The sequence below is a fragment of the Nuphar pumila genome, chromosome 10 (assembly GCF_984573655.1).
Source record: "Nuphar pumila chromosome 10, dmNupPumi1.hap1.1, whole genome shotgun sequence".
NCBI lineage: Eukaryota > Viridiplantae > Streptophyta > Magnoliopsida > Nymphaeales > Nymphaeaceae > Nuphar > Nuphar pumila.
The window spans coordinates 87,365,128-87,487,023 of record NC_143258.1 but is presented as its reverse complement, the minus strand read 5'-3'; the positions used below and the strand labels follow the sequence as shown (position 1 = coordinate 87,487,023).

Sequence of the window (121,896 nt, the reverse complement as noted above, 5' to 3'; positions counted from 1 at the left end):
AATTGCAATCCTTCAATATTCATTTGACTAAAGAAGAGTCAATTTCTTGAAGCTTCGTTTCAACAATAACAAGAACATCAAAATTTTCTTTCTTTCACCAATTACCAAGGAATAATTGCAAATCCTTGGAATTGAGTCCCCTAATATTCGAAGCCCCAAGTTTAATTTTAATTTTGAAGAGATTCTCATGGACTGTTGATTAGGTCCAATGTTCGTAGCTTCATGTTTTGCAAGAAGGGGTAGGCTTCTAAGCTTTCGCTTAAGTTTTCTAAGGCAAGTGCTCATATTAGCTTTGAAGGTAGAATCCTACGCTTGAATCTTAGAGTTTATGAGCTTTGAAATAGCTGATATGTCATACTCATCGAGGTAGACATCAAGCTTGTTTACAACCTCAAGAATTGAAATCCCCATGCTATTGGATTCCAAAAAAAAGTTAGGAGCATAAGGCCGAACAATGTCTCTTGACAAAGAAGTGGGAAATTGGGGTGAAGCAGTATATAGGGTTCAAATGGGATAAGAAAGACGGATGGACATGGCATGCTTGATGTTGAGGAAGAGGATGAAAGCAAGAGGGAAAGAGCAAAGAAGAGAGGACCTTGTTGAAATGGAACAAGGGAAGAGTGGAAGGGAGGGGGCAAGGGCATGCTTGAAATTTGCAAAGAAATAAAGAAAAAGGATGGTCAGAGGGACCGTTAGTGGAAATAAGGATGCAAAATGATGGGTGATATAATGGTCTAAAAGAGAGCATCGATGTTAGAAACGATGCAAGCCAATTAATGCCATCAAGGAAAAAGAGAGAGTTTTAAAAGAAAGGGATGATTGCATTAGGAACCATTAACTGCACAGGGTGAAACCGTAGGAGAAAGCAGTAATTGGGAACCAAAGATGACATTGTTTTGCAATGTTGTATGTGCATTGAGAGCTGAACTGATCTCTTGGTGAGAGACATTAAAAATTGAGCCATTCACTAGAGAGGGATGACCAAATTTCAACCATTGTTCAACTTGCCAACATTACATAGATTTAGAGAAGGAAGATGGGTCGAATGGAACTCCTACAGACTACAATGATGAATTGGAAGCCACCAAGAACCAACTTTGACGTGACTCAATTGTAACGACCCCGACTCATAACCCTTAAAATATGAGATTTTTTTTATAAAATCAATTGCAGAAATATTTTCAGAGTCCCAGAGCCTTTATAGTTTCACTTCCAATTGGATAAAAAAATCGACCACAAGAGATCTTACATTTATCATCCATACCAAACCAAATCAAACGTTATTGAATAATTAATGATAGTCTCGATACAATTTGCATAAGGAAATTCAGAGTGCATGAATAATTAAATATAAATTAAAAGTAAGGAAAAGCAGAGCCACAATGTCTATCTGTGAAGCTGTCTAGCAAACGTGTAGCACACGTAGTTCTCCTAGAAGCAAGTCGCTTCACTGATCCTCTGCGGCTGCAAAAACCATAAAAGTAGGGGTGTGAGAAATCTGAAGAATTCTGCGTACAAATCCCTTTAATGAAATAAATAAACATAAAGAATACAGATAAGAATTAATACAATAACTTAGAGGTATGCAATAATGATAAATTCATAATTCGATTAAGCATTCATGCATTAGATACAATTATTAAGCATGAGGAGATATTTAATAAATAAGAGGAATCACAATTTAAGCAATACAATCATTTAACATGTATTAGGGGACAACATTATGCATTCATCAACATTTAACAGTTAAGGGAACAAGTAAACATGCATGATCTAATGCATAGCAGGAATACGCATGGTTTTAGTGCAATGCATAAGTAAATTATTACCTCTTATTAGAATTTTCTTTTCGTATGCATGTCCTTATTAAATGTACACAATTTAAGTTTCTTTTTTTAATTACTGTTGTCCGTGGATACACCAAACGAGTAAAAATCTTCGAGGTCAAGGTAGGTTTTCAAGGTAGTTTAGCACATAATTTGTATTTTATTACTGAGTTTCAAACTTAGCCCTCGACCGAAACAACCTTCAGAACATTAGACCACGTATCTAATGTCGGGGACATCAGAGACCACCCATCTACAAGTGCCATTTTTTTTGGTATACCAAAATAACAACTGTGTCTACACACCACCGCTAGGCAAAGTGACAGACTCTTCCTAAAACTATAGCCATGAGAAAGAACTTCAATGTCAGGTTCAGGGGTAACAATAGCGTACACAAAGTTTTTGTATCCTTGTGGTCCCCCAAAACTAAAACTCTAAGATTCGCATTCTTTCGACAAGAGATCTCAGAACGTATATTACACTGTTCTTTTATTTTTATTAGATTATTATTATTATCTCATTTCTTTAATCTGCAATTAAGCATGCAAACAAAGACAATAACTCGCATATTCCTCTACGAAAACCATCACAGGACCACCGCCCTTGAAAAAGAATAGAACAATGCAATAAAGTACAAAATACTAATGTAATTTTTTTGTGATGCATTTAAAATAAATAAAGAGAGAGCAAATCAAAGCTTGAGGCCCACCAGACCCACGATGATTAATTTCAATCATCGATGCACCATATGCAAAAACCAAAACAACATGCCATATGTGGAATAAAACATATGCTTTCTAAATGCACATTTATATATGCAAATTTCAACTATGCGCAAGAAACAAAAACATTTAGAAGCATGTCTATATTCAATTCATATGATAGTGCAACGCTTTCATTTAATGCACATATTCAAGCCAACCGCACGCTCCCATTTATGAATCACTCATATGACCATTCATACAACTACATTCATGCAAAACACATTTATTTAATTAGGTACATGAACATGAGTCATCAATACATTACTTTGATTAGGCCAATCACATCGATTCAAACACCCAAAACTTTTCATTCATAGCATGTGTTAAAATCAACACACATGTACCTAAAAAAAGACTGAAAATTTAACATGTATACCAAAAGTCTAATTCCAAATTTAAATGACATTAAGAGTTATATAAATTTTTTTTCTTGAATTTGGCTTATCAAGACAAGCCAACCTCATTGACTAGGGTTCAACGCTGATCCAGCTGAACCCAAACATGTCATCCAGCTGTCAAAACATGTCTTCTTTTTTCTTTTCTTTTTTTATTTTATTTTTTAACTTTTTTTTCCAAAGGTTATGTTTCATACATCAAACTTTTCTTGTATGAAGAAACAGGCCAGCACCTATGATATAGAAATCTTTTTTTTTGTAACACACCCAGGCCAACACCCAGCCGACCCAGTCGGTTGGGCCTGACACGGTACTGCAAGGCCCAGGCTGGGCCTGTGCACCACTCGTCACAGGCTGCCAAGGACTGGCAGTCAGCCGAGGTCCACTAGACTGGCTGCCAGCCAGCCCAAACAACTTTTATATTTTTTTCAAAGTTGTATTTTAAACGTCACTTTGTTTTTTTTCTTTTTTCTTTTTAGCCTCTTCCACCTCATATTACATACACGGCTGGGTTTAGTATGGGGTTTCAAAATTTGATTTTGTTAAATGTTCATATTGTATAAATGATCTCAATCTTCGATCATTGTACATGAGATTTCTTAGGGTGTTGTCAGCAAATTTGGTTAGATGTGTTCCTACATGGTCCTGATTGCAAACTGACTCTAGGTATATGAGTTTTTTAAGTTATGTTGTTATTTATGTTATACTTACATTTTCTTGGCATAATATGTATTCCTATAGGTCAATAGAGAAAGTGATGTTCCTTGACAAATGAAGAAACAAAGAGAGATTATATCTTCAGAATTTTATGTTGTTTAAAATTCTTATAAAGGAAAACAAATTCCCACAAGAATAACTCCACTAAACTCTAACCAATGCTAGAAATACAAGCAACCAACTTCTCAAGCAAACCACATCTATCTGATAATCTGAATAATGTCTGAATATTCATAAATAAGAACTCAATAAATTGGAAATATTGGGCATTCAGCAGGTGGACCAAGGTGGTAGTGGCAAAGTTGCAAATTTCTAATTCCCCCAGTCCCCAAAACAAGTTGAGAAATAGATCGGGGGAAATCTAATCCTTCTCTGCCCTAACAAAAAATAATTATGTATTTATATTCTTTATTATATATATTCTTAAAAAAAAAAAGAAACAAACCCTGCATTCAGACAGGCTCCAAAATCTCAACATAACCATATTGATAGTTCTTATTTCTCTCTCTTTTTTTTAAAATACATTGGTCCAAAGCCCCAGCCAAGTTCGCTCGGCTGGGGTCGAGTTGAACCTGCACACAGACCTTGCATAGGTCAGGCCTGTGCAGGGCCCTCTCCAGCCCACTTTAAGGGACTGTCAGGCCAGACCCAGGCCTAACAATTAGTGTACATGCCTTGCTAGGGACTGTACATTATACTGCCCAGGCCTGCCAGTCATCCCACCCAACTTTTTTTTAATACTATTTAGTACATAACACACACACACACACACATATATATATATACATACATATATATATATATATATATATATATATATATATATATATATATATATATATATATGCATTTTTTTTAAATGAACACCATAAATAAACAGAAGTAAACCATGCAGGATGTTCATAATAGGCTTGGACAAATTTTAAATTAAACCTTTTATATCATACAAATTTCATATGCATTCTTGGAAGAAACTCATGTAATCAATCCCATATTCATCCTTAGTATGTCTACTTCCAACGTTACCTAACATGCATCTCTTGTGAAGATCTACATCTACTAAAAGCAATATCGAGATAAGCATGCCCGCTGCCCATAAAAGCTCTGTTTTTGCATAGAAGGAAGTATGCACAAAAATTTAAATTCAGCAAGGAAGTAAATAAACAGAAAATCTCATCCATGGAAGAAGATCCATGGATCCTCTTTCATATTTGTTGAAGTAGACTTATAGATCTACACTTTGCTCATGAGTTTCCATCAAACCATGCATGGAAACCCATCTACACTCAATATCCCATTTGATTCAGAAGAGAAGACTTGTACCTTTGTAAGAATCAAGGAAAAGGAGCTGAGGTGCAAAACGTGGGTGGAGAAGGTGCCTTCTTCTCCCACTCTTCTTCCTCCTTCCTTTTCTTCTCCCTTTTTCCCTTTTCCTCTCTTCTTCTATTTTTCTCACTTTCTTTCTTTCTTTTTTTGTAGAGGATGCCAAAGAGAGGGTGACGCCCCCCCTTCTCCAGCTCTCTTTAGATGAGCTCGAGAGGGTGGGTTTCCCTCTTGGACCCTCTCCTTTCTTGTCATTTTCTAAGGTTTTCCATTTCCTAAAACTTGACTTCTTTGAAAGTTTCTATATATTTTTTTTCAAATTTCCTTTCTTAAAACTCTCAAACCCTCTTAGGTAAGCATGATGACCCATTTTTGGAAGCCCTAATCAGTCCTAATTATCAACTCAAAATTAATAAAAAATAAATTAAATAAATAAATAATTATTAAGTATTTATTAATTATTTAAAAGATCCCAAAAATAGTCGAATTGACTAGAAAGACTTTTTATACTTAATTAACTCCAATTTAAAGCTCTTAACTGAATTTAAAGCTGTAAAAATATTGAGCATGGATTTGGATCTAGATCTGGATTCAATATTCAAATCTAACTCCACAAATCCCAGTAGATTTTGGATTGTACCAAATCTAGATTAATATAGGTCTTGGATACAGTCGTGATCAATATTAATTTGGGTCAAACCCATTAGATTTGATTTGATCCAAATCTGGATTCAGTTTAACAAACTGCTCCCTTTTTATTAAAATGCAATTTTTGGGCCAACCAAAACTTGAATTCAGCAAAGTAACATACCGTTGTGCTCGACATTTCGAGATGAATCCAATGACATATTACACTACTATCAAATCATGAACTTTATCAAAAAATAACTTGAATTTTCCTTGAATTTAAAAGTCGAATTTAAAACTCTTTCCTACGCTTCGATTGGCTCGTCTCAACCTTGAAAATGAGACCTGAGCCAGACTCAAACTCAAAAACATTGGTCTAAATGACGGAGTCCAACTGATTTTTCAATCAAACTTGGCCAAATTTTTGAAAAATCATAATTTAGCTAAGTGTGAAAAAACACAATATTATACCAATGCACGGGGATTCAAATCCACAACCTGCACAGGATGGGAGACAACTGAAGAATGTGCAGGATGGGCTTTTTTCCTCTAATGCTTAGGCATAATCATATTTTAATTTGGGTTATTTTTTTCCTTGAACATCTGCAAACAAAGCAAATGATCCTTCATTTGAAATTGAGGCCATGCATTTTTCATACCACCAACCAATGTTTCTACTATTGGTGTTAACAAACTTTCTTAATGAGATGAGCTCAAAAGGTCACCTTGTCAAGGAGGTTAAAGGATCATGCTCACCTTGTCAAGCAGCGAAAAAATCAAGCCAAGGAACCTGCTGTGGAAGGAAACCACAACTGGCTCATCTGAGAAAACAAAAAGTGCAAATAAGAAAACAGAGTGAAAATGTCAATACTATCATGCCTTCAAAAAATCCTCAAGATAAGGAAATGAAGGACACAACTAAGGCAACCTCAAATGGCGTCAATGCTGGCAGGGATAAGGAGGATAATGTGGCCATTTAGAGAATGTTGATAAACAAGGATTTTCATTCCTTTATGTAAAATTTTTTACGTTATTTTTTTCATGGCATAAGTTGTATAAGAGTTCTGAATGTTTTGTTAAATAAGAGAGAGAGAGAGAGAGAGAGAGAGAGAGAGAGAGAGAGAGAGAGAGTTTTATTGGTCATGGACTTAGCTCACAAGGATTGAACCACTTAAAGGCTTCCTGTGTTCATTTTTTCTTCCTCCTTGCTTTATTTATGGCATATGAGCTCAGCTATGTGTGAGGATTAGCCATTCTTTTTCACCTCTCATGTTCTATTATTGTGGCTTCTTCTACCACCGCCCCCAAGCATCTCACTATTCTCTTATCCAACAACCCTAAATGTTTCACATTTTGTGATACTAAAATTTAACCATTACAACTTCTTGTTATGAAAAACACATGTACTAGCACTCGTGGAAAGCCAGGACTTACAAGGATTCCTCACTAGAGACACACCCAAGCCTAAAGTCTCCATTAAGCAGTTTGCTCAAGGCAATGTCGAAGTTTTAGAGGCACTGAATCTCTCTTACCAAGAATGGCGCAGATCTGACCATCTCCTCAAAGGTTGGATCACATGGACTCTTTGAGAGTGTCCTCAACTTAGAGATATCAATGGAGATTTGGATAGCTCTCATTGACGCTTTTTCTCAAGACTACTAGGAGAGCGAATTTCACTTAGTGCAACAAATAACCTCTCTAGAAAAAGGTAATGATTAGGGGTTATGTTATGATCTTGTGGCCATCAGAAAGCCTATCAAGGACAAAGCAAAAGTCTTTTGGCTGCTTGATGGACTTGAGCTAGGATACAAATCCTTTGTCAAATATATATTTAAGCCTCTTGTACCTTCATATACGAAAGTAGTATTGCTTCTCTAAACAAATATGCCTAGGAACAAGATCCAAGAACACTATAATCCTCAACAAGTGGCCTTCTATGCTCAACAAAATGTCCCTAAAAAAAGAGAATATTAGACAATTAATAACAAGGAATGTGAAATTGAACCAAAAGACAATACCCATGACAATAACAAAGGGTCAAGATGCAAACCAACAATGTCCTAATGTCCCAATGTCCAAACCCAAGGGAATTCTAGCGGTACTAAATAAAAAAACAAGTATGAGATGTTGTATACCAATTTCGTAACAAGAAGAATCATTTGACCATAAATTATTTCAACCTCTTCAACCACACCTTTTAGTCCGAAGATGTTCTTCAAGCTCTCGTTGCCTTAACCATAGCCAATAGCCAAGACTCATAGTGGTTCCTTGACATTGATAGGTAACATTGGTAAGTTATTTAATCTCAAAGAATATATTGTTCATAACTCATTATGGTAGAGAATGGAGAAAAAATTAGCATTTCTCATGTTGGTGGCACCAAATTCAATTCCAAACCGTCATCTATCACTCTAAGAAATGTTATATATGTCCCAAAAATAACAAAATCCATGGTTGTGTTATAAAAGATAGGTCGATCGAACCAAGTAGTGGTGACAAGGAGTAGAAAGGGACTATACACCTTGGAGCAAGGACATTCAACATTTTTTGCAAATCACTTCAAGAAGGACACAAAAAGAAGATGGCACAAGTGTCTTGGCCATCCCAACATTGATATTGTTCAATTTTTGGGATAATATAATTTTATTGACATTTCCAAGTATGATAATAAAGAGTCTTTTTTGTTCAAGTTTCCAAATTTGAAAGTCATCTAAACTTTCTTTCGAAACATCAGCGAGTGAAAGTATTGAATCTTTTGCCAAAATTCATTCAAACTTATCGGGACTTGCACTGGTTTTATCAAGGGTGGACTATTAGTACTATGCTATTTTTGTTGATGATTTCCCATGGTTTACCTGGTTTTACCCTATGAAAAAAGACAGATTTGTTCTATTGTTTGAAGCATTTTCATAAGCACGTTGAACATCAGTTTGAGAAGAAAATAAAAGTGTTTCAATCCAACGAAGGTGATGAATATGCTAGTAGTGTTTTTATCAAGTACTTAGATGGTCTTGGGAAAAAGAAAAAGTTTACGTCCTAATACTTCCAAACAAAGCAAGGACTCATAATGGAAACATAAAAGTATTAAAAAAATATTACTTACTATGCTATTTCATGCTAATTTACCTAAGAGGTTTTGGGTTGACGTGTTTTTCACCTACTCATCTATGAAAAGAGCTTTCATTTTAAACTTCATATCAGTCACCAAGATTATTCTTTCTTATGGGTTTCTGGAAGTCGGTGTTTTTCTTGCACTATTATTGCAAAAATAAGTTTGATACAAAAAACCTGCATTTTCTTGAAGTATAGTGTTCATTACAAGGGCTATAAGTGCTTTTACCCACCAATTGGGAGAATATATATTTCTCGTCATGTCATCTTTGATGAGCCTAAACTACCATTCAAAAAATCTACTTTTCTATACAAAAAAATGACAGGGTTGAGGGGGAGCTTAGCACCTATCCAATTGGGATGTTGATGCCTTTAAAACCAATGCCAATAATGAGGAAAATATTCATCGGGTTAGCAACAACTCTCATGAAAATCATGACGGCATTAATATGCTTCTATGTTCGGGAGATTGAGATCGTGAAGATTAGTCTCATGACACTCAAGAAACTGTGGTCATGATCAAAATGAAGTTTCTGAAAATCGTGCTGAAAATAAATTACAACAACAAGAAAATTCTCAAGAACCATACACGCGATCAGAATGAGGATCTAGATATTTTACAAGATAACAACAAAATGTTGGTTTCTCAGGAGGAACCCGACAATGATCATAACATCCAAGCAAATATCAGCAATGAGAACCGTGTTATCACCCGGTCCATGCATGGGATTTTCAAACCAAATCTCAAGTATCTTGATCTGCATGATGTTGTCAATTATGTTCCTAAGAAACCTCGAAACATTAGGGTATTCATCCGAGGTGGAAGGCAACCATGCATGAAGAAATGAAGGCTCTTCTTGTCAATGCCACTTGGGACCTCATTTCCAACAGACCCAATGATAATGATGTAGGGTTGAAACGAGTGTAGTTGATGAGATACTTGAAAATCTCATTAGTTCTGCAAAAATGACTTTGAATTCTCCAAACGTTAAAAAAAAATCAATATAAAAACTCCGACTAAGAGGGGTCCCAAACCCAGTATAAAAAATCAATAATATAAGACAAATATTTAGCTGCCACTGGTAATTATAAAACAAATGCCCATCTTAACAACCTCAAAACCCGAGTGTTCCAATTTACACAGAGAACCTAAGATCAAAAACAAATGTCAGCATGCCAATTAGGTTAATGATTCCTTCAAATATATTAGGTAGCTCTTTTAGATCCTGATAATTTCTGATGCACAAGAGTTTCAATGTTTTGAAAATCTGCAAAACATTCTGAATGCATGAATAAATGAGAAGGTGCCCTTTCATGGTTATGGTTTTTGTTGTTTTCTGCCTATGATGTCTAACAGTGTTAATTGATCGCAAGACCCTTGTCAACTCCTGGCAGCCATGTAGTTAGAGGATAACAAGTTCCTCGAGATTGCATTCATCATCACACAAGATTGATCGAACATTCCTCAATTTTCAGCCACCATAGATCCCCCCAGTTATTTGTGCAAGAGCAAAAGATTCATTCCACAGGGCAAAGAGAAGTCACCAAAAAACAAGCAAAACATATGGGGTTAGAGGGGTATTCAGAATTAACATTTACAAGAGAAAATTTAAATGAAAAATGGTCATACTACCCTTGTAAAATAGTGCATTTCTCGAAATGCCTCACAATTTGCTGAAATCCTCTCTATGTCTAAAATTTTGATTCTCAACTTTTTTAAAATGTTTTTGCCTTTCTACAACAACGTTCACAAATCATTTTTGCGAATGTCCCAAAAATGTGCAAACTTTCTTTTACTAAAAAAAAACAATCACATAAGGGGCACAAACAAGAGGACATTCGCATGCAAAAATCATGACATTCTCAGATACGACCTTCGCAAATCATGTTAGTGAATGTCCTCAAAATATGTTAACCTACTTTTACTAAAATTGCATAAAGGAGACAGGGAGGAGGACGTTCGCAAATGTGTGATGACATTGAAAAAGCAAGTGTCTAGTTTCTTTTCTCTTGTATTCTCTTTTGATCACCTTAGTGAACTTTGATTGTTTACTCTTGGGATCCCTTGTTTCATCTCTCTATGAACATTGTCAGGTGTACTCCATAAGGAGTGATGGACAAGACAAAATGTTGGTTAACAACTAATTTATTGCTTCTGCAGTATAAAAAGAAATAAAAACGATCAAAACAACTGATTTGGATCAATCATTAACTGGATTAATATAAACTCTTCTTGAGGGAGAGGTAAGCATTTTTCAGATTATAGGCTCCTGTTGGAACCCGAATTACCCTATATCCATCCCTTAAATACCTCACCACTTTGTCATCACCTTTTAAATCAATTATACCCGAACGACGAACATAAGAACCGACAATGATGCTTATCCTTGCCCGCCTTACCTTCCCAGCGACTATCTCGTTGTCATCTGACATGATATTGATGGCAACCTCAAAACCACTATGGATTGCGCCCAAAAACTCATGTTCGAAGAAGAAGGAAGCTTCACAGTCGGACAGATTATTTGGAGAAATCTTGGGAAGCACAAATAGCAAGTAGCGACCCTCGTAGCTTCCAGGAATGCTACAATCCACCAATTTTTCTACAGTGGCCTGTTCGTTACAGGGAAGGAAAAAAGATGAAAAAAAAGCATGCATCCTTTAGTCAATAAGCACAATAACGATATGTTGAATAATTAGTTAATAAAAAAATGGCATGCTGAAAACCAACTAACCAACCAAATAATTTAAATGTAAGACCAGATTATCAGAAACTCTAGTTACATGTGAGAAACACATTTCCTTGGGAATTTGTTATAGAAACCACAAATCTAACGCTTTTAAAACTTGTGGGAAAATTCTAAGACACAGGAAACCTATTTTTCATTGAATGAACCTGGAGGGAAGGGGATCTAGGTGGCAGCTTATTTGGAGATGTTGGTTACTGCTGGCCTGGAAAATGGTGTGGCTTGAAAGAAATAGAAGAATTTTGAGGGATGAGAAGTCAGAAATCGCAGTAATTTATTTGAAGAATAGATGGGAAATGAGGAACTGGGCCATGTTGGGATGGCCTGACAAGGATATTAGCTGGAAGGGGTCCCCTAGGATTGGCTCTTGACAGTTCTTTCTTTGAGTGGATCTCTCCTTGGTCTCCGGTGTAGGGAATGACATCTCATCGTTCCTCACTTGCTGGTGGTCTTTTGCACCACTATTTGTATATTTTTTATATTTTAAAATGCAATTGTTGAAATAGTCTTTCCTTCAACAAGATGTAACCACATTCATACTCTTTTTTTTGTGTGTGTTTTGGTCCAAATGACTTCATAGATGTGAACTACATTTTCCTTTTGCAAACCGGTTGTAAAACCACCTGAGGAGATTAAAAAAAAAATCAGGGGAAGACGTTTTCCCCATTTGTGGAAACCGCCTTCCCCATTATCGACACGAGGGAGGTTGAGGATAAAACCTCACCCCCCCCCCCCCCCACCACCACCATGATCGTCGGGTGGGGTGAGAACCTTTCACCCCTCGATACATAGAGTGAGAGAGCGTGAGGAGAGAAAAAAATAACGAGAAAGAGGAAAAGAGAGGGGGAGAGGCTTATCGAAATCTGCCGCCAGCAATAGGTACATCGTCCTCTTCCCCTTCTTTCTTTTTTCGGTTGATCAGAGGGCTGGCAGCCAATCCAGCCGATAAGTAGTAGAGAAAAAAAAACAGAATGATACCGGCCTTGTTGCCGAGAGAGAGAGAGAGAGAGAGGGTCGGCTCTGGTTGTTGGCCCCTCTACTTCAAAAGAGGAAAAAAAAATCGAGAAGGGGCCGTGCCCCATCTGCCCCTTTTTTTTACTTAGAAAATCGACTTGGGTCAGTCTGGGTGCGACCCAGACCGAACCATGTAATATATATATATATATATATATATATATATATATATATATATATATATATATATATATATATATATATATATATATATATATATATATATATATATTCGGTCATACCAGACCGAACCAAACAGGTCCAGTTTGGATCTGGTCTAATCTAAACCAAATCAAATTTGAGTCCAGTTAGATCCACTCAGTCTGGACCAATCAAAATTGAACTGAATCTAGATAAATTTAGGTCTGAATCTATTCTAACAAATATAGATCCAGATCAGAACTAGATCTGGTTCGGATTAGTGTTGGATCCATATTAGAACTGAATTTGGTTTGAATCAGTGTTGGATTCAGATCAAAGTTAGATCTGGATCCAACTAGATGAATTAGTTTTGGATGCAGATCAAAACTGGGTCTGAATCTAGTTTAATATTTTTGGATCCAGATCAGAACTGGATCTGGATTCAGTTTGTGATTAGTTATGAATTTTGATAATTTAATTGAGTTTTTAAACCAAACCCAATTGGGTCGAGACTAGGTTCAGTAAACCTAGTACTCTAAATTCAAACCAAACATATTTTGACCTAGGATAAGTCATGTTAAATCATAAGAGTTGAAATAACCAAATTACCCCTAGGTATACCCAATATCCGGTTAAGTAAAATGGGTATAGCTTTGCATTCCAAATTCAGAATTGAGTGAGGTTTAGTGCATTGGAATTGTATCGTAGAGAAAAATCTCTTTGTCCTATGTTTTTGGACAAATCAGAGGCACAAAAGTCGAGGTCTGACGAGTCAACTCATGAGAGATATTTTGGTCATTTTGTCAAAATATAAAAGTATGTGTATTAATATGAACATGCTTGTATGATAATCAAATTATGTTTTAGAGCCTCTTAAGACTCGATTGTGACTAGAGTACAACATTCATATTCGAGGTAAGAGATATTATAAGTAATCTTAGTTGTGAACATATTGCGCTGCATGTTATAATTGATGTTGCATATTAGCATGAGTAGAAATGTAGCTCTTGAGTGTGAACATGATATGCATAAAATGATCATGCATGAAATTATTGCAATGAGATAATTATATGCACATGTTAGTCGAGATATGTCATGTATATTAGAAAAAAAATTGTGATAGCATATCTATATTATAATCTGCAAATAACATGCATTGTAATGAAATTGTGATTAGACTTGAGTCTTTTTAATCTAGTAATGCCACGTGAATTCTATATTGAGATTAACATGCATAACCCCTTAACTCTCAAAAATGACGAATTGTGTAAAAGGCTACCTGGTTCACGGCCAGAGTACAACCACCATGGAGAGTAGTTCGTCGGTGATTTAATTTAATAGAGACTCTACCTCATCGCATGCTTAGTATAATACAATGTGTGTGCCCTAATGTCATTTTGAAATTGAGAATGAGATCCATCGTAATTATTTCATGATATCACTCGTGGAAGAACGAGCGAAACACGAGCTTAAAAGTAAGGTTCAAAGTAATGTACTTAAAATATAACTTAGGCTTATATTCACATAGTATCTAGGACTCTAGACAACCATGGATAGTTGAAAATCATTATGATTAGGATGTAGTATGAATCATGTTGAGTTTGAGTTTGAGCCTGACCTCCTGACTAGCTACAGGTGGGGTTTCTCTTGTTGTTTCACTACAGTATCTAATGATCCGAGGATCACTGAGTGTATGATTCATAGTTTAGTTAACATTGTAGAATTGATGTGTTCTATGCAGGTTGCTACACCCATAGACGGATATGACCGGTATAGCCAACCTAGTGTTATTGTTTGGTGTATTTTATTGAGAGAGTTAAAGAGGAAAAATTAAAACATACAAACCTTGTGTGATGTGTCAAAAACTAAACTCATACCAAGGGCTTATAACACACGACAGTTTTAAGTTAAAGTTATTATTTGTTTATAAATATTCTTTATTGAGTTGTAGACTCATCAATGTATAATTACAATTATAGGTTTCAGACACACTAACGCAGGAAAGACTGTAATCGACTACTCCTACTTTGCAGTACTTATTTAATCATTATTTTCATATGTTATGAATAATGAACTTTATGAAGAAAATTGAATTATTAAAAAAAAAATTAACCATAGTTTTTCTATGTGAAGTTTGTATGCTTTCCCTCTACAAAGTAATAACAACTAGACTTGAACTCTTAAGGTCCCAGATCAAAGTGTTACATTGGTTTTCATCAGCTAAAATTCAACTTGTGCACAAGTTTTTTGGGTGGTGCAAAAAATGCATGGCTCTAAATGTATTGATTTTTTTAATAAAAATTATTTTTTTTATCGAAAAATATGAACGACTTTACAACTAAATTGAGCATGCCGAACTGATTTACAAGTTCAGATCCAGTCAAAACAACTTGCGCTGTGAGATATCAACTAGATTGTACCTACAATCGCCTGTATTATGTGTGTGTTTCATCTTGAATGGGCTTGAGAAAATCTCATTTTCGTTTACGTTTCTCTTTCTAACAAACTTTGTATAAAACATTAGGCAAGACAAGAATGTACCTCAAAGAGTCTCTTCCCCAAACTTTGACCAAGGCTTTGGCAACCGGCCAGCTCCAAGACTTGCAATGATCTCAAACTTTCAAGACCAGGAACGTCCACGAGACTTAGGCAGTCATTCATAGACAATTTCTTCAGATCTTGCAGGCTCGAAACATCTGAAATCGTCCGCATGGCATCACAACCTGAGGCCTCAAGGGTGATGACAGTGGAGGGAAGTTGGGGGAGAGATTGAAGACGCCAGCATTTCTTGACATTGAGGATCCTTAATTGGTTGAGGCCGCCTATGGAATTGGGAATCTCGATTAACGAACCACAACTGTCAAGGATGAGCTCTATCAGTGCTGTCAAATCCCCCAATCCTTCCGGCAAAGCAAAAAGTTGATAGCATCCTCCTAAGATGAGGGTTTCAAGGCAACTCAACTGACAAATGTTGTTGGGTAGTTCTTTAAGAGAGTCGCAACGTCTCATGTCCAAGAATTTCAGCTGCTTAAGAATCCCGATTGATTCATCAAGTTTTTCCAATTTCTCGCATCGAGTAAGCACCAACTTCACTAGGCATGGCATACGAGTGAAATCAGGAGATGCGGTCAGACCCAAACACCGAAAGAGATCCAGGACCTTCAATTTCTTGAAAACCTGCACAACATTTCATACGGTAAGAGAAGGTTGAATGCATGAACGAATGACGAGAAGAAGGGGCACTCCATGGTAATTGCTTTCGTTGTTTTGTGCTATTATGACTGACCGTGTTAGTCGATTGTAAGATTCTTTTCAACCGTTCGCAACCATTCAGCTGGACGACAGGAAGTTCCTCAGCAGGGCATTTATCATCACATAGCATTGACTCCATCCCACATCCTTCCGTTTGCAGCCATCTCAGATCCATTGGCAGTTGTACTGGTTCATTTTTGAAGTGGTAGTGGTCAATATGGAGCACCCTGAGCTTGTGCATTTCTGCAAATGCATCCCATTCGATCAATTGTCTTTCACGTTCTGACAGTCGGAGAACGATGCCTTGGATCTCGTCCTTCCCCCTTCCCTGTCAAAGAGACGGAGAAACACAATATTAGAATGATGTTAAAAGCAGCAACATGGAATGGGTTTCTCTCCAAGTCTCCAAATGTTAAATCAAATCAAGAAATAGCCAAAGTTACCCTTGACACAAGGAATAACTAAAAAGTGTTGAATATGGACTTGGTGCGACCATGACCTAAAACTACATTTGTATTCTTGAAAATCTGTCACAAAAATTGAGCATTCAACATTACCAATGCTGAATTTTAAATTGACTAAAATGTCATTTTGCTTAGATCGCACTATCTAACAAATAAAGAAAAAATCCGAAAGGTCTATTTTGCTTGCTGACAAAATTGAGGTGAAAGGTACATTTTCAGTTCAAGTAAAATGAAGTGGCAACACCATAGAATAAACAAAAATATCCTTGTTTTTAGACAGAGAATAGACAAAATATCCAAATTCCCTTGTACATCATGTGGTAACACAAAAGTTATAAAATCTCATAGCAATTCACACACATACAAAAAATGCAATTTCTTATTTAGATTCCAATCCAAGCATAGGGAGGTTCACTATATTTATAAGCAGTAGTCAAAACAAGGCTCGAAATGCATATATGCAGGACAATTTTTTTTTGTGAATTAATTAAACAACAGTTTGAATAAGTTGAAAAAACTCAACTAAACAAGAGCTTTAAGCCAGTTAATTGTGATTTCGTGTCCAAGACCTGCTGTTCCGCTTTGACAATGGCCAAGCTTAAAACCAGATTTGTTTCAAGATGCTAAGCTGATTCATTTATTGGCTTATGAGTCGGTTTATGGTTAACACTAGGGACGATCTTATAATAGTGATCAATATCTAAATACCATGACAGAAATTTGATGAAAAAAAAAATTAGAATATTACCTTAACATGCTTCAACACCTTTGACATATCATCCCTCTCCCATAGTCTGTTGTACATTCGAGGATCGTGTTTGCCTTCTTCTTGAACTATCCATCTTCCCATATCTCGAATTTGATCATGCATTCTGAACCTATCTTCGCCATCAATATTTACAAGACACCTGTCTTGGAGAGCTTTAATTGCATTGCCTGGAGAATACCCACAATCCTCCCACATGTAAGTTGCATACTCCATTTTTGATCCAATAAGAAAACATGCTATATCCAAAAATACACACTTTTGCTTAGGATCTAATCCTTCATAGCTTATTTTTAGCCTTTTGTGAATGTCCTCATGTTGATCCCTTTTCAATTTCTTCAACTCATTTTCCCATTCACTTTCAGTGCTTATATCAGCAAAGTGCTTCCCAAAAACCTTAAGAACTAATGGAAGTCCCCTTGAAACTTCTACTGTTTCGTTCGTCAACTCACGAAACTCTGTTCTCGGTGCGTCACTCCCGAATGCGTGGAAACAGAATAGTTGCAGTGACTGCTTCTCGTCCAATTCTTGGGGGTAATAAATTTCATTTTCCTTCAATCCATGCCTGAGTAGTACTGCCTTGTCTCTTGTAGTGACAATGATCTTGCTTCCTGGACCGAACCATTCCTCTCGCTTTGTTAATTTCCGGTCGGCTGTGAAAGCGTCAAGTTGGTCTATGTGATCAATGTCATCCAGAACTATGACGACTTTCCTCTGTCTCAATGTTCGTTTGATCATGTTAATTCCATCGACAACCATGTCAATTCGTACATCTTCCTTTTTTGAAACATCACGAATGAGCTGCTCTTGTAGTGACTGAAGACCGCTGGGCTGCTGTGTCCTTTCCCTAACATTTTGGATGAAGCTGAAGCCTTCAAATTCACTAAATAACTTGTCACAGACGGCCTTGGCAATGGTAGTTTTTCCAATTCCACCTAGCCCACAGATTCCGATCATAGAAACACCATCTGATTCTCTCTCCAACATCCTCATCACCTTGTTTATGCGACGATCAATCCCAATAAGCTGCATACTAAATGGAACCCTATTTACTAACTCAGAGACCCGTTTGTAAATGAGGGTGACAAGTTCTGCCTCGTTCCTGCAGTACCAGTCATTATTTTTCGGAGAGCATGTATGTAACTTCCTTTTTCTATTTCTTTTTCGAAGGAATGGAAAAGCATATGTAACAACTCGATGACAATAAAATAAATGGCACTGCTAATTACAAAATTAAGCTATATGAACCCAATTGTAATGCTATGAAATCTTTGTCAAGGGCTTATTTGATAACCTTGACCTCGACCGAAAGTAAGAAACAAGATCATGAGGCTTCTTTCTCTTAAAGAGAGAGAGAGAGAGACTGTTACTTTGCATCAGTCTTCAGGGAAAACCCAGAAATGCGGCCTATTGTTTCCAGGGCAGCTCTGCACTCCTCTGCCTTCTCCTCCAATTTGCCATTCTTCTGGTGCTTTGTCAGAGCAGCTTGAAACTTTCCGTTCTCCCTTTTAACATCATCAGGAGAGACATCGTAGAACACAGGAATGATCCACCTCTTCTCCTTATCGGTATTGTGAATCTCCACCATCTTGGCAGCCTCCAGTAGGCACCATTTTGACTCTGCATAATTCTCCGAGAAAACGGGCACAAAAATCTGGGATGCCTCCATGTATCTGAACAATTCGTCGATTCTTTCACCCTTTCGAAGGTCCTCACTATCTATGAAGGTATCTACGTCCAGCCGTTTCAGCTCTTTGTACAGATGGTTTGTGAAGCCATCGCGGGTGTCTGTGCCCCTAAAGCTCAAGAATACATCGAACTCAAAACCACTATGATTTGATGACGGTTTAGACGGCCCTACCTCTTCCTCCCCATCCTTCATCATTTTTGTGAAAAACGACTCATACAGGAGAGGACCAGGAATATAAAAATTGAATATATTAATGAAAGAGGAGAGAACTTGGCACACGCGTCTTCTACACACAAGTATTTATAACAAAATTACAAAGCCCCCACACGGTTTCTTTTCTAATAAGGATAGCTACAACTTATGATAGCACTTCCTGGATAAAGATGAAAAACGATTTCTTATAATATAATGATAAAAATAACCAACCAGTCAAATTTTAGAATTCTTAACAAGTTAAACTTCTGATAACAAATTTGAACTTGTGAATTAGAATTTTAAATAAGTCATTGCTCTTAACACTCTCCCTCAAACAACTCTCCCTCAAACAGATGCAAGAAGATTGCATACACTTAGTTTGTCCAGAAAATGAACAAAAGCTTCATTTTCTAACGCCTTGATGAAAATGTCTCTTATTTGATCTTGACTAGGAATATAACAAGTTTGAATAATGCCTTGTGCCAACTTTTCGTGCACCACAATATCAATATGTTTGGTGCGTTCATGATATATCATTATTTGCGACAATATGTAGAGCCACTTGATTATCACAAAATATAGTGACTGGCTGTGTGTGCACAACACATAGATCTTTCAATAATAATTTAAGTGAGACCACCTCACACACAACATTTGCCATGGCACGGTGTTCTGACTCAGCGAACGAATGAGAAATCATGGTTTATTTTTTCATTTTTCAAGAGATAGGAGTAGGACCCAATAATATGCAATACCCGCTTATGGAGCGTCATGTTTGTGGGTAGGCTGCCCAATCTGAGTCACAAAATACAGTAAAATAAAGAGAATTATTGCTTTGCAATAAAATATCTTGTTCAAGTTGTGACTTCAAGTACCGAACCACTCAAAGGGCAGCTTGAAAGTGTGGGAGTCTTGGTTGTTGCATGAACAAACTCAGTACTACAAATTGTATGTCCAATCGTGTGATACATAAATATATCAATCATCCAACTAGACAATGATAAGAAAGAAGATAATGTATAAGGTCCCCTTGTTCAAGACTTAGTCTTTGTTTTTGCTCCATGGGAAAAGAGGCGGGTTTGACACCATGAAGGCCCATCTCGCTTATAATATCCAAGGCATACTTATGTTGAGACAAATAGATTCACTTATCTGAGCGAGCAACCTCAATGCCCAAAAAATACTTTAAAGCTCTTAAGTCTTTCATGTGAAATAGTTGAGAGAGATGCAACTTCAACTTATCAATTTCTTCTGAATTGTTACCTGTGATGACTAGATCATCCACATATATTAAAACTGCCACAAAGACATGACATTTATCATAAGTAAAGAGTGAATGGTATGCATGAGACTGTTTAAACCTAAAGCTTTCAAGAGCATTAGAGAGTTTGTGATACCAATTTCGTGGTGACTGTTTCAAGCCGTACAGAGATTTCTATAACTCACACAAGATTCTCCCCCTGTGGAGCATATCCCAGAGAGATTTCCATATATACAATATCATGTAAGTCTCCATGCAAAAACACATTTTGAACATCCATTTGGCAAAGCACCCATTTGTGAGCAACTACAACTGTTAGTAAGGTTTTTACCGTGACTATTTTTGCAACGGGAGCAAAAGTCTCATTATAGTCAAGACCCACTTGTTGTGAGTATCCTTTAGCAACCAACCATGCCTTATACCGTTTGATCGACCCATCAGAATTATGTTTTGCTTTATATACCCACTTACAACTAATAAGTTCCACGTTATTTGGTAAAGTAGTGATGGTCCAAGTATTATTCTCTTGCAAAACACATATTTTTGAGTGCATACTTTATATTGAACCGCTTCTTCAAAAGTGTCACGTTCATGAGTAGAAGCAAGAGAGGCTAGGAAGGATGAATGTTTACTTGAAAATTTTTTGAACGAGACAAACATTGATAATGGAAAGCGAGTACTTAACTTGGACCATTGTGTTAAAGACGTGTTCAGGCTTGGTGAAAAAAACAATGAGCAATAGAATTCCTGTAGATTGGGTTTTCTTGGTCGAGATGACCTTCTAAGACCACTCTCAAAAGAAGGTATGGGGGACACAGGTTCAATGCTATTAGGATTTTCATGTATGGTTTCAGGTTGAGGCTCTATAGAAGGGCTTGGAGTTTCATAGGTAGACTCTTCAGGTACTGTATCCGGTAACGAATGTGACATGGTAATGGTTTTTGGCATGATCTATAGGCTTAGGCAATACAGTTTCATCCTCCTTTTCTTCAAAAGATTTATAAGGAAATATGTTCTCATAAAAAATCACATCTCGACTGGTAAAACTTTGATAAATTTCTAAGTTATACACTTTATATGCCTTTTGCACTTCTGAGTATCCAAGAAACACACAACGTCAGTCTCTTGAGTCAAATTTACTTTTATGTTGGTCGGTGTTAGTGGCAAAGCATAAAGAACCAAAAACATGAAGATGTTTATAATTTGGTCTTTTATTTTATTTTTTTTCATAAGGTCTTTTTCCCTTAAGTTTAGGTGTCAGTGTTCGATTGATTAGATAGGCTACAGTGAGAACACACTCACCCCAAAAATGTATAGGCAAATTTGACTGAAACCGAAGAGCCCGGGCCACTTCAAGAAGATGTCGATGTTTACGTTCAACTACCCCATTCTGTTGTGGAGTGTAAACACAACTATGTTGGTGTACTACACCATTATTTTTGAAAAAACCTTGAATCTTATTAAAAAAAATCAGACCCATTATCAAAATGAAGGACCTTAATTTGTTTACAAAATTGGGTCTTGATATGGCTACAAAAATCTTTGATAAGAGCAAAAGTTTCATACTTGTGTCTCATAAGAAAAACCCAGGTGGTTATGGTGAAATCGTCCATTATGCTTAAAAAATAGTGTGCACCAGATATGGCAGACTTCAAATAGGGTCTCCATATGTCACAATGAATCATGTCAAAAGTAGTTTCTGTATTAATCTCACTTAAGAAAAACTTCAATCTGGTTTGTTTAGCTTTATGATAGCTTAAAACATTTTTCTTTGAAGTGACTGACTCCATTGAAATAGCTACACACGAGTCAGTTTTGACAGTTATTTCTGAACTTCTAAAATCGGTTTGTTGATTCTTGTCTGACTCCATTTGATGGTTCACAGTTGGTGGTATTGCCCTATGGCACGGCTAAGGCTGAACTCGACTGACTATTAATCGACATCGAGATCCTTGCTCCACGTTGTTTTTCCTCTTGGAGCACCAGTGCATATACTTTAGTCACATTGGGTAGGGGTTCAAGCAGGAGGATTTGTCCTCTAATAGCATTATAGGAATCGTTTAACGCCATCAGGAATTGAATAACCCTTTTCCTTTGTTTTTTATCAGAAAACATTTTCATTGAGCCATATTTGCACGTTGGTACTTGAGAATATGAACTGAGTTTGTCCCATAAAGATTTTATTTTGGTAAAATAAGTGGCAACTGACATTGTTTCTTGTTACGGGCGACAAATAAAACTTTGGATCTGATAGATCTGCAGTGCCAGGCTTTGAGTGTATCTTTTCTGTAGATCCCTCCACACCTCATGGGCAGTGGAGAAATAAATAATATTGTAAGCCATATCCTTACTTACCAAATTTAAAATCCAGGATAATATCATGTTATTGCAACGAAACCAACACAGGTGATCAATCGTTCCTACTTCAAGTTCGGTGATAGAACCATAAAAAAAATGAGTTTATTTTTTACACTAAGAGCCATCACCATGGCTCTGCTCCAAGTACCATAGTTATCTCCGGTCAACTGTTGTAAAACCAAGACGTTGTCGTGATTATCAGAATGATGAATAAAGAAGGGATTAGAAGTATCCTAACTTGATTTTGTCTTGAGGGACATATCCTTCAAACTTCCTTCTTCTTGCGTCATTGATGCGATGACAACCTCAGCCTTAGTGATGTCGCTCTGATACCATGTGAAAAATGACTCACATAGGGAAGAGGAGTAGGAATATAGAAATTGAATCAAAGAGTGCATCTCATCCTTTGTAGCATCTAATCACTTTGTATTATCTTTTGCTTCAATGAGCTCTTAATAAGTGTATAAATCTTCAAAACTAACTTAAAGTGCACAAGCAACTACATCATTTTCTCTATAGAGAATAGGTGATTGAATTTTAAATTTTGATCTATCTTTTGCAATCGAATATGAAGGCACCTCTTGATGTAAAACATCATCTTGTGAGTTTTATTGTGAAGGTTCTTCCCTAGAGGGATTTAAAATCTCCCATGATACACCAAGATTCATGAGACAAAGAACCAATCTTATTTAATTCAATCTAGAAATCTTTCTTCCGATAGTTTCTTACCAGCCTATATACAATTATGAACGTCAACTAAAATTGATTATGCTAAGTAGTGAAAAGGATGGTGATGGAATGGTTCCAATCTCATTAATGTCACCTATTTAATCTGAGTTCTAACAAAGCATAATGCCATCAGAGGATCCTAGTGACAATTTGTAACAAAAATTGCAATCCTTCTATATCCAATTGACTAAAGAAGATTCAATTTCTTGAAGCTTCGTTTCAACAATAAAAAGAACATCAAAATTTTCTTTCTTTCACAAATTACCAAGGAATAATTGACGATCCTTGGAAATGAGTCCTCCAATATTTGAAACCCCAAGTTTAATTTTGATTTTGAAGAGATTCTCATGGACCGTTGATTAGGTCCAATATGAGTAGCTTCATGTTTTGTAAGAAGGGATAGGCTTATAAGCTTTCGCTTAAGTTTGCTAAGGCAAGTGCTCATATTAGCTTTGAAGGTAGAATCCCACGCTTGAATCTTAGAGTGCATGAGCTCTAAAATAACTAATATGTCCTACTCATTGAGGTAGACATCAAGCTTGTTTACAGCCTCAAGAATTGAAATCCCCATGGTATTGGATTCCAAAGAAGAGTTAGGAGCAGAAGGTCGAACAATGTCTCTCGACAAAGAAGGGGGAAATTGGGGTGAAGCAGCTATACAGAGTTCAAATGGGATAGGAAAAAGGGATGGACAAGGCATGCTTGATGTTGAGGAAGAGGATGAAAGCAAGAGGAAAGGGGAGGAGAAGATAGGACCTTGTTGAGATGGAACAGGAGAAGAGTGGAATGGAGGGGGCAAGGGCATGCTTGAAATTTGAAAAGAAATAAAGAAAAAGGATGGCCAAAGGGACTGTTAGTGGAAATAAGTATGCAAAATGATGGGTGATATAATGGTCCAAAAGAGAGCATCGATGTTAGAAATGATGCAAGCTAATTAACGCCAGCAGGGAAAAAGAGAGAGTTTTAAAAGAAAGGGATGATTGCATTAGGAACCATTAATCGCATAGGGTGAAACCATAGGAGAAAGCAGTAATTGGGAACCAAAGATGACATTGTTTTGCAATGTTGTATGTGCATTGAGAGCTAAACTGATCTCTTGGTGAGACAGCCATTCACTAAAGAGGGATGACCAAATTTCAACCATTGTTTAACTTGCCAACATTGCATAGATTTATAGAAGGAAGATGGGTTGAATGGAACTTCTGCAGACTACAATGATAAATTGGAAGCCACCAAGAACCAACTTTGACTTGACCTAATGCATGAGGATTCAAATCCACAACCTGCTCAGGATGGGAGACAACTGAAGAATGTGTAGGACATGCTTTTTTCCTCTAATGCTTAGGCATAATCACATTTTAATTTGGGTTATTTTTTCCCTTGAACATCTACAAAGCAAAAGATCCTTCATTTAAAATTGAGGCCAAGCATTTTTCATACCAGCAACCAATGTTTCTACTATTGGTGTTAACAAACTTTCTTAATAAGATGAGTTCAAAAGGTCACCTTGTCAAGGAGGTTAAAGGATTATGCCCACCTTGTCAATCAAGGAAAGAATCAATCCAAGGAACCTGTTATGGAAGGAAACTAGAGCTTCATAGCTAAAGGAAAGAATGAATCTGCTAAGCAAACTAAGGTAGAAAATTAGAGTCTACTTGAGTAGTCATCTAAGGTAAAAAATTAGAGCTCATCTGAGAAAACAAAAAGTGCAAATAAGAAAATAGAGTGAAAATGTCAATACTATCACGCCTTCAAAAAATGCTCAAGATAAGGAAATGAAGGACACAACTAAGGCAACATCAGATAGCGTCAATGCTGGCAGGGATAAGGAGGATAATATGGCCATTTAGAGAATGTCGATAAATAGGGATTTTTATTCCTTTATGTAAAATTCTTAATGATTGTTTTTTTATGACATAAGTTGTATAAGAGTTCTGAATATCTTGTTAAATAACAGACTCGGAGAGAGAGAGAGAGAAAGAGAGAGAGAGAGAGTTTATTGGTCATGAACTTAGGTCACAAGGACTGAACCACTTCAAGGCTTCATGCATTCATTTTTTTTTCTTCCTTGCTTTATTTATGGTATCTGAGCTCAACTATGTGTGAGGATTAGCCATTTTTTTTCACCTCTCATGTTCTATTATCATGGCTTCTTCTTCCACCGCCCCAAGCACCTCACTATTCTCTTATCCAACAACCCTAAATGTTTCACATTTTGTGATACTAAAATTTAACCATTACAACTTCTTGTTATGAAAAACACATGTACTAGCACTTGTGGAAAGCCAGGACTTACAAGGATTCCTCACTAGAGACACACCCAAGCCTAAAGTCTCCATTAAGCAGTTTGCTCAAGGCAATGTCAAAGTTTTAGAGGCACTGAATCTCTCTTACCAAGAATGGCGCAAATCTGACCATCTCCTCAAAGGTTGGATCACATGGACTCTTTGAGAGTGTCCTCGACTTAGAGATATCAATGGAGATTTGGATAGCTCTCATTGACGCTTTCTCTCAAGACTACTAGGAGAGAGAATTTCACTTAGTGCAACAAATAACCTCTCTAGAAAAAGGTAATGATTAGGGGTTATGTTATGACCTTGTGGCCATCAAAAAGCCTATCAAGGACAAAGCCAAAGTCTTTTGGTTGCTTGATGGACTCAAGCAAGGATACAAATCCTTTGTCACATATATATTTAAGCCTCTTGCACCTTCATATACAAAAATAGTGTTGCTTCTCTAAAAACATGAGCCTAAGAACAATATCCAAGAAAACTATAATCCTCAACAAGTGGCCTTCTATGCTCAACAAAATGTCCCTAAAAAAGAGAATATTAGACAATTAATAACAAGGAATGTGAAATTGAACCAAAAGACAATACCCATGACAATAAAAAAGGGTCAAGATGCAAACCAACAATGTCCTAATGTCCCAATGTCCAAACCCAAGGGAACTCTAGAGGTACTAAATAAAAAAACAAGTATGAGATGTTGTATACCAAATTCGTAACAAGAAGAATCATTTGACCATAAATTATTTCAACCTCTTCAACTACACCTTTTAGTCCGAAGATGTTCCTCAAGCTCTTGTTGCCTTAACCATAGCCAATAGCCAAGACTCAGAGTGGTTCCTTCACATTGATAGGTAACATTGGTAAGTTATTTAATCTCAAAGAATATATTGGTCATAACTCATTATGGTAGAGAATGGAGAAAAAATTAACATTTCTCATATTGGTGGAGCCAAATTCAATTCCAAAATGTCATCCATCACTCTAAGAAATGTTATATATGTCCCAAAAAATAAAAAAATATTTAGTATGTTACCGTCCCAAACCTGAATTCTTTTTATTGCAGCCTCCATTTTCAAACCAAATCTCAGGTATCTTGATCTGCATGATGTTGTCAATTATGTTACTAAAGAACCTCAAAACATTAGGGTATTCATCCAAGGTGGAAGTCAGCCATGCATGAAGAAATGGAGGCTCTTCTTGCCAATGCCACTTGAGACCTCATTCTGAAGAGACTCAATGATAATGATGTAGGGTTGAAATGAGTGTTTAAAGTCAAGTTGAGGAGTGATAAAGATCACAAACAAGAAGTGTAGGCATGTTATTTTGGAAGAGCCTAAAGAGTCCGACCCAAACACGGTATTCTCAAAGTTGTAGACGTGAAACAGAACTCTATTTTATCATAAAAACTCTGTGATACAGGACCTATTGGAAATCTGGACAGCAAATTGGCAGAATCTAGCAGAACAGGTCAAAGGATAGCCAGACCAGAGTGAATGATTAGAGCAAGCAAAGTTAGGGGCATTCAGGTATTGGCAGGGTTAAGAGGTAATTGGATCATCAGAGTTAGTCCAAGCATAGACAGGTCAGCTAAGCAGTACAGTTGGTATCCATTAGCTCAGTAATGGACAGGCAGTTTCAGCAAACGTCTAAAGAATGACACCAGTGAAGTTTGATTCAAGAGCCGCCCGAACAGCTGGAAGGCACTTTAAGTCAAGCTATAAATAGTGGACGTCTTTTGTAATTCATCATCGAGATATTTTTCTGGAAGTCAGTTTGAAAGTTGTAATATGAAGTTTTTTAAATAAAAATTGTTTTTGGCTCCACTTGTGGAGAAGGCCTCGCAAGAGGATTCGGCTTCCTAAGTTCGTCAGTGAGCTAGGAAGACTTCACGTCATCATTCTCTTTTCAATCCAGTTCTTCTTCTCATGGACTTCAGCACAACTCTGTTATGAGCATCAGAATAAAGACGTTGAGCGGAATCTCGGTTCAGCAATCCGCCGATTTACTAAAAACGCTTTCGATGAAATAAGAGCTTTAACTAGTTCTTAATCATCGCGTCGCCTAATTCAGCTAAGTGCATTTACTTGAATTGAATCAGTGAAATCTGTTGCAATGGCAAATCAAGTTCCCTCTTTCAGATTAGCTCATAAGGAGATACATAGGCCAGAAGTAGCTCGTTGACGCAGCGTGCAGCTGGAGTACCTAGGCGAAGTCTGCAAAATGTTGCCAGTGTTTAAGAGCCAACGCTCTCACACTGAACTCCAGATTTCAGTTAAGTGCATAGACATTCTTGTTGTCTTTAATTCTTAATCCTCTGGATTTTCAGCACTGCGACTTGCACAAATCAGAAGGACAATCCAATTAGCTCAGCGTTTGGCCAATTTGTGTGCAACAGTGGAGCATTCAGCCTCTCCAGAAGCAACACAATTATTAGATCATTGTCCGACCTGCGTGTGCATCACTGAGCCAAAGGCGCCTGCGTGCGCTGACACTGTGACTCTTGCGTGTGGCCTTTCAGCCTGCGCCTGTGTGCACCGAGCAATAAAATGTTTTTTTGTGCCTGCGTGCACACTGGAATCTTGTTAGGCGGTAGAAATCCTGGACATGCCCTATCATTTGAGATTATAAAAAACAATAATCTGGATAGATCTTTCTAAAACTCTCACCTCTCTAGAATTCTCTGTATATTATCGGTAATCCATGTGCTGTGTAACTCTAGAATTCTCTTTGAATTATCAGTTTATATGATCATCATTATCATAAACGATAGTCCATGTGTTGTTAGCATTATCAAATTTTATGTACTCTTACATTAAGCTATATATATCATTGCTCGGTCTCTCAGAAATCATGAGAGAGAAATTTGAGCTTTTCAATCTTCTGCATCTCTTTATGGTATCAAAGACATCCATCTCTAATGAGCTTTCAATGGCCATTCCATCATCTCTCTCATCCTCCATGACCCAATGGAATGCCATCGCCAGCCTAGTCTAGGTAAAGTTAAACCGAGACAACTATCTATTGTGGAGATCATAACTTGAATATGTTATGATAAGTCAGGATCTCCTCAAGTTTGTTGATGGATCCTGTCCCCCAACCAGTTCCCTTCACTGCCGAAGGAGGTAAGATCGAAAATCCGAATTATCCTATTTGGATTTGTTCTGACCAGTTGGCTCTAAGTTAGATCAAAGAAACTGTCTCTGAAGTTGTTCTCGAGCAAATCATAAGAACAAAAATGGCCCGTGAAGCCTGACTTCTCTTGGAAAAGTCATATGGGTCTCAATCACCTTTGAGACTCATGCTTCTGAAGAAAGACCTCACTTTTATCAAAAAGGAAAGTATGAACATGTTATCCTATCTGGACCGTATTAAGTTTTTAGCAAATTCTCTGGCCACTGCCTGCCATCCTGTAGAGAACGAAAAATTAGTGCAAATAACCTTAAACGACCTTCCTTTTGAATATGAAAGTTTTGTAACTTCAATCACCACCAATTCAGCCACATACATGTTCACAGATTTGTATGATTTGCTCCTTAATCACCTCACTCATGCCAAGCCCCTTGAACCTCAAGAACGACAACAAACTGCTTTTACTTTATTCAAGGGCAGAGGATGAGGTCGAGGCTTCTATCAAGGCCGTGATAGAGGACAAGGGAGAAGTTCATCTCCACACTTGTCCAAGGTCAATATTGTGCCTCAACCGCAGGGTGGTCGTGGAGTAGTTACTTGTCAGTATTGTGGCAAATGTAGACATGTGGCTAAAACATGTCGGGACATCCCCAAAGCCTTTTCGGCTATGTCTCTCGAATAAAATACTAATGATTTTTGGTATCCCGACACCGGTGCTACGAATCATCTAACTATAGATGATCATTAGTTCTCTCAGAAATCTCAGTATCAAGGGGGTAAGCAAATTATGATTGGTAATGGTAAGATGTTTCTCATCTCACATACCATTAATCTTACTCTTAAAGCCCACATCTTTTCATTTGATTTAAAGAATGTTCTTCATGTTCTTGCTATCACGAAGAGCTTGTTATCTGTGGGTTAGTTTACTGAGGATAATAATTATATTTTTGAATTTACTCATCTTGAATTTCATGTTAAGGACCAACAGACAGTCAAGATTCACCTCAGGGGACCGAAATCCAGTACGGGACTTTATCCAATCAAGTTTGATGGTTAGTTGCAGCTGGCGGCATATGCAGGCAAAGCAACATCCTTTGATATATGGCACCTATGCCTTGGTCATGTAAATAAAAAGATTGTTTCCTTTTTAAACTCCAATCATTCTATTTCTGTTAATAAGCACAATAAAATAAAAGAGTGTGAGAGTTGTTTCATTGGGAAAGCTCACAAGCTTCCTTTTGGTAAATCTAGCTCTTCTATAACAACTCCTCTGGAACTTTTACATGTTGATGTCTGGGGTCAGCTCTGATATCTTCGAGATGATTTTTGTTTTTATTTTCTTGTAGTAGACAACTTTTCTTGATTTACATGGCTTTTTTTGTTACAAACCAAGTCTCGGGTTTTTGAATGTTTTAAGTCTTTTAAGCACATTATTGAAAAGCAACTTCAACTCTCCATTCATACCTTCCAAACTTATAATGGAGGATTGTTCACTGGTTGTGAGTTTGAACAATTTTTGCGAGACGATGGTATTCTTCATTGGTTCTCCCGTCCTCACACCCAGAGCAAAACGGTCTGGTTGAGCGCAAACATCAACATGTTGTTGAAATCGGTCTCAGCCTATTACACACTTCCTCTTTGTTTGACTCTTTCTAGGATGATGCCTTTTGCATCATAGTCTACATTATTAACCACCTACCAACTCTTGTTCTTAATTGCAAAAGCCCGTATGAGCTTTTTTTTCAAAAACCGCTCGACTTTAGCCATCTTTGTGTCTTTGGGGCTCGATGTTATCCCTTGTTAACACCCTACCACACCTCTAAACTTCAACCCAAGACTCTCTCATGTATTTTTCTTGGATATCCCTCTCGTCATAAAGGCTATATTTGTTTTGATCCTATCCAGCATCGTGTTTACACCTCTCGACATGTCTACTTTGATAATTCTGTCTTTGGATCTCCCTCTTCTTTCTGTTATTCTTCCTCTACTTCTCCAGCACAGGTTCTTCCCTCTCCTGTTCCTCTACCGCCTCCTGACCCTCTTCCACTTCCCTCCTCACCCTCAATCGTTCCCCATGTCTCTTCTCTTCCTCCTTCCTCACCTGCCCCTTCTTCTCCTCAGAGCCCCATCCCAACCCTGCCTGACCCTTCTTCTCCCTTATCGTCCCCTTCTCCTCCTTCTGAACTTGTTGTCACTCGCCCACTTGATCACACTCACCCAATGGTCACTCGTTCTATGACTAACTCCCTTAAACCATGTGCCTTGATCACTACCCACTATCCCTTACTTGCTTTAACTCTGTTCTTAATCCTGAACCGACTACCTTCAAATAAGCCAACCTTGATCCCAAGTGGCGCACGAGTATGTAGAAGGAACTTCATGCTCTTCATCTTAACAGCACTTGGCACCTTGTTCCTCCTCATCCCCATTATAATGTTGTTGGTTCCAAGTGGGTTTTTCGTATCAAACGACATGTTGATGGTTTTGTGGCTCGTTATAAGGCTCGTCTTGTTGCCAAGGGCTTTCATCAAGATGAAGGTATTAACTTTTTTGAGACATCCAGTCCCGTCATAAAGCTCACTATCGTTTGTGTTGTTCTTACTCTTGTTGTTTTGTCAGGATGGCCCATACATCAGCTGGACTTCAACAACATTTTTTTAAACGATCTTCTTTCTGAAGAAGTCTATATGGCATAACCTCCTTGCTTTGAAGACCTTGCTTTTCCACGGCATGTATGCAAGCTGAACAAAGCCCTGTATGGCCTTAAGGAAGCTCCTTTTGCCTAGTACCAATAACTCAACTCTTATCTTTAGTCTCGTGGATTTCACATCTCCCTATTTGATGCCTCGTTGTTTATCCTACAAGATCATGGATTGGTTCTCTCTCTCTCTCTCTCTCTCTCTCTCTCTCTCTCTCTATATATATATATATATATATATATATATATATATATATATATGTATGTATGTATATATATATATATATTGGTCTATGTTGATGATATTATCATCACTAGCAACTCCACTGTCGCTATCCAGGAACTCATATTGACAACTCAGTCTAGCATTTTCCATTAAAGATTCGGGTCATCTCAATTATTTTCTTGGTATTAAAGTACTTTATGGTTCCTCAAGTCTTCTTCTCTCTCAACATGCCTATGCACTCAGTTTACTTCATGACACTACTATGGTTGATGCAAAGCCCATCTTCACTCTTTTGAGTGACACCACTCGACTGTCTAAAGATGATGCCCCACTCCTCCAAGATTTCACCTTACATCATAGCATTGTGGGCGAGCTTTAGTACCTTACCATCATGTGGCCTGATATTGCTTTTGTGGTCAATAAAGTTTGGCAGTTCATGCACCAACCCAAAGTTGCTCATTGATCCACCATTAAGTGTATTTTGCGCTACATCAAAGTGACTATTCATCATGGCTTGCACCTCTCATGGTCCTCCTCATGACAGCTTAGTGCCTTTTCATATGCTAATTGGGCTGGTAGTCTTGATGATTGCAAGTCCATGAGTAGTTTCATCTTGTTCTTAGGGTCCAATTTAATCTCGTGGTCTTCCCACAAACAATAGACGGTGGCTTGTTCCAACACTGAAGTCGAGTATAAGTCTCTTTCTTGTGCTGCATCTGATCTCCTGTGACTCAAATCTCTTTTCCACGAGCTAGGTTGTGGGCCCACTCCTCCTCCCATTCTGTGGTGTGACAACCTTGGTGCTCTATATCTTGCAACAAATCTAGTTTTTCATGCTCGCACAAAACATGTTGAAATTGATTTTCACTTTGTCTGAGATCATGTACAAAAAGGTCATCTCCAAGTTCAGTTCATGCATTCCTTTGATCAGCTTGTGGACAACTTGACTAAACCTATTTCATCTTCACGGTTCACCTTTCTCAGAGACAAGCTCAATGTTGTGGACCCCACGTTGAGCTTGCAAGGGCATGATAAAGATCACGTAAACAAGAAGTGCAAGCGTGTTATTTTGGAAGCGCCTAGAGAGTCCAACCAAAACACGGTATACTCAAAGTTGTAGACGTGAAACAAAACTCTGTGCTATCAAAAGAACTCTGAGGTTATCAAAAACGATAATCTGGATAGATCTCTCTAGAATTCTCTCTATATTATTGGTAATCCATATGCTGTGTAACTCTAGAATTCTCTTTGTATTATCAGTTTATGATAATCATTATCATAAACGATAGTCCATGTACTATTAGCATTATCGAATTGTATGTGCTCTTACATTAAGCTATATATACCATTGCTCGATCTCTTAGAAATTGTGTGAGAGAAATTTGAGCTTTTCAATCTTCTGCATCTCTTTTAAGGAGATACTTGAAAATCTCATAAGTGCAGCAAAAAGGACTTTGCATTCTCCAAACATTAAAAAAAAATCAATATAAAAACTCCGACTAAGAGGGGTCCCAAACCCAGTATAAAAAATCAATAATATAAGACAACTATTTAGTCATCACTGGTAATTAGAAAACAAATGCCCATTTTAACAACCTCAAAACCCGAGTATTCCAATTTACCCATAGAACCTAAGATAAAAAACAAATGTCAGCATGTCAATTAGGTTAATGATTCCTTCAAATGTATTAGGTAGCTCTTTTAGATCCTCATAATTTCTCATGCACAAGACTTTCAATGTTTTGAAAATCTACAAAACCTTTCATATGGTAAGAGGACTGAATGCATGAATAAATGAGAAGGTGCCCTTTCATGGTTATGGTTCTTGTTGTTTTCTGCCTATGATGTCTAACAGTGTTAATTGATCGCAAGACCCTTGTCAACTCCGGGCAGCCATGTAGTTGGAGGATAACAAGTTCCTCAAGATTGCATTCATCATCACACAAGATTGATCGAACATTCCTCCATTTGCAGCCACCTTAGATCCCCACAGTTATTTGAGCAAGAGAAAAAGATTCATTCCACAGGGCGAAGAGAAGTCGCCAAAAAACAAGCAAAAACATATAGGGGTTAAGAGGGGTAGAAGATACAAAATTAACATTTACAAGAGAAAATTTAAACAAAAAATGGTTGTATTGTTCTTGTAAGATAATGCATTTCTCAAAATGCCTCGCAATTTGCTGAAATCCTCTCTATGTCCAAATTTTTTATTCTCAATTTTTTAAAGATATTTTTGCCCTGATATAAATATATCATGATGTTCGCAAATCATTTTTGTGAATGTCCTAAAAATGTGCAAACCTTCTTTTTATTAAAAAAATTAATCACATAAGGGGCACAAACAGGAAGACATTTGCAAATGTGTTAGGACATTCTTATGCGAAAATCATGACATTAGTAAATATCAGAGTATTTGGTGAAAGGAGGGGTTCATACATATAGTATGACCTTAAATCATGTTAGTGAATGTCCCACCTCCATTTACTAAAATGGCATAAAGGAGACAGGCTGGAGGATGTTCTCAAATGTGTGATGACATTGAAAATGCACGTCTCTTTTCTCTTTGGGGGGGGGGGGGGGGGCTGCCTGCAGCAAATAGTTTGATTTGTCCATATGAAATAGATTTTTGGATTTTTTATTAATTATTGTAGCCATTTTTTATTTTATCTCAAAAAAAATTTGTGTGTGTGTGTGTGGGGGGGGGAGAGAGAGAACCCCAGACTATCACACCAAATGTTTGTTAACAACTAATTTATTGCTTCTGCAGTATAAAAAGGAATAAAAACGATCAAAACAACCCATTTGGATCAATCATTAACTGGATTAATATACACTGTTCCTGAGGGAGAGGTAAGCATTTTTCAGATTATAGGCTCCCGTTGGAACCCGAATTACCCTATATCCATCCCTTAAATAGCTCAGCACTTTGTCATCACCTTTTAAATCAATTATACCCAAACGGCGAACATAAGGACCGGCAATGATGCGTGTCCTTGCCAGCCTAACCTTCCCAGCGACTATCTCGTTGTCATCTGACATGATATGGATGGCAACCTCAAAACCACTACTATGAATTGGGCCCGAAAACTAATGTTCGAAGAAGAAGCAAGCTTCACAGTCGGACAGATTATTTGGAGAAATCTTCGGAAGCACAAATAGCAAGTAGCCACCCTCGTAGCTTCCAGGAATGCTACAATCCACCAAATTTTCTACAGTGGCCTGTTCGTTACAGGGAAGCAAAAAGGATGAAAAAAAGCATGCATCCTTTAGTCAATAAGCACAATAACGATATGTTGAATAATTAGTTAATAAAAAAATGGCATGCTGAAAACCAACTAACCAACCAAATAATTTAAATGTAACACCAGATTATCAGAAACTCTAGTTACATGTGAGAATCACATTTCCTTGGGAATTTGTTATAGAAACCACAAATCTAACGCTTTTAAAACTTGTGGGAAAATTCTAAGACACGGGAAACCTATTTTTCATTGTACGAACCTGGAGGGAAGGGGATGTAGGTGGCAACTTATTTGGAGATGTTGGTTGCTGCTGGCCTGGAAAATGGTGTGGCTTGAAAGAAATAGAAGAATTTTCAGGGATGAGAAGTCGGAAATCTTAGTAATTCATTTGAAGAATAGATGGGAAATGATGAACTGGGCCATGTTGGGATGGCCTGACAAGGATATTAGCTGGAACGGGTCCATGTTGGGATGGCCTGACAAGGATCGCAGTAATCTCTCTCCTGAATTTGCTATTACCACTAATGTAATATATATATATATATATATATATATATATATATATATATATATATATATATATATATATATATATATAGAGAGAGAGAGAGAGAGAGAGAGAGAGAGAGAGAGAGAGCACTTTCTCTATCATTTGCTACTGATGGTTATTTTTACATTTTTGTTTCTCATGAAAATATTTTGATTGTAAAAAAAAACAATGTTTTTACTGTTGCAAAAATTGCACTTGTAAAAATATAAAATTTTTTTTAAAAAGAGACTTTTCGGCTATTTCAAAGTCAATGGTGACTATATATATTGTCAATTTTTAATACATAGTCGACGATAAATATCAACATTGATATTAAATATAGTTAACGATATTTATCATCAAATTTAATTACTATAATGACTATATTTTTTGCTGGCTATTTCAACATATATGAACTTTTAATACATATATGACCATAATTATCGTCAACTTTAATATATAATCGGTGATTTTTCAATATAAATACAATGATAATTATCATCACATTTTAATATATAACCGATGATATTTATCGTCAACTTTAAATAATATAGGCGATGATATTTATCGTTGGTTTTAACTAGTATAGACGATGATAATTATCGTCGCCTTTAATTACTATAAATTATGATATTCTAGAGCCGACCGTTTTATACCAACTATATCAAATCGTCAAATTTATTTTTATAAAAATAATGATATATAAATATCATTGAAAATAGTAATATAAATGACCATAAAAAGCCAACACCTAAGGCGATCATATTTATTGTCGTTTATGTTATTGTTCACCATAAATCATATATTACCGATGATATTTATGGTGAACATCAGATAATTACTCTCTCTCTCTCTCTCTCTCTCTCTCTCTCTCTATATATATATATATATATATATATATATATATATATATATATATATATATAAGAAAACCCTCTCAAACCTCCCCAATGGACATTTTATTGATAATTTTTTTTAATCTGAGAAACAGTTCTAGGCACAGAAACTTGGCCGTGCTGGCTCAGCCTGCCGTACTTAGGTCATTGTCCTGTCAGCATAAAACTCCGAGGGCTTACTCCTCGACCCCAAAGAGTCGCCAAGGCTTACACCAGGAGGTGAGGCCCCATGGGATTTGAACCTAGACTGCTCGTCAAATGACCATTTGTTGCCTGGGCTTTCTCTACTTGGAGAAACTTATCCAGGAAAAAAGTAGCATGGTCAAACAGCCATTTGTTGTCTGTACACCGATGTGATGCCTCTAGAATTCCTGTTGGATTGAGCAAATGCTCAGCCCAACCACAAATGACGGATCTTGCGCCAATCGACTTGTCGATTCTGTTGAACAAAAGCCAACAAGTGGAAGATGATGAGTGCCAAACACAGTAACTCCAGAAACATCAAAACCACATTCAAGAGGAAGCCCAGAGAAACCTACACAAATAGCCGGCAATTAGTAATGACAGACAAACACATGCCCCACATAATGCATTAGCTCTATCAGAAATTATCATGGTCATATTGCGAAGACACGGAAAAAAGCTGACCTTGGATGTCACTGTTAGTTTCTTCCCTTGCTTGAAAGGTAGATTGTTCTCGGCATGTTCTAGCGAATCCGTTAACATATTAAGTATTGACAATCTGGTAGCAAGATTCCACTTATCTGCTGGTTAAGTGACAAGATTTAATCCATGTTCAATAACAAGAAAATTAGTCTAAACAACTTGATGATTGTTACCAGGGATGTCATAAATGTTTAGTGGCGAAATGCCTAGCACTTCTCCCAGTTGCATACAGACATTTGCACGATCAGAGATCTCAAGTAGGTCACCATGCGTGACGACCAGCACTGGTTTGTCATCTGAGCTCATAACAAAGAAAGTCAAGACACATTAAACATAACCTTTTCGTATATTATAGGCCTCTTCTGAATCAAGCGTGCAAAGAAAAAAAAACTGGTTTCATCTCATATGTACAAAATCAGTTTGATATAATAAATCAATGTCTACAAGCTAGCTGACTGCTGTTGCCTTATAAGAAATGTTTCAAAGGTTATCAAGGATCTAGAATGTATGCAAATACCATCAACAATAAAAAAGAGCATCTCGATCCATTGATAGAGGGTCAAGATAAGCCTAAATTATTGCAAGAGTTTTGGCCAGCCGATACTGCGTAGATGTACCCTGCTTCATTATTTAAAGAAACAACAGTAATTTATTTAAACAAAAATTCAGTACTACCTATGCCTGCAAATTCTTTCATTAAATAAATTAATAACAATAAATATATTCATTTTCCATGTCATTGTGGAAATATTGCACTAAATCTATGGAAAAAATGACGGGCTAATAATCCTTCTTTACAACAAACAACGAAGTACAAACAGAAATAACCTACAAGTCATTCCTTGCAAAGTACACAAGACTGTTTTTTCCTTGTTTCTCATCATACAAGAGGACAGCAGACCTCAAACACTAAAATACTTTAACAACAAATAAGTCAACTTGAACGAACATAGATCTTGGCAATTCATCTTCTTTCCTACAAACACAAAGAGACATCAAGAGCCCAGTGCATCAACAACTAACCTAGAAGACATCCCTTTCGAAGACGGTCCACTAGAGACATTATGTTATTGCCTTTTGATAAGCTACAATAAGTCAACTGAACATCCTTGGGTATCTACTCTTGGACAATCCACAGCTTGAGGATGTTGTCATCATTGAATGCCATCTCTCTCTATATATATATGATTATTCCACTCAACTTCTCAAATATTTCCAGCTGCTCCACTCTACTTAAAAGGTAATCCTTTCAAGGATGGAAAGATTCTTAATCCCAATGTATTTTGGTAGATATGCATTGGAACTTACAGCATACTTGACAATTATCTTTAGATCTTTTACATCATATACTTACTAACTCTCCTGTGGTATTTCTCATAACAGAAGGCAATCTTCTAGATATACAAAACGCTTCAATTAGATATGTAGCATTGTGAATGACATAATAATATCTTTGTTCACAATAATCAGCCAATCAGTTCTGGAAATTCAACCAATGAATTTAGCAAGGAACAGATACATGAAATCCTTTTTGCACAGCCGATGGGTGCTCTATATTCACTCATAACTTCTAGGAACCGCATGCACTGATGCATGATAATGAGTGGCATACAGAATTTAGTTACAGATGAAAAATAACATATAATATTGCATGATAAATGAGAAAAGCTTTTAGTTAGCAGTCATATCATATACTATCTGCAGAGGAGATATAGTCTTATCCACCATGAGAAGCCAGTGAGTTCTCAGGGATACATTCGTCATGGCTAGAAAGCAATGCCATATCTGAGAATCACAAATTCTATGCTGGAACACATGATCATGAGTAGCACAAAGAATATACAGTGCCTGCATGTGCACGTGCCAGACAGACCTTGACAGTTCCTCCCTTCCCAGACTCTCTCTGGCTTTCCCCTGGGAGGGGCCATCCCATCTGAGTTTGCATGCATGGGTGCAATTTAATGGGCCACTTTGACTCAATTCAGTTCGGTTAAGAAAAGATGTTTGGCCTAATCTTGTCAACTTGTAAGATGGATCATCTCAATCAGATCAGACTCAGGAGTAACTGCCGCTTTTGCCTAGTGCTGATCAGCATTGCAGTTGCAAATTTGGTTGACTAACCCAGTTCTATAACTGCACAGATGGAGAATATATACTTGTCTAGGAAGCCAAGCATTAGTGGAAAGGATAAGTTATATTAGAGTACACATCCGCTACATCAAAGTGGGAGAATAGTGTCAACTGCCATTTTGGTAGTCAGGCAAACCCAGTTGACATGAATGACCAGAGGTGAAAACTTAACCAAGAAGATGTTAATGAACAAAAATAGATGACAAAAGAACAGCTTTATCACTTTAATGGCAGGAAGAAAACACAGGAAAGTTACGCACAAAAGTTTTCACAAGTTAAAGGAGGAACTTATGCACATAGAACAAAGTTGGTTTACTTGTTAGTATCCTTCTCAAATGAACAAAGGAGCAGAAAAATGATGCATAATCCAAAAGCTTTGCTGACGTAAACATGAATAAGGGATAGATGCACTGGAGAAAAGAAAAAGACTGGCAACTAAGATTTCGTAGTGTCAGAGATTTTTCCTCTGACACCCAGACTTCCAGCACTAATCAAATATCCTAATTCACATATTGGATTATCAAAAAGTCACTTTTGCCATTGGTTCACATCACTGATAATCCATTAAGCTATATGACTATCATAAACACAATGATTAAATACCACAATTTTGAATAGTATAATCATGTAGCAATGAAATATTAAACCCAAACAACAACAGAAGCAACAACAGATCTAATGACAACACCAGCAGCAGGCAAGCGGTGTATGATAAATTGCACAGACATACCTTTAAATGACAGATAGGGGCAGTTGAAGTTTTCAGCAAGATTGTCAAAATATTCCTTGTCACCACTTCTCATTGCTTGGAATACTGAAAGTCCATTCACGACAAATATGACAAAATTGACTGCCTTTCCCCTATTGAACAAATAATCAAGTTGTCGCCCTCTACATAATATAGCTTTGCGCATAGCTAAAGTGTCAGATTTTCTGTTCAGAGCATATATTGTTAATAGGTAGTCATCATCACATAGAAATGAAAATATAATAGCACGAAAAGCATACCTCAAGACTGGTCCTCCATGATGAACACCTGCTGTCATCCATTCTTTAATGTTTTCTAAATTTTCATTTATATCATCTGATAGGCTTCGGCTATCATAGATACAAAATGAAGGAGAATTCAAGGGAATATCATACTCCTGGAGAAAAAGGGTACCATCCCCAGCTGAATTATCTGCAAAACAGCACATTGCAATCAGCACTAGTTAGTCATTGTGCCTATATATAAGATCATCCAGAATATCGTCATTTCCATATGATGGTGGTATAACTGTATTATTTAAGATAACGGCAGCATTTCCATTAAATGAAAGGATCAGAGCTCAAAGCTAGCCTTTAGTCCATAAAAGGTATCTTTTCTTTATATACAGCATTGCAAAAAAAAAATAACCAAAGAGTAACATAACCTGAAAAGCTGGAAGGATACAAACTAGGTTAAGATAAATATATATATATATATGAGCACCCGGGTTTTCATTTAATTATATGAGTTCTTTTTGAATTTTAATGTGTGGATATAATTAGGAAAGGACAAGCACCTTTTTCAACTTTTAAGAGACAGGGAACATAAGGAAAATTCTAGATCACTAATAACTCAAATAATGTACTATCTAAATATAATAGAATAAACATTCCAAATTAATGTCTTTGTAGACATAAATGAGCAGGGTGTCTACAAATCACCAAAAAGAAAAACACAAAAAAAAGTTATCTACCGGCACAGTATCTTCTTCAGGATATTTTCTGCAAGATAAACTTCTCAACAGGGATTTTGAAGAAATTGAGCTTGAAGAATCTAATTTATAATTAATTCCTGATAAGTTGTCAGATCAATTTGCCAATGTTATCAGCAGGAAATGGTTATCCATTTGGTGTCAAATTCGACTTTATTTTTCTTAAGAGTTAAAACAGGATTTGATAAAAATACTGTTCAAACTTTGGTATTAGGTTAGAGATGATCAAATAGCATGTACCATTTTACAATTAAAAAACAGAATAACTCAAAAAATATTACAAAGTTCTAATAAATTTATTAGATGTGGATTAAGTAAAATGACAAGAATAAAAAAAAGACTACAATATGGCTTGACTTTGTCCTCAGAAAACTAAACTTCCAAGCTTAAATGCATAGAAATTATCACAGTTCCAGGTACTTGCAAATCACTGCAGTTTTCAACTCAAAAGAGATAAACCATACATACTGAATTATAAGCATGACACTAGAGATTTCTCACAAAAACTTCACAAAGTAAATTCATCATTTTCTGCTAAAGCAACACAATCAGAGAAAGAGAACTGTGTTTTGTTTATCTTAGTTTCTTATTTTTTCTGCAGCAGTGACCTTGGCTGCAAACACGTTAATGAAGAAAAAAGAATTTCACAAAAAATTGAACATATACCAGATAAACCTCGAGTAAAATTATTCCAATTTTGACACATACAAACAAGTCTAGAACTCTTTCATCAGACAGGAACTTACAAGTAACAGAAGCCCCCTCATTGAAATAGCACTCCCTTTCAAACACCCTCAAAATACTATTAACAAGTTTGCTCTTTCCTGATCCCCTGGGACCGACCAACAATAGTGTGGTGATTTGTGGAATCTGACGATCGTACCAGTTCATGCCATCCCTCTCAGTTATATAATCTCCAGGCTTATATCTACACAAATTACACTTGAATCAATATCCATATCATGCATAACGTTCCAAAAACAGAAAAGGGCTCGCATACAAATTTGGTACATAATGAAAGCAAAATTAAGGATAACAACCAGAAGGTTGACATTGGTACCTCAGTATATCTTTCTTCAAACTTCTGTATTCATCATAATCCGTGGAAGTTTGGTAACTCTTCATCAAGCACTTGTACATTCTAGATATCTTCTTATCAACTCCAAAATACAATGGTGCCTCTGTTCCGATATATCGAGACCCACTAGAAACAATACCATAATCACTCACTTCTGTTTGCTCCTCATGATCTTCACCCTCATCGTCACTACACTCTTCTTCTTCTTCATCTTCTTCATCTTCTTCATCTTCTTCATCTTCTTCTTCTTCTTCTTCTTCTTCTTCTTCTTCTTCTTCTTCTTCTTCTTCTTCTTCTTCTTCTTCTTCTTCATTATCATCATCATCTGCCTCTTCTTCTTCACCGTCATCATCATCATCTTCTTCTTCTTCTTCACTTACTACGCCCTCTTCCTCCTCTTCATCCATAACTTCTTTTCCTTCTTCTTCAACACTTACTACGGCCTCTCTCTCCTCGTCATCCATTACTTCTTCTTTAGCGTCACCAACAGCACTACCAAAAACACCATGACAACCACCATGAGTTTCTCTACGATGGTATTCATCCACTGAGTTCTCTGCACTCACAGAACCATCGTCGTTCCCAACGAGACTCCAGTGAGAGCCCCTTAAATAGCGACATGGGTCGATGGGGAAGTCAACGACCGTGAAGTTGTCGTCGAAATCTTCTTCGATCATCTCCTCCCCAACAACACCTGAGAGAGGTAGAAATCGTGTATTCAGAGAAACAGAACCACATAGAACAGAACAAAAGAGCTAAACGTCGGTTGCGAACTGCCTTACCTTCATCACCACCACCCATGATGCTTTGCTCCAACTCTCAAGACTATATGCAGTGGGATTCTCGAGGGAAGACGAAAAACAATACTGCCTCGTGGTTCCCCTCTGCTTCTTCAACTGTATCGCTCTCCCTGTTATATACACAACAGACAGAGAGAGAGAGAGAGAGAGAGAGAGAGAGTCAACTTCTTTAAGAAAACCATACAAAATTGAATCCCAAACGACGTAAAACTTTTTTCTTTCAACTCAGTTTTATAATGATTTCTTGAAGATATGATAGTGTTGCGAACCAGGCCTTAAGTCGCTTCTGTCACGTTTCAGTATTAGTTGAAATTTCATTAAATAACCAGTATGATAGGAAAAAATCACATTTGACAGCTGGCAAATGGAACAATTGAACTTGACTTTTAGGTGCTACCAAGGAAATCTTCTCATCAGTGTAGGAGAGAGAGAGAGAGAGAGAGAGAGAGAGAGAGAGAGAGAGGGGGGAGGATCAACATTATCACTCATGAAGATCAACAAAATGTTGAACCCATGAACCGAACAAAATAGAAAAACAAAAGCAAAAGAAAAAAAAGGAAAAAGGGAAAAAAAAAGAAAGAAAAAAGAAAAAAAAAGATAAAAAAAGGAAAAAAAAAGAAAAAAAAGGAAAAACAAAAAAAAAAGATAAAAAAAAAAAAAGATAAAAAAAAAAAAAGAAAAAAGAGAAAAGAGAGAGAGAGAGAGGAAGTAGAATTGGTTAACTCAGTAAAATGAAATCCTGAAGATGGCAACCACCCACTATCATTTGGCAATTAGGAGATGAGCCATTGGGCACGTCGCCTTTAACTTCGGGATTTGGGCGGTGATTTACTTTGCTGATTTAGATGAGTAGTGATTTGTAAGGTATGGTTATGACTCTGTGTGGCTCGAGTCAAAGGCTCTGTGTTTGAGTCTATGTCCAGGATGACTTGGACCAAGCTCGACTGGACTCTTCCTCTTCGACTTTGTTTGGTGTAACCTAGCATAAGCTCGGTCTAGTCCTTACGTGGTATGGACCTTCAAGTTGTGCAGGTTGTACAATTTCAAATTTGAATGTCTTAATTGCTTGATAAGTGCCAAATTGTGACTGGGTTGGAGAAAGTGAATGCAGCGATGCAACTGACTAACTCGGCTAAGACTCAAACTGAATTGAGGTTGACCCAGCTGATTCTACTAAGGTTTGGACCAAATTGACCGAGTCATAACCAATGCTCAGTGGCTTCAATTCTGGTGAGGTAGCTTATGTAACGATGCTTAACCAACTGAGCTAGGCTTTCAGCGTAGGCTGCAAAATAAGGCAGGCCATATTCAAATTTGCAAGGCTCGAGAGGGATTTAGGTCACGCACAATAATGGACCAAAAGAATGGGAATATATTGGCTGTACTAGATTGTACTGTACTCTCTAGCAGACCTCACATGTGTGATCTTTATATGACTAATTCTACTTTTCAAGTGTACAGTCAACATGATCTTTATTAAGAATTAGACTTTAATTTGTGGTTTCAGGTGGATTTTGGCTCAAAACTATTCCAATGATTTTTTCTCTATTTTTCTAATTTTTTTCTTAAGTTTGTGGTGTTAGATTCTCTGCAAAACTTTAGTCCAACATTAAAAGATTTTTGAGAAACCTTTATCCTTAAAGGGCAAGGGCATTAGATCAAAGTCATTAGATTTTGGGCTTGTTCTTGGATCTTTAATCTATCTTTTTTTATCTTATTTAGATTTGTTTGAACTTTGCCCAACAGTTTTGCATGGGGATTAATAGTCTATAGCCATCCAGCCTCGTTGACTTTTGACTCAATCAAGGTCAGTTTTTGACCTTCCAAGATCATTTTGAACCACATTTAGCGCTCCTCTTTGGCCAACCATAGTCTTTATGATGGCTAGGGGACTAGGCCTATATAAACACCAGCATTTCTCTTATCTCATTTTCTCCTCTTTTCTCTCTCTCACGAGTGCTCTTTCCCTTTTCTCATGAACTTTGCTCTTTCTTCTTTTTTGATTTTCAAAGTTTTAGTTTGGATTCAAATTTAATTTCAGATTGGCTTATAGTTTTAGATCCAAATCTAGTTTGGATTTTATCTTGAGATCTAAATCCAGTTGCAATTCAAATCCTATCTTGAGATCTAAATCCGATAGTTATTCGAATCTATTACTAAGATCCATATCTAATTACTATTCAAATACTGATTCAATTGCTATTTAGATCGGGTTGTTATTTAGTTCTATACCCACTTACAGTTTGAATTCATACCTTTATCCAAACTCAAGATCCATACCAATTCAAACCTAAATCTTTCTATCTAATGAAGAAGGTTATTCATGGTGATTCGTGTCAGGTTATTGGTTTCATTCAGTGTAGGGCGTTACCAATTTTTTGGCGAAAGCTCGGTCGTATTCTAAGAGCATAGTTGCATGAGTACCCATTGCACTGAAGACTTGATCCTAAGTAAGACAACTATCGCTTGAAAGATAGTGCATGCATGCCTTACCCACTAAATTAAAGCAATATTTTCAACAGTTTTGACATAAAGTCATGATTTTTTCAATTATATCTCTCTTGAAAATCTGATTATGCAACACAATCACAATAAAATAAAAAGTATGTTGTTAAGTAAAACAAACCTTGTGGAACATATTCATTGGGTCTGATCGATAAAAAAGCCAAAAACATAAAAAATATAAGTAGTTTTTCCTCTAGTACGGGAGCCAATATTCCCCCCAACTAATTACACAGTTAAAAAACGAAGATATGGGATTTTTTTTATTGAATTTAAGATATGGTACTTGGGAGCATCAATTTTATTATAAATACTTTTTAGTTTCCTTTGGTATTAAGGAAAGATGGTCCCATGGGAGAGCAGATCCTGTCAAACGCTCGTCCCATGGGGAGTGACAACAGGGCATACTCTCTCTCTCTCTCTCTCTCTCTCTCTCTCTCTCTCTCATATTCATGCAAAATCCATCATATGCGCATCTCAAAAGACTGATTTATGTTAAAGACCTGCCACAAAATGAAAATATCATGATTGCAACGTGGCAAGTTCATTAGCCAACATTTCGAGGAAAATAACTTGATATTTTGGAAACAAACGTCTGTGTTGAAAATGTTGCATTTTTAGCATGACAAGTTTTCGCAATACTTTTCATATTATCTATATATTTTTCATTGTACCAGATTCATAATGAATTCATTGAATTCTGAAGAACCCTCTTATATAAAACATTAAAAAAAAAAACTTATTATTTGTTTTGGGTCTGTACTACACCAACATCCAGTCCAGTTGTTTAATTAGAATTAGACGCCTCGAAAACGTCACTCCATTTCTGAATGCTAGTTATGACTGTACAACAAAATAATAGGTGGCAAAGTTTGCAATTTAGATGATAGGAGATAAGCTTCATTATTGAAAGGGGAATAGCCCTAATCACCAACTAAATCCCCTAAATGACTGTTCAGATGTAATGAGGTAGGAGCCCAGAGATAGCAAGTATGTCAGCGTAAATGCAGCTCACTCTTAAATGAGTACATCACAGCTAGGGGTGGCAATCGTGTCGGGTTGGCGGGTCGACCCGACGGGTTGGCGGGTCGACCCGACGGGTTGGCGGGTCGACCCGACGGGTTGGCGGGTCAGCATACCTCAACCCGAACCCAACCCGTTTATTAAACGGGTCGGCTGTGGCAAACACGAACCCGACCCGACAACCCATTTAATAAATGGGTTGGGTCGGGTAAACGGGTTCTCAGGTTCGCGGGTCAGGTTGACGGGTTGACGGGTCGGGTTGTCGGTCGACGGGTTGTCGGGTTGGCAGGTCGGGTTGGCGGGTCGGGTTGGCAGGTTGGCGGGTTGGCGGGTTGACCCACCCGCCTAACCCGTTTATTAAACGGGTCAGCCGGGTTGGCATACCCCCAACCCGAACCCGACCTGTTTAATAAACGGGTTACGCGGGTCGACCCGTTTATTAAACGGGTTGGCTTAAGCCCAACCCGAACCCTCCTAAGAGGCGGGTTGGCGGGTCGTGTCAGAAATTGCCACCCCTAATCACAGCTCACTAATCGAGTGCAAGACACTAAAACTAAACGGAGCTAAGACGATCTGCTGAAGCTGTGGGATGTAAAAATGCGTCGGTAGGAGAATGTCCAGCCTTAGACTGAGGTACCCGAGGCATAGATTTGAACGAAGCAAAAGCGACAGTGTCAAAATCCTACAGTAACGTTAACATCTGAGTTCACTCATTTCTTTTACCGATCCTGTTAGTGATGGTCAAACAACTAGGTGTGTGCGCAACAGGGCAGTCTGACCCATTCTTGAACAGGCAGAAAAACAGAAGAAAACTAGCTCATTTTAGCAGACTTAGTGCCGTATAGATCTGAATCAAATTCAAATACGAGGCTTCATTGTGAGTTTCAAATTGAATATCCATTTTGCAAAGTTCAGATTAGTGTCAGACCAAGCATAACCATACCAAAGCCAACCCAATGGCATAATGTCATGGCAACTGTGCTGACAATAACGATTGGTGATATTAATGTGGACCAGAGATGGTCACAACCATGTTCATTGTCTTCTTTCTTATGTCAAAGAACCCTTGTCGAGTCGAGGAAAATGCCGGGTGGCCCAACTCTGAAAGCTGCGGACACACCCGTCCTCCAGCGGGGTTTGATCCGACATCATCTCAACACCCTCACAACCACCCGCTGGCCACACGGGCGACCCCCATGGTGGTACAACAATGTTCATTGGCATGCTACCAAGTGAGCAGCGTTAAAGACTGATATTAACCTAAAACTAGAAGGTTATTGGAGAAAATCCACAGAGCACCCCTGTTTAGCAACACAAAGGAGATTAGTTGGGGATGTTGCATGCTACTGTAACATGGATTTCCCAGTTTTTTCCCAGTTACATTTAAAAGATGCAATCAGATAAAATTTTGATCTGAATCCAAATTAGATTAATATAGAATAATGATATGAATCTGATACAAATCCGATAATAACCAAATAAATAAAATCATATCTGAATATGTAATTGGATCGTTTTTTGAGGATCCAAATCAGAAATAACTTGTCGGGTTCAGATCAGATATCAAACTATATCCAATCTATTGCAACCCTAATTTGTGGTGCATTATGCATAACTAATTTGCTTAATATGTCTGGTCAATGAATGAAACAGATTACAAGCATATTGTCCTCAATATCTAACACCAACGATGGTTGCTTTTGCGAATGGACCAGGTGATATGCAAAATCATTATCAATGTTTTGGCATCACATTCTGTGGCATCCATCTCAACCATTCATCACACAAACAGCAGGGCCCACTATAATAGCACTTGTGGTATCATCATCATTGGCCCCACTGGTTGTTGTTAATCGCCATGATGGACAGTCACGATACCAATCACCAACAGGTGGTGATTTGGCAGATCACCTTATCTGCTTCTGCTATTTTCATGCAGTGGTCCAATATACAACAGCGACATAGAATTGGCCATCTGTGACTGTCATGGCCATCCAATCTAAAGATAGATGGCTCACTATAATGTTGTTAAGGCATCACTCTTAGAGAATGAGATAACAAACCAAAAAAAAAATCAATTTGCTGAAGTAATTAACAATGCATGCATAAAGTTCATTTAGTTATTTCCAACAGATGAGGACCAGTGATCTGTAGTAAATTTCATCCAAACTTGAGTGCATCAACTGAGGCATGTTGATAGGAATTCACAAAATCAGTTAATGATTTATTCAGTAATAGAATCTTGCAGTGAAGCACAGTAATCTAACAAATAACTCAACTTGGAAAATATGCACACACACACAAGCCTCAGACTGAGGAGTTTATGCCAAAATATACAAGGGATTCAATAATGTTACAAGAAAAAACCAGGAAAAGAGAAAAGCAGAAACAAAAGAAAGAGTTCACCTTCTACCAGTTTCAATATCAAGAGTAGGTCCGATGTCATTCATGCTACATCCCATTTCCTCCTGTCCTGCAGAATCAGTCCCGGCATCTGTTACTTGTAAATTAAGGTGATTATTATTTGGTTGTTCTTGGTTCCTGTGTAATTCTGCCAACATCTCGAAATATGCATATGGTCCCGAACCTGCAATAGAAAAACCAACCCCTGAATACATGATAAAATCCTCCTTAGATTATTTGTCACTTTTGCAATGAGCCGGGGCACATAAAGTTGGTTTGCCAAAAGTTAAAAAAGATGGTTTCAGTTGGAGATCCCTCCAAAATAAGCAATGATGTCAAAAAAAATGTGATGAACTTAAAGATCGTTCAATTGCACAATTGGCAGAGGCTCTACAACAATCCTTGAAAACAAATATTCCTATTTCGGATGTCGCGGTCCCATCTTCTTCTCCTTCGTGTATGTCATCTTGGATCCTTGAGTTAGGGGCTTTTTTTCACATGAAAACTAATGGATCTCTATTATCTAATTGTCGCACCAATAAAAAAAATCATAGTGTTTATACCGTCGATGATATTTCATTAAAAATCACAAGCATTGGAGATTTTAAAAATGATTCTAAAAATTTCTTTGTTCCAAAAGTTAGAGTTATTCTTAAATTAAATTTGAATTTACTTTTTGTTTCTCAAATATCTGATCATGGGTAGGAAATCTTCTTTTTATTAAGAGTTATTTGGTGCAGGATCGTCAATTAAGGAAGCTGATTGGGGAAGACCATAAAAGAGGAGATTTAAACATGGACTTTTTGTATATTTCAAGAAACTCTTTTTGTAACTATGCCCAAGAAAAAATATTGAAACTTGGCATAGAAGACTACTGTAATGAAAAAGAGGGGCAGCGGAAGCACCAATAAAACAAATCACTCTTTAAGAGTGATTCCAAGAGCCAAGAACACAAACACTAAAAGTGTATACAAAAACCCACTAAAGGGAAAAATGACCAAAAGTCATAAGTTGGATATTATTGAAGAAGGAAAGAAGAGGGTGAACAACCCTTACAATACAAGAGGAAACCTCCTCTATTTATAGAGGAGGAAGCAAAGAAGAAGGGACCACAAGGGGCTCCCATGTAGTCGTTGGGAGCCCCAACGGTCATAAATATGACCGTTGGGGCCCTAACTACTACATGAGTGGGGCCCTTGTGGTCTTACAAAAAGGTAAAAAGAAAAAAGAAAAAAAAGAAAATGAGAAGAAAAGAAAAATAAAAAAGGAAAAAGGGTTTACATGGAGATTTACCAAAATACCCCTATCGGGTATTTTCTCATATTGGTTCATTTTCATAGGGTATGACTAAGTTTTTATGCTGGCTGTCACAGGCCTACCGCAACCCTCCTCCTTTATCCGGGCTTGGGACCGGCAGTTATACACAGGCGGAGTTTCATGTGGAAGACCCAAAATGAATTTCTTTTTTTGGTTCATATCGCTGACCCCAATTGTTTTGAGATGAAGGCGTAGTTGTTGTTGTACCCCTATCGGGTATTTTGAGAACAAAAAGAAAAACTGTATATATATACATATATGTATATATATATACTTATATATATATACGTATGTATATATATATATATAAGTATATGTATATATATATATATATATATTTATATATACATAATTTAACACGCCCCCTCAAACTTTACGGGGAGAAGACCGAAAGTTTGCTAAGAAGAAACATAAATCGTGGAGTTGGGAGCGCTTTGGTGAAGAAGTCAGCCAGTTGATATTCTGAAGTGACGTATGGTAATGTGATAGTTCCTCTGAGGTATTCATCTCGAACGTAGTGACAATCCATCTCGATATGCTTGGTCCGTTCGTGAAACGTATGATTGCTTGCAATGTAGATCGCACTTTTGTTATCACAGCAGAACTTGGTGGGAGAGGAAATGAGGACACCCATGTCACCAAGGAGCCCTCTGAGCCATACGATTTCCATTGTTGTCATTGTCATAGCCCGATATTCAGCTTCAGTAAATGAAAGTGAGACCTTTTGCTGCTTCTTGCATCTCCACGAGATGAGAGATTCACCTAAAAAAATGCAAAGACCAGTAGTTGAGATACGATCATTGGGATTTCCTCCCCAGTCAGCATCAGTAAAAGCAGTTAATTCAAGAGATGAGGAAGAGGATAAGAAGAGTCCCTTGGAGATGGTATTTTTGATGTATCACACAATTCTCATTACAGCCGCCATATGAACTGTAGTAGGTGTATGCTGAAACTGGCTTGTAGCATGAACTGCATGAGCTATGTCTGGACGGGTGATGGATAAATAGGTGAGAGACCCAATTAATTGACGATAGGGGGTTGGATCCTCAAGAAGAACACCATCCTCAAGTCTCAGTTTTGCATTGATAACTTCGGGAGTCTCAACTTTCTTTTCATAAAATATTCCTGATTTGGTACAAATGTTTGTTGCCAATTTCATTTGAGATAAAATGTATCCACGCGGGGAGTAAGCCACTTCAATTCCTAAAAAATATCTCAAGAATCAAAGGTCAGACATATCAAAAGTTTCTTTTAACATAGACTTCACATCATTTACCCCCTTTTTGTCATCCCCAGTAATGATCATATCATCAACATATAACAGAAGAATAACAATGAGATTACCTGTTTTCTTAACAAAAAGAGCAGTATCAGTATAGCAAGAAGTAAATCCTAAATTGATTAATACATTATTAAACTTATCATACCAAGCTTTAGGAGCTTGCTTAAGTCCATATAAGGCCTTTTTTAATTTCAAAATTTTACCATTTAAATTCATACCCGGAGGTGGTTCCATGTAAACTTCTTCATTTAAATTTCCATTTAAAAAGGCATTTTTGACATCTAGTTGAAAAATTGGCCATTTTTTAGTAGAGGCTATTGCAATAAGAGCTCGAACACTAATCATTCGAGCAACAGGGGCAAAGGTTTCATCATAATCTACCCCATACTCTTGGGCATATCCCTTGGCCACTAACCTGGCCTTATATCTTTCTAAAGATCCATCGCTCTTAGTTTTTACTTTAAAAACCCATCGACATCCAATGGGTTTCTTGCCATTGGGTAGATCAATGATTTCCCAAGTTTGAGCCCTCTTAAGTTCATTAAGTTCCAGTTCCATACTTCATTCCAATGAGCATATTGTTTAGCATCATTATAATGAGTTGGTTCATGAATTGAATGAAGAGCAAGCAGACATGCCCGAAAATTTGGAGAAAAAAAATCATAAGATACAAATCTATTTGGTATTTTTGAAATTCGATTTGATCTTCTTTGAGAGGATTCTTCAGTTGACTCATTTTGAGAGAATTTTTCAAGGGCACAAGGAGGATTACTTTCATTTCTTCTAGAGTAGACTTGTATTTGCCTTTGTACATTTTCTTGTAAATTTTGGTCATCATTTGGAGTTTCAAAAAAATCGTCTATGAGTGATTCGCTAGATTCAACATTATCATCAATGACCTTTTCTTGAGGTAATAAGTCAAATAAAAAGAAATAATCAATATTTTCACTTGGTTTATGTGAAAAACCATTTTCTTCTTCTAAGAATGTGACATCTTTTGAGATATAGAGTTTATTATTGAATATGTCAAAGCATCGATAACCTTTTTGTTTTTCGCCATATCCTAAGAAAATGCATTCAATAGCTCTAGAAGAAAGTTTATCATTTTTGTGAGTTAAAACAAAGCATTTACATCCGAAAACTCTTAGTCTTTTATAATCGGAAGACATTGTAAAGCTTCTCAAATGGAGAAAGATTTTTTAAAGAAGATGAAGGAGTTCTATTGATAAGATATGTTGAGGTTAGAACCGTTTCGGCCCAAAAGGATTTTAGAATATTTTTTGAGATTAATAAGGTTCTTGTGGTTTCTATTATGTGTCTATGCTTTCTTTCTGCAAGACCATTTTGTTGCAGAGTGTTTGGATAAGAACGTTGATGGCAAATTCTGTTTTCTTTTAAATAGTTTTGAAATTCATTGGACATGTATTCACCTCCCGAGTCGGACCTAAGAATTGATAAATTTCCCAAAAATTGATTTTTAACCATCGCATGAAATTCTTTAAAGAAGGAAAAAACTTCAGATTTGCGACTTAAGAAGTAAATCCATATAAATCGAGTGAAGTCATCAATAAAGACCACATAGTATGAAAATCCTCCTTTGGACAAAATAGGGGAAGGTCCCCATAGATCGAAATGAACAAGTTCAAAAGGCCGAGTGATGAAATAATTTCTTTGAGGAAATAGAGTAGCTTTAGATTTCCCAAAAATGCAATCTTTACAAGTCATGTGATTGTCTTTACAAGTATTGTTCAAAAAAAGAAAAAGAGACATTTTTACAAAATTTGGATGACCAAGTCTCTCATGCCAAATTCCAATACTTTTGTCCTCTACAAGATTGCAAGATGACTTAGATGGAAGAGTCAAAAAATCAATAAAATAGAGATCACTCCTTCTATGGCCTTGCCCAATCAGCTTCCCTGACTAGAGATCCTGCACGGTGCAATCTTTATGTGAGAAAGAGACTTGGCATCCATGATCGGTGATTTGGGAAACGGAAAAAAGATTTAGATTAATTTTTGGAACGACCCTTACTTTGGGAACAAAGAAGGTTTGAGAAGTTTTAAAATCAAGTGTTCCAATACTTTCAATTTTTAAAGATGTCCCATCGGCCGTTGAAACATAAGAAGATATGGGTTCGGAAAAAACATTAGAAAGCGAGTTTTTATGGGATGTCATGTGAAAAGAAGCACCAGAGTCTAATATCCACGTACCTGGAGGTGATGAAGAGTAGGCGATGGTGGCTCCGGATGTTGAAGATGAAGTCTTGAGAAGATGAAGGAGAACTTCAGAGATATGATTAAGAGTTTATTTGATATCTCCCTCTTTGGCACTTTCTTCTTCCTTCTTTGGAGAATTTTCTCCAACCGCGGCCACTTTTCCTTTAAGCTTTGGGCAAACCGGTTTAATGTGACCCGGTTCATTACAATAGTGACAAATCACTTCCTTTCTATATCCATTATTTTTGTTAAAGTGGGGAGGTCTATATGCTTTTACATTTGATCCGGGCCTAGAAACGGCCAAAACTTCATCACTCTTGATACTTAGGCCAAGTCGAGTTTCTTCTTGGCATACTTCGGCAAGGGCGTCTTCAATAGATAAGGCTTTACTTCTATGGAGAAGGGATGCCCTAACTTGTTCATATTCCGGTCATAGCCCATGAAGAAATTGAAAAAAGTGCTTCTTTTCAATTTGTTCTGTTCTTAACTCAATATCTTCTGGAGCCACCCATTTAGGCTCAAGAAGAACGAGCTCATCCCAAAGAGGGGTTAAAGAGCTAAAGTAGTCACGGACACTCATATCCGCTTGTCTAGTGGATCAAATTTTCTCTTAACAAAAAAATTGTCTAGCAAGGTCCTTTTGGGTATACATACCCTTAAGAAAGAACCATGCTTCATTGGCTCTTCTAAATTTTGCAATATTTGCACAATTTTTGAGGTCCACATTGTTCATAAACCATGCCAAAATTTTGGCATGATTACTTTCCCAATCCTCAATTTTGGATTGATGATCATTGATAGCTTTGATGCGTTCATCGCCATCCAAAGTTTTTTCTACCTCATTTTCAATTTTAGTGAGAACAAGAGAGGGTTCGGGAGTAGTTCCCATAACAAAACCCCAAAGTTTCTTACCTCTTAGATGATTTTCCATAGCGAAGGCCCACATAAGATAATTGGATCCATTGAGCTTGAAAGAAAGCTCAACTTTAGAATCACGCTCCATGAGAGCCGAATGGTCTTCTTTCTTTCTTCAAAAGCTTGAGAGGCACGCGTCCCAAGACAACAAAAAGGTAGAAGCCGGATCACCAACCTTGCTCTGATACCATGTAATGAAAAAGGGGGGCAGCGGAAGCACCAATAAAACAAATCACTCTTTAAGAGTGATTCCAAGAGCCAAGAACACAAACACTAAAAGTGTATACAAAAACCCACTAAAGGGAAAAATGACCAAAAGTCATAAGTTGGATATTATTGAAGAAGGAAAGAAGAGGGTGAACAACCCTTACAATACAAGAGGAAACCTCCTCTATTTATAGAGGAAGAAGCAAAGAAGAAGGGACCACAAGGGGCTCCCATGTAGTCGTTGGGAGCCCCAACGGTCATAAATATGACCGTTGGGGCCCCAACGACTACATGAGTGGGGCCCTTGTGGTCTTACAAAAAGGTAAAAAGAAAAAAAAGAAAAGGAGAAGAAAAGAAAAATAAAAAAGGAAAAAGGGTTTACATGGGGATTTACCAAAATACCCCTATCAGGTATTTTGAGAACAAAAAGAAAAATTGTATATATATACATATATGTATATATATACTTATATATATACGTATGTATATATATAAGTATATGTATATATATATATATATATTTATATATACATAATTTAACAGACTACGTCATCAAGTGTATTTAAACTATTTCATTTTTTTTTTTGAAAAAATTTTGCAATGAGAAAGAATCTGTGTGCAAAGATTATACTTGAAAAAATGAAAACTCTTTTTTTTTCTAGATCTTATGAAACTAAGAGGTCTTTTGAATTGATGCACTCGGATGTATGGGGACCCGCTCCGGTCATGTCTAAAGGAGGATTATTCTATTATGTTACATTTATTGATGATTATATTATATATACTTAGATTTGTTTTCTTAAGAAAAAATCGAAAACATTATCTTGTTTTAAATAATTTTATAATTTAATTAAAAATCGATTTCAAACTAATATTTATATTTTTTGTTCGGATTCAAGAGGCAAATTTTTATCAAATGAATTCAAGTGTTATTTGAAGGAAAACAGTATTTTACATCAAAGATCTTTACCAAGAACCTCACAACAAAATTGCCTCACCGAAAGGAAACAGACACATTATAGAGACTATTAGAACATTCCTTATTTCGAAAAATGTTCCTAAAAATTTTTATGTTGAAGTCGCTCTTACACTTTTAGTAAATAGAATGTCATCTTCCACTTTAAAAAAAATCTCTTCCTTAGAAAAGATTTTCAATATTAAATGGATTTTAAAAGATTAAGAGTTTTTGTTGTAAATGTTTCGTGCTTTGTGAAAGAAATGATAAATTATCTCCTAAGGCCATAGAATGTGCTTTTTTTGGTTATCGAGAAAATCAAAAGAGTTATAGAGGTTATGACTTAAAAAATGAAAAACTTTATATTTCGAGAAATGTTACTTTTCTTAAAGATGAGAATGGTTTTTAGAAAGAGATAACTAAGGAAGATATTAATTATTCCTTCTTGTTTGATTTATTGCCAAAAGAAATGAATGAATCATCTAACATTGATGAAATTTGTGTGAATGATGTTGATAATGATTGCATCATTAATGAACCTAGTAATAACGATGATCATTAATATGATAATGTGAATGATGGCCCTCTAAACATTTTTAGTAATAAAGTATTGACGAAGCCAATGATGTTCAAAAAAAAGTTCAATAAGGAACATCCATGTGCACTTGATAAGTATATGCAAAATCAACCCATAGATGAGACAAATCTTAAGAGATCAAATCATATATATAAGGCCCCTAGTAGATTTTTCGATTAGCCATTCACGCCTTTCATAAACCATTTACATACAAAGAAGCCAAAAAATATCCTCATTGGGTAAAAGCTACGAAGGTTGAGTTAGATGCCCTCCATAAAACCAAAACTTAACAAACTGTGAACCTTCCCTTAGAAAAGAAAACCACAGGATATAGATGAGTATTCAAAGTTAAAACCAAGAGTGATGGAACTTTAAAAATGTATAAGGTTAGGTTAGTAACCAAGGGATATGCTTCAGAATATAAGTTCGACTATGAAGAAATCTTTGTGTAGCTAGAATGACAAGTGTTAGAACTCCCATAGATGTAGCCTCTATTAAAAAATGGCTGATTTACCAATTTGATGTCAAGAATGTATTTCTTAATAAAGATCTTAATGAAAAAGTGTATATGGAACCTCCACTAGGGTTTGATGTTGAGGAAGGTAAAGTTTGACTTAAAAAAGCTTTATATGGTCTTAAAAATTGCTTCTAAGGCATGGTATAACTAGGGGTGGCAAAATCTGACCCAACCCGCTTCTTAGCCGGGTTAGGGTTTGGCTTAAACAGGTTCGTGTCGTAAACGGGTCAACCCGCCTAACCCGTTTATTAAACAAGTCGGGTTCGTGTTAGGGGTATGCCCACCCGCCAACCCGTTTAATAAACAGGTTAGGCGGGAGGGTCAACTCGTTTACAGGAACCCTGGTGTGGGCTGTGGGCAAGGTGAAGAGGGAGGCGGACCGAATCAAGAGCGAGCTCCAAACGCAGAAGACGGTGGACAGGGTTCGGATCCAGCCGAGAGAGCAGCTCCGCCTGAACGAGGAGCTGATGTGGTTGTTGCTCTGCCTCAACATCGTATCGGGGACTATCCTATTTGAAAAGGAGCTGAGGCGCCTCCTCAGTCAGAAGATCGTTAGCTTGCTATTGCATCACCACTGAGAAGGAGGTGGTGGTGGACGTCGAACGGTCACGAAACCCAACATTCTGCTTCTACAGAGGTTTTCGCTGGAGCGTGCAAGCATCATTGTCGGAGTCAAGGTCTCTATGGGATAGTTGCTGTCGGCGTCAATGGAGGCAGCTTCAGGGGCGATGGTGGTGGTTTTCGAAGGTGGGAGCGGCAGAGGCAGCTGGTGGTGGAATCCCCTCCATCGGACGGGCGGGCCTGTTAGAACCCGTGATGAAGGTGACGGCAGCCACCCCACTTCTTCTTCTGGTTTTTTACCCATTCGTAAAAGGGATTTACGGAAGAGGGTGAGAAAGAAAGGAAAAGCAAAAAGAAAGAAAAGGAAAAGAAAAAAAAAAAGGAGAAAAAGGGGCTTTAGGGTTCTAAAGGTTGGAATCCATTAAGATAAACGGGTCGCCGTGTTTAGGGTCTATGTTATCGGGTCGACCTCTTAATAAACGGGTCGTCGTGTAGTGTAATCGGGTCGTGTCGACCCGACCCGTTTATTAAATGGGTTACCCGTGTCGGGTTACCCGTTTAATAAACGAGTCGTGTTCGTGTTTGCCACATCCAATCCGTTTAATAAACGGGTTGTGTTCGGGTTGAGGTATTCTGACCCGCCAACCCGACCCGATTGCCACCCCTAGGTATAACCATTTTAGAAAAGTTATGATTGATCTTGGTTTTATATCTTGTTATATTGACACTGCTATTTTTATAAAAAATACAAGAACAAGAATCATTATTTTACAATTATATGTAGATGACATGATTATTATTGGTATTGATAGAAAATGAATTGAAGTTATTAAAAATATTCTTAAAAAAAAATTGATATGTCTAATCTTGGTTTTCTGAGGTATTTCTTAGGTATCGAGGTTCCCTACTCCCTCAAGAGCATATATTGTCTCAAATGAAATTGACATCTAACAATGTTGTTAGGTTAGGATTGTCAGATGAAAAAGTTGTGGATACTCTCAAAGTCATCAATGCTAAAATGAGGGTCAACAATGGAATTCCTTTAAAGGATTTCATGCCTTACCAATAGCTAATTGAATTTCTTACATACTTGTCTATTACTCGACCTAACATAGCACATGTTGTACATAGCATCAGCCAGTTTCAATATGCACCCACTTCAGTTCACATGAGTGCAGTCATGCAGATCATTCGATATAACAATATCAAGGGCACTTTAACTAAAGAATTATTCCTCTCATCTTCTTTTTGTTTAAATTTAATTGCTTATATTGATTCAGATTGTGAAGGCAACCCTAATGATCATATTTCTACTACAAGTTATTGTATTTTTCTCGATAACTCACTTATATCTTGAAAGTGTAAGAAACAACAAAAGGTGTCGCTCTCTTCCAACGAAGTTGAGTACCGGGCAATGACAACTACCGCTTCAGAGATTGTTTGACTAAGAAGTCTATTAAAGGATATGGATCTTACCATCTCTACTCCATCGAAAATGTGTTGCAACAACAAGAGTATTATCTACATTACTAGCAATCACACATTCCACGAGCATACAAATCATATAGAGATGGATTACCACTATGTTTAGGAAGAGTTTCACAGAGGCACTATTGAACTTCCCTATGTGATATCTGAATACCAAATTGCAGGCTTCTTTACCAAAGCATTGTCGACGACTCGTTTTTCCTTTCTTCCTAGCAAACTTTTGGTGATTTCACATCAGTTTGAAGGGGGTGTTATATATATATATATATATATATATACATACATACTTGTAGATTGTATTTTAGGAATTTATGTACTTTTATTTTTATTTTTACTTTGTTTTTTATTTTTTGTATTTTGCCTTTTTTTAGGAGCTTTTTGGTCTTTGTGAGCTAGCTGTTGGGACTAGGCCAATGTAATGCAGCGATTTTTCGCTATTTCGTTGCCTCGGATCGTGTGGCAGAATCGGATCCATTTGAAGATCCAATTTTTTAAGATGTTTTTTTTTTTAATTTCTGTAATTTTTATTTTAGCTCCAATGGCCCGTTAGGATCTGTTTGGGTCATTGGCGGGTGTATGCAGGGTTAGATTATTTGTTGCACACTGATATAACATCTGGTGAGAAAAACATATTTTTTGCAGTGTGGTGGAGGCGTGAATCAAGAAGTCAGATTCAGGAGTGGGTGTATGAGTTCCTGTTTCCCAACAGCTAACGTCAAAATGAACCCTCTTGGATTCAGTTTTGGATGTCCTGTTGAGGAAATTAAATCTGAACTATTCTGACTTCTTCCAATCTGAAAAACGATGTTTTGAGACTTAATTTGCATGCCTCTTATGTTAACACTGTTAAACTGAACCTCTATTGTTGTTTAGAAAACAGGTCCCTTCCAATCGTGAGGAAACAATTTGTGAATTTATTTTACTGAGTCATCTGCTAGGCGTGTTAATATCGAATCCAGGCTACAGTATTTTGTTTACAGAAATTCAGTTTAAAAAAATTAAAATATTGGATGTGTTGAATGTAGTTGTTGGTAAAAAAAACAATTTTTAAGAAACTATTTTGAGGTGTTAACGTGTTTCATTCAGGCTTGAATTTGACATCATGTGGGTTCCGATTGAGACTAAAGGCCTGATAACAAGGGAGACCAACTGTGTTTGGACGTCCTTAGGCCCTGGTCTGAATACTGAGGTTCATTTGTTCTGATTTATCTGCAGTTAATTATAAACTCAATTTCAATTTATAGAGGATATGACTCTTAGATTAGACGTTTTTAAATTCAGGTTTGATTTGTGATGGTGCTGAACTGAGTGACATCTTAGCTGAATTTAGTCAGCCTATTCATTGTGCTTTAAAGAAGTAATTCGTGAATCTGAAATGCGTGTCGTGAATGCATATTTTAGAAATGTTTAGGACAGGGTATATATATATATATAATCACTAGAATATGAGAACTGTAAATATGAGAACTAATCTGTGAATCACGATTTTCATGGATTTTTGTTCTTTTCACTTGAATCTAACAGTACAGTTGTGATCTGCATGCTTGGTTTTATAAAAACCTACTCTTGAATTGTCCGATTTGATGCATAAACGAGATTTTTTTAAGTCTTTAAAATCAATGACTCATAATCTTCATAAATATTCAAGCATTCAAAAATCACATTTTTTCATCGAAAATACACTTATCCAATGGCTGATTCCTAGCAAATTCACCATGCCGAGCACATCCACATCGTTGGATTTGCAAAAAAAGTGTTGGAAATGCCCACATTTCTAGTTCTCATATTCTAGTTCTCATATTTCAGTTCTCATATTCTAGTTACTATATATATATATATATATATATATATATATATATATATATATATATATATATATATATATATATATATATATATATATATATATGTTTGCTGATATTTATTTTGCTTTCTACATTATTGCTCGATCCCGTAATATTCTAGAAATTAGTGTTCAGAGTTGCTGATCGGGTGCTCCTCTGGCATCACACCTCCATTAATCTTTTGTGTCACAATGGCTAGTCCTCTTTTTTTGTATATATATGGGGTTAAACCGTCTTGTAATGGTATGCTTCTCTTGAGCATTTTATGGTCAATAAATAATATTTTTTATATTGTGCTTAAGCCCATTAGTGGCTTGTGTGTGTGTTCTTGAGTTCTTTTTCTTGCCCTTAGTGGTTTATGTGTATTTCCCAGTGGACTTGAGTTTGTGCACTTCTGTGCTATTTTCATTTCACAGTGGTTACTGGTCCCTAGAGAAAGAGAAAGAGAAAGAGAAAGGAAGAAGGAAGCTGTCAGAGAGAGAAAGAGAGATGAAATTCAATATTTTCTTATAAAAAAAATTTCCCACAGCAATTATATGACCTTTCAGAATTGAACAAAGACAGATTACTAAATTAGTTATCTTCAAAACTATAAAATTAAAGGTCCCACAGCATATAAGCATGCCACTAAAAACAAAAAGAAAAGGCAACTAAGACAAACCTTCTGAATGATATGGAGCTGGGAAGAACTGCAAATAACAAAATGTGGCAACTGTCAAACCTGTGGAAGACAACAAAGAGTCCGTAAGAAACAAGATTAAATATTCACATCTAAAGAATCATTAAAACCAGATCTCTTGGTTTAATGGCAATATTAATGGTTCACAAACCTAGAAGGCCACCAGCAAATACATCTTGCCAATGATGCCAATAGTCATCTACTCGAGAAGTTCCAACAAGAGCTGCAAGAAGTAAGGGCAGGAAGACAATGCACAGTTTTGCAACATGACCTCTTTGATTGAATGCTTTAATTTTTCCAGACAGATACAGTGAAAGAAATCCCAACCCAGCAAATGACCCTGCATATAATTTCAACTTTGAGTATGTCTTAGTATCTTAGCAATGGACATAGAACTAGCCATGCGTATGTCCATGCATTTGTGCTAGAAAACCAACATGCTTGTGAGAATGCTATGCATGTAATGGAATAAAAAGAATAATAAAAGGCCTTATAGAAGTTGAAATTACAGGATTAGGTATAACAGATTATCAACCAGAAAGATCTATGCACAAGCACAAAAAAAATTGTTGCTATGCAAATAAGCCAAATCTATAAGAACATTGTTGCTCGGAAAATGATGCTGACTAAATCTAAATGCCTACTAGGATCTTGAACCTAAAATTCTAAAACAATGTTTCCATAACTTCATCAAAAAAGGCAAGTTCATATGTTGTATGTAAAAAATCAAAATCCTTTGAGCTCTGCATACATCTACTGTGGTTGTTAAACCTTAGAATTTGCATTATTATCATCATCTTCATAACCTAAAATTTCTAGAACCTCTCTCTCTCTCTCTCATACGTCTGTTGTGTGTGTGTGTTTAGTTATATTTCAGTAGGATAGCTACCAAGTATGCACTCACTTATTTTATTTCTCTTTAATCAAAATTTTGCAGGATTCCCCACAAATGTGTGTGTGTGTGTGGCTATATTTCAGCAGCACAGCCACCAAGTATCCACTCACTTATTTTACTTCTCTTTAATAAAAAAAAATTCAGGATTCCCCACAAACTGAAATAGTGTTTCATAATGCTAACAGCAGTATCATTCAAACTTTAAACTGTCATATATTTAACTCAAGTTTCACAAAGACAGTATTACGAAAAAAAAAACATAGCAGGGAATATCTGATGGAAAGGAGAAGGGAAAAAAATTACAAGAAGTATGGCCACTAGGGAAACTCTTATGGCCCTCTTTTATAACACTAGCAACTCCATGACAAATGACACCACCTGTAACAGGATCATACACCTGAAAGATTCTATGTTAACAATTAGTTGCATAAGCACAAAAATGTCATACAAATAAATTAACATAAAATAATCAATTGAAAGAGTACACAAAAACACTGAAATAATTGAAGAAACGAAAACCCTACATCCTTTCCATCTGGGAAGCACCGCCAGAAAAAGTCAGGTCGAGGTCGACCAACAGCATCTTTAATAGCATCAGTTATAACTGCCGTTAACAATACAGCATACAAAATTCCTATTTAACCATGCAAAACAATATCAGAGGACAGCAGGAAATTTGATCTTGTAAATTACTGGTGCTTCCAATTCAAAGGAAAAAAAAAAGAAAAGGCAAGTGTAAGAAGACAATTACCTAGTATGGCATGGTGAAAATCATACACGTCTCTTCTGACTTTGTAGAATACAAGGATGATGATGAATGGCACCAAAATTGCAACTACCTAGAAATAATAAATTAATGAGCAACAAAATTAGGCCATAGTAGAGCAACATGACATAAAATTGTCATATGAAAGGCAATGCAATTGCGGATCAAAAGAACATACAGGGACAGCCCAAAATGGCACTGTATTGTCCTTCAGTGGATACTTCAAGTCTGACATCATATCCTTCCCGACAAACCGGTAAAATGGGGAAATAACTACTGCCAGAATAAGCTCCAGCACCATAAGAAGTGCAAGTATTAACCAGTCATGCTTATGAAACTTTGCTACTTTAACTCCATGAGATTTAATTGTGTGGCCACCCAACTGAACCGTCGGCATGTTTACCTGTCATACGACAGATAGACAAAAGGATAATGAGTGCAGCTTGTTTTTAAGAGAAATGGAGTTTGATCAACAAGACTCATTTCTGAAACTTTAGACATGCTTATACTGCTGAACCTTAGCCCCATACTAAGAAGAAATCTGCTTATCATAATGTGAATTTCATTTTCATAGGATGCATTTACAGGGAAAAGCCGTCAGTAATATAAGCAAAAATAAAAAAGAAATGGAAAATGTGTTAGATCTGTTTATGGGTGCATTTGCATTCTGAGGAAGAGGGCTTCCTTTCTGCAAGGAAAAGGAAGCTCACATGTTCATTGCCATGGTGAGGCCCGCAGAAACACATGGGTTGCCGTGTGTTTCCTCGCAAAGTCACCATATATCTTCAAGCCAAACCAGGTATATCCCAACTTTCCTGTTCTATCGACTTACTTAGCTTGACATGGATTGTATTGTAATCTAAATCAATTGTGCATTTTCCGAATTCAATTGTTAACAAAATTGTGAGCAATGTCTATTTATTTTAGTATCAACAAAAATTTTTCAGTGACAAAAACAAAAAAATGATTCCTCTTGCCTCACTGGAACTGCCTTAGTTTTTTGCTGTTAGCTACATTTGGGGTTCTTTAACAAAATTCTCATTCTCAAGAGGAGCCCAAATGCATATTTGTATATGGATATGCTACAATGGATTAGTAACATGTATTTTTGTAATTTTGATACTTGTCAAAAAAAAAGTATAAAAATAACAAAAACACATGCCATTCAGCTAAAACACTTGCACAAACAAAAGTAACAGCAACAAATCCAAAAAAAAAAACTATGATGGAACACGCACAACCCTAATTTACATTAGAGAATCGTCAAAAAGAAAATCACCAAAAGGAATTTAAACTAGACATTGAAAACAACCACCCCCAAAAACAAATGTTACAGCATCCAACCGAAACACCACCACTGAAGAAAAAGAACCCAAAATTTTGCATTAAATTCTCATCCCATTAGGCCATGAAACAGAAGCTCATACAGCCCATCAAACCCGAAAAATATACAGAATACCAAAATCCCAACAAAACCATATAATCTCTCTAAAAATAAAGAAACAAACAGAAACTTTAGAGAGAAACTTAAAGAAGGAATTAAGGAGAGTTTGAAGGGTCAAATGACTCAAATCCTACCTGATTAGCAGAATACCCAGAAGGGAATAGAATGGGAGAACCCCAATTCGGAGAAGAGCACACTGAGAACTCTCTCTCTCTCTCTCTCTCTCTCTCTCTCTCTCTCTCTCCTTTCATCATTCTGTGGTATGGAATTAATAAAGGGAAATGTGGTCCCAGCCATCAAAGACGGAAAAAACGGATTAGATGATTTGCTTTTTCTCACATCAGACATGAACCAAACACCATTTTTTTTTTAAGTAGCTCTTTGTATATTTTCAAAAGTTGTGTACTCAGACGTGCAAAAATATCGGTTGGAGAATCACAATCAGTGTAGGCTATATCCGGTGCAATCATATCCAGGCCGCATCCTTCAAAGTAAATCTCGTTAAATGTTTCGACTTTTTGACCACCTGCCCACTGCGTTCTCGTAAAGTGTTTTTACTTCTCGTGACAAAACAAAAGATATTTTTAAAATAAGCTGTATTTTGAAATTACCATATTTTCAAAGAATAAAATTATGATATTTTCTAAATAACAATAATGCTTGTTGTCCGTTTTGCTCACTCTGTTTTCATGAGAGTCGCCGGTTGGATTTTGGTTCATGATTTCTGGACCTACTAAATATGGTTGGTTTTAGTTAGGGCCTTGTTCAGTATGTCTTTAAGTGCTGCAGATCATCCAATAAAGAGGCATTTAGATTCAGTTAGGCTCAATAAACAAGCCAAACGAAGTGAATCACAAATTGTTTGGAGACAATTCGTCCACAGCCAGTAAGAGTAAGATGCAAACGATGCATGTAACACCCTTATCCATGACCTTTAGAGTCCAAGCCCGATTAATATTACTTTTCAATGTGAAAAACTAGAGGGTTCACATAGAAAAAGAGTGGTTACATTTTTTTTCTTTAATAAACTAAAATTCTTTAACAAGGTTCATTATTCATAACATAAGAGAAATAAACATTACATCAATGTTCAATGACAAAGAATTAAATTAATAAATGTTATGATCGACGGTCACATTCTGCCTCCGCTAATGTACTTAGAACCTACAATTGTAATTATTCAAGAGGTGAGACTACAACTCAGTAACACATATTTATAAGCAATAAAAGATTTTGACTCATAACTCTAAGTTCTTAGTTTGAGTTTCATTTTCAGCACACCACACAAGTTTTGTATTTTTTTTAAAAAATTCTTAACTCTCTCAATCTAAGACTCACTCATGGCTAATTATAATACTAGGTAGGTTATACCGATCATAGTTGTATATGAGCATAACAACTTAAGTAGAACCCTTCAATTCTACATTGTTGGTTAGACTATAAACCATATACACTCAGTGATCCTCGGATCACCATGCACTATAGTTAAATAAAAAGAGAACCCTACCGATGGTTATCTGGAATGTCAGGATCAGACTCGGCATAGCTCATGACACATCTTAACCATAAATGACTTTTTACCATTTATGGTTGTATAGAGTCTTAGATATTGTGTGAATTTTAAACCCTAGATCATATCTTAAGTTCATTACCCTAAACCTTACTCTCAAGCTCGGATTTCATTTGTTCTTCCACAAATGTCATCATGAAATCATCACGACAGATCTCATTCTCAATCTCAGAATCTTCCTGGGGTTCACATCTTATATCATAATAAGAATGCAACAAGGTAGTATCTCTAGATCATCAAATCACCCATGACCCACTATTCATAGTAGATTTACTCTAATCGTGAAACAAGTAGCGAATTTCACAGGTCGCTACTTCCAAGATTTAAAGGGTTAAGCATATTAATCTCAATTGAAGTTCAGAGAAGATATAACTAAACTGAAGAGACTCAAGGCTAATCACAATTCTTATAACAATGCATGTTATTCAAAGAACATAATATAAATATGTTATAAAAAAAAACTATTTTTTTCTTTCTATCGTGCATGTCATATCACAATCGGGATACACATACATTTATCTCACTACAACTAACTCATACATGATCATTCTATGTGTATCATACTCACACTCAAGCGATACATTTCTAAACATGCTGACTTACGAAAGACAATGATAACATGCAACACAAACATGATTTATTCACAACTAAAGTTACTTATAATATCTCTTACCTGATCGTAGAAAATATCCTCTCTCAGCAGTCTAATCTCTCGTATGACCACTTGGATCTGTAATTTAAATCAAGTCCATCGAGTTAGCTCAACTCTCTCTCTATATATATATACGATTACTAAATTACCCCTACAGGGGTTAATTAGATTTCTCTCTTGACTCTCTGGGTTTGGTTGCGGATACAGAACCAACTGCTGCTTTCTGCATTCTATTTTCAATGAGCCAAACTTTGCTCCAATCCGAGTTTAGAGTATGGAGTTATGCTAGTTTAAACGATCGAGGTTGGGGCATGTTTTAGGGTATTTTGGTATTTTCACCCAAATTTGGTTCAAGGCCAATCCATATACTTAGCCTTATGGTTTCCTTAAACTTGCTAAATTAATCTTGGTCTGAGTTTGGATTCATAGGACCCGAATTGGAGTGTATGAACTGAACCTCTCTTTGATTGTTCATCTCAGACCCAGATCCAAATTGATCTGAACTAAAACAGGAGTTGACACTCCCTATCTCATTCCATTTGCAAAGCCGAATCTGGATCCGAGTTCACACTGTACCTCTACGGCACCACCAAGACGGAGGGAGAGGGTTCTCCTTCTCCCCCTTAAGGGATGGCAGTGGACCGGGGGAAAGCGGGGCTCCGCCTCGCCTCGCCCCGTTTGGACCGGGGATGAAGGGTATAAAACGGGGATGGAGGCAGGGACAAAGGTTAAAATCCATCCCCGGGACTTACACTTTTCAACTCGCCTTTCCCACCCGACACAGTCGGGTGGATTTTACAATTTAGATCTGAAACTAAATACATGAAGATTTGAATCGAGATTGAATTTGAAACAGCCAAAATTTGCAAAACCTCCATCCTGGATCCAACCCACTTGCATCCATAACAGTTAACGGTCAGATATTGGATCTGGGTCCTGTACCAGTACTGACACCTCTTAGTCAGATCCGAGTTCAGACCTAGTCATTTCTGCTAAGGGTCCAACCGTTAATTATCTCCCCTGATTGGATAGAGGCTCTAACCACCAGGTTAAGGGTTCCATTCTTACTGTGGTTCCTATGAAAGAAAAAAAAAAAACAAGAAAAGGAGTTCGGCTCAGCTCACCTGTCATAGGAAAACCAGACCTGGGTCGGATTAAGATTAGATAAACCAGACCCAGCTCTACCTGAAAAAATTATATTGTTTATATTTTTACATTGAATAATTGCAGAATTCAATCAGAACTTTGGTAAAACTCTTTTCTGATATGAAATTTCATAAACCAGACCCGGTCCGTATATTAATGGGACTTCATAAGTCAGCTCGCTAAACTCAATTGACGAGGCCGAATGAGCTTCCTGCATGCCAAACAGAGCCGAGCCCTGATCTGCTTAGTCATTTATTAACCTGGATTTATTGTCAGATTCTTAACTGGTCAAGCACTGTTTGACCAAACTCGATCCAAACTAAATATATTAGGTGAACGCCAAGTTACATGATGCACCTTCACAGCCAAATTTTTTTGGACAGTTGTCACGATTTGGATGTTGCAAGTTGGACATAAATTTTTTTTAAGTGGAGGTAGGTGAACTGGACCCAACGAGATTGAATCAGGTTGAGGTGGTATCCCATGTGGTAAGCGGGGTCCTATGTCAAGGATCCAATCCCTCTGCCACATGGTAGGGGTCCGCCTAACCCCAGCTTGCCTTTAAAAACAAAAAAAGGTGTCTGTGTCAGGTTGAATTGGTCAATTGTCAGAACCGCAATCAGAACAGGTTTGATCACTCTTAGGACACGTTTTGAAGAGAAAAAGAAAGTTGAGTAGGAGAGTTTTTTATATGAAAAGTTTTTCAAAAGAAAGTTTTTTCTTGTTTGTGTAGTATGAGAAAAACAGAGTAGAAAAATATGAAAAAAGCAAGAGAGAAGGAGGAGGGTGGTGGTGGTGAAAAAATATGAAGAAAGTTTTTTCTTGTTATATTGAGAAGAAAAGGCATCCTTACCTCTGTGGATCCAATTTTTTTATGTAAAGTTGAGTTTGGGACTAGATGCAGATTTGTTGAGAAGAAAGCGGAACCCCTGTTTACAAGACGAGTGTTTTTCCTTCTCTGTAAGAAGGGATCAACCTGGCCAGGAACTTTGGTTCCCGGATCTTGGATTTAGCATGAAAACTGACCTACATTGAACGTGTTCCTATAAAAAAAGTTGAGCTTTATGGTGTAGAGACACCATAAAAACTTGAAAACACCCAAAAGACAAGCATACAATCCGTTAGAAAAATCCATATTTAGATAAAATAAAATAAAAATAAGCACGGGAATTGTGTCTCACCTGCTCTTTCTACGTTGATGATGAGGCTAGTGACCAGAGCTTCGGTTAGGAAGAGGCTAAGTGAGGCAAGGATCTAGATCTAAGGATAGGGTCCACGCTCCATCAAAGCATGTGTATATGTGTGAACTAAGCTAAGATAAATCCGGTAGAGTCAGGGTGTAGAGGTACTTAGATCATAGATGTACTAGGGGTTTAGGTCACTTATTTACAAGTGTTAGATCGAGTCCTGGGCTTCAAGGGATTTTGGGCCAAAAAATCTAGATTCAGGTGCAATGTAGGAGCTTGGATCTAATTGGCCAAAATTTTGAAGTGTCAAGCTCCAATTGACTAGGGGTTTAACATAGTGGCTAAGAAAAACATATTTGGTACGCTGAAAGGGCCAAGTTTGGATTTTTAGAAGGTTGGAACTCAAAAATTTGGATTTTTGAAATGTTTTGGTGTCCAAAACACCTTTTCTAGTGTAAAAACGGATCTAGAATGGTAAAATTGGGTCTGGACCACAGTTGGGGTCTGGACGACTGTCTACAATGTCATTCTAAAGTTTGGATCTAAATCCTTTAGCCTAGACAACAGCTAGACTATATATAGTCCAGACAATTGGATCTGGATCTGCTCCCATGCATGAACGACAATCTAGCTTGGATTCAGTACACAAAATTGAATTAAATCTTGACCCTCTTGTCTGGACAACAATCTATGTTGTCGTCCAGAGATTTGGATCCATATCCACTCATGTGGATGACAATCTAGCTTTAATCCAATCTAAAAACTTGAATCAAATCTGGATCATTTACTATGGATGGCAATGTTGGGAATTTGGGTCGGGATCCAAATTAGATTCAATATTTAAATGACAATTGAGAAAACTGGGTCTGGATCCAAATCTATGTCCAAATGATGGGGTAATAGTCTACATTGTCATCCAAGCAAGTGGGTTTTGATCCAAATAAAATCGAATTTGGGTCAGATCTAATTTGACAAAAAATCTTGTTTTGGCCATAACTTGGATGTTCTTTTGAGGTGTTTTTTAGTTCGTTGTAAAGCTTATGATGTCTAATTTCATTTTTATTTTAGGTGAAAAGCTTGAAAATATCATTTTCTAGGCCAAAAGTTTACTTAAAATGGATTCAGTCATTTTAAACTTAAAACATCAGTGTTTGGAAAATAATCATTTGGATAAAATCCATGAAATAATTAGTTGTTGAGGGAGAGAAACTTGCTTAATAACAAATAATTAGACACATCAATTTTGAAATACGAGACAACTTTTGAAAAAGCTTAACAATCTTGAGACTTCTCTAAATGACTTTTTGGGTGAAATGTCTGTGTTCCATACCTCAAGGCACATGCACGACTTTACACGAAGGTCTTATAGGCTTTGTGCCCTAATGTTTGGTGGTCTTGCTGAGCAAGGTCATATTAAACAAGATAAAGCCAATATTTTTTCCTATGCGAGGGTCTTTTAGGCGATATGCCTAATGTTTGGAAGTCTTACCAAGCAATGGCAAATTTACAAGATGAGACAAGTGCCAATGGGCATAGGAATTATTGAAAAACTAGATAATTTTATGAAAAAAGGCAACATGAGTGACATACTATAGGCACCCCAATTTTGAATCAAGTTCTTTTAAGTCAAGAGTCACTCACTAGAGATCCAGTATCTTTAGCTCCTCGCTTAGAGTCTTTTCAGATTCAATTGTATTCTTGACCTTCAAAATGACATCTTCAAGTTTTTTTTTTAAATAAAATAAATTAAAGGATCTTAGTTTTCAAACAAGACAAAAATCAGGTCAATTTGATATCAGAATAGAGAGTTATGACAAAAAGAAGGTGACTTGTTCAATAAAAATTCTGTTTTCAGGTAGGGCTCACTTTGAATGCATTTTGACTCTAAAAATTATTAAATTTGACTTTGCATTTAATAGATACATTAAGGTTGAGGATGTTAGTTTTTAATTCATTAAATCTTATATCAATATGACATCTAGATGTTAACAACCCGATATGAAACGTGGAGATCTGAAATTCCTAAATCCAATCCAAGGAAAGCTTTTGGAAGCCCTATCCATAACCCTGAATTGTTACTCTTAGAAACCCTAAAAGTCACATAAAAATTTTCTCCCTCTATCTTAGAGCTAAGCCTTCCTAAATCTTAGGTTCAATAATCAGTTTTAAGTTGTTTAGCTTCTAAGAAAGGTAACTCTAACCGATAGAAATTAGCCTTGTAGACTTAACCAATAGAATAGTGCCATTAGAGATTCTCAACCAATAGAATTCAAGCTACTGCACAATAGTTGGATCTGACCTTTGGACACAAAATCTCATGTATTAGGATCCAAACCTACTTAAAAAACTATAAATAGGGCTCTCCTCTCCTTAATTCAACATCTAGATCCTAAGCAAAGAAGCCTTGTTGAACTAAAAACCCAAGCTGTCAATGTTTTTATGTGCTCATTATTGCCATAGAAAATGACTACCTAAGCCTGAGGTGAGATTTAGTTTCGTTTAGCAATTTTATTATCTTTATTCTTTTATTTTATTATCAAAAGTGCAGATTTTTCGAAGTCATCATATTTGCTTATTTTTGTGTTTTTTCAAACATTGATGGTGTCTTACACCATCAATCTCATATTCTTTTAGGATCTGGCGTTCGAGATACATGACCATTGCAAGATAAAACCCAAAAGTTGAAGATTTCAAAGTTCTTATAGTGGCTGATCTTTGCTCACTGGAGGAGGAAAGGCGTGTGCTTTGAAGAGTGAAAACCCCACAACTCTTTGTTTTTAAAATTGGATCCATTCTAAATCTAAATCCGTCTTGAAAATCTGCCCTTATTTTCTCTCAAAAGTTCGAGGATCCACACAGACAACAAAAAGACTTTTTAACTCTTTTTACCAAATCATTTTTTAAGAAAATTGACTATTCTACTCATGACAACACAGGTTTTGCTTGGTGAATGTGTTTTGATTTGACTACACCCTTCTTTAGCATTTAGACTATTTTATCAGCACTTAGGACAATCTATGGACCTAATGTCCAACTATCAAATAGGATGATTCAAACATAGAACTAATAAGTTTCTCTTAATGAATCAATCGGGTTTTGCTACAAAACACAAAGTTTAGCAAAAGAATGCAAAATTGCATAGAAATACATGAAATTCATGAAAAAATGCTAAGATGTATGCTATGCGATTTCAATGATATCATGTATGAATGAATGCATTGCATATGCATGTATGCATGCTAGACGGATATGCATGACTCATCTTATGTGTCAAAATGTGCATACATGTTTCTACATAAGACCATGACAACTCATATAAAAAACTTTATAAGATATAGATCATAAATGCAAGTAATGCAAGACAATGGACTTCAAGAGGATCCAAATCGACAATTTATTGGGGTCCAAATCTAGACTCAACACACATGATAAAACCTTCCAATATAGCAAATGAATCATGCTAAACACATCTATATGGTTGGATTTATCGTTTGATGGCTGGGTCTATGTAACAAGAGCGTATACTACCTTATGGTATCACAGTATAGAACCACCATGTATATATATATAATTTATTTTCTTACTCATTAATCTATTAAACCTTGGAGACACAACAATCTTTCATTAGTCCTAGGATATGCAAAATCCCATTGAATTCGATCCAGTTCAAAAGCTTGGTAATTCATTATAGGTTATCCCCCAGGTAGCCTAGGAAACCCCAAATGTCTATCCTTATTCAGTCAAAATTGCATCAAAATGAGCTTGCTCAAATTCGGATTGTATATTTCCCAATAGTGTAGTCTGGAATCACTATTCTAAACTACCCATTTGGTCGCCATTTGGAATTAGACTGCACATTTCTTATTTGTGTAGTCTGGAATCACTATTCCAAACCACACATTTGGCTGGTGTCTGAATTCGGATGGGACTTCACCCGAATCGACTCAAAGTTGCTAGAATTGGAGATAAATCTATCTTGAGCTCTATCCTATCCCTTTTGCCTTCCTACCCTATCTAAAACTCTTTTTTTTACAGAGAAAGTTGGGGTTAGCCCGACCCCTACCGGTTATACAACCATACCATTTGGGGTTTGAACTTGCAATGTCCCAACACAAGGTTGTTAAGATAGACACCTAATTAGAAGGATTCCTTTTTTGGAAAGATGATCTCCTCCTAACGGTCATCGTCTATCTCTATCGTGTTATCCTATTCTCTTGGAAAGTTTTTTTTTATGCCTCTGCCTCATGTATTATAAATGTCTTGTACCTCTCATTAGTTTGTAAGCGAATATATCAAAACTGCTTTCCGTGGATGTAGGATGTATCGCCGAACCACGTAAAACCCTGTGTTGATTGTGTCTGCCTTTTCTGTGGGCGTCTACAAATCGTAACAACTCCGACATGTATGCCAGGTAAATCGTAACCCAATGTTGCATGGAAATTGTGACATAGCGAGTCCAAAAATTGCTACATGGCTTTGCCTATGAATCGTGACATAGCGATTCCTATAAATCGTAACAAGGGCAACAATTGCAACACATAAATCGCTACATGAGATTGCGTACAAATCGTGACATCGTATCAGAGCGTGCGATCTGGGCAGAGTAATTGTTGTTCTTCAATCTCAAATCAGTAGCCCTTATTCTGCATCTATGGCCAGTGATGAGAGCAGCTCAACAAAAACTGGGACTCGCTTTCTAAGCGGCAAAAGAAAGTTTGGCCATATCACAGGTAAAACTCTCAAACCTGATATGACTGATGCCACATATGATGATTGACAATCTGTCGACCATCTTGTTATGGCTTGGCTTCTAAATTCTATGGAAACAAACATAGTAGAAGGCTATTTATTTATTGAATCTGCTATGGACCTATGGAGTGCCCTGAAAGATCTTTATGGACAACAAAATAATGTTGCTAGAATCTATCAACTCTGACAACAAATAGCCCAACTCTAAAAAGGAGATAAGTCATTCCATAGTTATTTGAACACCCTAAGAGGAATGTGGGATGAACTTAGTCGTTATTGCCTCATCACCAATGATGTCAACATGTTGAAACAAAGAGAGGAGGAAGATAAAGTGTTTAAAATTCTTATTGGATTAAGTCAAGAGTATGAGAGCATTCATAGTCAAATCTTGATGACTAAAACATCTTTTTCATTAAACACCATCTGCTCTATAATTCAAAGGGAAGAAACTCACAAAAATGTTATGGGGTCTCAACAAAAGACTGAAGATGAGACCCATGATAGAATTGCTTATACAACCTCAAATTTGTGCGGTCCTAAATCTAAAAGCACCAATTATCAAAATCGGAGCAAACCAAAGTTTAAGTGCAGTCACTGTAAGAAGACTGGTCACACCAGAGATCGATGCTGGAAGATTCATGGAAAACCCATAAGAGAAAAAAATGAAAAAGAAGGACGTCTAGCCGCCAATATGGATGACCTTACCAAGCTTATTCAGCAACTTACTCGATCAAATATGGCCATATCAGCTTCAAACCATCAACAAGAAAATAAAGAAGAAACTCTAGGTACTCCTCTAGCCTATAATGCTATGTCATACTCCAGCAAATGGATTCTTGATTCTGGAGCCATAGACCACATGACTGGTCAAAATACATTGATTGATGATATTACCCTGGGAGCCAATAATTTGTCCGCATTGCTAATGATGCACTTGTGTTAGTTCAAGGGATCTGTCATGCCTCCTTATTTGAAGGAAAGGCTAAGGAAGATGTGCTTCTATTGTCCAACTTCCCTGCCGATCTTATTTCTATCAGCAAAATAACCAAGTCATGTAATTGCTTGGCTATTTTTTTGGCTAATCAAGTTGTGTTTCAGGATATCTAGAGCAAGAGGGTGATTGGTAGAGGACAAGATCAGAATGAACTATATGTCCTAGAAAACAACCCTATGAGTTTTAATGTGCAAAAATCAAGTAACTCCCACAGACTATGGCATTAAAGACTTGGTCATCCCTCGAAAAAAATCTTGAATATTATGTTTCCATCATTAGTTAGCGATAATACTTCCTGCGATGCATGTCAATATGCAAAGCAAACAAGAAACCCCTTTAACATGTTTGAAAGTCGATGTAATAAAAATTTTGAGCTTGCTCACTCAGATGTTTGGGGGCCAGCCCCCGCCACTTCTTACTTAGGATTTAAATATTTCACTACCTTTATTGATGATCACTCTCGTGCCATGTGGATTTATTTTCTGAAAAATAAAAGTGAAGTCTTAAAAGCATTTAAAAATTTTTGCTCTATGGTTCAGACTCAATTCAATGTCAAAGTTAGCAGGTTAAGATCTGATAATGATGGGGAGTATATAAGTGAGGCCTTTAAAGAGTATATGGCTCAAGAAGGTCTCCTTCCTCAGAACACCTGCACTGGCACACCATAACAGAACGACATTGCCGAAAGGAAAAATCAACAACTCCTCAATGTTGCTCGTGCTCTCATGTTTCAAAGCAATGTTGCCAAAGAATTTTGGAAGGGTCACATGAAGAAGGACTATACAAAGTATGATGTCTGGTGTGAGAAGAAAGGTACACTCCTTACTTTGATTTGTTCTGAAGTTAATTTGATTTCTGTGTTCGAAGACACTTGGTGGATGGATTCTAGTGTTACCACTCATATAAGTGTGTCTATGCAGGGTTGTCTAAGTTGCTGACTGCCAATTGATGTTGAAAGATTCATCTATGTGTGTGATGACAAAATAATTAAAGTTGAGGTAATACAAATATTTAGGTTGATTTTAAAGACTGAAAATTATTTAGATTTGAAAGAAACATTTATTGTGCCATCTTTTATGCAAAATTTGGTTTCTATTTTTATTTTGGATAAATACAGTTATTTTTATTTTGTTTAGAAATAATGAATTTAAATTATTTTTTGATTCAAATTTTATTAGAACTGGTTCTTTATCAATGATTGATAACCTTTATTTGCTTAATATTATTGCCTCATTTAATAAAATCTTGCATTTAAGTTCTCATGGTACAAAACAAAAACTAACAAATGAGAATTCTGCTCTATTATGGCATACACACTTAGGTCACATTTCTAAATAAAGAATTGAAAGGCTTGTGTCAAGTAAGATTCTTGATTTTCTTGATTTCACTAACCTTGAGGTTTGTGTTGAGTATATAAAAGAGAAACAAACAAACATAAGAAAATTAGGTACCGAAAGGATAACAAATGTCTTAGAACTAATCCATACAGATATTTGTGGACCCTTTCCTATGGCTTCATGAAATGGTCAATAATATTTTATTATATTTATAAATGACTATTTTCGTTATGGGTACCTATACTTAATTCATGAAAAGTCTTAGTCTCTGAATGTTTTTAAGTCTTTTAAGGCCGAAATTGAAAACCAACTTAGCAAAAGAATTAAGGTCATCACATCTGACCGTGGTGGTGAGTACTATATATGGTAGATCAGGTTAAAAACGTTCAGGACTCTTTGCTAAATTTTTAGAAAAATATGGGATCGTCCCTCAGTATACCATGTCAGGCACTCCTAGCATGAATGGTGTTGCTGATAGACAAAACATGACTCTTAAGAATATAGTAAAGAGTATGATTTCTCATTTTATCTTACGCATTGAACATGGTACCCTCTAAAGCAGTAACCAAGACCCCATATGAATTGTGGACAAGCCGAAAGAGTAGTATAAAAAAATTTCATATTTGGGGATGTCTAGCTGAGGCTAGGCCCTACATGTCATATGAAAAGAAACTAAATTCTAGAATGGTTAACTACTATTTCATTGGAAATTCTGAAAGATCTAGGGGCTATAAGTTTTATGACCCTGTGAATAAGTCATTTTTTGAAACAAAAAACCCTTGTTTCTTTAAGGGTGCTGAGTTTGGGGGGAGTGATAAAGTAAAAACATTGCTTTTGAAGAAGAGATTATTTCTCTTCCTATAATTATGGATCATAATGATCAAATTTTTATTCTTGACATTGTTTCCACAAATTCAGATCAAGGTAATGCTTTAGATCTCCCTATCCAAAATCAAGCTTTTACTTTTGGAGTTCAAACTCAACAACCTCAAGAAACACCTCCTGAACCAGTGCCATTAAGGAAATCCAGTAGAAAGAGAGAGAAGAAGGGTAATTTTAGATGATTATATTGTCGTTCTCCAAGAACATGAGAATGATATTGGCCTAAGAGAAGATGATCCAATAAACTTCTATCAAGCCACACAAAGTTCTAACTCTCAAAAGTGGATTGAAGCAATGCATGAGAAGATTAAATCCATTATGGACAATGACGTGTGAGATCTTGTCCCATTACCTGAAGGTGTAAAATCCATTAGTTGCAAATGGATATTTAAAACCAAAAGAGATTCAAAGAGTAATGTGGAAAGATATAAAGCTCATCTTTTTGCAAAAGAATTTACTCAAAGAAAAGGCATTGACTACACAAATACTTTCTCTCCGGTTTCTACGAAATACTCTTTTAGGATCATGATGGCACTTGTAGCTCATTATGATTTAGAGTTGCATCAGATGGATGTTAAGACTGCATTCCTTAATGAGGATATCGATGAGACAATATATATGGTCCAACCAAAATATTTTATCCTATGCGATGCCAAGAAAATAATTTTTAAACTAAAGAAATCTATCTATGGACTTAAGCAGGCTTCCCGTCAGTGGTATTGTAAATTTTATCAAGTTGTCCTCTTATTTAGTTTTAAGATAAATGTGGTAGATGAATGCAATCGAGTCAGTATTGGAAATCCAAAACGACCTGAGCATGAATGAGAAACCCATAGAAATCTTAGATGCAAAAATGCATAAGCTACGAAACAAAGATATATCACTGGTATTGGTCAGATGTGGTCATTATAACAAAAAAGAGGTCACATGAGAGCGCAAATCAGACATCCATGTATGATCTTCATAATTGTTTGTAGGTAAGATTCAAGGCGAATCTTCTTTTAAGAGGGGTAGAATTATAAAACCACCTGACAAAATCATTGAGCGAGGAAAGTAAAAAAAAAAATTAGAAGACGATTCTCCCATTTACGACAAGCTCCTTCTCCATAATCACATGGGGGATGAGGATAAACCTCACCCCCCACGATCGACAGGTGGGGTGAAATTTATCCTCACCCACCATGAAAGCCCTATAAAGAGCACTCATGATGAGCCCTCCACCCCTCGATACACAAAGAGTGAGAGAGAGGGTAAGAAGAAAAAAAAATGAGAAAGGGTTGCAAAGAGAGGGGGAGAGACTTACCAAAAATGTCGTCGACGACCAACATATATGTTTTGTTTTCTCCTTCTTTCTTTCTCGGTCGTTTAGAGGGCCGACGACCATGGTTGCCGATGAGCTGCAGAGAAAAGAAAAGAAAAGAAAATAAAAGAAAAAAACCCAGACAAGCCCGCAGCCATGACTGTCGACCTTGTTGCTGAGAGAGAGGGAGAGGGCCGACTCAAGTTGCTTGCCTCTCTACTTCAGAAAAGGGAAAAAATGCCCTCGTCCGCCTCTTTTTACCCTAATGACCAACTTGGGTCGGTCTTGGTGAAACCTAAACCGAACCAATTTAAAAAAAACAAAAAAGGTTGTACTAAACCGAATTGGTTCGAACCAAACCAGTCTGACTCGGTTATACTAAATTAGAATGAACCGGTCTAGGTGTGAACCATACCAAGTTAGGGCTGACTGGGTCTCTGTTCTCTATTTCGATATGGTATGATCTGAACCAGATTAAATCTGGGTTCAGTTTGATCCAGTCAGTCTGGACCAATCCAAATTGAACTGAATCATCAAATTTGGGTTTGGATTCTGTTTGATAAACTTGGATCCAGATCAAAACTAGATCTGATTTAGATCAAGGTTGGATCCATATCAGAACTGGATCTAGTTTGAATCATTGGTAGATCCATATTAGAGCTGAATTTGTTTTCAATTGGATGGATTAGTTCTGGATCCAAATCAAAACTGGGTCTAGATCTAATCTGACAATTCTGGATCTAAATTAGAGCTAGATTAAGATCTAACTCATAATTGTATGGATCAATTCTGGATATAAATTAGAACTTAGTATGGATTCAGTCTTATAGTTTTGGATTCATATCAGAACTGGGTCTGGATCTAGTCTGACAATTTTGGATCCAAAGCAGAAATGGATCTAGATCTAGTTTGTAATTAGTTATGAATTTTGAGAATTCAATTGAGTTCTTATACCAAACCCATATGAGTTAAGACTAGGTTCAGTAAACCTAGTATTTTTAAACTCAGACTGAACCCTATTTTGACCTAGGATGAGTCAGGTTAAATCGTAAGAGTTAAAATGACCAAATTATCCCTGTGTACCTAATATCTGATTAAGTAAAATATTCATAACTTTGTACTCCAAACTCAGAATTGAGTGAAGTTTGGTACGTTGGACTTGTATCAAAGAAAAAATATTTTTATCCGCTCATTCTAGTCAAATCAAGAGCACAAAAACCAAAGTCTGACGAGTCAACACGAGAGGGATATTTTAGTAATATTTTGAAATTTTAAAGAAGGTATGTGTATTAATATGAATATGCTTGTGTGATGATCAAATTCTATTGTTAAAGTCTCTTGAGACTCAATTACGACTAGAGTACAACATTCGTATTCGAGGTAAGAGACATTATAAGTAAGCTTAGTTATAAACAAACCATATTACATTGCATGTTATTATTAATGTTGTATATTAGCATGTTTAGAAATGTAGCGCTTGAGTATTAACATAATATGCATAAAATGACTATGCATGAGACTATTGTAATGAGATGATTATATGTACATGTTAGTTGTGATATGTCATGCATATTAAAAAAATTATTTTTATGATATTATATCTATGTTATAATTTATAAATATCATGCATTATGATGGAATTATGATTAGACTTGAGTCACTTTATTCTAGTCACGTTATGCGAATTTTACATTAAGATTAACATGCATAACCCCTTAAATATCTAAAGTAGCTATGTGTGGAAAGGCTACCAAGTTCGCGGTCAGAGTGCAACCAACATGAATAGTGGGCCATCAGTGATTTAACGATGTAAAGACTCTACTTCATTGCATGCATAATATGATATATAATGTGAACCCTAATGCCATTCTAATTTTTTTTCCTTTCTTAAAAATCAAATGTTCATATGTGCTTCACCCAGTGCAGCCATTCTTGGCGGATTCATCGACTAAATCGTCAATGAATCGTGCCTCATCCAAAACAATTTGGCGACCACATAGATCTTAATTGAAAATCATCGGGTCACCAAGTCGCCGATTCAACCGGCCGTGCAAATGGCTATATATCCTTGAGATAGAGAGACAGAGAGAGGTAACAGATGTAGAGGGAGAGAGAGAGAGAGACCCCATCTTTTGTGGATGGTAATTGCTCATTTAGGATAAAATTCAAAATTATTTATAATTTGTTAACAAATAATATAAAATAAATTTTTTTAAAGTAAAAGTAAAAATAAAAACAAGAACCTTGAAAATATTTCATGCATATTCAATTGTTTTATGAAGTAATCTTAATTTAACAAATTTAATAATATAAATTTAAAATTATTTAATAAATCAATAAGCTTTTTTTTATTTATATGGTTTAAAATTTAATTAGCGGAATATAGTTACTAATGTGTATGCGAGATTTTGTCGATTAATCACGATTTGGCAAGGAGTTTACAGTTTTTTATCCCGATTAATCACGATTCGCCCTAGTGAATCTGAGTTTCGTCTTATGGGTATGGAATTCACTGTGTAGCCAATACTTTTCCTTTTAAAATTACTCAACATTAAAAAAAAATTAATGTAAGATTATCATATCCTTAATAGGGTGCTGGCTGGATGTCTAATGTGACATTTCCTTCGCATCAAGAACAAGGGAAAAGAGTTTCCAAAAAACATATGTTTTTCATTAAAACAACTGCCTATTCCAACTTCTCCTTCCTAACCATCTCTATTCAAGTCAACTAATACATAATATATTAAATAAAATTTCCAACTTTCTAACCTATCATTTAACACCTAATAAATTTAACAAAACTAAGCTAAGCTAACCCTACTTACCACCTACTTCTTTTAAGCAGGAAAGGTCTCTCTTCTTGGAATACAAGTTGCCGCCCGTGTGGCCAATGGGGTGGCCCTCTCTAACGATTGGGTAAGTTTCAAAAGCTGGACTCGAACCCGATCCAATTGAGGCTGATTATAAAAAAATAAAAAGTAAAAATAACGAAAACTAAACCAGAAATTTTAAAAAATCTATCTTCAAAAACAAGATATTCAAATGGGTCGGCTCTAGCACACAAGCTGAGGCAACAAATAAGTGAAAACTCTCTGCATCAGACTCTCAAGATTTGTTTCGCTTCATCCTGGAAGCATGCAAACCATGTTGCACTTTTGGGGTTGCACGCAAACCATAGAGGTAGTTTCACATCCATCTTAGCTCTAGGACATAGATTATGACAAACTAAGAAGCTTAACGACATAGCTCTCATACCAAATGATGGTGGCAGCCGACAATATTAGAGCACGCATCATTTTTTGGTAATATAATATTTAAGCTACAAGTCTTACAATATAATCAAATATCCATCTAAGTTTGTCAAACTTTATACGTAATCGATTTTTTGTTGAATATTTCAATGTTTGTCTTAAGTCGTGCCCTAGTTTATTAATTAATATTAATTTGTGTATTCTACAGCTTATGAGCACCGGTCTTGTTCAACTCATTCCCTATTATGATACGCCTAAAGCAGGGGCGTAGCTAGGATTCATGTGAGGTGGGGGCAAACAAGGGTGTAGCAAAAAAAAATTTATTTGTGCCATAGTCGGGGGTTTGGGGGCAGCGCCCCCGAAAAAAATTTTTTTGAGATAAAATAAAAAATGGCTACAATTATTAATAAAAATCTATTTCACATGGACAAATCAAACTATTTGCTGCAGTCAGGGCTGGGCTAGGACTTTGCTGGGCTACAAAAATGGATAAAAATCTATTTCATATGGAATCGGGGCTGGGCAAGGACTGGGCTTTTAAAAAAATTTTTTTTTTTTTAACTGTTTCGGGAGTCAGTTGCCCCCCCCTAGCTACGCCCCTGGCCTAAAGGCATTGCTTTTGATTTTCCAAGGCCATTTTTATGTTGACAGAGCATTTTTTACCACCGAGGTGGTATCCCATGTCGTAAGCGGGCTCCTGTGCCAAGCTGAAGGCACAGGATCGAATCCCGGCGGCTGTTGTTCATGTAGGGGTCCCCTTAACCCCAGCTTGCCTTTACAAAAAAATAAATAAAAAGGCTGTTTTTTTAGTTATACAGTATTTTCTTGCATAAGTGCCTCTCCATAATCACTCCAACTTTTGTCAAACTATATATATAATAATTAATGTCAACCTCTAAGGTGTTTGGCCAACCACTAAGAAACTGGCTGCCCCAAGGCCCACGCCTCACCCTCGCCTCTCCCCTTATTAAAAAAAGGCAATCACACAACCACGTCTCTCCAGATGTTTGACCCGATCAAAGTTGGATATCGGCATTTCCATCTCATCCCAGCCAAGATTAACCACATGGACGGTGAGAAAATAGTTGTCTCCCATGACTACTTTATCCAACAGATACAATCAAAGTCGTTCTCCTGGATGTGCGATGACGAATGAACATAACGGAGAATTTGGTCATATAAGATATGACCTTATCTACTCTCAATTATGTTGACATGCTTGAGTTACATTCTGATCAAGCAAGTTGTTCTCTGATCAAGGCATCATTTTCCTTATTGATTCTATGTTTGACAACTAAAAAAAATAAGGATAAATGAGTAATGGTGTGTTTGATTGCTTGTTCAAGATTGGATAACATATGTTTTGTCTATTCTGTAACAACTGTACTACTATAGGTTGGATAACTTCTATATAGGTTGGATAACTTCATTTTGTAATGTTGGGTCATATAGTGTTTTAACATGTTTATTATAGATTTTAGCTTTAGATATGGATCTCGGATTAGATCTAATAACTAAAAAATGTTTAACATTTTGGTAATTTAGGAAAAAATAAGAATTAATAGTTTTTTTATGTGTAAATTCGGTGTCATATTTGATTTAATTATGAAAGTTTATCAAAAACTTATGGATTTTAACTTCGATTGTGAATCTTAAACTGGATTCAAGTATGCAAAAGTATTTTAGATTTTTGGATAATTTCAAAAAAAAATAAAAATTCAATTCTTTTGTATACAAATGTAAAAACCATATGCAAACGACCCCCAGCATCCCCTTATATATAAGAAGGTTGTATGTTCTCATTCTAAGTCCCATCTTTTTCTCTCTCTGATACTCAAAGAAATGATTGCACCCGTCATCGCCATCATCGTTATCATCATTTGTGTAATGTTTAGGCAATTGAATCGAAGCACAGGAGACTCAACGAGTATCCCTTTAAAAGAATAAGAGCAGCACCCATCATCATCATTATCAAAGGGACAAAATGATGGTTATGATTTCGATGTATTTTTGAGTTTTAGAGGACCAGACACCCGAAAGGGTTTTACTAGTCATCTTTATAAGCAGTTAGAACAGCGAGGTGTTCGGGCATTTATCGACAGCAAGAGATTGAAGAAAGGGAGTAAGATTTCAGAGCTGCTTAATATCATTGAGAGGTCACAGATTGTGATTCCCATCTTCTCAAAACGCTATGCGGAATCAAAGTGGTGCCTCATGGAAATCGCCATGATGGTAAAGTGCGAGAGGTTGGTTATTCCCATATTCTTTGATGTCACTCCCTCCGATGTTCGCCATCAGATGGGGCCCTTTCAAAGTGGCTTCTATGACCATGAAAGGAAGCAGAAACCAGAAATAGTGCAAGAATGGAGGCAAGCTTTAAACCAAGTAGGAGACGTTTCCGGCTTTGATCTCAAGACTGAAACTGATGGGTATGCGCTTGTCTCAAATCTCCTTCAGAAGAATAATTGACATTTGTTGCCATAATTATAAGTTTATGTACAACAATCTCTCTCTCTTTCAAACAATTGCTTCGTCTGGTCTTCATCACTTTGGTAAGTGCATCTCTGTTAGCCGTGTATTGCAGGGCTCCGCCTGCATTGAACAACACATCTTTCATCTGGGAGGGCGACTTCGAAGGCATGGGGGGTTACCCAAACTCGGTGTATTCGTCGCTTGCGGGTTCGTCATCTATGAGTGGTCATCTTTCATCCATTATGGGTCTGTCTGTGGACGATGCAGCTCGGCGTCTCGAACTCGTGCTTACCCAAACCCAGTTACTCAGCATCGATTCTGTTATGCGTGAGTCCCTGGCTGCGATCGCAGATCGTTTACCGACCTTGGTCACGGATGATGGGCGTTTCACAAACGTCAGCTCCCTATCTCCTTCGATCGGGGGGTTATCTCAACCTGAGCGGGGTGGTCTCCCAATAAGGAGACGTCGTCGGCCTTCACTTTCTCCATCCGGCGAGTCTGGGGTCTCTCCTAGGCGGTCTGTGAGGATCTGCACTCCTCGGGGATTTCTGGACTTTCAATTATGAAGATCTTGTGTTGGAATATTCGGGGACTGAATTGCCCCTCCAAACGTCTTTTCCTGGCGAGTTGGATCCGTCAATAAAAGCTTGATTTGATTGCTCTTTGTGAAACGAAGATGGCAGATATCTCGAGCTCCGTCGTCTCTGAAATCTGGTGTGGCGCAGATTTCTTCTTCAAGCCTGCGATTCAATATGCGGGAGGCATCCTCATCCTCGGGAAGCATTCTCTAGCCTTATAACAGGTGGATGAAGTTACATTTTCTATATCCATCACTCTTCCACTTCCTCCAAACGCAAATCCAGTTGTGGTCACTATGGTGTATGGTCCCCACCGTCAAAGCCGGCGGGAGGAGTTTTGGTTGGACTTGAATATGGTCATTGCTTCATTTGGGGACCAACATATTATCATGGGAGATTTCAACTGCCTTCTGTCTCCTATCGACTCAAGTATTCCGGTGCCCTACTCGGCTTCAATAAGGATTTTTCAAAACTTTATTTAGATGAACCAGTTGTACTACGTTCCCCATGTAGATGAAGCTTTCTCGTGGACCAATCGGCGATCTAGACCATGCTTTCGTCTGCTAGACAGGGTGCTTGTTTTGTCAGATCTGCTGAGTTACATTAATGACATTTCATGTTACCTACTTCCACCATCTATCTCGGACCATAGTCAGATTGTTATCTGATGGGGACAAGGCTTCACCAGCGATAGATCCTTTAGATTTGAGCAATGGTGGCTTAAGGAGGCGGGTTTCAAGTCATTAGTCCAACAATCTTGGAGTAGACCTTGCTATGCGGTTCGGGCGGCTACTAGATGCATGGTTAAGCTTTTTCGCCTATCCCACAATATCAAATCTTGACTTATCTCTAATAAAATAAGCAAATTCCAAAATATGGAGGATTGGGAGCGTGAGCTGTCTTCTATCAATCAGCCTCGCTTGGATACGACCTATATGAATGCATCAGATATTGAAAGCATCAATGCTAGATCGGCTGAGCTGACTCTTCTAGTGCAATCTTGGCGTCTAAAGGATGAGATTCGTTGAAAGCAGCGGTCAAGGGTGACTTGGCTTAAAGCAAGTGACGAGAATACAAGGTTCTTTCATTCTTTAACGTCGCACAGACATCGAAGACATGCGATTCATTCTATGTATATCAACGGTGTCTCCTTTTCGGGCGATCAGGTAATTAATGTTGTCACCAACTATTTCTCTAACCTGTATTCCTGCAACCAAGCTGCAAGTGGCAATATGGGTACGACTTTATTTTTGTCCTTGGATCAAGCGCTCTCCAACTCGATTCAGGGGTTATTCACCGAAGAAGAAATCGTCTCGGCGGTGCAGGATTCGTCTGGGTGGAAAGCTTCAGGTTTCGATGGGTATCCACTGGATTTCTTTAGCATATTTTGGCAATGTGTTGAGTGACATTCTTAGTGTCTTCGCTGAGTTTCATCGCAATGGCAGATTGCCGGTTCATTCTCACATAGCAATTGTGTCACTTATTCCTAAGGAGGAAGCCAAATCGGATATCTCGCAGTTTCGCCCTATATCAGTGTTAGGGAGCTTATATCGCATTATCGCCAAGGTCTTGGCTAATAGGATGCGGTCAGTCGCTCCTAGGATTTTTTCAGAGGCTCGGTTTACCTTCATTTCTAACAAAAGACTTCAACATTCCTTCATTTTGGCCACAGAAGTGTTGCACTCTCTCAAGATCAGCGGGGGGGGGGGGCTTTCTTCACTCTTAAGCTTGACTTTCATAAAGCCTACGACTCGGTTCATTGGTTGTTCCTCTTCAACATGTTGGCGAACCTGGGCTTCGGTAGACGTTTCTCTAGCTGGGTGCATGAGCTGGTAACCAATGCCAAGTCACAGATTCAGATCAATGGGGTCAAGGGAAATCAGTTCAAACTTGGTCGTGGTCTTCGGCAAGGATGTCCTTTGTCTTCGTTACTCTTTAACATCGTCTCTGAAGGCCTTGTGGTTTTGGTTAAGAGGGCAGTGGAGGATGGTCTAATTGAGTCTCTCGGTATACAGGAGTGTCGTCGTCAGATTCTGACCTTTGCTGATGACATAATTATCTTCGGAAGGGCTTCCATCCAACAAATGTTAAGATTCAAACTTGTCCTTCTTTTTATCCTATCGATGTCAGGGCTATCCATGAACTACGATAAGTGTTGTCTATCCATGGTCAATGCCCCTCCGTCAATGTTGGACATGGGTCAGCGGATATTCGGGTGCTCGGTATCAGAAAATTTCTTTTCTTACCTGGGTCTGCCGCTTCAAATCAGTCGTGTAACAACGACAGCCTGGAGCGATACTATTCAAAGGGTTCAGAACAAAATATCGGCCTGGCAAGCTTCCTACCTTTCTATCACGGGTAGACTGACTCTCATCAAGCACGTTCTTTCTGCTATGCCAGAATTTTTTATGTCTATGTTCTTTCTTCAGCACAAGTCTCTCATCAAGATCGATGAGAAAAATCAGTTCAGAATACATGATCAAATTCGAGATATGGGACGAGAGGTCGTTCGTCGGGAAGGAATTTCAGAGCTTGCAATGCGTAGCAGACTCTGGGACTGTGATGAAGTACTTAAAGTTGCGATGAATATTGAGGTAAGATTTTATTTGCAGAACTTTTATTCCGTAACCTTTTGACCTTCAACCATTTGGAGCATGGTACCTGGATCATAGAATGGGGCTAGTCAAATCAACTTTCTTTTTTGTTTATAGAGAAGAAACCCCACCGGATCAAAGGGTGGGCCCAGAAAAGATTGACGTTCTCTTATGGGCCACCTGCAAACAGTTAAAAACTAGGGATGGTACGTGACTCCGATCGTCATCGGTTCGTATAGTTCGCAAGCTGAGCCATGAGCAGCTCGTTTAGCTTAAACGAATCAAGCCCGAACACAAGGTGTTCAGCTTGGCTCGACACGGATAAATAAAATATATATAGTTTTATGAATAATATATATTTTATGTAATATATATAAGGAAGAATGAATAATATCTATATATATATATATATATATATATATATATATAAAAGAAGGATGAATGAAAATATATACATAAAATATGAACTATTGAGTAATTTATAAAAAGTTAAATATATTTTCAAGTATAATATATAAAAATATTGTGTTCGGCTCGTCTCGGCTAAAAATGAACACGAGTGGAGCCACGATCGAGCTCAATCCACTAGTAAACGAGCCGAGCCTGAACATGCCTTATTTGGGTCGTTCATCTCGTTTAACAGCCCTAGTTAAGACCCCTCAGCTGCCCCTCTTGCCCACCATGGAGCCTATTGCTTTAGCCATACAAGGTGTCGATCTCATGACATCCTTCAAGTTGAATGTCTTAAGTTTACCCACCTAACCTAGCCATATGTGTAAAGCCTGTGGGCTAGTCAAATCAAGCTTAAACTCAATTATTCGAGCCCCAAAAGTGTGACAAATTGGTAACTCAGACCTAATTTGGGTTTAGACTCCATGGTCTCATCAATATCTAGTTTTGGAAGATAAAGGTCCATCGATTAATGGACTCAGAACCAACAACAGGTCTATTTATTTATTAGCCTATATTTTTTTAAATAGCACAATGGTTGAGGCCCTGAGGGTATGTTTGGTTTTGTTTTTAAAAAGTGAAAATATTGTTTAAATGAGATTTACTTTCAAAATTTTATGAGATTTAAACATTTATTTTATAAAATCTTATTTTTGGGTTATGTGTCAACTCATTTTTTATTAAGTTTGTTTTTAAGGTTTTTTTAGAATACCATTCAAATGAAATGTGAATCTCATGTGATCGAACCAAACCTACCTTAAGTGAGTAAACGTTGAAGGTTTATTGTCTTTGACTCTTGGGAACCCACATTGAGTCTGTCTTTAAAGTCTGGATTGAATGCAAATGCTTGAATTGAATTCCAGAAAAAATTTCTAGACTTTTGAAGAGTACACATATTTAGGGTTGCATAGGGGTCGATGTGTCATGATGCTGCATCAAGCCCGAAGCTATAATTGTGTTATCCTGCAGTCAAGGATTCAATGTTTCTTTTTTTTTTTTCTCATTTTTGTGGGTCTCTACTGAGTCCTCGTTGTACTCGGTCCGAACTGATTAGAACCAAGGACTCAGTGTGTGTGTGTGGGGGTGGGGGCTCACAGGCTGGCTCTATTGGACAGGTATCACAGTCGGATGGGTCTGACCATATCTTAGACATGGAATAGCCTTCTCATTAAGTCTTTTCTTATTGGTAGGGGTGGCAATTTCTGACACGACCCGCCAACCCGCCTCTTAGGCGGGTTTGGGTTGGGCTTAAGCCAACCCGTTTAATAAACGGGTCGACCCGCGTAACCCTAAACAGGTCGGGTTCGGGTTGGGGGTATGCCAACCCGCCAACCCAACCCGCGAACCTGAAAACCCGTTTACTCGACTCAACCCATTTATTAAATGGGTTGGCCGGTTGTGTCGGGTTACCCGTTTATTAAACGGGTCGGGTTCAAGTTTGCCACAGCCGACCCGTTTAATAAACGGGTCGGGTTCGGGTTGAGGTATGCTGACACGCCAACCCGCCAACCCGACCCGATTGCCACCCCTACTTATTGGTGAGAAAGAAAGAAACGACGAGAAAAGTAACTGTTGAGGGTAATGGTAAAATTTTTGGATGTTTTTTTTTTTTAAACAACTAATAATTGGGCATGTCTTTTCACTTCTTCTTTTCCCCCTTTTTAACGTTTTGGTCCTTGGTTATATTTGAACCATATTAAAAGCTAAAAGTGATTGAATTTGAATTTACCCATTCATCACATACTAATAGGGGTGTCAACGGGCCGGGTTTGGTTCGGTAGAACCATACCCAAACCTGATTTGAGATGATGGTACTGGGTCTAGACCCGGATCTAATCAGACCCACCATAAGAGAAACCATACCCAAATCCTATAAGAATTACATGAACCAGACCCATACCATACACGGTAAAATAATAATTTTTATCATTTTTATATTAGAAATTTGCAGATTTTAATCGGAACTCGGGTCATTCCGGAGTCTGGTATGAAATTTTACAAACCATACCCAGATTCATATATTAATCAGACCCCTTGGGTCTGATCCGGATTCTAATCGGACGTTCTTATATATTGCCAAACCCTGGCCGGGGTTCGGTATGGGTTGGTTCCTGTCAAAACCGAGCCATTGACAACCCTACATACTAGAAGGCTTTGTTTGGAAAGTGATCTTCCCCAAATGACTGATATGGACTGCCATGCAACTTGTTTGAAGAGGAAAAACTAACTGATTCGTGATATGGACTGCCCACGTCTGCCATTTCTTTTCTTTTTTTATAGATATATAGTATATTCAGAAATCTTTGGTGAAGGTTGTTTCCAAGTTCAGTACTCGTTTTTTATAACGCCAATTTGATTTTTGTTGTCCATCTTTTAAGGGAAGCGACAAGGACAAGATCCAAGGCATATCGCTCTGCGCATCGACGAGGAAACACAACATTTTAGTGGAAAGGCTTTTGCAGCAATGAGCAATCTCAGGATGCTCTTTATTACAATCGGGCTTGGCGTTTCTATGCACGAACCTGCATGGGTGGCCTAGTAACCTAAGGTGGCTCCAAATGAAAGGCTGTTCAATGAAGTCGATACTATGTGATGATGATGAAAGCAACCCCGAGGAAGTTGCGGTGATCCAACTACGCGGCTGTCACAATCTCGAAAGGGCCTTAGGGTCGACTGAAACGGTTAGTCATTCATGGTATTTAATTAGCTGAAAAGCTAAGGGTTACATCATATCTGGTGCTTGAGGGTCCGTCCTTTTATTCTGTGAAGCTTTGAGGGTCCTAATTAATTAATTAAATGTTTCATCTCCGTGCTGATTGACAGTCTACAGAGAATTGAAGAGGGTGGTGTATGTTCCGCGTCTGTGTTGGGGGCTTTGAATAAGCACCACGTATACAAGCATATGGGACTCGTATTTTGTATGGTTGCAAAGACTTCAGTACCTTTTTTTGCTAGTCTTTTCATAAAGTGATGGTTTGAGAAAATGACAAAAATGCCTTTTATTCAAAAAAGAAAAAACAAAAAGTTTAAAAAAGGATAAACATGTCCTCCATCAAGAAAGTCGAGGATGATGTTGACTCTTCAAAGTCTTCTTCTTTTTCCGTAAAACATTGTAAAATCATCTCTCTCTAGAGAAGAAATCAAGGGAGGCAAAGAGTTCTTCCTGGAGAAGGCCATGAACATCAACCCTCTCACACTCTCTCCCTTCTCTCTCTACTTCTGTGCACATCCAACAGACGATCCTATATTGCTCCATCAAACACCGACTGACTTGTACACTGACTGTAGCATCGTTCAACTTGATGAGTTGTGAAACTTGATTCATAGTTTTTGCCCTTATAGGAGGAGGGTTTGAGGGCTCCTCCCAACGTGGATAACATCGTTCAACTTGATTCGTTGTATAACCTGATTCAGAGTTTTGCCCTTACAGGAGAAGGGTTTGGGGGCTCCTCTCAGCGTGAGTAACATTATTCAACTTGATGAGTTGTGGAGTCTGATTTGGAGCTTTTGCCCTTACAGGAGGGGGGTCCGGGGGCTCTTCAACGAGCCCGCAAATTGCTATAGCGATTTATAGTGTTTTTGGATCTCACTATAGCGATTTATAGTGTTTTTCGCAAATCGCTATAGCGATTTATAGTGCTTTTGGATCTCACTGTAGCAATTTGTAGTGTTTTCCGCAAATCGCTATAGCGATTTATAGTGTTTTTGAATCTCACTATAGTGATTTGTAGTGTCTTTCACAAATCACTATAGCGATTTGTAGTGTTATTCAGTAAGCAAATCGCTGTAAATCGCTACCCGAATTAAGACCAACTTGTCAAGACCATATCTCCCTAACCGGAGGTCATATTTCAAATCCGTAAAAAGTGGTATCTTCGTTATTGAGTCTAGTTTATTTATGTAAATTTTTAGCGATTTCTATTGTCATTTCATTCCCCATTTTAACTAAAAACCAGACCCCTATTATTCTGTGTTATTTGAGGGGGAGCCCCCGGACCCCACTCCTGTAAGAGCAAAAACTCTAAATCAGGTTCCACAACGAATCAAGTTGAACGATGCTACCCACGCTGAGAGGAGCCCCCAAACCCTCTTCCTATAAAGGCAAAAAATCTAAATCAAGTTCCACAATGAATCAAATTGAACGATGTTATGCACGCTGGGAGGAGCCCTCAAACCCTCCTCCTATAAGAGCAAAAACTCTGAATTAGACTCCACAATTTATCAAGTTGAATGATGCTACCCACGCTGGGAGGAGCCTTCAGACCCTCTTCTGTAAGGGTAAAAACTCTAAATCAGACTCCACAACTCTTCAAGTTGAATAATGCTACCCACGCTGGGAGGAAGCCTCAGACCCCCCTTTTTGTAAGGGTAAAAACTCTGAATCAGACTCCACAACTCTTCAAGTTGAATGATGCTACCCACGTTGGGAGGAGCTCCCAGACCCTTCTCCTGTAAGGGTAAAAACTCTGAATCAGGATCTACAACTCATTTAGTTGAATGATGCTACCCACGCTGGGAGAAGCCCCCAAACCCTCTTCCTGTAAGGGTAAAAACTCTGAATCAGGCTCCACAACAGTCAATGTGCAGGTCAGTCGGTGCTTGATGGAACAATGTATGATCTTCTGCTGGATGTGCACAGAAGCAGAAAGAGAAGAGAGAGAGAGAGAGAGAGAGAGAGAGAGAGAGAGAGAGAGAGAGAGAGAGAGAGAGAGAGAGAGAGATGATGTTCATGGCCTCCTCCAGGACAAATTTCTTTCTCGGATAATCCTGCAGTGCAGAGACTGAGTCTTAAATAATCATCTTCGGGGCACTTAAGTCTTTACAACCACTCCTTTTCAAGAATCGTCATTTTTTTTTACACCAATGGAGGAGAGAGTACTTAAGTCTTTGCAATCGCATCAAACTCCAATGCTAATTAATGCTGACAAACATGGGGATACGAGTCACACATGCTTACATACGTGGTGCTCTTTGGGACCCCCCGAACATGAGATGTAGCTAAAGGAAATGACCCTCGATCGCAACATGAAACACAAAAGCAGTAACCATAACCTCATGCACCATTTGCACGCACATTTATCCTCCTTTTAAATGCAATATTCGTTAATCCTTCTCTTACCATATGATCAAACGGCGTACAGGTTTTCAAGAAACTCAAGGTCCTGCATATCTGCTATTGTTGGAATCTAAGCGCATCCCCTGATTTTGCTCGTATGCCATGTCTAGCGGAGCTGGTGATTGTAGGCTGTTGGGGATTGGCAAAACTTGATGAATCGATCGGGAATCTTTCCCAATTGCAGAAACTCATCGTCAATCACATTGTTCTTCACTCTCTCCCCCAACTGCCCTCCTCTCTAGTTACTCTCGATGCCAGGCATTGTTCAAACATGATAACAATTTCAGACCTTTCAAACCTAAAGGATTTAAAGGAGCTGCATCTGGAGGATTTGAGAAATCTTGTGGACGTTGCTGGCATTCAAAGCTTGAAATCTTTAAACGTGTTAGAGATACTTGACTGCGATAGTGTAACAGAGAGTCTGTCCCAGGTAGTACCTCCTCCTCCTTCCTTATTTAATTTCTTGCTGCTTTTGTGCAAATGATGTTTTTCTTTCTTCCCGCATGCTGCGGCAGGCCACGTTCGAGCATTTGGTGAGGTACATCATTTCAGGACGCCCTGAGGGGAGGCACTGGCTGTTTAATCTTCCTAAAGTTTCACCAGATCGTCCTCTTAAATGGAAAGCTTCCTTCTTCTCCGGAGGGCGTCCTTATCCAAAAGTGCTCTGCGCTGTCATCCAAGTCATGGCAAACAACCACGAGGTAGTCTTAGAGACAATGGTGCCCTGCCGTCTTCTCGACTTCGCTACTACTTTGGTCTGTGACTTGGATGATAAGAAGGTGCAGAGGTACTTGAGGGAAGGATATACCAAGATTCGGGTTCTAATAATAGCCGATGGTTGTCAGTGGCATTCGGCTGTCCTTAAGGCATACTAGGCAAAAAAAGGGGTGCGGAGGAAATGGCTTAGTGCTTTGAAATCACCACCTTCCTTCCTTCCGTAGTGTAGTATGTTGGGGCATCAGCAGTCAGCACTTTTGGTGCCCCCCACCGTTTGCACAACGAACGGTGGGTAAGATTTATGAAGGCCGTGGACGCTGATGCAGATGATGCCCTTGTCTCTTATTATAGTGTTTTCCCGTTTCATTATGTGCCTCTCCTGTTTCAGGCTTCTTCGTTAAAGTTTTTATTCCCATGCTCTCTCTTCATGTAATTCAGTTTCGTGCTACTTCTGTGAAGTTGCAGAGCTTGAGCTGCAAGGGAAGTTGCAGACACACGAGAAATGCAACACACGAAAAACAGAGAAAGAAAAAAAATAATTTTTGCCTGTTTCAATGAGAGGTCTGCGACTCTTTTATAGTTACAATCCCATATTTTATAGAATGAGAAGAATAAAACAGATTACACTGAAATCCCACGATTTACGGAATGAGAACAAAAAACATAATATTTCAGAGATCTACAATATAACCAGAAACCAAATGAGACTTCTAAATGTGTCTCTCTTGCACAAGTGTGATCACGATAACGATGAGACTTCCAAATGCATCTCTCCTGCCCAAGTGTGATCGCGATAACGATGAGACTTCCAAATGCATCTCTCCTGCCCAAGTGTGATCGCGATAACGGTGAGACTAAGATAACGTGAACACAGTAACGGATAATGTTTCACGTTAACGTAACAACTTGCCTAATGTGTTCACGTTAACGTAACTTGCCAAATGTGTTCACAATAACATGAACAATTTAACACATCGTAACACTCCCACAAACGCCCAATCTAGATAGATTCAAAAATTGATCCTTGCCCAGAGATTTAGTGAATAGATCAGCTATCGGATCTTTGGAAGTCACATATGCGGTCCGAAGAACTCTGCTGCACTTTTTTTTCAAATCAGATGACAGTCGATGTCAATATGCTTTGTTCGCTCATGATAAACTGGGTTTGCAGTTATATGCATTGCAACTTGGTTATCACAATATAAAATTACTGGTTATGATAGTTTAACTTGCAAGTCTGATATTTCAACCACATTATCTCACTAGCTGCATTCGACATTGCACGATATTCTGCTTCAGTAGATGATGTGAATACTATAGTTTGCTTCTTAGACTTCCATGAAATAGGACTATCACCCAAAAACATGCAATATCCAGACATGGACTACCGAGTATTCAAACAACCTACCCAATCTGAGTCACAAAATGCTTTTAGTTGTCGTGATAAGGACGATGTCATGAGAATATCTTGACCCAGATTTTTCTTAAGATAAGGCACCACTCCTCCATGTGAGGACATCTAGGTGTTTGCACAAATTGACTTAAAGTATGGACTGCAAATAATGTATCCGGTTTCGTGATGGTTAAATATATCAGTAATCCAACAAGACGTCGATACATAGTTGGATTTTCTATAAGATCACCATCTGAGGCACTTAGATTTAATCTTTGTTCTATGGAAAATTCAGCTGGTTTGGCACCCATAAGTTTTATTTCATCAATAATTTCTAGTGTATTTCCTTTGAGACAAACAAATGCCATCTTTGGAGCTAGCAACTTCAATTCCAAGAAAGTATTTGAGAACTCCCAAATCCTTTAAATGAAATTTGAGCCTCAAGTAGTTCTTGAAATAAGCAATAATGTCCTCATCAGTCCCAACGATAATGAGATAATCAATGTGTATTAAGATGACTATAAACTTGCTTGTTAATAAAAAATTTTGAGACTTACCTTTTAAATCACAAAAATTCCTTTTTAAAATATATGGGGACACCCTTCAAACTTCGACCGTCCTTTGCCAAAGGAAAAGTAAAGCCGAAGCACGCCTTTTGATTTCATAGCACAACTCACACAACAGATGATGTAGATAAAAAAAAACCATGTAAATATCTATTGTAAACTAATAAAATTAACTAAATAAATAAAATAAACAAATAAAAGGAAGGAAATAGAGTAAGCACATCTTTTTCGGACTTGGGGTCAATTTTTAAGCTTTAGAGTTCTTTCCATCCATTTAGCAGCACTTCCACGAGAAAGTGAAGGTTTTCTGTAGTTGTTTTGGCAGAATCTTCGTGCAAGTGAGGAAGATCGAAGAGGCGGGTGGCGATGGTCATGCGTTCATTCTTCTTAGTGTCAGAGCTCGAACATCTTCCCATTCTCCCCTTGATCATAGGGGTGTGCCCATATTTATAGGTGTTCAGAATAGATCCAAATCAAGATACTTTTTAGGTTCAGATATGATCCAAATAGATCCATACTCCTCCTGGATAAGAGATTAAGAGGAGTCCTTCTTGGGAGAAAGTTTATCCAAGAAGAATATTCCCTCAAATGTGCAAAAGTGATTGAAGATAAGGCAAATGTATTTAATTTGCTTGAACTGATTGGACAACTAATCTGGTTTGTTCGTCCCAAGATGGATTGCTAAACTAGTTTGTCTATCTCGAGATGGATGGCTAAACAGGTTTTACCATTCTTTGTAGATAGGATAAGCCAAATATCGAATAAACTGATATAGTCGACCAGGGTTGGACTGCTAAACTGAGATAGTTGTCTAGTGTTAGACTACTAAACTGAGATAGTTGTCCAGTATCGGATCACCAAATTGAGATAGCCGTCTTCTGTCGAACTGCTAAACTAAGATAGTCGTCCAGTGTCAGAATGCTAAACTAAGATAGCCGTCCAGGGTCAGACGTCTGAACTGAAATGGTTGTTTAAATGTGGTGGACGGCTAAACTACTTTAGTCATTCGATAGATTTTCTCAGTTTTCTCGCATTATCCTTTTTGTAAACTCCAACTTGCATCTTGATTCTTCCAAAAATGTTAGTATTTTGGGCATCTTGAGAAAATTGGGTTTCGATAGATGCCCCTTTTTATCATTAATCGATGTGATTTGGTTTATGACAAAGAAGTAGACACTCAAGGTTTGAAAGACTAGGTTGTCGAGACTGAATTCAGTTCTATCGAATGAGGTCGGGCTAGTGTCTGAAGAAAAACTAGATTGTTGAGACCGTGATTGGCCTCATAGAACAAGGTTGATGCCAGCATCCGAAAGAAGAGTTGGACTCTTTGAGATTGTTATGGGTCTCACCGATCGAGGCCGGATCGGGTTGAGGACAACTGGATAGCCAAGACCATTTTGTGGTCTTACCGAGCGAGGTCGAAGCCAGTGTCGAGATGTGAGCTGGGTTTTCAAGACCATGCTTAGTCTCGTCGAGCGAGGCTGGGCCGATCCTGGATGACTGGATTGCCAAGACCATTTGATGGTTTTGACAAGTGAGGTCGGTGCCAGTATTCGTAAACACTTTGTTTATAGTAAAGGGAGAAAGTGTTGGGCTTCAGGCAAATATAGCACAAGAGGAATGTGGCTCTCTTTTGTGCCTTTTTGGCTCGTTTTGATTTTTTGATGCCTTTGTTGATGATTTTTATTTTGAAAATTTATGGGGGAGAGTGCTAAGAATCCTATACCTCTTGTGGGTTCATAGATAGGGTGGAGATGACCCAATAAGGTGATTGATTGATGATTTCTTGCCCCATTGAGGAGAGTCAGGCATACTCTGGTCAGATAGCACAGAACCAAGCTTTCTGGGTATTCTTCAAACTCAGGATCCCTATGGCTAGAATCTTTTGTGCATTGTGATGCATGCAATGATATGCAGTGATACTCATGCATTTGTGATAGAGTGGGTAGCCTATGGCAACTATGATTAATTGATCATATACGGTCACAAATTTTTGTAAGATTCTTATACTTTAGACATTTCTCTTCTCAGGTTGGTATAAGGCAGTGACACTTGGCTTCACCAGGATTTTTCTCCTTTAATTCTGCCTTGGTTTCAAGAGACTAGCTATATGAATGCGAGATTAAGTCTCAAGCATTTTTGCTAGGTCCAAAGGTTCTCATTAAGGCTTAAACTTTGAATGACTAGAGTTCAGGTGAGAATATGCTCATGTACGGATTCTGCCCCTAGGTAAGTTTCTTTTTAGCCTTGACTTTTATCTCGCAAGGGGTTTATTCATTAATTTTGTCATCTCTAGAACTAAGATCCGGCAATCATAGGTTTTCTGACTACCCAATCTAGGTGGGATGCCCCTATCTATCCAACCTCTGTCTCCAAGAATACCTGACTGGAGTATGCCTCCTTGTCATAAGTTCTAAAGGTAAGTATTGTCTTTCTCATAGCACACACTTTTGTTTTCAATCTTTACCCCAAAGGCCATTTTATAACCGGAGTCTGCCAACATTCCATGGTCCTAGTGGTAAGTATTAACTTAAATGCACTACTTTTTTTTTATTCATGTATTTTCAATGTTTCTCTATTGAGATAGAAGAAAAGGCCTCTCTAGGGGCTGACCTATAAGCAAATTAGCATCAAAAGTATTCACCACCTTACTCTTTTCCTGAAGAGTTGGTCACCTAGGTGAGCTTCCAAAGGGTTTACATTTATGCATTGATAATAATCTCGTGACCCTATAATTCATCATTATAGACTCATGAGCTGAAATTATTGGATTAAAATCCCTTAGCCTTGCTATGTCACTTCCTTATCTTCTCCTTAGAATTTGATGTCCTATGTGATAAACTCATGTGTAGGGATACACTTGAGTGAAGGACTATTTTGATGAGAGCTGGATCCATTTTGCAAGAAGATCCCTGACCTTTAACGATTAATGCAATGATATGCCTAGTATCATGATGGAGTTCTATCATTTTCCTATGACTGTTAGAGTCAAGGTGAACTGGACTGCTAAGATCGTTGTGGGTCTTGTCGAACGAGGTTGTGTTAGTCACTGGGACAACTGGGATGTGGAGATCGTTTGAGTCTCACATAAGGAAGTCAGGCCAATGTTAAGAGGTAAAACAAGCTTTCAAGACCGTCTGGGTCTCGTCGAACGGGGTCAAGCCAGTTTGAGATGTGATGCTTGGCTGCTAGCGGTTCCTTCTTGTCTGAGAGGCTTGAACTTTAGATGGCTTTGAAATATCCTATTTTTGGGTTCTTGATAGGTTTATACTCCTTTGACTTGCCCCTACATGATTTTTACAGAAAGACATCATTGAGAAATGGTCCACCAAAAGCTTGCTTAGTCTCGTCAATAGGAATAACATGCTCCTGCAATGAAGAGGATATCTTGGACCCCAAGAGAGAAAAATATTTTTGGATTTTCTTGTCTTTTCTCATTTTTTTGAATTTTTAAAATATTTCATTTGTTTGGGTTTTAAAATTTTCTATTTTTTTGATTTTTTTTTATTTTTTTAGTTTTTCAAAATACTGTTTTACATAATTCAAGTTTTTGAGGGCTTATCTGGGGCCGTGGGATGACGATCCATGCAAGAGGTTGTTTTTCCTCCATACCATTATAGTCCTGCCTTGACTTGCAGTCGCATTTTTCTGAGTATGCTGGCCTTTTTCAGAAGGAGAAGAACAAGAGCTCGAGTGGCTACTTGACTTCTGTGAGCCCAAACTGGGTTGATGCAAAGGAAGTGCCAACCCTGTATTCTCTGAAGCAACTGAACTCTCTACTGAGGTGATGATAGTTAAGACATTTCTGAAGTGATTCTTCAAGACCCATGAGAGCTTTTTCTTTTTACCTCTTTTTTGTTCAGGTTTTTTGTAGCTTAGACCTTGGGTCCTTGCCTTTGGCACTATTGGGAGAGGCTCTCTTATATCCTGTTGGCTTTTTCTCAATCCTTGAAATAGTTGGTACCCCATGTGCAAAGCAATTTTTCATCCATTGCCACATTTTTGCACATGTAGGTACAAGGGGCGACTCTTGAGGTGAGAATAATCTATCTTCTCTCTGTGCTTGAAATTTTTGTGCCTTTTAGGGGGATCCACAATTGACGCTTGGCTCGAACTAAATGATGCCCCATTCACCACTAAGCTTGGGGATGGGGTCACCTTCTTCTTACTAGATTTGGGCTGAAAAGCGATCTGATGAGGCATTAAAGACCATACTCACTTCAGGACTTTTGGCTGATAAGTCTTCCCTGGACGTGCAGTTTGACTCACATCATTTTTCAGTTGACTCTTCTTAAGAGAGAGTACATGTTGACTATCCCTTTTTGTGCTAGTGTCTTTGTGATAGGACATTGGGGGAAGAACCCTGGTATAATTATTGTCTGGAGGGTCCAAACGAATTGCACTTATTTGAGGGAATTATCATGATATTTCTTGGTTCTTTCCTAGAATCTGCCTTTCTTGTACTCCCACCCCTCCTTGGTAACATATTTTTGGAGTTACAGGCAGTTGTTGAGGACTAATGTTGCATGTAAGGACCCCAGTAATGCAAATTACTGAGTTGGTAGGTGGCTTTTGCTTTATAGCTTTTTCCATAAGCCAATTCTTCGTTTGTTCACAAGCCTAGACTTTCTTTTCTGAATTATGATTTGGAAAGGGTTCTTCGAAAATGCTTATCATTGTTGCTCTGGTTCTATGGTTCCTTATCAACCAATAACTCACCACTCTCAATATTGTTATGAATGATGTACTTGAGAACATAACACTCTTCAGTGTCATGGCCCACCACCCTGTGAAACCGACAATACTTAGATAGGTCCTTACCCTTCATCTGTGGGAGGATTGATATTTCAGGCAATTTAATCAGACCATCCTATAACAACAAATCAATACCCTATGATCAGGTTGGTTTTAACCTTGTGAACCTCTTATACCTGATCCACTTCAGATTTTCACCGTACCCACCTTTCTTCTCATTTTATTTGTTAGTGGCACCTTTTTGGTTACCTCCCCTCTAGCTCTGGTGGCCTTGCCTCTGGTCTTGGTGACCCTAATTCCGGCCTTGACGACCTTATTTCTGACCTTGTTTGGAGGTTCGGACGACATTAACTTGGGCTTTGGACAAGTCTATTTTTTTATAGACATTGTTATCTTTATTGATTTTCATGAACCCGTTATACACTCCCCTTTTAATGCCTATCTCAAAGGCGATAGCTTTCTTTATGAGTTCGACATAAGTCTCCACCCAAGCCATGATGATCAAGCTCCTTAGGAGTTGAGAGAAATTGTCCATTATAATGACTAGCACATGCGAGTTTGAGATCGACTCCTTCATCTTACTGACCATAGACCTCCACCAATTTATAAATTCGTGAGCATCCTCCTCCTTCTTCTTCTTGAGGTCATACAATTGGCTGATGGTGGGCAGGGCCTCCACGTTAAAATGGAACTGCTCCATGAACATGTTGATAATTTGCTTAAATTCTCAAATTCTCGGATGTTCTAAAGATTTAGGATGATGAATTGGTCCAATGCCTCTCCTTTAAGGCTTCGAGGGAACCAATTGATTAGACTTTTATCATTGTTTTGATATTTGGACATATTGCTTATGAACAATGATAAGTGAGTCCTTGGGTCCCCCTTCCTAATGAACTTTAGGAACTTGGGAGGCATATCATTGTCATCCTCATACCAATTGAGCAAAAAGTCATCGATGAAATATTCTTTCTTCTCTATGTTCATATATCTCATTCTGAACATTAAGTTCTGAACCATGTCTTCCAGAGATTTGATTTTTTTGTCTGATTCAGACGACATGGTTTGGGTTGGACGTATAAACCTGGATATGTGAACTCTCTCTATATCAGACACTTAGGACTCTCCCCACTGACCATACTCTTATTGTGACTCTGGAGTCTGTTTGTTCCTCCTGGCCTCTCTATCTGATTGTGCCTGTTCTTGTTCTGATTCCTGGGCTCTCCTCTCAGCTCGTGTATGCTCCCATCCCAACTGTTCCTATATCTTTCTTATCTTCTCCATATTCCTTCTAGCTTGTGCTAGCACATCGTCTTCCTTGAACTGGAATATAAAATGTGAGGTCCTATAGGGTTAATCTCCTTGTAGGCTCACCTATGCTAGAGAGTTATCTGTCTCGTAACCCGTGTGAGGGACTTTACGAGACCGATGGGGGTGTCCTTCAGATCTAGCTTTGAAATGTGAGGTCTTGTGAACTCATCTTTTGGTAGACTCATTTGTGCCAGAACTACCAATCTCGTAACTTGTGTGATGGACTTTATGAGACCGATGAGGGCACTGACGTGAGCTGGACTCAGGAAGCATCGGGGCCTTTCCCCTTTTCTGTTCATCCATAGACTCATCAGGAATATTTGTGTGGGTCCTTTCGTTCGGATCCTCATCGAATATTATGTTTTACATTATGTGGGGTGGCATGTCATATATAGGATTATCTAAAAGTGGTTCCTCTAGGATTGATTGGATTTTTAGTTCGTGGGCTTTGGATCGGTGTTGTCATCGCAAAATTTTTACTACTTTTTGCGATTCAAACTTACCATTGAAAAAGATTTTGAAAATAACTCACCTCCGTTTTAAAATGCGGGATAATTCCGAAGAATGGGACTCGCCTGTCGGTACGAGGTTCAACCGTTCCTGGCGCCTTTACCAGGGGTAATTGAACCAAGGATCAATTGTGTGCTTAGCTTTGCTCAACTTGTCTAAATCATGTTCTATTTCCTAAATGCACAAAGAATTAGGCATGTGCTATGAATTTCTGAAAATGCATATTTGAAAACATGATGTTTGCTTTGAGAATTAAAATACTTAGAGAATTCTTGGAAAAGATAACACTTGGAAAATCATGAACTTAGTGAGAATATTTCTAAGGAAAGTGAAAATTGATTTCTGAAGAATCTAGAGGTTTTTGTGAAAACCGATTTTGAGAAATGTGAGATAGCTTTGAAAAACTTGATTTCTTTGAATTCAAACTTTGAAATTGAAAATATAACTTAGAAAATCGAATTTGGAACTTGGGAAATGCTTGAAATATCATTGGAAAATCAATGTTTTGAGAAAATCGATTTTTGAATAAGACTTAGAAAATTTTTGAGAAAATTGATTTTCTGATTTGGAATTTGAACTTGCAAATTGAATGAAATGAATGAATATGGATTTGAAAGACTTGATTTTGAGAAATTGAGAAAATCTTTTTGTATTTTTCAGAAATGCAGTGCATTTTGAAGTTAGCCTAAGAGTGTAAGCTGAATGTGGCTAATACGGAGATTACAAATCTGGGTCTTATTCGTATTCTGACTATGGCCATAAATATAAATTCCACCAAGTTTGTCAACTCCATAAGAGCTAGTGCACGTGCCATTCGTGTAGACCACAGTGAATTGGTAAAAATATGCATGAATTGGCATACATAGCAGTTATATATCAAAGTTTAAAATTATATGCAATGCATCCTATTCTATGCAGGAATTGAAATTCTTATTCCAAAATTAATTACAATTTACATCACTAATCAAATTTAAATACAGGAATTTAAAAGAAAGTAAAGTCTTCAATGTTCCTGCAAAACTAGAAAACTTTGTTAGTGAAGATATGTTGGCTTTTCTAGATTTATCCAACAATATCTGGAAATTACTGGATTTTGCTAGACATAAGCCTTTTTGCCATGATTCACTTAAATCAAAATGATGAAATATGAAATAAGATTGAATAAATAAGGAAGATAAGATATGAAATTTCGAAATTAGGGTCAAAATGACCAAAATACCCCTCATAGCAAGACTATGGCCTTGAAATCAGGGGTTTCAGAAAGATATTTTATAAAATGCAAGTTTTGAAATTCAAATGAAGATAAATCAAACTAAATATGATATGACATGATTAAAAATATGAAAATTAGGGTTTAGAATTTCAAAATTTAGGTCAAATGACCAAAATGCCCCTGATAGCAAGACTATGGCCTTGAAATCAGGGTTTTCTGAAATAGATTTTGGGATTTATGATTGAAATAAACATAAAATCAAACATGAAACATACTAATATGATTATAAACATGAACAAACCCTAAAAACATGAAATTACATACAAAAATCCAAAAATATCCCAGATATCATGATTTTGGCAGTGTTTTTGGATCTTTCAAGGACCCTGTTTTGCAATTTGATTAATTCAGGCATCAAACAAATTCCAAATTTCATAAAAATTGGTACCTGAACTTGTTATGTCTTTAAAGTCAGATTGAAATCATAAAAAAAAATTGACATTATTTTAATTCGAAAATTGCATTAAAACCCTAAAATACGCTATTTTTAACCTAAGTCACAAACCGGTTTCAGAGTTAGACCCGAATTAGGGGTCAATCCTCTATGAAAATATTTGAATTTTTTTAGAGATAAACTAGGAAGAAAAAGAGATTTCCCAATTTACAGATCGGAAAAAGCATCTTCGGTTAGGGAGAAACCTGCTTCAGATTGAAAAATACAGAAATAAATAGAAAACCTAATAAAAAACTTCTGAAATTTTAGAAGTGAATAGTAGACAGAAAATAACAATATTCATTTTTTACAGATCATGAATCGGATCTGTGGTTTGGGATCTATGAATAACACAAGTCTGATTAGGGTTTTGGTAAACCCTAACGAGTTTTAAATTTAAAATCAGATTCTCTGACAGAGGAAAAATATTAAACAGAGATAAAAAATCTCCAAAATTCCACAGTAAATAGATCTCATCAATATGAATCCATGAAACTTTACAGATCTTGAATCGAACATCGGATGAGAAAAATATCATAACAGCAAGTTACCCTTTTGATTTTAACAATGATTTTAAAGTTTTAAAAACCTGATTTGATGTCTGATTTTTCTGACAGAGTTCCCGAATCACAAAACCTCTGATTTTTTTACAGTAGCTCAATTACACATGCACGTATCACATATAAAAAAATCAGACATTAACAATAAATATTTCAATCTGAAACAGCATGTTCTTTTCTGTTCTAAACTAAAAACACACAGAAATCTAATAAACTTAAGAAATCATGCTTTATCTAATGAAAAATAATAAAATAAACACTAAAACAGTAAAATAAAAATTATTTCTATGCTGAAAAACGTATAATAAACATAAACAAATACATAAATAAATAAAACTTAGAGAATCAATGGCTGGAATTTGATGTTACCTTTAAAAACATGGATTTAACCCATTAAAAGGGTAAATCACATGTTTTATTGGTTAATAATGCAAAAACCAATATTAAAATTGATTCTAATGGATTAGAATCCCTGTAAAACACAAAAAAACTGAGTTAGATCATCTTCTTGGACCGTTCTTGATGGTTCTTGAGGTTGAATCATGGTTGAATCTTCATAAGGAGGGGCGCCCAAGGCTAAATTCATGTTTTAAATCATGAAAAGCATTAAATAAAAACCAAAGTTAGGGAAGATGATTACCTTGGAGTTGCAGCAATGGAGGAAGGGCTGAAGAGGAGAGAGAAGCTCCAAGAATTGCCAAAGAGAGAGATGGGAAAATTGTCCCCCCTTATGCCTCTTTTTATAATAAAAAATTAGGTTTTAAAATTCACACTTTTGAAAATTTTGGACTCTCTAAGGGGGGGGGGGGATTTTTGGGTGGAGTTACCTAACTACCCCTAGCCTAGATTATCCTAAATAATGCCTAATTAACCCCTAGCTAAACCTAAAAAATCCCCAAATGTGATGCCACTTGGCATTTTCCACATTTGGGGTTTTAAAGTTCTTTAAAAACCTTTAAAAACACTAGTTTTAAAATCCAAACTTCAAAATGAGTTTTTAAAATGGCCTTTGACTCTTCTAAACCTCTAACACTCACCAAGACACTGACTAACCCTAGTCTAGCCCTGACTTACTCGAATATGGCGCCACCCCAAGTGGGCCCTACTTGAGTTTAAAAAAAAAATGATTTTAAAACTTGAAATTGAGAGAGTTTTCAAAAAAATTTCAAAAGTAAACTTTGAAATTAAATTTTTTGAAATGGCATAGGGTCCTAACTGGGTCAGAACTCCTCTAGATATGGTGCCAACTGAGTGGGCCCACATCGATTTTTGAAAACTTTGAAACAAACACTGAAAACGACTTTGATAAGGGGTTAAAATCAATAATTGGATTTCAAGATTTTTGAAAATAGAGTCTCAAGCGAATTGAAACTCCGAGTTAGAGTCCTGAACTCTTAGGACTCTGAGATTTTGGATTTTAAAATCCAAATAAAAGAGTTTTTGAAAGAATTTATCTGAAATTGGTAAAACAAGTCGAAAAATACAGTCAGGGTTAGACTCCTAACTCGACCGAAACTCTGAACTAGAGTCCTGAATTAACAGGACTCTGTAAAATGACCTAAATTTTAAAAACGAATGGAAGAGATTGAAAATGGAATTAAAATAGAACTTCAAAACAAACTCCTGACTGGATTAGGACTCTGAGACAGAGTCCTGATCGGACTGAAACTCTAGAATTTTGAGAAATTTGATAAATAAAGGAATTCAGAAGCGACACCACTTAAATGGGTCTCATCTGAGAATTGAAATCAATTGAAATTTGAATTTAAAATGAATCCAGATTGTTTTCTGAGAAAATATTTCGAAATATAAAGTCTTGGGGTTGAAAAATGACAGAACATTGAATAAAAACCCAGGTTTTAAAAATTGATTATGAAAGAAAAGCTTTAAAATAGAATCTGGATTAAATGTTTTGAAAATAAAAGCGCTGGATCTTGATAATGAGATGTGATGACATGCAATGTTATCTAATGCGATGAAATGATATACCGAATGCATGCAATGATATGCAATGACACATGAAATGTAAGCACTGGATGAGGGTGAAAATTTGGGGTGTTTGCAGATGCCCCTCTTTGCTGCTATGCCGATTGAAAGCCGAGCTTAGTGGCAAATAAAACACACCAAATTTGGATTATAAAAATGCCCCAGTTAGAAAATTTTTGGCTGGGTATGAAAGAATTAACTCTGACGGTGATCATGATAGGTGTGAAATGGAGAGTAAAGAAGATTTACTTCAAAAGAAGTGAGATTTAGGTTTTGCCCTTAACCTGGATGGGACAGAAAATACCTCGTGTAGAAACGAAGCTCAGGTTTAACCCTTAACCTGACCGGGAAATGAAATACCTCATCAAAATGAAGCTCAGATTTATACCCTTATCCTGATCGGGAAATGAAATACCTCATCAAAGTGAAGCTCAGGTTTAACCCCTTATCCTGATCGGAAAATGAAATACTTATCAAAGTGGAGCTCAGGTTTGTACCCTTATCCTGATCGGGCGGAAAATAAAATACCTCATCAAAGTGAAGCTCAGGTTTAACCCCTTATCCTGATTGGGCGGAAAAATGGAATACTTCATCAAAGGAGGCCCAGGTTTATACCCTTAACCTGATTGGGCAGAAAAATGGAATACCTCATCAAAGGAGGCCCAGGTTTATACCCTTAACCTGATTGGGTAGGAAAATGGACGGAATCCTCGAAAGAAGAGACCGTGATGGAACCTTCGGATTTTGCACAATAAATCTGACAGGGGTTTTGCAAAAGGATGGAATTGAGGTCCCTAAAGTTTGAAAAGGGATTATATTTTGGGCGCCTCATGGCTGAGACTAAATAACTTTTGAAATTGCCTTTTGCTGGAATTGGTGGCTTAACCTCAAGCCGAAATTGGACTGCCTATTGTGGGACAGTGGGGACACAAGAAAGTGTGTAAATCTGAGAGCCCAGGCGCTCAGATTATACCAAAGAAGGGAAGGAATCTTGAAAACTCCCGTTATCAAGTCCTAAAAGAGATAACCACTGATGTCAAGATGCGCCAAAGATGAACCTCAAGCTCTCGCTTCACGTCAGGATAGCTAGAAAATATTGTCAAAATGTTGAAAATTATTGTTGATTCAAAATAATTGAAAATGATGCATATTGTTTTGAAAATATTCCCTCTTATCTACCTGAAGTATTACCTTTGACTGGGCTTAACTCCGTAGAATCAAGATTCGAATTCAAATTGCTTGCGATTGGATTTCTTCCAAGGAAGTTATCAATTTCCTTGATATGAATAGAAAAGAAAGTATTCTTGATATTGCGAAAATCATTGGTGAAGGAATATTGCTAATAAAATTTCACAAAATTAAAGAAGATTCTTGATAGATTCAGCAGTCTGATATCTTGGGATTCTTTTCTCACGATGATCTTTTTGCACTCTTTTTTTAACAGAATTGGAGCTCTCTTGGGTTTTTCAGGAATTACATCATCCTTCATTTTGGAGATGTTCTGACTTTTCTCTCTTCTTTTGGAAGTGTACGTCACAAACTCTTTCATCTCAGAGATATTGCGATCCTTCTTTTCTCTCAGGGATTATCTTGATAGTTATTGGCTCTTTGGCGGGAAATCTCTTGGTGATAGCAGAAATTAACTATCTTTTAGGGTTTGTCGAGAGGCTCATCACACTCGCCTTCATCTCGACGATGATTTAAACTTTCCCTAGAAGGATCCGTCACAAACTCCGTCATCTTGGAGATGATTCAAATCTTCTTTGGCCCTGGGGGTCTACTCGCTTAATTCACTTTCATCTTGACGACAATTGAGAGATCCCTTTTGCAGATATTTGATTACAGCTTAGGTGATTGAGGAGATTGAGTGGATTTTTCTATATCACCCAAAATATTTCGACTGCTTTATTTTTCAAGAATGGTCTTTAAAAATGTGCCATTGACTGCGATCAATATCAATCACTCATGGCTTTGCGACAACATTGAATATTCTTTGTTAGCCATATCGCGGATTTATTCATCATCCTTTTGGTTGGCCAATAGAAAGATTTTGAACTTTGAATCCTTTTTCGCGAAAGCTTTGTCCTTTCGGAAGTAATACTAAGGGTATTCTGAGGTAATAATTTTGTGCAATAAAGATTTTTTTGAAATCAACAAATATTCGACGACAAATTAGCAAAATTTTCTTGAAATCCTTTGTGAAAGTGAGCATTTGAGGTGCAACGCAACACATCCATGACACAAATTTTCTTCTCTTTTCCTCAAAGAAGAAGATTCAGAAATTGGAATTAGAAATTACTCCTCTCTTCCCTGAAGAGGAGGTGTTTGCAAAACAAACTTTCGAAGAGAAATTAAGCTTCCGTCAAAACTTCCTAACATTAGGCTTCTCTTATGGAAAGGGGGCCGGTATTGGTGAGGTTAGTGAATTGGTCATGAAGGAACGAGTTCATCACACTCTCTCTGAAAAGAGGGTCCTTCACAATGAAATGGCCTAGTCTAGAATTATGGTCACAAGGAAAGCGAACTTCCGTCGAAGCTCTCCCTGAACTAAGGGTTTCTTGTATGAAATTGAAATTTTGTTTTGCAAACGGTTCACAAAGACACGAGTCCCTTCAAACTCTCCCTAAAAAGGGGCTAAGTGAACGAATTGGATAGCATGCGAAAAGAACGAGCTCCCTTGAACTCTCCCTATAAAAAGGGTCTCTCGCAAGAGAAAATGATTGAAATTGGATATTTGGTGACCCAAAAGAGTCAAATTTGGAAATTTGAAATTTGAATTTTTGAAATTCGAAATTTGAAATTTGAAATTTGAAATTGGAGATTGATTGACCTAAAGGTCAAAATTTGAAATTTGAAATTTGAAATTTGAAATTTGAAATTTGAAATTTGAAATTTGAAATTTGAAATTTGAAATTTGAAATTTGAAATTTGAAATTTGAAATTTGAAATTTGAAATTTGAAATTTGAAATTTGAAATTTGAAATTTGAAATTTGGTAATTGGGAATTTAAAAATTGGAAATTGATTGACTCAAAAGGTCGTCATTTGAAATTGAAAATTGGATGACCATGGAGATCAAAATTGTGAATTGGTTTACTGGGAATGACATGGGTTCTGTAGGGATTCAGCCTAAGAACGACATTGGTTCGATTGAGAACGACATTGGTTCGATTGAGAACGACATTGGTTCACTGGGAACGACATGGGTTCAATAGGGATTCAGCCTAAGAACGACATTGGTTCAATTGAGAACGGCATTGGTTCACTGGGAACGACATGGGCTCAATAGGGATTCAGCCTAAGAACGACATTGGTTCGATTGAGAACGACATTGGTTCACTGGGAACGACATGGGTTCAATAGGGATTCAGCCTAAGAACGACATTGATTCGATTGAGAACGACATTGGTTCGATTGAGAACGACATTGGTTCACTGGGAACGACATGTGTTCAATAGGGATTCAGCCTAAGAACGACATTGGTTCAATTAAGAACGACATTGGTTCACTGGGAACAACATGGGTTTAATAGAGATTCAGCCTAAGAACGACATTGGTTCGATTGAGAACGACATTGGTTCAATTGAGAAGGACATTGGTTCACTGGAAACGACATGGGCTCAATAGGGATTCAGCCTAAGAACGACATTGGTTCGATGGGAACAACATGGGTTCAATAGGGATTCAACCTAAGAACGACATTGGTTCGATTGAGAACAACATTGGTTCGATTGAGAAGGCATTGGTTCACTAGGAACGACATGGGTTCAATAAGGATTCAGCCTAAGAACGTGGATCAGGAGGACTTCAACCTACAAATCACATTTTTGGCAATGGGATAAGTTCTGAAGGGGTTCAACCTAAGAACCAATGATTAGTAGGACTTTTGGTTCACAAAGGGGTTCAACCTATGAGCCGTATTGGTTTGACAGGCGTTCAACTTACATATCACATTGATTCTGCAGGGGTTCGACCTACGAACTATCAATTCCATGGGGATTTAACCTAAGGATCACATCGGTTTCGTAGGGGTTTGACCTACGAAGTATCAATTTCATGAGGATTTAACCTAAGGATCACATCGATTTCGCAGGGGTTCGACCTACGAACTATCAATTTTATGGGGATTTAACCTAAGGATCACATCGGTTTCGCAGGGGTTCGACCTACGAACTATCAATTTCATGGGGATTTAACCTAAGGATCACATCGATTTCGCAGGGGTTCGACCTACGAACTATCAATTCCATAGGGATTTAACCTAAGGATCACAATTTAAGAAGGAAGAGTTCAACTTATGGGTTTTGAATGGACCAGGTGCTAAACTGAGTTTTGAAGAAAGATTCAAATCGAAATTCAAATCTTGAAGGAAAAACTAAATGAATTGGATTTTGAAAGAGAATTCGAGTCGGAACTCGAATCTTCTAGACCAATTGCCAAATTTGCAGGAAATTTTGAGTAGAAGTTCGAACTTTTGAAGGAAAGCTAAGCGAATTGAATTTGAAAGAAAATTTGAGTCGGAACTCTGATTTTCTATACCAATTTTGAATTGGATTTGAAAGAAATTTTGAGTCGGAACTCGGATTTTCTAGACCAATTCAAGACATTCGAAGGAAAGAAAACTAGATGAATTGGATTTGGAAGAAAATTCGAGTCGGAACTCTAATTTTATAGACCAATTCTGAATTGGATTTGGAAGAAGATTCGAATCGGAACTCGAATCTTCTAGACCAATTCAAGACATTTGAAGGAAAGAAAACTAGACCAATATATTTTGTGTTTGGAAACATTGACTAGGAAGAAAACCAAAAGAGTTTCAACGGAATTTAGAAAAGTACCAGCACGAGCACCGGATTTGAAAACAATACCAGTACGAGCACTAGATTTTAAAAGGTTTGCCAGTACGAGCACTGGGTTTTGAAAGATTGCCGGTTGATAGGGGATTTTCAATCTGCACCCTCACAATGACTTGGACAAATGCCACGGGTCTCAGGATTTATCCCTTATCCTGAATGGGAAACTCAATGCAAATTGATGCAGATGAATGCGAATGAATGCATGCAAATGCAAATGAATGTAAATGGGTGCATATGTGTGCAAAATGAGAGATTTGTTTGATCCTGCTTGCATACAGAAAGTTTTGAAGCCAATTTTTAAAATAATGCCCCAGTATAACTGGAGAGTGAGAGTTTGAATAAAAGGAAAAGTAGTTGATATTTGAAGAATGCTTTCTAACTTTTGATTGATTCAGAGACTCTGAAGAGGATCATTCCTCCTGAAAGAACATTTTACAGAGAAGGAGAATAAAAGGTGGCACCGAGCTTGAGGAAAAAATAGACAGCTTTATTGATGCATTGAAGGAAAGTGACAAATCAAGGAAAGACAGACGGGATTGTATTCTCCCATAAAAACAAGACAAGAAATTGGAAAAGCACTAGTGTTATCAATTTCTGGAATGATTGAGGAAAAGCATGATCAGGATGATTGGTCCTTTTTTTCCATCTTCAACGAGGAGATTCTTGTCAATGCCGTCTTGAACAATATTTTTAAAGACAAAGCAGTGCTCGGTGTCGTGACCCATTGTCCAATGGAATTTGCAGAACTGATCTTTAAACCTTCCCATAGTCACAACATGATCCACTATCTTGGGGAGTCTAACCGTCCCTTTGGCTATCATATATTCTAAAACTTGCTCCAGTGGCTGTTCTAAGGGAGTAAAATTGCGATCGTATCCCCAACCATCATGCTTTGGTCTTCCTTGAACACTTGAGGAAGAATTGTCATTTCACTTGTCCATTGTATCCTTTCGACTTGCGAGGTCGTTTCTCTCTGGGTTTGGGTTTCCTGAGCCTCCAGCATGATTTTTTCTATCCCCTCTTTTGTTGTGTCCATTGCTATGTCTAGTGGAATTGGTAGAAAATGTGGAGTGAGCCTTCAGAGATCTTACTGTATCCTTCGCGAGCATGTATTCCAAAAACTTTCAAATATTTGATCTAAAGGGGCCATCTTGCGGTCCTGATTTCGATCATCATGTTGTACCTCTTGCCGAGTGCTTGGTTTCCGCTGAGACTTGGCAAAGACAGTCGACTTGTATTCTTTCTCACCCTTAACAAAGAAATTCTTGTCGATATAGTCTTGAACGATATTCTTAAAGACGAAACAATGTTCAATATTGTGCCCCGTTGTTTGATGGAATTTGCAGAAGCAGTCTTTCCATTTCTCTAAGACGACCAGAGGATTAGCAATTCTTGGAAGCTTAACCATTCCTTTGCTCAGCATGTATTCAATGACCTCTTCTAGGGGCTGATCTAGAGGAGTGAATTTGCGATCGTAACCCCAACCGTCATGTTTTTTCTTCTCTTTCTGTTGACTCAATTTTTCACTATGCTTCAAACACTTTTCTTTCTGACTTGTATGATCTCCCTTGTTATTATTGCAATCACTGCGATTGGCATGAACGAAGAAGGTGAGTTATGTCTTCTTTTCTGAATCTTGATTATTCCTGACGGAGGTGATGCCATCATGGAAATCTTTGCTCCTGAAGACCTTCTTTCCCTTGTCATGAGCTTGCAAATCTTTAATCATCTTGGCCATTTCCTTCAGCTGTATTTGGACTGGATCATCCATTGCTTGATTTTTCAATTTATAGGATGTCCCTTGTCTATGAGGGCATCTTTGAAATGCTTGCTGGACTTCATACTCTTCATCAGTGTCACCTACCGATTCTGATTCATCAGATGTATCCTCATGTTGGATATGTTTCTTGGATATCATCAACTGCTTCTTCAATGTTTGGCCCTTAGCCTTCTTCTTGCTAGATATCTTACCAGAATTGACCTCTGCTTGCTCTGCCATCATTTTACTCATCATCTTTTGAAACATGACATACATCTGGGGGTCAACATCATCATTGTCCTGCTGATTTTTGTTTCTGACAGATCTTGAAGATGTCATTTCCTGTACTGAAGCTGACGGAGAACTGATAAGCCGAATTGGTGCGGTCTTCTTTCTAGACCTCGTCTGAACCATGTAAGGATGTAAGTGCTCTCTTGAATGTCACTAACGCTCTCTAGGCGAGGTCGTCAAACCAAGGTGAAATGAAGATTAAAGGAACTTTATTGAAAATATGATTTTAATAATACACTTGACAGAGGAGAGGGGGACAGACAATTTTCCACCACTCTTGATAATCAGAGGACAATCGAGAACCAGGAAAAATAGTAAGAGTAAAAAAGGAATCCCAGCCATGTCTGGCAGAATGGTATGCCCCGGACCACTGATCTGATATGAGATCGAACTCTGGCAAGATTTCTGATAGTGGGCAAATTTCTATGCGCTTCTGTCTCTGAGAGAACTGCCTGACACACCTCTCTGGATGGTAATATGCGCAGAAGAATGGGCCAAGTAGCCTGAATTGCTTGTCGTATGCATACGTATATTTGGGAGGTGATTCCTGACGATCAAAGTAGTCCCATACGACTTCTTCCTCCTGAAGGTTATCGATCAAGAACCAGTATCGCGTAACTGGCAAAAGTTTTTTGCCATTGTATCTGAATGAATTGGCTCGGGCTGGCACATGCCGGAGGAACCAAGATTGTAATGCGTAGGTGCACCCTTCGACTAGAATTGATTCTCCGACGTGAAACGGGTCAACCCTCGGTATAGAAAGGCGAGTGCGGCCATGGCAATGGAGAGGCGGCTGGTCTGTCGACTTCCCCACTTTCGCATAAGTTTAACTATCCTGATGTCCATATAATTCCGTCCATCGGGAAAGAGAGCTAATCCCACAGTGCATAAGACCATCGCATGCTGGATTCTCTCTCGGGTTGTTCGAGATAAAGAACTGACTTCCACAAATGCTCTATACTGTCTCTAGATTTCGAGCAGGTCCACATATTCGTTTCCATCTTCTTCGATCAATGACCAAGACTTGCATTCTGTCATGCGAGCTAAAACGTCTCGGGGATCCAGACCCTTGACATTAATAAAAAATTGTTTCTCCAATGGATCTTCAGGCTGATCGGCTGGCTCGGACAATCCCATGATTTTTGAAAAATCATCTATCAGCACTGTCATCTCGCCCCATGGGAACCAGAAAGTAGAAGTGCTCGGATTCCACTGTTCTGCTAGTGCATTGATCAAATTGCCGTTGACTGTCTGCTTTCTCACTGCGGACGTCAGTTCTAACCCACAATCATCCAAGTGGTCCGGAAACATACGAGAAAATTCTTGAACCATGAATAGTACCACCAGGGAAAGAAGGATCCGGTGCTGAGGACTCGATGCTCGGGAAGACTTTGTCGCACCTCGTAGGAGATGTGACCCTCAGAGAAGACTGAATCAAGCTGACTGGATGCCATCAGACTAGAAAACACGAAAAATTGGAATAAGACTTGGGAAAATATAGAGATTTTGAAAAAATGCAGGTAGGATAAAATGAAGTAGGAAATTCGAGATCCAGAAGAGAGAAAGGATGAAAAATCACCTGGAGTTTTGAAAGAAATTAAGGGAAATTTAGAAAATCGTCCAGAGTTTGATGAAATATGAAGAAATACTTCATAAAATGGAAAATGAAGCATTTGAAAAATCGTTCAAGGTTTAAAGCATGGACAGTATATGGAAATGGATTGGGGATTTCTGAAAAATCATCTAGTATTTTGGAAAACTTGTAAAAAATGTAATAAAATGGAATAAAAGAATCTAACATTCAATCACATCCTGTACAATCAAGTATGCACATACAACATTCCCTAAAAGCTGACTCTAGATGCACAAGTTTTGAAATAGCTGTAGGACCTTAATCCTAACTCTAAGGTTCAGATCATCTGTGTCCAATCATGCTTTGCCTATATACTCAAGCCAAGGCTCGATGTACGTGGCATAAAATCAATTTCTCCGGTTCTAGTTTCAAGTTTTCCAACATCCTTAAGCACCTGCCGATATACGTTGGACTATGGCCTTTGGTATGTGGCAGGGGGGCGTTAGCCCAAATAAGTGACCCAGTTGTGAGGCTCTGTCCCGAACTATGGTTCTGGAAGAGAGCCCAACAACGTGAAGACCGGGTAAAGATAGGTGGGGTGGTTTTTTAAAACATGATCACATGCAAGCAAATCAGAAGGCTCTAAAACCTAAAGAGATAGAGATTTTAAAATTTTTGAAGAAGCAAACATTGTTTTCAATCAAACCTAGATTGAGGAGGGTTGTATTAGACCTAAGTCTATGTGAACGTGAAAATTTCCTCCTCAATATGGTCCTACCAAACCATACTTAGTCTATATGCAATCCATGTCAACTGGGTTCAAGTCTAGGCTCCTAGGTTTACATGATATCATGAAATAAAAGCTGACATTCCATAGAACACGATTTTGACAATTTGAACTAAGTTATGCACACAATTGATCAGACGAAGACATGTCCCATCTAGGTCGCCAAACCTGTTGTCATCGCAAAATTTTTACTACTTTTTGCGAGTCAAACTGACATTTGAAAAAGATTTTGAAAATAACTTGCCTCCATTTTAAAATGCGGGATAATTCCAAAGAATAGGACTCGCCTGTCGGTACGAGGTTCAACCGTTCCTGGCACCTTTACCAGGGGTAATTGAACCAAGGATCAATTGTGTGCTTAGCTTTGCTCAACTTGTCTAAATCATGTTCTATTTCCTAAATGCACAAAGAATCAGACATGTGCTATGAATTTCTGAAAATGCATATTTGAAAACATGATGTTTGCTTTGAGATTTAAAATACTTGGAGAATTCTTGGAAAAGATAACACTTGGAAAATCATGAACTTAGTGAGAGAATATTTCTAAGGAAAGTGAAAATTGATTTATGAAGAATCTAGAGGTTTTTGTGAAAACCGATTTTGAGAAATGTGAGATAGCTTTGGAAAACTTGATTTCTTTGAATTCAAACTTTGAAATTGAAAATATAACTTAGAAAATTGAATTTGGAACTTGGGAAATGCTTGAAATATCATTGGCAAATCAATGGTTTGAGAAAATCGATTTTTGAATAAGACTTAGAAAAATTTTGAGAAAATTGATTTTCTGATTTGGAATTTGAACTTGCAAATTGAATGAAATGAATGAATATAGATTTAAAAGACTTGATTTTGAGGAATTGAGAAAATCTTTTTGTATTTTTGAGAAATGCAGTGCATTTTGAAGTTAGCCTAAGAGTGTAGGTTGAATGTGGCTAATACGAAGATTACAAATCTGGGTCTCATTCGTATTCTGACTATGGCCATAAATACAAATTCCACCAAGTTTGTCAACTCTATAAGAGCTAGTGCACGTGCCATTCGTGTAGACCACAGTGAATTGGTAAAAATATGCATGAATTGGGATACATAGCAGTTATATATCAAAGTTTAAAACTATATGCAATGCATCCTATTCTATGCAAGAATTGAAATTCTTATTCCAAAATTAATTACAATTTACATCACTAATCAAATTTAAATACAGGAATTTAAAAGAAAGTAAAGTCTTTAATGTTCCTGCAAAACTAGAAAACTTTGTTAGTGAAGATATATTGGCTTTTCTAGATTTATCCAACAATATCTGGAAATTACTGGATTTTGCTAGACATAAGCCTTTTTGCCATGATTCCCTTAAATCAAAATGATGAAATATGAAATAAGATTGAATAAATAAGGAAGATAAGATATGAAATTTCGAAATTGGGGTCAAAATGACCAAAATACCCCTCATAGCAAGACTATGGCCCTGAAATCAGGGTTTTCAGAAAGATATTTTATAAAATGCAAGTTTTGAAATTCAAATGAAGATAAATCAAACTAAATATGATATAACATGATTAAAAATATGAAAATTAGGGTTTAGAATTTCAAAATTTAGGTCAAATGACCAAAATGCCCCTGATAGCAAGACTATGGCCTTGAAATCAGGGTTTTCTGAAATAGATTTTGGTATTTATGATTAAAATAAACATAAAATCAAACATGAAACATCCTAATATGATTATAAACATGAACAAACCCTAAAAACATGAAATTACACACGAAAATCCAAAAATATCCCAAATATCATGATTTTGGCAGTGTTTTTGGATCTTTCAGGGACCCTGTTTTGCAATTTGATTAATTCAGGCATCAAACGAATTCCAAATTTCATAAAAAATTGTACCTGAACTTGTTATGTCTCTCAAGTCAGATTGAAATCATAAAAATAATTTTTTGACATTATTTTAATCCGAAAATTGCATTAAAACCCTAAAATAAGCTATTTTTAACCTAAGTCACAAACCAGTTTCAGAGTTAGACCCGAATTAGGGGTCAATCCTCTATGAAAACTTCTGAATTTTTTTAGAGATAAACTATGAAGAAAAACAGAGATTTCCCAATTTACAGATTGGAAAAAGCATCTTCGATTAGGGAGAAACTCTTCCGACGATCTGAACTAAAATCTAACAAATCTAACAGGGGTTAAAACAACTACTTTAGATTGAAAATACAAAAATAAGTAGAAAACCTAATAAAAAACTTCTGAAATTTTAGAAGTGAATAGTAGACAGAAAATAACAATATTCATTTTTTACGGATTATGAATCAAATCTTTGGTTTGGGATCTATGAATAACACAAGTCTGATTAGGGTTTTGGTAAACCCTAACGAGTTTTAAATTTAAAATCAGATTCTCTGACAGAGGAAAAATATTAAACAGAGATCAAAAATCCCCAAAATTTCACAGTAAATAGATCTCATTAATATGAATCCATGAAATTTTACAGATCTTGAATCGAACATGGGATGAGAAAAATATCATAATAACAAGTTACCCTTTTGATTTTAACAACGATTTTAAAGTTTTAAAAACCCGATTTGATGTCTGATTTTTTTGACAGGGTTTCCGAATCACAAAACCTTTGATTTTTTTACAGTAGTTCAATTACACATGCACGTATCACATATAAAAAAATCAGACATTAGCAGTAAATATTTCAATCTGAAACATCATGCTCTTTTCTGTTCTAGACTAAAAACACACAGAAATCTAATAAACTTAAGAAATCATGCTTTATCTAGTAAAAAACAATAAAATAAACACTAAAACAGTAAAATAAAAATTATTTCTATGCTGGAAAACGTATAATAAACATAAACAAACACATAAATAAATAAAACTTAGGGAATCAATGGCTGAAATTTGATGTTACCTTTAAAAACATGGATTTAACCCATTAAAAGGGTAAATCACATGTTTTATTGGTTAATAATGCAAAAACCAATATTAAAATTGATTCTAATGGATTAGAATCCCTGTAAAACACAAAAAAACAGAGTTAGATCATCTTTTTGGACCGTTCTTGATGGTTCTTGAGGTTGAATCTTCATAAGGAGGGGCGCCCAAGGCTAAATTCATGTTTTAAATCATGAAAAGCATTAAATAAAAACCAAAGTTAGGGAAGATGATTACCTTGGAGTTGCAGCAATGGAGGAAGGGCTGGAGAGGAGAGATAAGCTCCAAGAATTGCCAAAGAGAGAGATGGGAAAATCGTCCCCCCTTATGCCTCTTTTTATAATAAAAAATTAGGTTTTAAAATTCACACTTTTGAAAATTTTGGACTCTCTAAGGGGGGGGGGGGGGGGGGGCGATTTTTGGGTGGATTTACCTAACTATCCCTACCCTAGATTATCCTAAATAATGCCTAATTAACCCCTAGCTAAACCTAAAAAATCCCCAAATGTGATGCCACTTGGCATTTTCCACATTTGGGTTTTTAAAGTTCTTTAAAAACCTTTAAAAACACTAGTTTTAAAATCCAAACTTCAAAATGAGTTTTTAAAATAATAGCCTTTGACTCTTCTAAACCTCTAACACTCACCAAGACACTGACTATCCCTAGTCTAGCCCTGACTTACTCGAATATGGCGCCACCCCGAGTGGGCCCTACTTGAGTTTTTAAAAAAAATGATTTTAAAACTTGAAATTGAGAGAGTTTTCAAAAAAATTTCAAAAGTAAACTTTAAAATTAAAATTTTTGAAATGGCATAGGGTCCTAACTAGGTCAGAACTCCTCTGGATATGGTGCCAACTGAGTGGACCCACATTGATTTTTGAAAACTTTAAAACAAACACTGAAAACAGCTTTGAAAAGGGGTTAAAATCAATAATTGTATTCAAGATTTTTGAAAATAGAGTCTCAAGCGAATTGGAACTCCGGGTTAGAGTCCTGAACTCTTAGGACTCTGAGATTTTGGATTTTAAAAGCCAAATAAAATAGTTTTTGAAAGAATTTATCCGAAATTGGTAAAACAAGTCGAAAAATACTGTCAGTGTTAGACCCTAACTCGACTGAAACTCTGAACTAGAGTCCTGAATTAACAGGACTTTGTAAAAAGACCTAAATTTTGAAAACGAATGGAAGAGATTGAAAATGGAATTAAAGCAGAACTTCAAAACAGACTCCTGACTGGATTAAGACTCTGAGACAGAGTCCTGATCGGATTGAAACTCTAGAATTTTGAGAAATTTGATAAATAAAGGAATTCAGAAGCGACACCACTTAAATGGGTCTCATCTGAGAATTGAAATCAATTGAAATTTGAATTTAAAATGAATCCAGATTGTTTTATGAGAAAATATTTCGAAATATAAAGTCCTGGGGTTGGAAAATGACAGAACATTGAATAAAAACCTAGGTTTTAAAATTTGATTATGAAAGAAAAGCTTTAAAATAGAATCTGGATTAAATGTTTTGAAAACAAGAGTGTTGGATCTCGATAATGAGATGTGATGACATGCAATGCTATGCAATGCGATGAAATGATATGCCGAATGCATGCAATGACACATGAAATGTAAGCACTGGATGAGGGTGAAAATTTGGGGTGTTTACAATCGGGTATGCATTATATCCCAAACAATTGTTCACACATATCCAAACAATTAATGAGAGATTTTAAAAACACTTGGGTACCCTAGAACAATTTTATTCATGAGGTCTCTTTGGGTTATAGGGGTTTTGGGCTCCCTTTTGAGTCCACACCGTTATACCCCAGCTGACAACTGAAGGGTACTAGTATGGAGAATCCGACTCTAATGGTACCACCATCGATATACTTCTGCTAACAATTGAAATGTACTAGCAAGGAGATCCAAAGATCCAAATTATAGGGCAGGAGAGAGTTGAAAATCCAAAACAAAAGAGGCCTTTATTCCTAAAAGAGAGAGAATAGAAAAAAGTAGGAAGCAAACAATTGAAAGACAAGGTTTTCACACAATATCCTAAAATTGCTAGAAGGTATGTTTTCTTAATTTTTAAATGTCATGCAATTTCTCCACCAATGGTATCTAAAAATATGATAAAATCCTAAACCTAATATTTATGCATGAAACTAATGCGAAAAATGCCTATATTCAGTATAAAAAGAAACTAAATGAAATTAAGGTTTGGGATACCGGGTCTCGGATAACCAAAAAGAGCTAAACAGTCAACAGAGCCAAATGACCAAACTAGACCAAACTAGGCCACAGAGCTAAATAGAGCTGGATGACCAAACTAAGTTAGACGGCTAAAACAAAAAAAGGCATTGGACGACCAAAGAGTGAAGGGTTGCAGGGCTTGGATGACCCACTCTACAGGAAACTTGCAATGCCTGAACGACCAAGTCTGCAATGAGGTTGCAAGTCCAAGATAGCCAAGTCTGCGAAAAGGATCTGCAGGACTTGAACAACCAATATGCAGGAAACTTGCAGTACCTAAATGACCAAGTATGCAGTGATGTCGCAGGACCAAGATGACAAAGTTTGCAAAAAGGGCATATACGACCTGGATGGCCAATCTGCAAAAACAAAAAAGAAAGAAAGGAAAATTATGGCTGGATGGCCAAATCTGTCAGCAACAAAGTTTGGCTGGATGGCCAAACCTATCAGGAACAAAGTTTGCCTGCAAGGCCAAACTTGTCAAAGACAGTAGAGTAGATGGTGGGTAGGCAATACACAGATAGGGCCTCAGATGATCAAGTCTGTGGAAAAAGTAGGATGGATGGATAAACCTAATCTAGTCATCCAACAAAGTAGAAAATTGTTATCATCGCGAAATTTTTCCCATCTTCCCTTCCTTGCGGAAGAGAGAGAAAAATGCTTTCGCGATTCAAACTTGACCGGATTTTGGGAAATTTGTTTTGAAATACTTGCCTCCGTTTTGAAAATTACGGGAAAATCCATGGGATGGGGCTCGACCTATCGGTACGAGGTTCGACCGTTCCTGCCGCCTTTAACAGGGGTAATCAAACCAAGGACCAAAATTGTGCTTGACTTAGTGAAATCATCGAAATTGTGTTCTATCCTAAATGCATAGAAAATTCAGGCATGTGCTATGAGATTTTGTAAAATGTAAATTGGAAAAATATGATGTATGCTTAGAAAACATTTGGAGTTGAAAAGCATTTCTCAGGAAAAATATGGAAATCAATCTCTCAGGAAACTCAGATGAAAGAATTGGGAAATCACCAGAAAGTTTATGAAGTTTTGGGAAAATAATGAATGGATGAAAATCCTGGGAAAATGTTGAAGGTTCTTGAAAAAAAGATGAATATTGGAAAAAGAAAATATTTACCAGGAAAACTCTGATTTTGAGAATTTTCTGAAGAAAATGATGGAAAATTTATAGGAAAGCTCTTTGGATATGGAAAGTCAAAACTTAAGAAATTGAAATCCTGAGAATCTTGTCTTTGAAATATCTAGAAATCAACTTTG

General features: G+C 37.2%; 3 protein-coding genes across 4 annotated transcripts; all 3 read right to left on the bottom strand.

Annotated features, from left to right (window-relative positions):
• Window positions 1–10,282: 10,282 nt before the first annotated feature.
• Window positions 10,283–19,029, bottom strand: LOC149827214 (disease resistance protein Roq1-like). The gene is made up of 5 exons (XM_090018467.1): window positions 18,515–19,029; window positions 17,127–18,246; window positions 15,949–16,242; window positions 15,204–15,839; window positions 10,283–11,373 (listed from the first exon to the last, which is right to left on the bottom strand). The coding sequence occupies exons 1-5, from the start codon at window positions 19,027–19,029 to the stop codon at window positions 10,981–10,983; spliced, it is 2,958 nt and encodes a 985-aa protein (XP_089874593.1). The 3' UTR covers window positions 10,283–10,980.
• A 17,750-nt stretch (window positions 19,030–36,779) lies between these two features.
• LOC149827213 (uncharacterized) lies at window positions 36,780–42,904 on the bottom strand. The gene is made up of 8 exons (XM_090018466.1): window positions 42,784–42,904; window positions 42,345–42,695; window positions 41,984–42,104; window positions 41,670–41,851; window positions 40,193–40,364; window positions 39,915–40,117; window positions 37,214–37,350; window positions 36,780–36,923 (listed from the first exon to the last, which is right to left on the bottom strand). The coding sequence occupies exons 1-8, from the start codon at window positions 42,800–42,802 to the stop codon at window positions 36,780–36,782; spliced, it is 1,329 nt and encodes a 442-aa protein (XP_089874592.1). The 5' UTR covers window positions 42,803–42,904.
• A 5,615-nt stretch (window positions 42,905–48,519) lies between these two features.
• Window positions 48,520–64,635, bottom strand: LOC149827212 (lipid phosphate phosphatase 2-like). Of its 2 annotated transcripts, none has more exons than XM_090019204.1 (8): window positions 64,527–64,635; window positions 63,127–63,351; window positions 62,934–63,021; window positions 62,707–62,816; window positions 62,486–62,579; window positions 61,439–61,627; window positions 61,270–61,329; window positions 48,520–48,913 (listed from the first exon to the last, which is right to left on the bottom strand). In XM_090019204.1, the coding sequence occupies exons 2-8, from the start codon at window positions 63,343–63,345 to the stop codon at window positions 48,729–48,731; spliced, it is 945 nt and encodes a 314-aa protein (XP_089875330.1). In that variant the 5' UTR covers window positions 63,346–63,351; window positions 64,527–64,635; the 3' UTR covers window positions 48,520–48,728. The 2 variants fall into 2 exon arrangements, with proteins under 2 accessions (XP_089875330.1, XP_089875329.1); XM_090019203.1 differs by having other exon boundaries at window positions 48,520–48,934; window positions 64,527–64,631.
• Window positions 64,636–121,896: the final 57,261 nt, after the last annotated feature.

Coding starts and splice junctions, on each gene's coding strand:
- LOC149827212 (XM_090019203.1), bottom strand. CDS start 63,345: ATGCCGACGGTTCAGTTGGGTGGCCACACAATTAAATCTCATGGAGTT. Junction 63,022..63,126: donor TGCCATTTTGGGCTGTCCCT/GTATGTTCTTTT, acceptor TATTATTTCTAG/GTAGTTGCAATTTTGGTGCC. Junction 48,935..61,269: donor AGCTCCATATCATTCAGAAG/GTTTGTCTTAGT, acceptor TCATGTATTCAG/GGGTTGGTTTTTCTATTGCA.
- LOC149827214 (XM_090018467.1), bottom strand. CDS start 19,029: ATGATGAAGGATGGGGAGGAAGAGGTAGGGCCGTCTAAACCGTCATCA. Junction 18,247..18,514: donor TCCCTGAAGACTGATGCAAA/GTAACAGTCTCT, acceptor CTGGTACTGCAG/GAACGAGGCAGAACTTGTCA. Junction 15,840..15,948: donor TCTTACAATCGACTAACACG/GTCAGTCATAAT, acceptor AATGTTGTGCAG/GTTTTCAAGAAATTGAAGGT.
- LOC149827213 (XM_090018466.1), bottom strand. Junction 42,105..42,344: donor AGAAGATGATGATGATGACG/GTGAAGAAGAAG, acceptor ATATCGGAACAG/AGGCACCATTGTATTTTGGA. Junction 41,852..41,983: donor TTGAAGAAAGATATACTGAG/GTACCAATGTCA, acceptor TAATTTGTGTAG/ATATAAGCCTGGAGATTATA.